Below are 143505 nucleotides of genomic sequence, written 5' to 3' on the forward strand. Positions count from 1 at the left end.
AGCCAGGCAGATCTCTGAGTTCGAGGTCAGCCTGGGCTACGGAGCAAGATCCAGGACAGGCACCAAAGCTACACAGAGAAACCTGTCTCAAAAAACCAAAAATAAATAAATTTAAATAAAATAAGTATCTTAACAAAAGAAAAAGCAAAGAAGAAAGTAAAAAGAAACATAGGCCTTCTGCTCAGGGCCAGGAGATCGATGAGGTCAGCTCCCCACCCCTTGCTCCACTGTGCTCAGATTGTAGCTTTTGTTTTCATGGTCACAAGACAATTGTTGAACTACTTAGGGGTTACATGCATATTCTAGTCAAGAAGAAAAAGAAATGGCCAAGAGGCCAAACTGACTCATCCGTGTTGGAAAACTTTCTCCAGGACCCTAAGCAGGTGCTTCCAGGCACGCCTTTTAAGCCAAACTGGCACACGTGGTCTTTTGCCTGCAGAAGGGTCGGCAGTAGATGAACGCAAAAAGACATGGCCGTAAGCAGCTCATGGGTACCTAACAACCAGTCTTCCACAGCTGCATTAACACCAAAGCATCTTTAGTTGATATTTCAAAAAAGTACCTTCTAAAGGGGCTGGAGAGATGGCTCCGCAGTTAGGAGCCCTGGCTGCTCTTGCAGAGGACCTGAGTTCAGTTCCCAGCACTTACCGTATTAGGCAGCTCACTGACTAACTCTAGTTCAAAGGGACCCAATGCCCTCTTCTGGCCTCCATGAGCATCTGCATGAATTGGTACACATAAATACACTCAAGGCACATACACATACATACATACATACATACATACACACACACACACATACATACATACATAATAAGTGACTAAAAAAATCTTTTTTAAAAGGGAAAGAGAAAATTATAGCAACAGGTTTAATTTTTGTTTTTGTTTGTTTGTTTTTTGAGACAAGGTTTCTCTGTGTAGCTTTGCGCCTTTCCTGGAACTCACTCTGTAGCCCAAGCTGGCCTCGAACTCACAGAGATCTGCCTGTCTCTGCCTCCTGAGTGCTGGGATTAAAGGCATGAGCCACCACTGCCCGGCTTAATTTTTTTTAAATGAAATTAAAAGTAAGAAAACAAAATGCTACTTTATTTTACTCTCTTTAGATCATATTTTTGAAGGGTTCTGATTAGCAAGTCCAGGGGGATCCTAGGACAAACAGGTGTACTCAGGTCAGGTTGCCTCTCAGTAGCAGGGTTTTTTTGGGTGGGGTGGGGAGGGGGAGGTTGTTGTTGTGTTTTGTTTTGTTTTGTTTTTGAGACAGGGTTTCTCTGTGTAGCTTTGGAGCTTTTCCTGGAACTCACTTTGTAGGCCAGGCTGGCCTGGAACTCACAGAGATCTGCCTGGCTCTGCCTCCCAAGTGCTGGGATTAAAGGCGTGCACCACCACTGCCCGACTTCAGTGGTAGTTTTTAATCCCATCAAAACAGAGAGGGGGTTACTCCTTCCTTGGTAAACTTCCTACCCACCATAGTTCTTCCTCACTTTCCCTTAATAAACCTTAACAAATCTATATTTGTTTTTGCTTAAAAAAGAAAGAGTTGAATCACTCCTTTAAAATAATTCAATCTTTGTTTAAAAAAAAAGGCAACATTCTCTGGAACTAGTTCCCTATGTGAAAACTATCTGAAATCAAATTCATATTCAGATCCAGACAGCCTGGACAAACTACCCTGGGTGGCTAGATCAGACGAGCGCCACCTCCGGTGATTTGAATGATTCCGTCAGCGGTCTATAAATTATTGAACTAGATGATGGCAGCTAACAAGAAGGTTATGGTACCCAGGGTGGGGTGCAGTGCAGGCTATTAGTCTCACACTCAGGAGGCAAGGGCAGATTCTCTGAGTTTGAGTCTATCTTGGGTTGCATAATGAGCACAGGCCAGCCAGGGCTACATAGTGACTCCCCATCTCAGGGGGTAAGGAGGAGAGTTATACTGTTACATTGAGTATCCTACTTATAAACATAACTTTAAAATCACGGGAGGATGCCATCTTAAATTCTTGTCATGATAGGCAAAATGCGATGTGTAAGTTTCCTTAAAGAAAACAGTTGTGGAGTGTCAAGGTGGCTCACTGGTCATGGGCCCTTGTAACCAAGCCTGGCATCACGAATTCAATCCCCAGGACCCTCATGGGTGAAGGAGAAAACCAACTCTGAGCTGGTGGTGTTGGTGGCTCATGCCTTTAATCCCAACACTCAGGAGAGAGAGGCAGGTAGATCTCTGCGTTTGTGGCCAGCCTGGTCTACAGAGTGAGTTATAGGATAGCCAGGGCTACACAGAGAGACCCTGTCTCAGAAAAAAAAAGAAGGAAAGAAAGAAAGAAAGAGAGAGAGAGAGAGAGAGAGAGAGAGAGAGAGAGAGAGAGAGAGAGAAAGAAAGAAAGAAAGAAAGAAAGAAAGAAAGAAAGAAAGAAAGAAAGAAAGAAAGAAAATAGCTGCATTAGGCTGCAAGCTCCTTAAATCTTGTCGGTCAGGATTTGGCTCTGACCCAGACGCCAAATTTGGATTGTTGCCTGCTGATAAAAGGGTTTTATAGGGGCCCAGCCATGCCCGTTGGCTCGTGTGGAGCCTAAAGCTGCCTTGGAACTACATGGCTGACCTGAGTAGCTGTGATGGAATCTGTGTGGCCCTAAACGTCTCAGACAGAACCTGGGCCCCCAGAAAAGGATGGACATGTCTTTACTTAGCATAGAGTTGGTACTCAATAACTGTTTCTTTTTTTTTTTTCATTACTAGGGATTGTACCTGAGGCCTTATGTATTCTAGGCATGTGTTCTAACACTGACTTATATCCCAGACTTCTTTTTACTTTTTATTTTGAGACAAGGTGTCAGTCATGATGCTAATCAGGCAGGCCTCAAACTTGACATCCTCCTGCCTCAGCCTTCTGAAGAGCTGGGATTACGGGCTTCTCTCGCTGGGTTTAGCCAATAACTGCTTCTGAAGTCCATGAACGGATACAAGCAATGCTTCCTAGTAGTATGTGAAATATTAACAAACTAGCTCTCTGTAAACTTCTAGGTATGACTGGCAGCGCTAATAAGTCTGAGCCAAAGCGCTTCACACATTCGCTCCGCCCATCCCCCCCTTTATCTGGCATTTGCTTGATGGAGACCACATGCCTTGAAAGGGTCCTGTTAGTGTGTCACGATTCCAGAACACAAATAGCCCTTGATCCAAGTTTTCGGAGTCAGCCTCAGAGCTAAATATGCCTCACTGACATGTTTTATTTGGCCCACAGAATGCTGCTGCTTTTTTTTTTTTTTTAAAGCAACATTGGCTGCCAACACTTCAAAAGAAAGACTTCACAGAAGAATCCAGGCTCCCAGCTTTTTTGAATCTGAAAGGTCTGGCAATGCAGGTGCACCATCTTACTAAACTCATAACCGCCGGTGGTTCATCAGCTGCTGCGTCCTCAGCTGAGGCATGGGTTCTCCTTTACCACAGTCTCCACCACTCCCTATAGCCTTATCCTTTCTGTTTCCAAGGCAGGTATCCTACACCTGGCCTTCCTGTAGCCATGTGTACTTAGGATCCTATACAGTCAGGGAGTGCCATTCGCTACCAAGGTCCCCAACCTTCAGCCCTAGCTGGTAACCCTCTGTTTCCCTCATTTCCCTGCTTGAACACAGCTGTGAACTTAGGTATGGTGGCACATTCCTGAAAACTCAGCAGCTAGGAGGTGAGACAGGAGGATCTCTCTGAGTTCCAGGCCCAGCCTGATCTACATAGTAGAGAGACCTGTCTCAAAAAAAAAAAAAAGAGTTCAAGATACAGAGGCTTGATTGGGCTGCGTGAGACCCTGTCTCAAATAAACAAATCCTACTTTAAAAAGATAAAACTGGGAAGGCTGGCAGGGCCATCTGACTGGCATCTTCACTCCAAGCAGATGGCACCTGCTCTTTTTTCTTTAACGAGCTTGAGGACTCGACCTCCCTTCCGGTCAGCTCCCTCCACCCACCTCATCACCAGGCTGATCCTTCAACCTAGGGATCCCTTGTCCCCGGCTCCCCGCTCCCTCCCTGGTCCTCTCTGCTTTCAGCGTTAACCACGGAGGGGAAACAGGAAATAACAAGGACACTGTGGCGTTTGAAAGGACTTGCCAGGCTTAGTCGGGGCCTGGGCTCCGGATGCAGGTACCTGGAGGAGAGCCCCCCACCCCCACCCCCCACCCCCCACCCCCGGGCTCCGGATGAAGGTACCTGGAGGAGCTCTCTTCTCTTCCCCCGGGAGCGGAGGTGGGTGGAGAGGGCTGAAGGGAGAAAGGGACCCGGGGAGCTTGGCCTTGATAGACAACGGCCATTAGGTGGCAGCACAGGGCACATCTTTCCAGGCCTTTCCATAACAGATGGGCCAAGGAGAGGCACCGAATTTTCTAGGAAGGGATAACCTAGCACCATATCAGGACAGGCAGTTGGGCTGAGACCAGACACAGTGAGTCAGCCGCCAAGACTTCCCGTGACACCGTGCGGTCCAGCAGCCAAGTCTGCACTCGTGGGGCTGCTTTCTTGGTAGAAGATTCCGCTGCAGAGTATTTCCACCTAGATCTTATTTTAACCTTTCTCCTAGTTTTTTTTGTTTCTTTGAGATAGCATCTCATGTAGCCCAGGCTGGCCTCAGATTCCCTGAGTGACCAGGAATGACCTCGAATTCCTGATCCTTGCTTCTACCTCCAAGGGCTGAAATTACAGGTGAGTGCCACCGGGCTCAGCCCAACACCTTGATCTTATAGACTCGTCTTCCAAAGCCCTGACACTGGCCCAACCTCAAGTTGGTTCTGTGCTAGGAATCCATTCCAGTGTGGGTGTTTCTGTCTGCTTGTCCTCTGGTCTCAAATTGTTTATGGAAGTCTACTTAGCATGAGTGAATTACTACCAACTTGAGCCAGGCATGGTGGCACAGGTCTGGAATCTCAGCATGGGGGAGGTTCAGAAGTTCAAGGCCAGCATCATCTACATAGCAAATATAAGTCCATCCTTGGTTATATGGCAAGTTCAAGGGCAGCCTGGGCTACCTGATACCCTAAGTCTGGGGTAGGAGGTTAGGGAATTAATTTGTGTGAAACTAGGGGTAGAATCCTTTGTTCATGGTGGAGTGGAAGTGTATGGGACACAGGTAAAGAAAATCAAGCTTCCTTTCTGCCTCCAGCTACCTAATCCACTTGAGAGAAAAGCGAGAGCCTATCGTCAGATAGTGGAGTCCGCAATCTCAACACTCCGTGCCGGATAGAATGCATGCCTTTTTAGGGAGCTAGCTGGTACAATTGTGGCTCTTATCGAGAGTGGCCTAGCATTACAGGGCTGGGCCATGCACACCCAAAATAACTCACCAATCCTCTCAAGTTTCACTAGTAAAACCAAATGTATTCCTAGAATTTAAACACAGACTCAAACAACTGGCCCGTAACAAAACCGTGTTCTCAGGCTTCAACTAATTTAGGGGACAGGCCAGTGATCAAAGCCACGAACGACCTTATTATAAGGCAGCAGGGGAAATTTTCCTAGAAACAGCTACCCATTCAAAGTTTACTGATTTAAAAAAAAAAAAAAAAAAAAAAAAAAGCCTGGGAGCTCCCAGCAGACAGAGTTTGACTCTACCACGTCCCAAGAGCAGAGGCAGCTGACCTCATCCACCACTTGAAACAACAAGGTGTAGGCATACCCCCAGCCTTGAAGCAAGGGGGCCTTAGTGCAGAGTGGACCTAGCTAGAACCTCAGCATGGTGGTAAACACTTGTAATCCCAGTACTTGGGAGGCCGAGGCAGGAGGGTAATGAGTTTGAGGACCAGCCTAGCCTACATAGAGACTTTCAAGCAAGCTAGGTTATATAGCAACAGTCTATCTCAAAGAATGAAGTAAAGTCTTTAACGGGTTTATACTGAAGCATGACACTGTGGATCACAAGGCCTTGTGGGGTGCAGGCAGGGGGATCGGGAGTTCAAGGCTACCTTGGCGATATATCTAGTTTCAGGCCAATCTGGGCTACATGTGACCCTTTCTAGAAAACAAAAAGCACACTGCTTTAGGCTATCCAAGAGAAAAGACCACCAATAACAGACACCATACTTCCTTTGCTAAAATAGTCCTTACCTCATGGAATATAGATTCTGGAACACAAACCAAACATGAAAATGGCATTAAGAAATACCACATTGATGCCGGGAGGTGGTGGCACACGCCTTTAATCCCAGCACTCGGGAGGCAGAGCCAGGCGGATCTCTATGAGTTCGAGGCCAACCTGGGCTACCAAGTGAGTTCCAGGAAAGGCACAAAGCTACACAGAGAAACCCTGTCTCGAAAAACCAAAAGAAAAAAAAAAAAGAAAGAAATACCACATTGGGTTGGGCGGTGGTGGCACACGCCTTTAATCCCAGCACTCAGGAGGCAGAGGCAGGTGGATCTCTGTGAGTTCCAGGCCAGCCTAGTCTCAAAGTGAGGTCCAGGAAAGGCACAAAGTTACACATAGAAACCCTGTCTCAAAAAACAAAAAACAAAAAAAGAAAGAAAGAAAGAAAGAAAGAAAGAAAGAAAGAAAGAAAGAAAGAAAGAAAGAAAGAAAGAAAGAAAAAGAAAAGAAATACCACATTGGGAAAAGAAATAAAAACACAAAAAGAAATATCACATCAGGGCTGGTGAGCCAGCCCAGCTGTTAAGGGCACTGGCTGCCAAGCCTGATGACTGAGATCAGTACCTGGGACCCACACGATAGAAGAAGAACTGCCACCCACAAGTTGTCCTCAGGTCTCCACAGGCACATACCCCAACACACACACACACACACACACACACACACACACACACAATTAAAAATACAAAAGTGGCTTGTTTTTGTTTTTGTTTCGAGACAGGGTCTCACTATGTAACTCTAGCTGTCCTGGAACTTACTATGTAGACCAGGCTGGCCTCAAACTCAAAGAGATCCGCCTGCCTCTGCCCCTGGAGTGCTGGGACTAAAGGAAGGCATGCACCATCATGACCTGAAGTGTAATTTTTTAAATTAAAAAAAAAGGGGGGGTGCTGTGGGACAGTCTGTATGTCAAATTGCTCTCATTGGTCAATAAATAAAACACTGGTTGGCCAGTGGCCAGGCAGGAAGTAGGTGGGACAAGGAGAGAGGAGAATTCTGGGAAGTGGAAGGCTGACGGAGAGAGACACTGCAGCCGCCGCTGCCATGACCAGCAACATGTGAAGACGCCGGTAAGCCACCAGCCACGTGGCAAGGTATAGATTTATGGAAATGGATTAATTTAAGATAAAAGAACAGTTAGCAAGAAGCCTGCCACGGCCATACAGTTTGTAAGCAATATAAGTCTCTGTGTTCACTTGGTTGGGCCTGAGCGGCTGTGGGACTGGCGGGTGACAAAGATTTGTCCTGACTGTGGGCCAGGCAGGAAAACTAAAGCTACAGGGGGGATACATCACTGGAGCCAGATGTGGTGGCTCCTACACTCCAGAGGCTGAGGCAGGAGGATTGCTACAACTTTGAGGTCAGCATGGGCTGCATAGTGAGACTTAAAAAATAAAACACACACACACACACACACACACAGAGAGAGAGAGAGAGAGAGAGAGAGAGAGAGAGAGAGAGAGATCAAGGTCACCAATGCCAGATGGTTGCCCTGTTGGATATATACAAAAGGATGATGAAGCCAGACCTGTGTCTTTGAGCCTATAATCCCAGCTGCCCAAGAGGATCTCAAGTTCAAGAGCTGCCTGGGCTGCATAGCAAGCTCAAGCACAGCCTGGGCAACTTAGCCAGACCCTGTTTCAAAACAGAATGTTCAGAAAAAGGAAACAGTGCTAGGTGGTCGGGCTGGGGACTTGTTCCCAAATCAGCCTCCCATCTTTGGTGCGGTACTGTAGCTATTCACAACGTTAGCCCTGCAGAGCGCAGGGTGAAGAGGATACGAGCCTTCCCTGACCATTGCTTTTCTTCTTATGTATTCAGTGTACAGCTTCCCTAGCATTCATTCATGTGGCCTCAGGTCCAATATCGAGGATTTAATTAAAAAAAAAAAAAAAGCAAAGAAGAAAAAAGAATGATCACCCAGGGAGGTCAGTCTGGGCAATCTTCTGCAGGCAGCATAGTATTCCTGGGCTCTAGAATAAAACCAGAACAGCACAGGGGAGGAAGGCATTGCCAGTGGACAGGGTGGGTGATGGTTATGATAAATGGCACCTGTGGAAAAGTCACGGGCCACGGCCACAGCCACGACTACCAGAGTTATAAAGAGCTTTATTAGGAAGAAAGAGGGGATCGGAGGGAGGAGAGCCAGGCCTGGACAGAAAGGAAGGTGGTGGGAGAGTGTGGGGGTCTGCATCCTGCTTTTTAAGGCAGGGATTGCATGACCACGCGGTGGGTACATAGTCCCCAGTGCCCGCTGATGACGTAAGACCCAGGACCCTGAGCTGCACATGTACAGAATCCTAACAGTGGGATCAGCCTGAGAGCTGGCAAGTTATAAATGCCAGGCGGTTGCCTCCCCGTGTGCTAGTATCTCACACATGCTCCCAGGCCTTCATGAATCCTCACTGTCTCACACATATGTCACCTGCTGCCCACCTGTATAACCTCCCCAAGGAATCATAGCTTCTGGCTCGTCACTGGCTCTCCTGGGGATTCAGCAAGTGTGTGATGAATATGCAAACTGTTGCTTCTTTAGTTTGGTACAGACGGGCCCAGCCCCTTCCCTCAGTGCAGCTGGCTGTCCTGTCGCTGTTTTGTGATTTCTTTTGGAACGTGGTAAATGGAAACTCGTTCTGTGTGCATTCTTCCAAATCGATAGAGTCTCTCTCAGAGAAGGTGCCCATCCTGTCTGCCAAAGCCCTTAATCAGAGCCCATAAATGATTAGACCAAAAGCGATCATCCTTGAGCACCGGGACTTAAGGTGAGAACGGGGGAGTTGGCTTGTTTCCCCGTCTTTAGGGCTAGATTTACTTTGCAGAGTGAAAGGTGAAATCCGGAATTTGAATGTCTGCCTTCCAAATGAGCGGGTGTGATTGGCACCTGCCCTTCCCAGGGGATCTGACAACCCTAAATTCTCCTAGAACTGGAATAACAGGGATGGACTAGAGAGTGCCAGAGCGCCCCCACTGGATGCCTGAGGGAAAGCATGCAAGACCAGAGGCAGAGCCAGGCGGATCTCTGTGAGTTTGAGGCCAGCCTGGGCTACAGAGCGAGTTCCAGGAAAGGCGCAAAGCTACACAGAGAAACCCTGTCTCGAAAAACCAAAAAAAGAAAAAAGAAAAGAAAAGAAAAAACGAAAGAGGATATGCCAGAAGCCAGGGTTCAGAGAGAGCTATCAACATTTGGGGAAGATAATACCCTTACATAATTCATAATTCTCTGTCTCTCCCTGTCTCTCTCTCTCTCTCTCTCTCTCTCTCTCTCTCTCTCCTCTCTCTCTCTCTCTCTCTCTCTCTCTCTCTCTCTCTCTCTCTCTCTCTCTCTCTCTCTCTCTCTCTCTCTCTCTCTCACACACACACACACACACACACACACGTAGTGCAGTCCATGTGTGCATACATGCATGTGATGGCCATGTATTGATGTTAGTTGGATAGATGTCTTCCTCTCTATCTTATTTTCTGAGTCAAGGTCTCTCGAGGAACCAAGTGCTCGCTGATTCAGTTAGACTGGCCAGCAAGCCTCAGCAAGACGCAGGGACTCACCTCTCCGGCCTCCACCCTGCAGCACTGTGGTTACAGGCACCCCACTGCACCTGGGTCTTACGTGGGTCCTGGAGGAGCCTAATTCAGGGGCTCAGACCTGCACAGGAAGTGCTTTACTGCTGGAGCTCCCTCTAGTCCCCCTGATTCTTTAGGTCACACATAAGCTCAGCTGCTGCTCCCTTTGGACGAGCCCTGCTGGGAGATGGATGAAATCAGGATGGAGCATGGAGATTGCCTGGGCCATGTCTGCCCTGGGCTTTGGGGTTACAGATGTCTCTGCCCAGCAACAGTGACAGGGAGATAAGCCTCCATGGCCCAGGGCAGCCAACTGTGCATCTCTGTCAGAGCGTATCAGCAAAGCTGCTTGTCACCGGCTGCCTGACACACTGGGGAAGAAAAAAAAAAAAAGTTCCTATATGCACACAGAGAATTTGGGTGCCCAGGAATGGCGTCGGGGGAAGAAAGCGGTATCACCGGATCAACTCCTAAACTTCACAAATGAATGTTTTGGCTCTAGCTCTGTTTTCAGGACAGAGACACTAAATGAAATAGACAGTTTGCTCCCAACAACAGAAAATTCATTTTTCTTAATGAGAGTCATCTAGAGACTTGATAGATTAAAAAAAAAAAAAAATCCATGGTGATGTCCCCTAGCTGGGGATTTTGCATTTGTTTAGCATTCTAGACAATAATGTGCTTAGCTGGGAGGCCTGTGTGGCTCTCAATAATACTGGTGGGAGAGGATCTTCCTTTCTCTCTCCTGAGACAAGGTCTTAGTATGTAGGCCAGGCTGGCCTAGAACTCTCAGTCTCCCACCCTTCATCTCCTGAGTTTCATGTGTAGACCACCATGCTCAGCAAATAGTCATTCTTAAAAAACTCAGAGTGGTGACTGACAACGTGTCAATATCCCCAGCCCTCAAGAGGCTGTGAGTTCAAAGCCATCCTGGGCTGTAGATGTCGAGGGTCTCCCTCCCCACCCCCACTGATCCCTCAGCGGGTACGGTGGTGTTCACTTACAGTAGTCCCAGCTACTCAGGAGATCCAGGTGGGAAGGTTACTTTGTGTGTCTTTGGGACTAGGCTGGAGAACGCATTAGGACCTGTCTCAGGAAAGGAAGGTAAGGGGGAATCTTTTCACACCCACACAGTGGCAGCATTTTCCACAATAGCAAGCCAAATGTCTGCCCTGGATGAATGCTAAAGTACTCTGGATGCACAATGGAGAGGATCATTCAGCCTTAGAAAGGAGAGAAATTCTGCTTCAACGCAAGTGAGAAGAAATGAATGTAGGGAAAGGGGAAGATGCTACAACAGGGATGAATCGTAATGACGTAGCAGTGAGTAAAATAAGCCAGCTATAGGAAGACAAATGTCACAGAGGTCACGGTACCTGGAGCAGTCCAGTTCATAGGAACTGAAAGGATGGTGGTGGTCAGGGACGGGCTGACGGGCAGCCAGAGTGTCACTGTATTCCAGTTTAGGAAGACGAAACACCCTGGAGTTGGGCATGGTGCTGCACGCCTCTCAGGAGGTAGCGACAAGCCTATCAGGAATTCAAGGCCAGCTTTGACTGCATAGTGAGCTTGAGGTAGCCTCAGTTGTAGAAGATCCTGCCAAAAACAAATAAAGGCAGCAAAAGGGTGGTGGTGGTGGTGGTGGTGGTGTGTGTGTGTGTGTGTGTGTGTGTGTGTGTGTGTGTGTGTGTGTGTGTGTGTGTGTGTGTGTGTGTGTAGAAATGGCTGAATGGTTAAGAGCATGTACTGCCCTTGCAGGGGACCTGAATTTGGATCCCAGCACCCACATCAGGTTGGTCACAAACACTTGTAACTCAAACTTCGGGGATTTAAACCCTCTTCTGGACTCCTCTGCACCCACAAAAGCAAGCACATAGCCCACACCTCCCTGACACACACACATAGATACAATTACAAAAGAAATAAATCTCGCCGGGCAGTGGTGGCGCACACCTTTAAATCCCAGCACTCGGGAGGCAGAGGCAGGCAGATCTCTGTGAGTTTGAGGCCAGCCTGGGCTACAGAGTGAGTTCCAGGAAAGGCACAAAGCTACACAGAGAAACCCTGTCTTGAAAAAGCAAATAAATAAATAAATCTCAAAAACAAACAAACACCAAAGTGTAGCAGGCTTTCTTTTGGGCCACCAACCAGCTCCCAAATCACGATAAGGGATTTCTTATTAGTTATAAAAGCTCGGCCTTATCTTATGCATGGCCCACTAACTCTTATAACTTCACCTGTTTCTCTTCATCTCCATCTTATCTTGGGAGCAGGGTCTCTGGATGTTATACATTTTTCCTGGGACCCTCTCACTTTGCTTCTGACTTTAACCAAAAGTCAGGTTGCAAGCTGACATGGTGTGCACCCCTGTGTTCCCAGTATTTGGGAATACTGTTTCAGGCCAGCCTGAGCTACATAATGAGATCCTGTCTTAAAAACCTAAGGCCAGAGATGTGAGTGAGTGGTAGAGCACTTGCCTAGCATGCCCGGGGTCCTCTGTCTGATCCCCCAGCATGGGTGGGAATTGGGTGTCAGGGGAGAGATCTGTAGCTCTTAACTTTTCTCCACACAGAAGCATGGACAAACCATAAATGACCACGCCCCTGCCTTCGTCCTCCCTAGGGACAGGCCAGACCAGCTAGGATTTGAAAGGACAAACAGAAAGGAACAAAGACCAGAACGAAGTAAGCGAAAGCGACAAGGTAGAAAGACGTCTCTGGCCGGGCGGTGGTGGCGCACGCCTTTAATCCCAGCACTCGGGAGGCAGAGCCAGGCGGATCTCTGTGAGTTCGAGGCCAGCCTGGGCTACCAAGTGAGCTCCAGGAAAGGCGCAAAGCTACACAGAGAAATCCTGTCTTGAAAAAAACCAAAAAAAAAAAAAAAAAAAAAGAAAAAAGAAAAGAAAGAAAGACGTCTCTGACCATGCTTGCAGCCATGTTTTCTGCCTCTGCACTGGTGTGTCCTCCGTCTTCAGCTGCAGACTGGGCTGCCTCAGTGACAGTCCCACGTTTAGATTTGCTGGACAGTGAGCTCCTTGGGAGATGAGAAAGCGCCGTTTGTCCCCAGCACTCTCTAGGCTCTCTCGGACACTCAAACAAGGCTGGAAGACTAGCAAATGCAAAGGACCAAAATGCCGCGTGACATTTGAAGACACCACTTCGTTCCTAGAACGCTATGAAGGTGGCCTCCGAACGACTGTTCTAAATGTCAAACAAATTACATCAATTCCTGTGTTCCAGCAACTTCTACTGAGCTCTCCAATTTCAGCAAATGACATTTCCACAGTATCCACACTAGATGGTATTTAACATGTATGTCCTCCCAAAGACCACGTGCAAAGAAATACACAGGGTGGTGCACCCGGTTTTTAGTAGAATTTGAAGAAGATTAAAATCTATGCACACACCATCCCCTTCTCTCTCTCTCTCTGTCTCTCTGTCTGTCTGTCTCTCTATCTGTCTGTCTGTGTCTCTCTCTCTCTGACTCTCTCTGTGTCTCTCTGTCTCTCTGTTTCTGTCTCTGTCTGGCTGTCTGTCTCTCTCTCTCTCTCTCTCTGTCCCTCTCTCTCTCTGAGACTGGGTTTCATTTAACTCAAGCTAGCCTAGAACCCTCTAGGCAGAAGTGAATGTCTCACTCCCCCAGCTCCACCTTCTGAATACTGGGATCACAGGTTTAGGCTCCCATGCCTGGTTTATATAGCACAGGGCCTGGAACCCAGGACTTCCCGCCCATCAGATGCATGAAGTTAGCATCTGCTAACTGTATTCTCTCTTTAATGGGGACACCGTCACGAATGCTATTCAGGGACTCGTTCTCAGCAGCTCACCTGATGGCTGCCTCTTCTGGTCTGCTGTGGTTTTCTGCAGCCTCCTGACTCTCCCAGCTCTTCTCTGGAGCCCTCTCTTTTACCCGCACCCCCCGGCCCTCCAGCCACCTTCCTTGACCAGGCCGATGTGCTGAGTCCACTCAGATCTGCCCTAGAACCTCAACTCTACAGTTCTTCAACTCTGCCTGGTCTGTGCCGTGAGTCCATAGACATGGCACCCACCCATGCCAAAGCCAACCTCTAGCTTCCATCTTTCTCAGCTCTAAAGCCAGTATTTTTAAAATATTGTGGCCCAGTGTGGTGGCACATACCTGTAATCCCAGCACTTGGGAGGCTGAGGCCAACAGATCTCTGTGAGTTCCAGGCCAGCCTGGTCTACTGTAACATATCCAGGCCAGCTACCACATGGCCCTGTCTCAACCAAAAATAAAATAACTTTTAAAATTTATTTATTTTTATTTTTTATTTTATTTTATTTTCCGGAGCTGAGGACCAAACCCAGGGCCTTACGCTTGCTAGGCAAGAGCTCTACCACTGAGCTAAATCCCCAACCCCTTAATTTTACTTTTAAATTTTATTTTATGTGCATTGGTACGAAGGTGTCAGATCCTGAGGAACTGAACTTACAGACAGTTGTGAGCTGCCATGTGGGTGCTGGGAACTGAACCCAGGTCCTCTGAAAGAGCAGCCAGTGCTCTTAACCATTGAGGCATCTCTCCAGTCCCCAATATTTCATTTTTATTTTAAAATTAATTAGATGTATATGGGAGTGGGGGTGGGGGTGGGGGGTCATGTGCTTTCATGCAGTACCTGCAGAGTCCTGAAGAGGGCATCAGATTCCCCTGGAGCTGGGGTTACAAACAGTTGTGAAGTGCCTGATGTAGGTGCTGGGAACGGAATTCTGATCCTCTGCAAGAGCGGTGTGCACTTTTAGCCTCTCCAGTCTCAAAAGCAGGAATTTATTAACTACAAATGAGGCATGTCCACTGGATGTTATGTGGACATCTTCAACATAGCATGTTACCATCTGTCTATTACCTGTTGTGGAGATGGGAACCCCCCACTTCCTCAGCTGCACAGGTATTTCCCAAATCTTTTTTTCTTTTTTCTTTCTTTTTTTTTTTTTTTTTTTTTTGGTTTTTCGAGACAGGGTTTCTCTGTGTAGCTTTGCGCCTTTCCTGGAACTCACTTTGGAGACCAGGCTGGCCTCAAACTCACAGAGATCCGCCTGGCTCTGCCTCCCGAGTGCTGGGATTAAAGACGTGCGCCACCACCGCCCGGCTTCTTTTTTCTTTTTTAAAGTAGAATTTTTTTAAGATTTATTTATTTATATTATGCATACAATGTTCTGTATACAATGTTCTGCCTGCATGTGTCCCTGCAGGCCAGAAGAGGGCACCAGATCTCATTACAGATGGTTGTGAGCCACCATGTGGTTGCTGGGGATTGAACTCAGGACCTCTGGAAGAACAGTCAGTGCTCTTAACCTCTGAGCCCCTTTTTTTCTTTTTTAATGCAGTTCAGACTGGCCTTGAACTTGCATAATTCCCCTGCCTCAGCCTCTATAGTGCTGGGACTAGAGGCAGGGGCCATCACGTCTAGTTTTTGCATTATTAACTCTTTTCTCACATCGTTACCTCCCAGGGGACCAAGTCTTGCTGACTGGATCCCTGTAGTCTTCCTTGAACTCACCAAGTTCACTCTTTTTTCATTTTCAATTCTGAAGACATTATCATCTCTCATCTTGGTTACTGAAATAGCATTCCACATGACTTAAAACCCACTCACCTTTACAGGTCCCTTTTCCTGTACACCTGGGATCTTTGCATACCAAACTACTTACAACAACCTTAGCTCCTCTTTCAGGGGCTTTCCAGGTCCCCCTGGGAATTCAGTTCAAGAAAATTCTTTCAGGTCACTTCCTTTATGAAGACTTCACCTCCACGCACTCGGGTGTGCTTCTGTTAGAGCGCTTGTCGTGTGTGTGTGTGTGTGTGTGTGTGTGTGTGTGTGTGTGTGTGTCCGTGTCCGTGTCCTGCTTGGTCTGAGCTCCTAGCATATGAAACCTCATTCACCCTGCCTCACACCTTTGGCGTGACTCCAGGTCAAGTGAGACTTCTAACATGCTTCAGTGAGTGAATGACCAAATAAGTAAATGACTAAATCACCGACCGTGTCACAAGTCAGCCGAAGAGCGGTAGACAAAAAGCACAGATAGGCTACTGCTGCCGCGTCCAGAGGGCTGAGTCACACTTATGCAAAAGACTGGCGATGACGGACTGGATTCTCTTGAGCTAACCGACTTGCTTACGGCTTAGTTCAAGGTCAGTTCTCAGGCACAGCTCACCCTTTCTCCAACTTCCTCTCTAGAAATGAAACCAGTTTTACCTTCTCTGTCCCTGGAGTCCAGGCTCGCCTGACTGTACTATGTATCCCAGGTGGGCCTCAGACTCCAGGTGCACCCCCTTAGCCCCCAAATACTGGCATGACACTCTTGTGTCACTCCAGACAGCTTGCTTGTGGTTTCTGATAACAGTTTATCCATTGGTAAATATTTGTTTATTTAAAATTTTTAATTCTGTGTATGTGTCTGTTGAGGGGGTACCCTTGGAGGCCAGAGGAGTCAGATCTCTTGGAGCTAGAGTTAAAGGCAGCTGACAGCCACTTGGTGTGTGTGCTGAGAACTGAACTCAGGTCTTCTGGAAGAACAGTAATTGCCCTTAGGTTGGGAGGCATCTCTCTGGTTCAGTGTACCTGTTTTTTGTTTTGTTTTGTTTTTTAGGGTTTTTTATTTTGTTTTGTTTTTTAGTGTTTTTTTGTTTTGTTTTTGAGAGAGGGACTCTGCATAGCCCTGCTGGCCTGGAATTCACTATGTATACCAGTCTGGCCTCCAATTCACAGAGATCTGCCTGCTTCTGCCTCCCAAGTGCTGGGGTTAAAGGAGTGACCATTTTTAAAAGGAGGGTTGGGGCATGTGGACTTAGTAACAGTCTGCCTGGCAACTCTCAAGACCTGGGTTCCATGCCCAAAACTGCACTCATCAGGCATGGCAGCACGTATCTGTAATCCAGGCACTCAGGACATGGAGTCAGAAGAATCCCAAATTCAAGGTCATCCTCTGAGACATAGCAAGCTTGAGGTTAGCCTGTGCTACATGAGCTCTCTCCCCCCCCCCCAAGATAGGGTTTCTTTGTGTTATAGCTCTGGCTGTCCTAAAACTCACTTTGTAGACCAGGCTGGCCTTGAACTCATAGAGATCCACCTGCCTCTGCCTCCCAAGTGTTGGGATTAAAGGCGTGCTCCACCACCACCTGACTTCTTAAAAAGGATTCAAGAGCTTGCTGGATAGCCAGACTGTGTGTCCCTGCTGTAGCTGGTTTTTTGTGGGGGGTGGAGGGAGGGTGGGATGGTGTGTACTAAACTAACTCTTTCATCTATTGAGAAAAGACTATCACTGAGCTATATACCCTCAGTTCCCTGCTGTAGCTTCTTACATAAAAGGTCCCTAAAAATGCTTATTGACCCAGCACTGGGGAGGGCAGAGGCAAAGGAGCAGCAGGTGGACCCCTGGGAAGATAGGGATAGCACCGGCACCACAGACAGTTTGAGTTGCTTGGTGGGTTCTCACAGCTCCTGGGAACCAGCAGTGATCAGCAAGCTCCGTGGGTTTTCGGTTCGCTCGGTTATATCTTGTTCAGAGATCTTGTGAACTTAGAACACGGAGGGCCAGTGGATCTTCATGGCTCATAGCTCACACAGTGCTGATCTGCCTTGGTGTGGTTAATGGTTAGCCCTTACCTCTGATTAAAAAAATAACAACCCACATTAATAAATGGCTTGCGTGAAGTGACTTGCATATTTTTCTTTATGGATATCACCTCACTTAGCCTACAAGCCTCCCGCAGACACGGGCTATCGTCCTTTTCAACCAGAAGGGTGTGCTGGCCGTGGTGGCAACACCTGTGATCTCTACTCTCGGGAGGTGGAGGCAGGAGGGTTTCTAGGTTAGGATGATTCCTGATTACAGAACAAGTTTGAGGCTAGCCTGGGCTACATGAGAACCTGTTTCAAAATCCCGAGGGGCTGAGGAGGTAGTTCAGTTGGTAGACTGTTTGCCTAGCCTGCACAAGGCCCTGGATTCCCTGGATAAACCTGTAATGGTGGTGTACTCAGGTGGAGCAGGACAGAGGGACAGAAGTTCAAGGCCATCTTCAACTTCATAGTACATTTGAGGCTGGCCTGTTCTACATGAGACTTGGTACAAAAAGTTTTTTTTGTTTGTTTGGTTTTTTTTTATTTTTTAAAACCAGCTCTCTCTACATATCTTTTTTTTTTTTTTTTTTTTTTTTTTTGGTTTTTCGAGACAGGGTTTCTCTGTGTAGCTTTGCGACTTTCCTGGAACTCACTTGGTAGCCCAGGCTGGCCTCCAACTCACAGAGATCTGCCTGGCTCTGCCTCCCGAGTGCTGGGATTAAAGGCGTGCGCCACCACCGCCCGGCTCTCTACATATCTTTATGTTGGCCTAGAACTCTCTATGTAGACCAGACTGGCTTCAAACTGGAAGATGCTGGAATTAAAGGCGTGTGTCACCACAGCCAGTGTGTATAATATTAATACATTATATTAATTTATTAACAGATAACAAATTAATATAATAATTATATAATGTTGATATTATATATCATATATAAATATATTTTCTTAATCAAAAAGGGAAGGGAGGGGAGGGGAGGATCACAGAAGAGGAAAATCTAACCCAAGGACAACTCCCAAGGGGACCAGATCAAGAAGCAATGTCTAGGGATGGAGACAGCCCTTTACTCAGTCAGTAAGAACATGCCTTGCAAGCACCAGGACCCGAGTTCACTCCCCAGAATCCACATAAAAATGTTGAGTGTGGTGCTACACACTTGGAAGCCCAGTGCTGGGGAGGTGGACACAAGAGGAGCCTTGGGGCTTGCTGACCAGACAGAGTAGCCTAAAAAGTGAGATCCAGGTCAGTGAGAGGCCCAGTCTCAAAGGAGGTAGGACAGAGTTTCTGAGGATGACATGCGAGGTTTTTCTGTGATCTGTGCATGCATGTGCAAACACACATATACATATGCCCATGCATGAAAAACAAAACAAAACAAAGCAGAGTCTATTCACCCCAGCAGGGTCTGCTTTGAATAACACCTGCATAGAATTTGCAATGTAAATGTCTGGCTTCCCCCGGCCTGCCCTGACTCACCAGTGAGTAGCATGATGCCTCTGTTTTATTTTCTGAGTTTTGACCAGGGCCCCCCCATTCTAAACAAATGTTCTGCTGCCCAGTTGTGCCCCAGCCCTCTCTTTTTATTTCTAATTTTGAGTCAGGGTCTCACTGTTACCTGGGTTGGCCTTAAACCCACTCTTTAACCCAGGTAGGCTTGGAAGCGATCAGCTGCCTGTCTCAGCCTCCCGAGTAGCTAGAACTACAGCCTGCATGACCAGGCCCAAACCCAGGGTCGGGGGAGTGTACTTGCTAATCAACAAGTCTCTGAAACATTCCTTCAGAGGATTCTCATTGGAGTTTTTGACTTCATCTTCTGCCATAGGCTGCTATTGTATGATGTATTAGTTCCTCTTCTACTCTATGATAAAACACCACAACCAAAAGCAGCTTAGAGGGGAAAGGGTTTATCTCACCCACCCAGATCACACTCCATCACTGAGAGAATTCTGTCAGAGCAAGAACTCAGTACAGGAACCTGCAGACAGGAAAAGTAGAGGTCTTGGCGAAATGCTGCTTATTGGTTTGCTCATGGCTTGCTCAGCCTGCTTTCTTATAGACCCAGGACTACCAGGCCAGGGATAGATCACCCACAGTGACCTGGGCCCTCCCCCATCAAGCAAAAATCAAGACAGTACCCAGGTACTTGCTTACAGGCCAATCTGATGGGGGCATTTTCTCAATTGAGAGCCCCTCTTCCCAAATATGTCTAGGTTTGTGTCAGGTTGACAAAAAACAAACAAAAAAACCACCACCAACAAAACAAACCCACCAGTTGAGTTATGGTCCCTTCTCGATTCCAAAGAGATGTCCAAATTGCTGAGCCTTGTGGAAGGCCCCATGTTACAGTTAGAGTTCATTGTCAATTTGATAGACTCTAGAGTCACCTGAGAGATGGTCCTCTGAATACGGAGGGGGCCGTATCTTATAGCAATAAGGCCTGCATTAATTGTGGGTGGGGCCATTCCCTGGTCAGGGGTCCCTGAATTGTACAGAATGGAGAGTGTGAGCTGAGCACAGTCATGCATTCACCCTGATCACTGGTTTCTGATTGTGGATGTCATGTGACTAGCTGCTTCAGGCTCCTGCTGCCTTGACGAATGGATGGACTATACCTCTGAACTGTGAGCCAAAATAAAACCTTTCTCCTTAAGCTGCTTTTTTCAGAATATATATATAAATGAAAAACTTTATGTATATGGGAGTTTTGCCACCTGTGTGCCTCGAGCCTCCAGAGGCCAGAGAGGGTGCTGGATTCCTTGGAACTGGAGCTCTGGGTGGTTGTGAGCCACCATATGGGTATTCAACTATAACTGAACCCAGGCCCTCTGGAAGGACAGCCACACCAGCGCTAACCACTGAGCAACCTCTCCAGAGCACATTCTCACAGCAACAGAGAAAGAAACAAAGACAGAGTACTAGTAAGAGGACTCAGCCCAGTAAAGGTTACCAAGATCCAAAACCTGAATTTGATTCCTGGAACCACATAAAGGGAGAGAATGGATTTCACAAAATTGCCCTCTGGTCTCCGTTTGCATTCTGTGACACGTGCATTTCCACCCACATACAAGATAATAAAATAAAAAAATCAGTCCCATTTAAAGAGGGAGAGGGAAAGGCAGAGGGAGACTACAGCAGGGTGGGACCCTCTGGGTGTGAGCCGGTCAGTGTGGACTGTCCTCTGAGTGGGTGGCCCAAGATATCCTAAGCTGGTCCAGTCACAGCAGCTGTCAGGGGTCTGAAGGGACGGCTAGGACTCAGGGCCTGCACTGCCTGGGAAATGGTACATCTACAATCTGCTGCAGCCAGAGGAGTTACGTCATGGGTGGCTAAAGAATGAATTCAACCCAGGGAGAGCAGAGCCAAGGAAGGATGTGTGTTGTCTGAGTTCTGGATCCAATTGTTCCCAGATCTCCAATGAGCCAATAAATGTTTGAAATCACTTTATTTCATTTGCAACATTAAACATCGTAATTGATACGCCCGAGTTAGGCTATAAAGCCTGATGGCACGGAGTGTCTCTCTCCATCATCCATGCATTCCCGGGCATTCGTTATGTCACCGTTGATGCATTTCAGATGGGAAAACACCTTCCCACTCCATCTGCTCATTTGACAGCTAAGGAACCTGGCATTCTATAGACAAGTAATGCGGCACGAGAAGGCGTCTTGTCTGACTTAGCAGGGAGTTTCCCAGTAAATCTGTCGGGGTCTCTGTGGAGGACTAAAAATAGCAGCCCCCTTCCCTTCCCTGCAAGTTGCAAATGGAATCAGAAGGCAGAAGTAAGTTCAATGAGATCCCAAAATAATCTTCAGTTCATAAACTGATAGAGAATGTGGCTCATGCTGTCAAAAGACTGTGCTTCCCAGGACTCAATCTTAGGATCAGACCATCTTGGCCACTTAGGGAGAGGACGCTGGGCCACAATGGGCTCCTGTTTCTCACCCTGCCGGAGAAAAGCTTGCACCCAGAAAGACAGGAAAAGGGGATGCTGTGAGGCCCGCTTCCTCCTTCCTACCCATCAGTCATGCTAAACTCCTCCCCCTTCTCAGGGAGGAGTGAGGAGGTGAAGCCTCTCTGCTCACTGAGTTTCTTTCAGAAGAAAGAAATCAGCCGCAAGGGCTCTGGGCCACACACCTGTAATCCAAGCTACTTGGGAAGCTGAGTCAAGAGGACCAGGAGTTTAAAACTGCCTTTGGCTACAAAGTGAGTTTAAGGCCAGCCTGGGCTACAAGAGACCTTGTCTTAAAGAAAAACAAAGAAAACAAAATAGGAAAAAAAGTGTTAGCTGGGCAGGGCCTGATGGTACAAAGACACAGTCCCAACTACCCCAGAGCCTGAGGCAGGAGGATTACAAGTTTAAGGCCATCTGGGCTACAGAGTGAGTTCAGCCTAGGCAAAATTAATGAGACCCTGTTTGGAAAGAAAGGAGGAGAGGAGAGGAGAGTCAGGAGGGCAAGGGAGGAGCCGGGAGGAAGTAAAAAGTGGGAAGACTGTATTGTCCTGTTACATATTAGGTGAGATTGAGTCGATAATTCTACTTTGCTTTCAGTCAAAATGGATTCTTCTTCAAAGCTGTGGAGTTTGAATCTAAATTATCTATCTCCAGAAATAGCTCATACACATGGCAATACCCACCTTCCACAGGAATTAGAGCTCTTAGCCTAGAAATCATATATTTAAAAAAAAATATATTCAGTTGGGGAGATAGCTGAGGTAGAGTACTGGGACTAAACCTGAGGACCTGAATTCATTCCCTGAGATCTCATGGTAGAAGCTGTGTACATGCCTTGGCATGGATGAAGACATGAGCACATACGTGCAAGCACGCAGACAGACAGACAGACAGACACACACACACACACACACACACACACACTAAAAAAATGGGGGGGGGGCAGGCACGGTGGTGGTGCACGCCTTTAATCCCAGCTCAAAGGAGGCAGAGGCAGGTGGATCTCTGTAAGTTCCAGGCCAGCCAGGGCTACAGAGTCAGATTCTGTTTGGGAGAAAAAAAAATTAAAGCAAAATTCAGAAGAAGGAACTAGAATTCATGGGGGAAAAAAAGAAGACATTACATAACCAGGGGCACTAGGTGGTGACAGTCCTTTGTGCCCACTCTCCATGCCCATCAAAGGCATCCCAAGAGCACGGAAGCCTCATACGCTTCCCACGCCAACTGTCACTGTCTCTCTGGATGATCTCAGAGCAGCCCAAGTGAAGGTGAGTCACCCCGAGAGCAGACCAAATCGTAACTCCTGCTGGTAGGAGAGGGTGCGACGGGGTGGATTCTGGGAAATGCAGGCACAGCAGTCAGCTGCAGGTTCCCACTTTCCACGCTGCCAACACTGGGCATGGGCATCGCGCAGAGCAATGCCTGCCTGCCACGTGCTTTTGGTGTCTCTCGTGGGCACTTTCCTCTGCTCCTGTCTTCTAGGGGTTTATGTGTTGGTTTGATTTGGTTTGGTTTTGAAACAGGGATTTATGGAGTTCAGGCTAGTCTCAGACTCACAATGCAGCTGAGGATGACTTCGAATTCCTGATCCTCCTGCCTCCATCTCCTGAGTCTGGGACAGCAGGCATGTGCTATTGCACCTGGTTTATGCCATACTGGGATCAAACGTAGCACCTGAGCATGTACCCAAGTATGCACCTGAGCATGTACCCTAGCATGCACCTGAGCATGTACCCTAGCATGCACCTGACTGAGCATGCACCTGAACGTGTACCCAATCATACACCTGAGTATGCACCTAAGCATGTACCCAAGCATGCACCTGAGCATGCACCTGAGCATGCTGGGCAGGCAGACTAGTACCACCAAGCTACATCCTCAGCTAACACTCATCACCGCTCCCTTTTTTCTTCAAAGTTTTTTTTTTTTTTTTTTTTTTTTTTCCTTTTTTTCTTTTCCCAAGACAAGGCTTCTCTGTGTAAACCTGGCTGGCTGTCCTGGAACTTGTTCTTTAGACCATACTGGCCTTGAACTCAGAGATCGGCCTACCTCTGTCTCCTGAGTGCTGGGTTTAAAGGCATGCGACACCACCACCTCCTGCCCTAGCTCAGGGACTGAACGCAGGCCAGTTGCTCTCCTGCTGAGTTACATCCCCATATGTCTACCTTTTGTTTAGCTGTTGCTGTTTTCCCTTTGGTTTGGTTTGGAGATACTGTGTAGCCCTGGCTGGCCTGGAACTTGCTACTTAGACCAGGCTGGCTTTTTTTTTTTTTTTTTTTTTTTTTTTGGTTTTTCGAGACAGGGTTTCTCCGCGTAGCTTTGCGCCTTTCCTGGAGCTCACTTGGTAGCCCAGGCTGGCCTCGAACTCACAGAGATCCGCCTGCCTCTGCCTCCCAAGTGCTGGGATTAAAGGCGTGCGCCACCACCGCCCGGCTAGAATAAGTTTTTTTTTTTTTTTTTTTTTTTGGTTTTTCGAGACAGGGTTTCCTGGAACTCACTTGGTAGCCCAGGCTGGCCTCGAACTCACAGAGATCCGCCGGGCTCTGCCTCCCGAGTGCTGGGATTAAAGGCGTGCGCCACCACCGCCCGGCCAGGCTGGCTTTGAACTCACAGAGCTCCACCTGTCTCTGCCTCCTGAGTGCTGGAAATAAAGGTGTATGCCACCATGCCTGACCTGGTTTTTAAATCTTTATTTACATGCATGTATGTGTGTCTGTGTATGTCTATGCCACACATATGTATGGGGATGCCTGTGGAGGCCAGAAGTGGGAGTCAGATCCTCTGGAACTGGAGTTTCAGGCTGTCGGGAGCTGCCTAACATGGGTGCTGAGAACCAAACTTGGGTCCTCTTGAAGAGCAGCAAAGGCTTTTAACTACAGAGACATTTCTCCAGCCCCTGGCTTTGGCTTTTGAGACAGTCTCACTCTAGTCCAGGCTGGAGGTCTCTGTTCGGATTCTGCGCCCAGTGCTGGGAAAAGCCCAGGCTAACAGTGGAAATCTAGGCCACAGCAGTTTGAGACAATCTGTTCCCACCCTCGCTTCTCAAATGGGAAGCCATCTTCTCTTGTGTCCCCTGCCCCACGGGCACCACCCGAGAAGGTCTCCGGTGCCGCTTTAGCCATCAATAGCTGGCACTGGGGTTGGCAGTCAACAGCTGCCCAGAATCAATCGAAACCATTTCCTCCAGAAGAGCTGACTGAGGGATTACTCCGCCTCCGACCTGTCCTCAAATTCTTTCTCTTGCCTCCTGCAAAAGCACCTCCCCGAAGGATGGGAAACGGGAACCGTTTTACCGAGATGCGCGGTTCTGAGTGTGCGTTGGATTTTTGAGAAATGCTTGGGTTGATGGTAAAAGAGCCCCGGCAGCTCCCAGAAGGTGCTGGAAGCCAAGGGTGGTGGTGCAAACCAGCAATCTCAGCATGTGGGAGGTGGAGGCAGGAGGATCTGGAGGTTGAGGACAGCTTCCAGAGTTTCAGTGCGAGCTGAGGTATATGGTGTAATGATAAATAATAATAATAAACACAGAACTATTTTTTTAAATGAAGAAGTTGTGTTATTCATAATGAACAAGAGCAGGCTTTCCTGCTGACTCATAACTGCCCCTATTTAGAGGGAAAGCATGGGGTTACAAACATGGCTGCAGGGAAAAGCAACCGAGACCCAGTCGTGCCTCTGTGGAGAATTGCCACTGTGGTCGGCCTGTCCTCATCTCTGCTGGGTTCTTTCTTTCATGAACAAGATGCCCCCCAGGAAGCCGAACTTGCCTCTCCCCCACTCCCATGACAGACATAAGACAAGGATTTTTGCTTAGCTCCACGTGGTCTCTGTCAACCGGGGACATGGAGGGAGCTGGTCCTGTCTCCATGGTCTCAAAGTAACTCAAGAGCAGAAGGCTGTGGAGCTCTAGTCTCTGGAGAAGTGAGTGGTTTTAGAGACGTTCTACATTCGGAGTAAGTGCTTGCTTTCCTCAGCTCCGGTCCTGTGGCTGTGAGGCAAGAGGGAGTGAGGGCCATGGCCTGGGCTTTGGGGGACCTTGGGGTGCACAGAGCGACTGGGGGGGGCTGCCTTTTCTTCCATGATTCTGCTTCCGCATCTTTAATTCGGCCTCTACACAGTGGCTGTCATGTGTCCTGGTGTTTACAGCGGAGATAACGGAGCCATGGTGATGTCTCTGTGTTTATATACTGACCCCACGGCCCAGGACTCATCACCTGTACCTAGGGTAAACTCTGTCCAGTTTTTATCTGCGCAAAATACCAGGACGCCTCCGCTTCAAAGCGCCTGACCCTGTTGTCGGCTGCAGGGAGAAAACACAGCCAGAGTTGCTATTTACACCCCCGAACTGTGAGCCGGGTAAAAATAGTGCTAGCAGCCGGGTCCGGCTTCAGACCCACTACAGAAAGAGGTTATTTTGGGAAGATTTTCCCTTCCACCCACAGATCCGAAAATGGTCGCTTCTCCGGAAGAAGAAAGACAATCCCACACAAAGGTGAAACGTACCCCTTTGTAGGCCTCCCTAGGAGGTCACCCCAAGAACCAGTCTGGCAATGTCCTCCTCTCATAGCCAGGTCCACCCCCAGCACAGACCTGCAGGTGACCTAGTTCAAGGTACAGTGGGAATGAATTCACTTGGACCACGGTGAGAGAAGCCAGCCGTGGGGGCCTGGATGTCTCTGCTCTGTTGACTGGCACTGTTCTGAGGCCATTTGCCTTTCAAAACAGCGAGGGGAATCTGCTTTCCATTTCTCTCAGGCTCTTTGCAAGCATGATATGACTATAAAGAGATGAACATGTTCCCATAAGCCGGGGCTGGTATCATGTGAGAGCTGTGGGCTGAAAACCCTTGGGTATTGCTAGGGCCCAAGGCCTGTGCCCAAGGTCATGGGATCTCTTTTAGGCTCAGGAATTGACCTATATGACAGTCAATGGAAGGAAAAGCCACACCTTAAGATGTCTTTCTTCCCCCTTTACTGGGATTTTTTAAAATAATTTTATGGGGTTGGGGATTTAGCTCAGTGGTAGAGCCCTAGGCCCTGGGTTTGATTCTCAGCTGGGGGGGGGGGAAGATAAAATAATTTTATTATTTTATGTGTATGAGTGCTTACCTGCATGCTTATCTGTGTACCATGGGCATGCTTGGTATCCACTGAGGCCGGAAGAGGGCATCAGATTCCCCAGGAACTGCATTTACCAATGACTGCGAGCAACCATATGGGTGCTGGGAATTGAACCCTGGCCCTCTGGAAAAGCAGCCAGCGTTCTTAACCACTGAGCCATTCCTCCAGGCCCCTGTGCTGGGAATTTAACTCAGGTTTTAAAGGAAACAAGTTATTCTCCAGGAACATCTAAGCACACAGTAAGGACACCCTGGCAACTCTAAAGAGGCAGGTCCACATGGATATCTGTTTGCTTAAGATAATCTCATGTATTTCAACTCACTATGTACCTGAAGATGACCTTGAACTTCTAACCTTCCTGCTTCAAGCACAGTGCTCATAGGCTGGTGCTACCATGCCCGGTAATCTGTGGATCATTCTTTATTTATTTATTTATTTATTTATTTATTTATTATGTATACAGCATATGTGACTGCAGGCCAGAAGAGGGCACCAGATCTCATTACAGATGGTTGTGAGCCACCATGTGGTTGCTGGGAATTGAACTCAGGACCTCTGGAAGAGCAGTCAGTGCTCTTAACCTCTGAGCCATCTCTCCAGCCCAAGAGTTTTTTTTTTTTTAGTTTTTTTTTTTGTTTTGTTTTTTTGTTTTTTGTTTTTTTGAGACAGGGTTTCTCTGTGTAGCTTTGAGCCTTTCCTGGAACTCGCTTTGGAGACCAGGCTGGCCTCGAACTCACAGAGATCCACCTGGCTCTGCCTCCCAAGTGCTGGGATTAAAGGCGTGCGCCACCACTGCCCGGCGATCATTCTTATCATAGGAAATCATGCTAACATGTGTTAGAAAGCTGAAAAAACAAAAAACAAAAACAAAAAAACAACAAAAAACCCACTCGGACTCAGATGAACCTGGGCTATAGGTGCAGGCCTACACTGAGCACGCACACAGATACTGCAAACAAGCAACCCCAAAGAGACCAAAGGTGTCCTCATTAAGGTGTTCCATAATCTGCAAGTCCCCAGGTTACCCAGAGGGGGAGTCCAGTGACTATTTAATCAGTAGTTTAGGGAGCAGGCAAAGACATCTTCCATGTGCCATCTCCATTCTCCTTCAGTGACCCAGGAACCAAAATGGGTCTTCCAGTTTGGGGAAACACACCTAACCAATGAAAAGAATTTCTTCTAGACATCTTTAGAAGCTCTCCTAACACACACACACACACACACACACACACACACACACACACACACACACACACGCATGCTCGCACCTGCATCCGTGGCCTCAGGGTGAGTATACAATAGCAGCAAATAACCGGCTGGGTGGAGATTTCCACAGGGCAGGGGTGTGCCTCAACTGCAGATGCTGCTCACTCTAGCCTGGCTTCTCCCCCTCCTTGTCACACAGGCTCAAGTTCTCATTTTTAACTCGGCACCAAGTCACTCCACGATTTACCACTCTTGGGTGGGCAGGGTTTATACCACCTATTGTGTCTGGTAGAAACGTTCACCGAGAGACAGTACTCAGACAGCAAGTTATGGTCGACGGAGACTAGAAAGCTGGAGTTCAGCTCTAGGGGCCATTTCAAGTCTCCCATGACATCCTCTGGGCATGATTTTGGGGATCTGTCCTGTTTCCAGGTGCCAGATGATGCCGACATGACCAAGACCCACGGAAGTCCAATACATTACACAAGGTACAGGGGCTATCTTGTCACCACATGTTAAGGTCCCCTGTGGCCCCTGACCTTTCCACTTTCACCTGTCTCTAACGGCCACATCCCCAAGCCTTGCCACCAAGCCAAAAATGGAATCACCCTGCTCAGATGTCTCAGCCTCTGGGGAGCTCTAACCAGCTAAGGGGCTGGGTCAGCACTGGCTGCCCGGCCAAAAGAGGCCACAGAAATGGAGTCCGAGTGGCCCTTTCCAAGTGCCATCGACCCATGGCAAGGAGAGGAGAGTGGCTGCCGAGTCACAGCTACTCCAGCTATTTGTGTATGGGGCTCTGCAACTCCCCAAGGACCAGGAGAGACAACGAGACGGCCCTTTGCTCAGGACTGCCTCAGGTTTTCTGTTTCCCAAATTGAGAAATCCGGATAATGCTGCTGACGGCCCAGGAGGGAAATGAGCTCAGGTCTGTCCCATCCACTGACCTCTTGCACAGGATTGTAGGCCAAGGTGGCCCAGCGCTGCTCGCCAGCCTAAGTCAGCTTCCTTCTGAGTCAGCTTTCTTCACCTCCCTATTAATAGCCACTGCTTTGGCTGACTCCACTCACAGTATGATTACAGTTTAATAATACATCTCAAGCAAGGAAGCAGCGCCCTTCCTGAGCTGGGTTGCCAGGGCCCTGCGGAGAGCACATGCCCTAGCTGGGACTGCAGAGGGAGGCTGCCGCTGCCTTTTCTCAGCTCAGGCTGGTGCAGAGGTTGGGAGACTAAAGAGATAAGCCAGCTGCTGTGGGGTTTCCATCCTGTGACTCTGACCCTGATTTGGAGCAGGAGCTAGGGACGCAGCCTGACTGTCTGTCATCTTACCCCCAGGTATTCCTGGGCACCACGGAAATAGTGTGGCTGCTGGCATCTCTACCATGCAGATCCCTCAGCTACCTTGGATGTCCAGTTTTGTGCCAAACTGGAGTTAGTCTCTACCAAGGTCATTCCTTTCTCAGCCTCTGCCGTAACGCGGCGACCTACTTACGGGAGCTCTGATTAGCTGGGTGGGATGGGGTACTTTGAGCACACTGAACTCTACCCCCTCAAAAAAATTTTTTAATGCCTAACCCCCATCCAGTTTCTTCCTAGTAAAACCAGACATGCTGAGAGGTAGAGATAAGACCCAGTGTTTAAGATTGCTTGTTGCCTTTGTAAAGGATCTGAGTTTACACACACACACACACACACACACACACACACACACACACACACACACGGTAAGCAAAGGGCTTCCACTGATTCCACCATGGAGTGCTCCCCTGTTTTCAAAGTTTTTCATTAGAAGGAACAGGTCAACCAGGCCTCGGGGAAACACTCCTATGAGGAAGGCCGAAGGAGAAACAAAAAATCACAATGATAGTTTCAACCAGCAGAGAAGAGATGATTAGAAACCTGATTATTAGACGGTAAATAATGGTCCTTGCATCCAGTGCCAGGTGGCTCTTCCCGTCAAACTCCTTCACCTGCCGGGGAGGGGCGGGGAGACCGAGCTTGCTCCGCCTCAGCTCACTTCCTTCTTGCTCGCCAAAAGCCGGCTTATGCTAGAGGGCCAGAGGTCTTGGCAGCGCAAAGTGGGGCAAGCCCCAGCATGACCTGTCCCTCACCCCTGTGTGCGGCCTCCAGTCTGGCACGGACTGGGCCAAGGGAGGGAGAGGAGAGGACTGGTTTTAACTCGACTCAGGCTCCTCTCCCTAACAGCAGCCCAGGCTGGGTATGGTGGGCCACACCTTCAAACCAAGGACTCACAAGGCAGAGGCAGGCAGAGCTCTATGAGTGGGAGGCCAGCCTGGAGTGCAGAGCGAGTTCCAGGCCAGCCAAGGATACACAGCAAGGTTCTCTAAAAGAGCAGCTCGGAATTCCCCTCTGTCATAGGCACACTCCACACCTCTGAGAGAATGGCCCGCCTCTCCTTCCAAGGCCTGTCCTTGGTGCCATCCCTAGCCTGGATCCACCTACAAGCACTTGCTGACGGGGAGCACACATTGGAATTCACTGCCCTGTGGAAGGACCGGCCACTCAAACACTTGTCCAGTCACTCTAACAAATCATATTTTTGTTTGGTTTTGAGGCAGGATCTCCTGATGTAGCCCTGGCTGGCCTGGAATGCTCCTCTCTATGTAGATTAGGCTTGGCTTCAAACTCAAAGAGATTCACCTGCCTCTGTCTCCACAGTGCTGGGATTAAAGGCATGAGTCACTATGACCAACACCTGTTCCAGGTTCTTTTTTTTTTTTTTTTTTTTTTTTTTTTTGGCTTTGGTTTTTGTTGTTGTTGATTTTTGAGACAGGTTTCTCTGTGTAACAGCCTTGGCTGCCCTGGAACTAGTGCTGTAGACCAGGCTGGCCTCGAACTCATAGAAATCCACTTGCTTCTGCCCCTGGAGTGCTAGGATTAAAGGTGACCTCCTGGCTCTGTTTCAGGTTCTTAACACAAGATAATAAACTAAAAAAAAAAAAAAAAAAAAAAAAAAAAAGTCTGTGGCCCAGACCCCGAGCATGAGGATTATCAGGTGTATATAATGAAATCCATGAGAAATGCGAGTGAGAGAATTACGGCAACAGGAAGTGATGGCGGTGACTCCGTGTCTGATTTAGAAGAGAAGCAAAGGGAAGGCCCGAAGTGTGGCGCTTAAGAACTAAGGGACTTGCTGGACAGTGGTGGCGCACGCCTTTAATCCCAGCACTCCAGAGGCAGAGGCAGGTGGATCTCTATGAGTTCCATGCCAGCCTCTATGAGATTTGAGATCCAGGGCAGGCACCAAAACTACACAAAGAAACCCTGTCTCAAAACAAACAAACAAACAAACAAACAAACAAACAAACAAAAAAAAAAAAACTAAGGGACTTCAGTAGCAATTGCACACGAAAGTCTTTTTTTTTTTTTCTATTCAGTTGAAAGTCTTCAAGCCCGGTATTGATGGTGGTGGCTTCTCAAAACAAAAGCCCAAGAAGAACATAAGGGTACCTCAGTCAGGGGTGCTTAGAAATGCATTCTGGGAGAAGAAAGGGGCCTGAAAAACCTTTCCTCCTTATCTCGGCTGGGAAGCCTTTCCCTTTCTCTCCCTATTCTGCGGCCCCCAGCATCTGTGTCCTCAGTGCTAGGGCTTCTCTTGTCCTACGCTTGTGTCCTTCACCGACTTCCTTGGTTCTGACCCCCACTATTTTCTTTCCTCTGTAAGGACGCTGCCTTCCCTGGCATACCCCAGAGAGCTCTTCATGGTCTCACCATCTTTCAACACTCTTTCCCTCAGGGACCCCACAGTCCTGCCCTGGAATCTCTAGAAGCCGAATAGCTCTGCACTTCAGTAGATAAAACTCCCCATTCCTGCTGGGCCAGCTAATTAGAGTCACTTTTCTCTAACTCCTTATCTCGGGGTTGTTTTCCTAAATTAGCATTAGCTAGCTGATGGATAGCAGGCTATCTACCCCCTGAGTTAAGGATTTGGATATTCAGTCTGCCATAAAACCAGCTCAGAACATCAGGGCCAAACAGACCTAAGTCTGAACTTCATCTCCTCTCCATCAGTTTTTCGCATCATGCATCTTCTTTGGGCTTCAGTTTTCTTTACATGCAAGATGAGGACGGTTTTACCTGCTCTGCAGAATCTTGTAGGAAATGGCCGAGAGGTTTGGAAGGTGGCTGGGATGGAAAAGGTAGACTAGTAGTGGGAGTCTTGGTCATTCTATCACTGTAAAAATAATCTGTGCTAAAGCCAGGCACAGCACCTCGTGTTTATAATCGCAGCACTTGGGAAACCAGAGCAGGAGGATGTAGCAGGCTTTTTCTTTTGGGCCACCAACCAGCTCCCAAATCATGACCTGGAGACTTAATATTAGTTATGAATGCTGGACCTTCGCTTATGTTTGTCCCACTAGCTTTTTTTTTTTTTTTAACTTAATTTAACCTGTTTCTCTTCATCTATGTTTTACTTCAAGGCTTTTTACCTTTCTTTCATTCTGTCCGTCCTACTCTGTGTCTGGCCTCAGGCGTCTCCCTCTCTTCCCTCTTGTTCTCTCCTTTCCTTCTCTCTCGAGTCTAGAGTCCTTCTACTTATTCTCTCTGCCAGCCAGCCCTGCCTGTCCCTCTACTGTCTGGCTATTGTCCCATAAGCCTTTTTTTTTTTTTTGAGACAGGGTCTCTTTGTGTAGCTCTGGCTGTCCTGGAACTCACTCTGTAGACCAGGCTGGCCTTGAACTCACGGAGATCTGCCTGCCTCTGCCTCCCAAGTGCTGGATTAAAGGCATACACCACCACTGCTCCATTCAGCTTTTTATTAGACCAATCAGGTGCCTTAGGCAGGCAAGATAAAACAGCAACACATCTTTACATATTAAACAAACGCAGCACAAACAAATGCAGCACATTTTTCCATTATTAGACAAATGCAGCATGAACAAATGCAGCACACCTTTACATCTGTAGGTAAATTGGTTGCAAAAGGTGAGTTTTACAACTCTGTGGGTTTGGTGTCCTGACTACCTGGGGAGTCAGGCAACACCTTGAGCTGCTTAGGACAGCTCTGATGGCTGAACTGCAAGAAGACAGTTCAACCCTGGAGGTCGAGATATCCTGGACACCTGGAGCTGCTCAGAACAACAGCTCTGCCCTAAAGGTGTCCCAGACACCTAGAGCTGTTTAACACAGCTCTGACAGCTAGAACTTCAAGGAGACAGTTCAGTCCTGGAGGGTGAGGTATCCCAGACACCTCGAGCTGCTCAGAACGACAGCTCTGCCCTGAAGGCGTCCCAGACACCTGGAGCTGCTTAGCACAGCTCTGACGGCTGGAATTGCAAAGAAGCAGCCCAACCCTGAAAGGGAAAATTTTCTGACTTCTCCGGAGAATCAGGCTTGGAACTGCTTCAGTATCCTGACTGTTCAGGAAACTCAGGCTATCCCTGCTGTGAGAGGGGATGGTCTCCCTGCAGGATATAGCAATCCTGCTCCTCTCCTGGAGAGCCACTGCAGCTGAGCTTCAGTCAGTCCCCACTTAAGAGGGCTTCCCAGTAGAGCTCTGCTTCTCTGGCCTAAGAATTTGCAAAAATGTAGCAATCTCCTCCGGCTTAGTGTTACCAGCTCTCTCTTGCTCTGTTCACTGAGGGACATCTCAGCAAGGATCTTCTGCTCACTCCTCCTTGCTCAATCCACTATGTGATGTCTTAGCAAGGATCTTCTGTTCAGCTCCCCTTGCTCAGTCCACTATGGGACGTCCCAGCAAGGTTCTTCTGTGCACCAGTGAATGAAGGTCTCCACACCCAAAACTCTTTTGAGAAAATGATTTATTTGGGAAGGAGGAGTCCAGGAGAGTAGCTGCCTCTACCAGGGTGGAGAGAATAGCTCTCAACTGACCGGGCAGGGTGGTTTATATAGGATGTCCTGGGGGTGGAGTCAACCGTGATCGGTTAGTTTTTTTTTTTGTTTTTTGTTTTTTTTGTTTTTTCTGCCCAGGGATTGGCCAGTTTTGTGGGCAAGGGGCAGAGATAGCCCTGATTTCAGGGCCAAACTGTGTTTCTTTCACTGGTCTTTCTTGGCTTTTTGACACTACCTCTAAGGCCAGGGCACATTTCTTTCACTGACTCTGATTCTAGGGACCAAGAGTGTTATTTTGATACTAGTTTCAGAGTCAGGGCATATTTCCTTGGTTCTGGGTTTGGGGATAAAGTGTTCATTTTTCTGGCTCAAGTCCCAAACACAGGCTGTATTTCTTTCCCTAGTCCTGGACCCTAGGGCCAGGATTCTACTGTCCTGCTCTGTGATTGGTTGGTTTCACAAGTCAGTTGGACAGGGGCAGAGATGGCTCTGATCTGAACCAAACTGTGTTTCTTTCATTGGCCTTATCTGGGCCATCTTTCCCTGATTCTAGGCTCCAGGGTCAGGGTGGGTTTCTTTAGCCAGCCGGTTTTCCCTACAACATTGTTAAAGTAATATTCTATAACAGGATTGTGAGTTTGAGGACAGCCTGGCTACATAGATGTTCCAGATCAGCCTTGGCTGCACAGTGAGACCCGGTCTCAATAACAGAACTGTAGCTTTTTACTGTAGCCAGACAGCCATCATGGGTTACACACCCCCAAGGGAAAAGCCTGTCCATATGGCTGAAACATCCCCCATGAGGTTGAACTTGACCTCTGACAATGCAGAGTAAAGCCAGACTCCCTCAGAGCCTAGTAAGGCCCAGAGGAGTTCACACGGTGTTGTGCAAGTACATTTGTGACTAGCAATAAAATCTTGAGAGTTTCAAAGTCCTTGGGACTTGCTCCTGAACCTCCTGGAACGCTTTGGCCCTTAAGGGCCTTCTACAAACATCTTGAGAGGAACAGAAAGGGGAACCAATGATGCTAATTCCATTTGATTCAGACAGAAACCTGAACTCAGATTGGCTCCTTCACTGTAAGACTCTCCCCCAAGCCCGGAGGTGGTGGTGCATGCCTTTAATCCCAGCACTTGGGAGGCAGAGGCAGGCGGATCTCTATGAGTTCAAAGGCAGCCTAGTCCACAGGGCGAGTTCCAGGACAGCCATGGCTACACAGAGAAACCCTGTCTGGAAAACAAAACAAAACAAAACAAAACAGTAGGCCAGGTGGTGGTGGTGGTGGCGGTGGCGGTGGCGGTGGCGGTGGCGGCGCACGCCTTTAATCCCAGCACTAGGGAGGCAGAGGCAGGTGGATCTCTGTGAGTTCGAGGCCAGCCTTGTCTCCAAAGTGAGTTCCAGGAAAGGAGCAAAGAAACCGTGTCTGGGGGCGGGGGGGGGGGGGGGACGGGGGGACGGGGACGACACGACAGTAACAACAAAAGACTCTCCCTCTCTGTGTCTTGTATTTCCCCGCCAACCCCTCCCCTGAACCCCAGTTAGGAGTCACTTGGCCTCTGCCTTGGGGGTATAAATTTATCTCCTGTACTCCAGTAATAAAATCACTTTAAATAATAGTAATAAAAAATAAAAACAGTAACAAAAGGATACTTGCCAAGCATCAATTTCTAGAGCCATTAGGCCGCAATAGCTTTTTAAATCTGTATATTGTTAAAAACTAAGGCCTGCCATGGTGACACATACCTTTAGTCCCAGCACTCACGAGGTAGAGGTAGGCAGATCTCTGTGAATTCGAGTTCTGCCTGATTTGCAGAGAGTTCTGGGCCAGGCTACACACTCTGTCTCAAAAACAAACAAATAAAAAAAGATGAAAGGCAAATACTTCAGGACCCAAGACATGATAAGGTTCCACAATTCCAGCTGTGAGGCTCCATGTTCTTGCTATTGGTCAGACTGAATTTGGATGCTGGATGACGGGGTCCTTTCCATGGAAGAAGGCAGGCAGCCATGGGCAACACTGTCCTAGTGGAGCCATGCTCATTGAAAGAGTTGCACTGAGTCAGTCAATCCAATTATGACCACCTACTATGTGCAAGGCTTGAGGGGCGTAGAGGCGGCAAAGCGCGGTGGTGTCATCCTGTAAGCCATCTAGAGAGAGAAGAGACGAGGGAGTGAAAAGGGAGATGAGAGAGAAGGGGGGAGGAGGGGAGAGAAAGGGGAACTAGAGACAGGTGATAGGAGGAACATAAAACCAGGTGACTGGGACGAATGAGTGACCGGAAGACAAAGGGGTGAGATGGAGAGCCACACAATGTCTCTGGAAGTACCTGACTTCCGAGTGCAGTTGCGAAGGGCCATCCTCTGTGTTAAAGACCTCTGTGCCAAGTCCCCAGGCAGCCGGGTGTGTTGAAGGCACAGCCTCCAAAGCGGCCCGATGTTGCCAGGCTTTGATTCAGAATAGTAGGCCCTCCAAGAGTTTGGTTTGGATGCAGTCATAGGGAGTGACAAGCTCTTGTTTATACTCTGAAAAGATCACTTCAGGACTGCCGGGAATGTACCAGAAGGAGCAGGACAGGAAGTGGGGAAACAGGCTGGTTAAGGAGACGCCTGCGGTTCAGGGTACAGAAGGTACCTACCTAGCATGCGCAGGACCTTGAGTTCTGTCCCCCTGCAGCACTGCAAAGAAATGAAAACACCAATATCCTAAACAGGAGGACCAGGGGTGAAGGTCCGTTGATTGGAGATGGTGAGAACTGCCACGCTGTACAAACTGGGGGTCTTGCAAATGAGTCAGATGTGAGGGTTGAAAGACAGAAATCAAAGATGCTAAACCAAACTAGGCGTGAAACCTAGTAAAACTGAGGAGGGGAGAGCTGGGGGGGAAGCTGGGGGGTGCTGGGGGTGCTGGGAGGAGCTGGGGGGTGCTGGGAGGAGCTGGGGGGAGGAGGTGAGGGGAACTGTGGGGGAGGAGCTAGGGTGTACCTTTAATGAGATGGAGATGTTGGGAGACATCGTCTGTTCACATCTGTCTCCTCCCTGGATAACCTGGAGCATTCAGACATATCAATTTTTTTTTTCCCTTTGTTTTTTGAGACAGAGTTTCTCTGTGTAGCCCTGGCGGTCCTGGAACTTACTGCAGACCAGGCTGGCCTCGAACTCAGAGATCTGCCTGCACTGCCTGCCGAGCGCTGGGATTAAAGGCGTGCACCACCACCACCACCACCACCACCACCACCACCACCACCACCACCACCACCGGTTGTGTGGCTCCAACAAAATATCACAGAGGCAGTTGTCTTTGGGCCTGGGGTAAGACATTGCATCATGGTGAGGAGGGTGTGATGGACCAGAGAGACTCACCTCATGGTGCCTGGGAAGCAAAGACAGACTGGCCTCGACAGGGCAATGAAGTTCAGGCATTTGAATTTTTGATTTTTGGCCTACACACACACACACACACACACACACACACACACACACACACACACAGAGTTAAGACCAGCCATGGTGGCGCTCGTCCATAATCTCAGCCTCAGCTACATGATGGCTTTCTGATACATGATAGCTTTCAGCTACATGATAGGCAAACCTGGGCTATGTGAGACTCTGTCTGAAAATAAAATCAAAGGGACAGAGAAAGGAAGGAGGGAAGGAAACCGAGTTAGCCATGGGCCTACCTTAAGGCTAATGTGAAGATTAATAAGACAGGTTCTTCTGGTGTGTGGTGATGGGCACAGAGCTGTGCCCATACCTACGAACCATTGCTACTGGCTATTTTCCTTCATTTGACCCCATTGTGTCTCCATTATTTTTGGAACCAAATGTTTGGAGTCTAGCACTCACATGTGGGTGCTTTATCTCATCAGCTTTACATTCGCCTTCATGCTGTGCCACCCTGGGGCTCTGGGGAAAATGGACCCAAACAGAATCTAAAACCAGGAGACTCTCGCTCCTATGTTTTGATTTATTGCCCAGAAACCAAATGTAAGCCCCGCTAACAGACCACCTGGATTCTCCAACGTTTCCACCCTCAGGGCCCTGCTGTCCCCTGCCATCCATTTTGCTTGGTTTGAAGGAGATAACTGGGTAGTCAGTTCAGAAAGCAACAAGTACTTTCGGCTTGAAGGAAGAAAATGTGACAGACACTTATCTCAGAGTGGGCTGTGGGGTGTTTCGTTCCTGTGTGTGAGAGGGCAGGTGGGGGGGTGTGGGTGCTGGGTGCTGAATGCAGGGTCTTGAGTGTGCTAGGCAAGTGCTCTACCAATGCACTATCCCCCGCCCTGTTTTGTTATATATGTTCGCTGCATCATCTAAGTCTTCAGCTCCCTCTCTCTCTCTTCTTCTTTTATCAGTTCTCCCTGCCCTCTCTCTTCCCTTCCTCTCTCTCTTTTGTTTTTGAGACAGTCTCTATTATGTAGCTCTCTGGCTGTCCTGGAACTATGGAGACCAGTTGGCCTCCAACTCCCAGAGATCTGCTGGGATTAAAGGCATCTGCCATCTCCCCCCCACCTCCGGCTTCTCTTCTCTCTCTCTGCAGCCCATCCAGATATCGTTTTGGGAGTCAGTACTGTGAATTCTGGGGTTGAATTCAGGTCATCAGGTTTCTACAGCAAGGGCTTCTAATGCTCTGAACCATCTCACTGGCCCTATTTTTTTTTTTTTTTTTTTTGGCAGAAGGTGTGTTTTTGAGAAAGGATTTCTCTGTGTAGCAATCCTGGATGTCCTAGAACTTGATTTGTAGATGAGGCTGGCCTTGAACTCACAGAGATCTACCTGCTTCTGCCTCCCAGTTGCTGAGATTAAAGGCATGCACCATTACCGCCCAGCTGAGCTCCCTATTTTTAATGAATATGGAAACTCACCCTTGAATTTCCTCTTGGATTTTTACTTCATTTTGTCAAATAAGATTTTCTATACATTTATCCCAAGGAAGAAAAGTGTCGGTAAAAACCAGAGGTGGGGAGCATGCACATCTGTCACAATGACTACCCTGACAAATGAGTGAACGGGTGTCCTGATGCTGACAACCAAGAACTCTAATATGCTGCTGAGTGCAAAATGACACACTGTTAGAAAAAAAAAGCTTGCTAGTTCCTTATAAATGTAAATTTCCCTTACCACAAGATCCTGCAATCTCATTCCCAGGAATTCACCAAAGAGAACACAACACACATATACACATACGCACATTTACACAAAACCAATCCACAAATGTTTATACAGCTTTTTCCTACAGTTGAAAACTGGAAACCACACAAATGACCCCTGACATTGGGTACACGGTGGTATATCCATACGATGGAATGCTATTCAGCAATAAAAGGGAACAACTTACTGGTCCATGAAGCTATCAAGCATTATGCTAGGTGAAGGAAAGCCAACTGAAGTCTACATGTGGAACCAGGCATAGTGGCTCATGCCTGTAGTCTCAATGCTCTGGGGGCTGAAACAGATAAAGATGACTCCATTTGTGGTGTAAGCGTGGCCCAGTGGGAGAGCTCTGGTCTAGTATGCTCAAAGCCCTGGGTTCACACTCCAGCATTAGGGGTGGGGTGGTACAGAGAGTATGGAATTCCCGAAAAAGCAAACAGTAATAACAAAACATGGTGTTGTCAGGGGCTGGGCATGTGAGCGGAGTGGACCGCAGCAGGTCATTCCACACAAGTTGCTATGTTTGTGGGCGACATTGTTTTTGCTGTTTTTTTAAAATTATTTTTGAGGCAAGTTCTCTCAGTGGTCTGGTGCTCCATGATTCAGCTGAACTGATTGATCAGAAAGACCCAGGAATCCACCTAACTCTACTCTACCTCTCCCCCACACTAGGGTTATATGTGTGTGCCCCAGCCCCCATTTTTTTAATGTGGGGTGCCAGGAATCAAACTCAGGTTTACATTGCAAGCCACTGAGCCTCACCCTAGCCTCAAGGGAACTTTTTTTGTAGTTTGTGTGAAAGAGGATCTCATGTAGCCCAGGCTGGCCTCAAATTCTAAGTAGCTAAGGATGACAATGAACTTCTGACGATTCTGCTGTGGAGGATCGTGGATTTCCCTAATGCTGGAATTATTAAGTATGCAAAAGCATGTCCAACTTAGGCAGTTCTGGGGACTAAACCCCTGGGGGAGGGAAAAGTCTCTGCCCCTGACCCCTTAGGAATTCTAGAAGGGGACAGGCGAATACCACTTACTTCATAAGTGCCATACCAGAGACCCCAGCTAAGAGTTTCAGGGACCCAGTGGAGGGGCCTGCAGAGCAAGGACCCCAGGAAGCTATTCCACAACTATTCTCACTTTGCAGGGAGTGGTTGAGGGCAGGTGGAAGCCAAGGCCTGCACTCAGGCAAATACTCTCGCACTGAGTTATAGCCTCAGCTTACGACAGATGCTTTCTAGTCCAAACATTAGCTGCTGTGGCAACTCTGACCTTTTCCTCACTGGGCAAGTGAAGGCGGCACTCCCCTTGTTAAAGAAACATTTCCACAGGGAACTGAGGACATCTCCGGAGTGCAGGGGCTTTGACCCTTGATGCTTGGTTTCTGGTGGCGACAAACTGGCAATCCCAGCCTTGACAACACATGGACTACATTGACAGTGACTCAAAACAAAAGACAGGTTAGAACAGGGATGTGTCTCTGTGATAGGAGCACCTGCCTAGTATGTATGTACAAGGCCTGAGTTCTACACCCGATGTTATTGGGGAAACTGAGGTTCTCCGTCTCTTCTAAGGAAATGGAACACACTATTTTGATAGAATAATTTATTTGTGTGTATGTGTATTTGCCTGCATGGGTTTTGCGGTTGTGAGCTGCCATGCCGATTTGACGCTTGGAAGGGAACCTGGGTCCTCTAGCAGAGTAGAAAGTGTTCTTCATCTCAGAGCCATCTCTCTGGCCCCGGGAGGAAGCTCAAGGACAATTTTAATGGAGTTTAAGAGAAACATCTAGAATGGGTTATATGAAAACTCCCAGTAACTACCATGAAGAGAGGTGGAGAAAAGTGATGCCTCTTAAGTTACACATGGAATAGAAAAAGATATTTATTAAGAAAGGGTAAAACCCTCCAGCAGCTCAGGGTGGAGCCCAAAGCATCCAGCCAGGGTTTTAGTCTTTTGTAGTCGCCAACCTCTCGGGTGGGACTGTGTCACTGTTTCCCACCACCTTCTCTTCCTTAGATGAGGCCAGGAAAGGATGGGCTTCTCGTCCTCAGAAGACTGGCTTCTGTCACATGTTCATCCCAACACGATTTTTCTCAGTTCCCACTCTTGACCCACCGGCACCACCAAAACAGGAAAAGATATTAAATCATCAAGCTTGTTTAGGAAGTGATACCAAAAAGGAAAAAAAAAAAAAAAAAGAGTTAGCCTCCATTATATTACTAATGCTTTCCTTTGGGCAGCTGCATGGTTGTTTTTCCATTTTAATGAACACACATCCAGCTTTGCCCTCACCACTGCCTAAGCAGTGAGACTTTAGGTTTGGGGTCCCAGATCTGCCTGGGCACCCGTCTGCCTCCCTTGTCGTGTCTTCACAACTCTTAAAGATGTCAATTGAGCCTCAGGGGGTAACGGACCCTTCCATGCTCAGAACCTGGAGCCCTAACTCCTGGCATTAGCCCCAAGGTCTCCACCCCACGGGCAGGAGGGAGATTCAACAAAGCATAGGTTCGTCAGTCTTGATGTACTCCTTTTAAGGCAAGCCTCCCTCAAAAGCTGAACATGGATTTCACCAATGCAAGAGGAAGTTTTCGATGCTCAGGACACAACTGGCCTATGCCAGTCATCTGGGAGGCAGCTCTTTCCGGGATGACTGCCCAACCCCTTTGTTAAACAGGAACTCCCTCAGGTTCTTCCTGTGAAGAAGTCTCCAGAAGGTCAGTGGCTCCTCCTCCCCTGAAGTCTTCGCTCTCAGATGGCTGGCATTCTCCTTGGTAAACAATTTCTTTTATAATATCATTGACATCTAAAACGAAATGAAATGGGAACATTGGCGATGTCTTGTCGCCATGGAAACGACGTCAAGCCTGAGAGCCTCCAGGAGATGTGGGTGCTGGGAGCCTTCTTCCCAAGCGCTGGGGCAGTAAAGGATTGGGCACTGGACAAAGGCTAAACAGGTTTCCTATTAGATTGGCAGCAGATTGGGTCATACACACATCATGTTCAACACAGAGCTGTGCCACCAGCAGAAGCATAAGCCAGACTACAGTTTCAGTGTCTGTAGAGGGCTGGGTTGGTACAGAACATACCAGCCAAGCATTCCACGTCTGCAAATGTATGCTTTAAACTCTATTAAGGATCAAAAAAAGTAAAGAGGGGCGGGGGATGAGAGGAAGACACTTCAAAAACTTTCTGTAGAAGCATCTTTGCTTCTGCGAATGAGAAACCAAAATTTGGGCTGGAGGGATAGCTCAGTCGTTAAAGGCTAGGCTCACAACCAAAAATATAAGAGAAACCAAAATTTCCTCAAGAAACGCCTTTATTAAGGCCATAAACAAAGCATCTCTGATTCCTCAGCATGGCTGCTTTGTTTGCATGGCTGCAGGCCAGAGAAGGGGCCCGGCGGGGCGTCAGGGGAGGCTGGGAGAGTATGACGGTGTCCTGTCTTTTCTCGTGTGGTGCACTTGGTTTACTGAAGACCACGAAAGGTAGCACCCATCAAAATCAAGGATGGACTTTCTGGCCTCTCCTCCATCTTCTTTAAAGTCATTTGTTCTGTTTTGATGGCGATCGGGATTGAACCCAGGGCCTTAGCCATACCCCCAGCTTCCTTTCTTCTGTATACACCCTCTTCTAAAATTAAAAGCCTAATTGTGTCAGGCAGTGGTGGCACATGCCTTTAATCCCAGCACTCAGGAGCTACTACTCCAGCAGACCCAGAACCCTGGATTATGTAACCTGTGGGTGTTATCTCCTTGAAGAATTTAGGTTAGATGAATGAATGCTGTACCTACCTGCTAGCAGTATGTATCAGTGAGCTGTAATCACACCACACAAAGGATTCAAGCACCAAAGTCTATTTGTGCTGGATTCTACATGATGCTACTGTATATGACTTCTTGATAACTTGGGTTGCTGCTGGCATCTCTGAGTCCCAGATAGAAATCAGTTCCCATACGCGGTACCTTCTTGAGATGAATGTCTATGCATGAAGTCATGTGATGTCGGGCTGTACCTGACATGGCCTGCACATGCTCCCTGGAACTCAAGAGCCCGTGTTCTTAATTGACTCTGATGATGTATGTGTGTATGCTTTGTTTTGTGTTGTGTTGTTTTTGCTTTTAATGCAGTCTAGGTTGGCCACAAAGTTGTCATGTCACCCGGAGTGGCCTTTACTCTGACCCTGCCTCCACTTTCCAGGGGCTGGGATTACAGGCAGCCACCATCAACTCAGTTTGCCTCTGAGTTCATGAACTTGACATAAATCATTAACACTATTTTAATCACCCCCCACCCCTGCCAAACACTTAATTGCTCTGTCATGGATTTCAAATAATTTGCTAAGTGCCCTCAGAATGTTCTGGCTGTTCTATTAAAATGATTCTCATATCACTTGGAAATTAGAAATCTCTTCATATGACATATGACATTTAATTAAAAAGATAAGGAAATCTCAGTATATAGCCCATACTGCTCGTGAATGTTTGGTCCTCTAGCCTCTGGGATTACAGGGGTACACCGGGGTACACCACCAAGTCTGCTGTTCAGCCAACTTTTCCTAGGCAGACACAAACATTGACCTCCTCCCCCCATACAGTTCCAGAGATAGACCAAAGTAGACCATTCTGCCAAGATTCAGCTTTGGGAACCAATGACTTTGCAGGGACTTTCTAACAGAAGCCTGGGTGAGGGGGTAGTTCCAGCCCTGTGCGTGACCCCCAAATAGCCACATCATTGAAAAGTCTCCCCCCCCAAATGCCGCATAGATGACATCCTTTATCTATTTAACCTTGTACACATCTCACGGTCCTGGCTGTGACCACGTGTAGGGTGGATGGAATTACAGACTGCAGGAAGCGAAGTGTAGGAAGGCATGGCTGGGATCTCAGGTGTGGGTCTAATGAGCTTCCTCACTGCCTTCTGGGAGGGCGTCCAATGGGCCCAGTTACAAGGGCACCAGTCACAGCTGCTTTGATGGACACGCTGTTATGTTCAAATCTGGTCCCTTGGCTTGTTCTCAACAGTTCACTGGCACTCGCAGGTGTCAGCATTGAAATAATATCTTGCTCACATTCATATGGGCAAGTGTTGGGTTATTTTTTTTTCTTTTAATCATTCTTAATGGAAAGCAACAGTTTTTCTCCCTCCAAAACAAAACAATCAACAGTCCTAAAAAAAAAAATGCTAGACTTCCTCAGTTCTTAGTTCTAAGCTCTGTGCTTCCAATGGTCAAAATGCTGGGATTTCTCTCAGGTCCTCAGGATCAGCGGCAAATGCTGTCTTGCTGGCTCCTTTCCACCATATTTTTTTTATAACAGGACTCATCACTGAACCTGGTCCTGGCCAACCTAGATAGACTGACTGGCCAAAAGCTGGCCCTTTTTGTTGACAGAATCATATGCATCTCAGGCAGGCCTCAAACTCAACTTGTCTCTGAGAATGACCTGGACATGTCATTGTCCAGTGTGGTATGTGGTGTTGGGGATCAGACCCTGGGCTGTATGTAGTCACTAGTTGTACATCTTTGCTGAGTTGCATTCCTAGCCCCTAGACTTAGAAATTTTAAATAATGTTAAATATCTTTTTTTTTTAATGATAAACTCTTTTGCATTTGTCAGAGATTAAGGGGGAGGAGAAAGGGAGAGAGAAGAAAACCATGACATTTTGGTGTGTGTTTAAACATGTCAAAAAGGGTCCTATACAGAAATGTCAGGGTAGGCTGGTGCTACAAATGGGTTCTTTTCAGAAGGCAATCTGTAATTTTTGTTTTGTTTAACACAAGGTCTCTCTCCATATAGCCCTGGCTGTCCTGGAACTCCCTCTGTAGCCCAGGCTGGCCTGAAACTCAGAGGTCCACCTGCATCTGCCTACCATATGCTGGGATTAAAGGCATGCACCACCACCACTGCCTGGTTGTAAGCTTTTTGTATTTTCAGTGTCTTACACAGTTATCCAGACAGGTCTTAGTGAAATCCTCCCATCCTAGTCTCCCCAGTGTGAAGGTTTCGGCATCAGCCACCAGGCCCACAAAATCCCAGCTTTGCCTTGGGGGTTCATTTTATGCTCTCAGAGCCTTGGTTCCCTTTAAATGGAAGAATTACTGTGAAAACAAAATGGTGCGGACAGCAAAGACAGCCAAGGTAGACAGACTGGATTGTGCCATGGAGAAGCCACAGCCATGGAGAGTAAGAGGCTACAGTTTGAACCTGAGCTGGACTTTTGGTCCCGGTACCTGAGTTCTAGGCCATCCAAGCTTACATAATGTGAGACCCTGCCTAAAAATAAATAAAACAGGGGCTAGACAGATGGCTCAGTGGTTCAGAGCACTTGTTCTTGTTGAGGACCCGGGCTCAATCCCCAGGATCCACATGGTGGCTCACAACTGTCCTTAACCCGGGTTCCAAGGGTCCCAAAGGCATAAATAGATGCATGCCAGCCAAACACTTATTCACAGAAAGTAAAATAAATCTGAAAATAAAACCCAGCTCGAAACAGTCTAGGGCAGAACCCAAGAGTCATGAAGTCAGATGTGCTGCCTCCTGATGGTGACCTGTGATGAAATGAGGATGGTGAGATCCCCTGGGGTGATGTGAGGAAGTGCCTTCGCTTAAGAACCCCGCTCCAGGTTCTGCAAGCAAAGCACCAGGAGTCACAGGTCAGGCAGAGGCCTAGGCGCTCAGTGCTCTCCCCTCCCTGGCCACTGTGGGCAGTGAGATTAGAATAAAGGCAAACAGGAGTGAGATGATGATAACGAGGTCTACTGAAGCAAAACAGGTCACAGGAAGGAGATAATGTGCTCAATGACAAAAAGGGACAGCTGCAGCCGGGCCCAGAAAAGATAGCTGAAAATCTGTGGGAAGTAAGCTCGGGTGGGGGGTGGGGGTGGGTTTCTATACACACTTACACATGCTTTCCAGACAGGGTTTCTGTCTTGGAACTCACTGTGTAGACCAGGCTAGCTCAACTCTGCCTCCTGAGTGCTGGGATTAAAGGACTGCACCACCAGGCCCATCCCTCTGAAGAAGTCAGCCTTGCCTAGCATATGCACTAAGCCTCGGATTCAAATATAGAGTCAAATGATTTTTAAAAAGGAAGGCACCAGTACATATAAGTACATGTAACTGGACTTACAAGTGACTGGTTATTCAAGATTGTGTGCTTGTTAAAACATAACCAGCTGACTTATCATAGTGACAGAATGGTCAGGCTTGTAATCTCAATTTAATACTTGGACAAGATTTGATTTTTTTTTTCACATGGATATTTATCTCCCATTGTCAGCTTATCCCCTTAATGCAATCTTATGTCTGAAGACAATGTTGTCAGTGGGAAAGCTTTCAGAAGGTGGGCCACGGCATAGATAACTGGATGAAGGTCGTTCTGCATTTCTGATAGCTAAAGCCAGAAGAAAAGAGATGAACAGGAGACCTGAGATTAGCTCATTAACTGGCTTGCTGTCCTTAAGAGAAATGCCCTATATGGACTCAGCTAACAGGCCTATGGCCAGGGTTATACAGATGACCCTGCGCAGGCCTCCCTGCAGTATAAATGTCAAGGTAATTAATTCACATTGCGTCGATGAAAACAGATGCGTTCTCCCGAGAGGTAATATTTGAAAACTTTATTTTCTCAAATGAGCACCAACACAGATCGGAAACAAACGATGCTTCTCACTAACACTGAATCATTATGTACAGTCACCGGACAGAGGTGAAGACCATTTACACAGAAACAATCACCTCTGTTGTCGAAGCAAAGTGACCTGGGGGGAAATGCCACTGAAGAAAACCAAACACGCAAAAACAATTCCAAACCCAATGATACAGTTTGTAAACACAGACAGACAGACAGACGGACAAACCTGTGGTACACAAGTCTGCAGGCTGGGGGAAGGGAACGGACTCCACCTTCACCAGCACACTGTAAAACCCTGGGCAGGCAGATCTACCCCTGCAGAGACAGTCTCTTTCTTGGCTTTATCTTTTATTCTGGTACATTTCATGACTGTATGATAATTTTAAAAAAAATCAATCACCATTTTAAAAGCATTCTTTTCCACACACAGAACTAGAATGTTCCATTGAGGCAGGTTTTTTTTTGAAATACAAGTTGTGTTCAAAATTTGATTTGCCAGCCTCTGCCTGAGCCCAAAGCAATCTGACCTTAAAAAAATAAAAAGCTATTGTTTTATTAACGTCCTTTTAACCTGAACCAGTTAACATTTAATAAGACACAGCTTCTAGAACAACCAGAGCCCGGATGTGTGACTGATCTGCTCACATCTCAGAAGCACAGACTTGACTCGGGCTTCCTCTTCACAGGTTCGCTTCGCCAGTTCTAGAAGCAGCGCACAGAGGAAGAGGAACTGGCCACACAGCTCCTCCTCAGGGAAGGAAAATCCTGCTTCGGGCTGTTGGTCCACTCAGACATGGAAACCAGAGAGGGAAAACGCTATGTGCCCAAGGTGTAAACTGTAGTTCATAGAGTGTCCTCAGTAGAAAAGGAAACAGAAAATTCCAGACTACACACACACACACACTCACTCACTCATGCACACATGATTCCAACTTCTTAGAAGTTCTCCCAGCTACGGCAATTACTCCGAAGTTGTTACTACTAAAACTTGTTGTTTCTTTTCTAGCCAAGACTGGGCCAGAAAGTATCAGTTCATAACCTGGTAATTTACTACAGTCTGTTCTACTGGGGAAAAATGCAAACAGAAAAAAATGAAAAAAAAAATGTTTTAAAGCCTCAATCCATTTTAAAGTGACAGATCTAAAAAAAAAAAAAATCTTGTTGATTACTTTTCCCTTAAAATGTACTTCAAGAAACACAGAGGAAGCCATAGAATTGAAAAGTGCTCTCAGGGATCTGAGAATACAGCACCAAATATATTATTTAAAAAATTAAATATTATTTACAAGAGTATACTTCACAAGAGACTGTATACGTACTTGGAAATCTTATTATAAAGGGACACTGCCTTTGTACACACTGATCTACCAGCAAAGATTTACTTTATCTACATGATCTGACTGTCGTCACAGGCGCTGGGGTGGTACTCAGCCAGGCCCAGCTGTGAGCTGGAGGGCATCAAGCTTGGCTATACGTGACTCATGCGGATTCACCCATCAGCAGCCTAGGGAAATCCAGGGGCGGGGGATGTGGATGTACTGGGGGGGGGGCACAGCTCTATCACCTACAGCGGCACAGGAGAGATGGCATGAGGTGGTCAGCTAGTCTTCAGTTCAGAACGAAGGCGGCTGGTGGCTGAGGTACAGAGCTTCAGGCCCCTCCCTACTCACCCACACCCCTGCCCAAGCTCACCCCATCACCTCCAATTCCCTGAACCCATGTGGGGTGAATGGATGAGGTCTTTGGTTATGCTGAGTCAATCATTTGGTGAGGAAAAGAAAGAACAGACCGACCGAGGCCTTGAGTGCCCGTCTCCACTGCTCAGCTGTGGACTCTCGAATACTGCGAAGTGATAGGCAGACAAGCCACCGATGGAGTTAAGGTCGTAAGAAGCACTTCTGGTGTCGCTGTCACGGAGGGAAGCCTAATGAGTTTTGGTCCCGCCCCCAAACGAGTTATGGGAAAACTGGCATGTTGCTACTCATCTTCTGCACCAAGCATGGTGTGGTGCCCGACACCCACTGGGTGCTCAGCAGACAGCAGTTCAAGAACAACCCAGAGCCAGGGTCCTACTGCAGCTCTGCTGATCCACGATGGTCAAGGACCCCACCCCAAGGAAAAACAGTGGCACACTGTCTCCTTCTCTGACCCTTGAGAATGGCAGGGCTAATCCAGGGTCTATGTGTCACTAATTTTAGTTTTTCCAGAAAAAACATCTACCAAGGTTTAACCCCCACCCTCTATTTAAAAAAAAAAAAAGAAAGAAATGGGTTTGTAGATTAGCTGGGATATTCCCTGAGCAAAGGGTGTATATAATCAAATCCTTAAATGAAGGCTACTTCCCTGGGGCAGGATTGGGGTGGGGGGTGGGGGCAGCATGACTTCAGAGCCTACAAGCCAGTTTAGGAATGTCAAAGTGGAAAAATGTGTGTCACTGGGAACTTGAGCCTGGGAGCCACGGGGTGGTTTTTCAGGAAGCAAAACTCAGTCCTTCTGAGGCTCAGTCGGTCCTGCAGTCCAGAGGGGTGGGGCAGGAGCCTGAGCTAGTGTTCCCAGGCTCTGGACAAGGAGACCTGAGAACAAAATCTCGTTTTTTAGACATTTCTGTGTCCCGGAAGAGGAGCGCTCTGCTGTTAAACAGAGCTGGCCTGCTTCCTGCCACCCTGCCATGGCCACTAGCAAGACAGGGTAAAGAAGCCTCGGTTCTTCCATTCCCAGATCAGGACACGGGGGGACAAAGCCACGTCCACCAGAGCTCTCTCCTGCTGGGAATTGGATTCTGCTGAAGATGAGATTTGGAAAACGTCCTGTGCCAGCTGCTGTAATCTGGGTTAATCAATTTTACAGATTCTTATCCCCATGAACTCTCTTTTATTTGGCTCTTTTTAAAAGAGGTGAATTTTCCTGTAGGAGCAGCCTAGTTAAGAATGATGTTGAGGATTACCTCATACGCGTGCATTTTAACATCATTTTCTGCCTCAGAAATGAAATTAATGCAAACGAGGTTCGGCCGTGAGCCACATAATAGCTGAACTGCTGTAAAACATTCAGTGCTGATTCAAAGCATTGAGTTCCTTTTCATCTCAGGAGACTTACAGGGATTTTCCTCCCCATCCTTAAAGCAAGGAGGCTGAGGTGGGTGGGGTGAGGGGTAAGGGGTGGGGGGCATTACTGAATCTATAATTCCTCCCCACTGCTGGACCACACTGTCAAAGTTATCCTCCTACGACATGCAGATCTAACAAGAGAGGCATGAGGGATGGAATCTTGGATCTTTGTTTCCCAGGTCATGATGGAACTGGAAGGGGGAAAAAAACAAGACCCAAACCGGAAACACTAGGCACAGAGAACGGCTAAACCCATGCCCAGCGGTGAGAGCAGATGTGCTGAGCCAGAGCTGGCTCAATCGCAGCGGTTCCTCCCAGAACACCCCCTGCTGCTTCACTCCCGCAGAACTGCTGACTAGTTCCCAGTTTTTACTTTTCCTGCTCCCTATCAGGAGCTCCCAGGCGGCAACCCATGCTCCCTGGCTCCCCTCTGTCACCGATTTCAGTGTGGTGCTGGTTAAATGGGACGTCTGCATATCTCCCTTCACCTACAACAGCGGAGACCAGGAGGTGATTGCCCAGAGGTGGGGTGGGGGTGGAGGGGCACCGGAGTCACTAAAACCCATTGGGGCTTTACCTATGCCCCCCCCTCACCCTAGCAGGACGTTCTCCAACTCAGGCCCAGCATGCCTGCTGGGGTCTTGCCCTGTCAGCTAGAATCAGGACCATTTCGTGTGCTCATCTGCTATCCTGGCACATTTGATGTTAGGACAGAAGTTTGTTGTCAGAGAGAATACAGTCATGAGGTATTTTTTTTCTCTTTGTCTTTTTGAAAAAGTCAATTATTTCAAGCCAGGTCCCCAAGAGTAGGACAGTCTTGGTCTACCCCTACCCTCCTGCCCCTTCCACAACCCCAGGGCTCTCAGGTTGGTCTTTGCTCTTCCTCATGCCCATGTACCACTGCTCTGACAAGGCAGCTCTCCTATGGGCTGGGGGCCCCTTTCCAAGGTGGACTGCCGCCACGCAGCCAAGGATCTGTTCTGTTCTGTTCGGTATTTTTGTTTTCAGCCAACACTAGAACAGAGAAGCCAAGATCAACTCACAAACAGATACAAAGCAAAGAGACAGAGAGACAGCAATTTAGAGGCCAGTCACCCAAAAAGATGGCGTCAGGGTGGGAGGATGCCCCCTGATGGCAAGGCCCCTAAATGGATGGAACCAATTGTTCAGTCACTCTCTCACGCTTGGGTAGAATGTTCAGTTGGATGGCATTCATGTGGATGCTGGACCGGATGGATGTTGTCAGGTCAGTCCCAGCCATTGTCCTTGATCATGTGCGCTAGTTCAATGATGTATTTGCCCTCTTTATATTTCTGACTGCTTTCAAAAGCGTGTTCCTGTGAAACAGAGGAAGAGAAAGGACACTGAGTGACCGAGGGCAAACAGGTGGCTATTAAGGAGAAGAAAAGCAAAGCAATCCCACCTGCCCACAGGCATCTGTGGTGGTGGCACTGGACTCCAGCAGAAGAGCCAGTGATCTGGGTCAGTCTAGAACTGCCCTCTAACCAACTGACTTGCCACTCAATCACAAACTGTCCAGAGCAACAGTTCTCAACTTGTGAGCCGTGACCCCTTGAGCAAACCTCTATCTCCAAAAGTATTTATATTATGATTCATAACACTTATTCCAGTTATAAAGTTAGTAACACAAATAATTTTAAGGTCAGGCGGGGTCACCACAGCATGAGGAACTGTATTAAAGGGTCGCTGCATTAGGATGGTTGGGAACCACTGGTCTATTATAGGAGTGTTCTGAAAGTCCACAGAAACACTGCATAGGGTGATCACTATGAGTCAGCAGATGGTTCCCCACTGTCCTATCCTTCCCATCATCATGACAGGGACTGGGCCAGTCTCTTCTCCTTCCCCTGATTCTGGGGACCACACTCAGGGCTGCTAGAAAAGTACTCTACAGCTCTCATTAGCCTTCAGTTTCTAGTCATCAGCTTTTTGTAAAATTCTGTCAGAGCACTGAACCTGAACCTCAAGCAACAAATGAAATCAGCCAACTCGGAGTTTATCTCTCGCCTCGAATACTCTATCAACGAATAAAGCAGCCAAACAGTCACAAAACAGGAGGAGCAGAACAGTAACACCCCTAGGTGATCAGCATCAGAACTGGGACCACACAGTGGTCTGCACTTGTAATTCCAACTCATGGCAGGCCAGGCTGGTCCTTAGCAAGACCTAATCCTACCACCCACAGTCCCCTTGCTCGTAATTCATGTCCCAAAAATAAATTTTTCAGAGCTTTTATTGGTTCCACAGCAAGGTTGGGTGGCCAAGACCCTTCTGCCACCACCTCCCAAATACAACAATTCCAGGGTGCCCTACCATGCCCAGGGGCTACTGTATTCATTAGCACTCAAAAAGCTGAGCATGAAGACATACAGCCAGCTAAGAGACAGAGCCCAGTCTGAACCTCATTCCAATGTCCCGATTGTATTTAAACACTAGCTGGGGGCTGTGGAAGCCTGTGCCTTTGTAGAGACCCAAACAAGGGGGAAGGCCAGCCACCGGTGTCTTTTGTTTGGTGGTGACTGGCTCTTTCCTTTTTGTTTGCTGAGACAGGGTCTCGTGTGGTCCATCTGGGTCTCTAACACAACAATCTATTTGCTTCTTCTTCCCTTAAGTGCAGGGATTACAAGTGCAGTACCTGGTTTAGACAGCCAGTGTTTTTATTATTTTTGTGTATATGTGCATCTGTTTGTGCGTACATGTATTTGGTGGGGGGGGGAGTGGGAGGGAGGCAGGATGTGTGTTAGCCACAGGTTAACGTCAGGTGTCTTTCTCAGTTGTTTTTTGAGACGGTCTCCCATTGACCCCAGAGCTCACCGATCCCAAGCATTCTCTTGGTTTATACATCGTTACCGAGCTGTGGGATTACAAATGGGTCACCGCACCCAGCTTTTTCCATGGGTGCCGGGGATCAGAACTCAGGTCCTGGTGCTTGTGGGCAAGCCCTCTGCTGACTGAGCCCTCTCCCCGGTGTTCTTACACAACAGGCCCCTACCACACAGTAAGCTGTCAGAAGATGTTACAAAGTCCTGTTTTGATAAAAGTATACGTGTGGGTTGGGGATTTAGCTCAGTGGTAGAGTGCTTGCCTAGCAAACGCAAGGCCCTGGGTTCGGTCCTCAGCTCCGAAGGGGTGAGCACGGAGGAGTCAGTCACTTGGTGGTCAAAGGTAAGAAGTGCCCAGGGCTGAGGGAAGCGGTTTGGAAGAGCAAGCATCCCTCAGACAGGAGGCCCTTCCTTTGCAATGGCTCCCAGCCCCCGCCCACCCAGGCTCTTTTGTACTTACATATTTCCAGCCCAAAGTGGTTTTGCAGTTTTCACAGTAAATGTCTGCAACTGCATGGAGTCCTGTTAGCAACACCCGCTCTTCTGCAGGCCCACAGCCCACGTTAACGCTACGCCAAAGACAGAAAGAGAGCGGATAGTTAGTCATAAACAACCGTTAGTCACTCAAGTTGGCAAAAACTGACTGGACAAGGCTGCTCCCAGGGAAGCCAGCATTTGGAAGAAACTGGTCTAAAACGGAAAAAACATCCCCTCAAAGGTAGCCACATGGAAATATCTCAGTGGGAATAAATTCTGGATCTGCAAGATTAAATTCTGTAGGTTTACCAAAATAGCCCTGGATGACAGTTTGCTAAGGATTTAAATTTTCTGGCACAAGTTTTTAATCTTGTAACTAAAAAAACAAAAAAAAAATGGTATTGCATTTACTTGTTGGGTGTACACACGTATGCTATGGGGCATGCGTGCAGGCAAGGGCAGCTTTGCGAGTGGGTTTTCTCCTACAATGACTTCAGGGATCCAACAGCCGTCAGCTGCTCACTCATCTCTCCTGCACTAATCTGCTAACCACACAGTCAAGTTCACAGCCTTGAGACATCCTTAAAGGTCACAGAGCACTGGATGGTGCCTAAGATGTCCAACAAGACCATGTGTTTTAAGTCCTTATCGTAAGGGTGAGTGAGCCTTGAGTCTCAAACATGCTCTTCTCCTTCACAGAACACCTGTTTCGAGCTGTGCTCGATTTCCTTATGTTCACCAAGTGTCTGTGAGCTTTGCCTCCCTATTCCAGGCAGGGGCTATGAATGTGTCCCGGGTTGACAATGGGCTGTGTAGACATCCTCTGGAGGAGGGGTGAGGCTCTCTTCCTAAGCCTTCCCCTCACCATGGGTTCTTTTCACTCCTGCTTTCTCCCCCAATCTCAGGTCTGGCTGATTTCTATGCTGAAGGTCTGGCAGAAGCCCCTCCATGTCTGTCTGTCTGTCTGTCTGTCTGTCTGTCTGTCTGTCTGTCTGTCTTCCTTGTGGGACGAGCCAGTGCTGGAGCACAGTACTGGGTACATATTTTTGGTTGGAGGGGCTGCCAACAACATTTCCCCTAAGCTAACTGACACTGACTGCTAGGGAATGTCCCTCAGTATTACTAAGGCAGAGAAGGCAGAATCACTGCCGAATCCCTGAGGAGTCCGTTCCCTGCCCCTCAAGAATTTCCCCCAACAGACAGATGCTCCATTCGGAGACACTCACACTGAGTTAAAGAGGTACGCTCGTCCTTGGCTTCCCTGGAACGACTGAAAGACAAGAAAACAAACCAATAGTTAGACATTCGGGTCCCCTATGGCCATTTGGGAGACAGACCCCAAATCCCAACAAGCCCGACCTTCCATGCAGAAGGGAGTATGCAGACGATGACAGGCGAGGAGTCTAGCCGGAAGGAGGCACGTGGCGGGAGGGGAGGTCAGAACAAACAGTCAACAGAGACCAAGCCAGCCCACAAGTGGGCTATTTCTACCAGCTCAGGTGAGATGAGGGACGGGGTACAGGTTCCAAGAAAGCAGCCAGGCTGGTGTGCTGGTGCAGCCTGGAGTACCAGCACTAGCATGGGGTACACCGAGAAACACGATCTCTATTTAACAACAACACAACTCCAGGTAACTAGACACCCCTCCGTTCTTGACGTTGCCTGACAGTGAATTCACTGAGAGGATTGATCCACACCAGGTTTCCTGGTTCAACCTGATGTCAGCCACCTGTGCTAGGCAGGCTTCACACCGTGGCTAGGCACGGGAGGCCAGTGGGAACACATCTGTCTTCTTACTGCTCAGTTCCCAGCACCAGAACTTGCACTCATCTCTCACCTGGCTCTGGTCAATTCTACCTGCCACAGCAGCTCGGGTCCTGAGGCTCGGGTCTAGGGCTCCATTTCTGGTGTGTAAGTGGCTTGGTCTCTAGGTCTCAAGAGACGCTTACCCAGCAGTCCAGCAGAAGTCTCGTTTCTGATGAGTGGCAGAGTGACCGGGGATGGGGCAGAAAGGAGCCAGAGCTTGCCATGCACTCTGGCATCTACTTCCACCAGCACAGGCCTTGCCCGTGGTTCCCCTCTCCAGTTTCACGGAGCTGTCTGGCTGACATGAGCCCGTCATGTTTTGTATTGCTGCTTACATTTTTAATGTGGTGTGACAACTGTATCCGAATTTAACTTCCTAGTCAGCTCTGGGGGGAGGGGGGAGTATAAAAACAGACAAGGAAACAAGGAACTCTGAAGAAATCTGGGGCATCTCCTTGACAGATGACTAGAAGAGGACCCAACGGCTCGGATCACTGTGCCGAAGACGGCCATTTCGTCAGAAGTCCAGGTCTTTGGAAGTTGGTGCCGCTCTCTGCCACAGAGAAAGGCAGAGTTCCTGTGGAGAAGCTGCCACTGGAACAGCTGGATAGTTGGATGCCTTCCTGCCCAGGTGCAGCTCAAGGAGCAAGCAGATGTTCCCCAGCTGCTGCCCATCCCAGGGAGGATAAGACCTCCCAGGCACAAGGAAGCTGCTCTGGGTATCATGGCCTCAACACTGAACACGGAGGTCACAGTGACAGCCTAGACTTCCCACAAAGTGCCCAGGGAACAAAAGCTGCCTACTCAGTCAGTGGCCTCTTCTCTTGCTACTTCGCCACTGTGCCCTGGACTCTAGCCCACGCCTAACCACACTCAATAGTTAATGTCCCCAGCTTTGGCCACCCCCCACCCCTGTTCTCTGACCTTCCGTGGAAGACTTAACCACCAACACCTGTGATCTGGAATCTTAGCCCCTGCTTGGCATCTGGATTTCATTTTTTTTAAAAAAATCAAACTCCTTCAACTATGCTCTGAGTCTTAGAAGACATGACTCACATCTTCACGCCTCTCTGAACCCCCAGAACACAGCACGTGAATCTGGCAGGTAATGATTGCTCACTATGTAGGCCAGACTGGCCTTGAACTCCCAATAACCTTACTTCAGCCGCCAGAGCCGATAGGATCATGGGTATGAGCCATTACATCCAGTGCATCAGCATATATTAAATACTACTCCAGTGAACTGCCTCTGTGTTTCTTTTCTTTAAATATTATTGGGGTGCATTAATTCATGAATTCTGATATATGTATGCCCATGAAGCCATCACCACAATCAAGATTAAGGATAATCACCAGGCCTGGTGGCACTAATTTATATACAGCATTTCAGAACACCAGTTTTGGTTTTTTGTATGTTTGTTTGTTTTGAGGCAGGATCTCACTATATTTATCCCTGGCTGGCCTAGAACTCACTATGTATACCGGACTGGCCCACCTCTGCCTGGGACTAAAGTCATGCATCACCACAGACTATAATAAATTTTTAAATGAAACGAATTGTTGTTACTCCATTGTATCACGTGCTTTTCTTCACATACTCTAGAAATACAAAGTACGTTATACCCCCTTACCGAATAGCCAGTTATCAAATGCAGATTTACTCTATGATCTCAGAACACCATTCAGCGTCTATGTGTAAAATAGTCTGATTATGGGCAGGTGTGCATTTTCTTTAGGGAAAGTAGAATGCTAGGATTAAAGACACCTGCCACTACACCTCACTCACATCTCTGTTAGTTGAGGCTAACCTGGTCTACCTAAGAATGAGACAAAAACAAAGGACAGAGATCGCTGACTATCCATCATCCCTCAGGATTTCCTTGGGTCTCTGACTCTCCCTTCCCTCTCCTCTGTACCCCTTCTCACTAATGGTTCCACGGGTAATCAGTGCCGTCACTCATATACTATGCAGTAGGTTTTGTTTGGCTTCTTTCATTCAGAATTATTTTAAAAATCTTAAGATGCATTTCATTGATGAGTATGTATCTAAGTTGATGCCCGGAGGTCAGGAGAGGGTGCTGACCTCCAGGGGCTAGAGTTATAGATGGTTGTGAGCCATCTGATATGGGCGCTGGGAACTGAAGCCAGATCCTCGGTCAGAGCAGCACATGCTCTCTCTCAGTCACGGAGCCTCTCTCCAGCCTCCTGCACGGTTCACTTCAGGAAGTGCCCAGGTTGTTTTACAACCAGCTGATTCCTTTTCTTTTGTGCTCGAGTTCCATATACAAAACCCCGGCTTGCCACTAACTCACTACACAGCAGCTGTCTGTCCATCCTCCTGCCTCCAGCTCTCAGGGGCTGAGACTGCAGCAGGCCCCACTCTTCCGATGCTTTTGTGTTTTGAGCATGCTCAGAGAAGCCAGGCATGGTGGTACATGCTTTAACCTGGCAGGTGGGTGTCTGGGGGGAGGCGGTCTGAGGCCAGCCAGAGCTACAAAGCAAGACCCTGCCTCAAGCAACCAGACAAAAAGATCAGAGGGGGTAATAGGGCAAAACAACTAGTAGACATCATGTAAACGTCTGAAACGGTCAAACAATAAAATAACATTATAAGCAAGAGATTCCTTTTGTTTTGTTTTGTTTTTTGAGTCAGGGTTTCTCGGTGTAGCTTTGCACCTTTCCTGGAACTCACTCTGTAGCCCAGGCTGGCCTTGAACTCACAGAGATCTGCCTGTCTCTGCCTCCCAAGTGCTGGGATTAAAGGCGTGCGCCACCACTGCCCAGCCCATATAAATTTTTTTAAAAACTACTGAGCCATCTCTCCAGGCCGCACATGAAGTTCTTAAAGTTCACAACATTTACACTTTATAGCAGTACATTCATGCAAACCATGAATATGTATAGTAAACTTATGCTCGAGCATTTCTAAAAGGGCACTGCACTAGGAATGCCCATCTGCTTCAGGGCACTGCCTGGGAGTAACTACTGTGACCTGACACAGATTAAAATTCCTCGAGAGCAGGGGCTGCGGGGTAGGATGCATGGCAAAGAAAATAATCTCCTTAGGCTCAAAGGTGGCTCACAGGTATGCCCGGACAGAGCCTCCAGACATGTGTGGTGAGAGTATGCTGGCGGAAACCCAGGCCCTACCAAGGGTGCTGGACCCAAGCAGGGCTGTCCTGGTGGGAATACGGCTTCAGGTACGCCCGTCTGTTCCCTCGGCCTGGCACTCACAGCCAGCTGAATTTCTGAGGCAGAAGTCTGGATGCTCTTCTACCGTGGCTTCCACCACCCCGGGGACCCTGCCAACTCAACATTTATGATGAGGAAAACAGACAGTGAGAACAACAGGCTTCTTGCAAATAGACACAGACAAGAATAGCCCGGCTGGGTCACTGTACTCTGTGGGGCCCAGCCCCGCCCCGCCCCGCCCAGCCCAGCACAACCTGGCACAGCCTGGTGTTCCCTTGGGTGAGGGTGGTACTGAAGGTGGGGAAACTGAAGGGAGCTAAGGAAGCAATTAAAATGAGGCCGAGAGAACGGAGAGCAGGGGATGCCAGACTGTCAAACACATTTGTTTGCTATCATTACTGCCAGGCAACAAGGCGGTTCTTTTCGGTGTTGTGTGTCAACCAAGGCTGGTGTGCAGGCCTCCACCAAAGGCTTTGTTTGGTTTCATTCTGTCTTCGAGCCATACAAAACTTTCCTTCTGTCCTATAAAGTACAGTACCAGTTGCGGGCCCAGCCCTTCCAGCCGGCTCAAAGAAACAGAAAGGGCTTTGAGTTTCCTGTTTAGTAGCCAAAACCACTCACTTCTGGCCCTGCTGGAAGTCTGGAAGGCAGGCGACTCCTTTGTAAAGCAGGAGAACCGCTGCGGCTGGGTGTGGCGGTGCATGCCTGCAACCCAAACACGTGGGAGGCAGAGGGAGGAGGGATGCAAGTTCGAGGCCAGCCTGGGTCACACAGCGAGACCCTGTCTCGAGGAGAGTAAACTGGGGCATTAGGAGGTGTGGGGAGCAGGTGTCACCTCTGGGAACAGACGAAGCGCGTGCTTATCTGTGTAAGGGGTGAGGAGCTAGTCACCCCAGAAGACTCGGGTTCCAGTTCTGACTGTGAAACCCCCACTTCCTAGGGGCTTGATTTGAGCCTTTCCCGGCTCTCCTTCCTTTTTCAACTGTAAATGGAAATCAAAGGGGAGTTAAGAACAGTAAGGAGCCGGGCGGTGGCGTGCGCCTTTAATCCCAGCACTCAGGAGGCAGAGGCAGGTGGATCTCTGTGAGTTCGAGGCCAGCCTGGGCTACAGAGAGTTCCAGGGCAACCAGAGCTGTTACAGAGAAACCCTGTTTCTAAAACCAAATCAAACAAAATAAAAAACCCAGTAAGCCTCACAAGGTGAATGAAGTCCAGAGTAGACAAATTCTATTTCCACTCAAGGCTTTCTTTTCAGGAGCCCAGGGAAGAGATGGAAAAGCTGGCCTTTAACTCTTCAAGGCTCTTTTCTTTCGTGACTTTCATCTTTCTGTCTTAAAAATAAAACAGTCTATGTGTCTGGGTGTTTTGTGTGTGTGTGAACATAGGAATCACATGTGTGCCTGGTGCCCAGAGAGGTCAGAAGAGGGCATCAGATGCCCTGGGACTGGAGTTATGGATGGCTGTAGGTCACCATGTGGATGCGGGGGAACCAAATCCAGCCGCCCCACACATACACCACGTGCTTTTAGCACCTGATCTAGATCTTCGGCCTCTCTCTTACCGCGAAGATTCTACACTTTGCAATTCAAGAGTCATCACAAAAAGGAGACTGATGAGGCTAGTGAGTTCCAGACCAGCCTGGGCTAGACTATAAGATTCTGACTCAAAAATACTTTTGAGACATAACAAGGAAGATGGAAATGTGTCCCTAAATATAAAATCAAGTGGATTTTGGTAGAGTTGCAAGGTTGTACAATGGTTATTAATTATGAATATCATTAATTCCAGAACATTCTCACACTCCAGAAAGAATCTCCCAGCACCCTTCTCTTGCCTCAGCCCCTGGCAGCAGGTCCCCTCCCTCTCCACCCTACAGAGCTGCAGGAGGCACTATACTTAAGAGGTGGTTAAAACTGACCTTTGGAATGCTTTTCGAAGCTTCATCGGGATGGTAGCCAAGTAGTTTAGGTATAGGTACAAAGGAGGATCAGCAAGACCTTTTCCCTTGGAATTTTGGCTGGCGCCACCTCTTAACCAGCAGGAAACAGATGTGGCATGTTATGAGAAAGGGTCAGGTCAGCCATTTTCCTATTATTCATTCTTATCCTTTTCTCTGTCTATCGTGAATGTTCATGGGGTTTTCCAGGGTCACAATAAACTGTAGGAGCCATTGCAAAGGGCTGGAACCCGGGCAGAACAGCACTAGATCCTCCTGGACTTCACCCTTGATGAAGCATATGGAAAAGTGAGAAGACTGGTAATAACGGACGATGCTAGAAACTTCCAGAATTAGAACACACACGTGCAGTTTATGGTAACTGAATTTTAGTTAAGAGGAAAAGACTACTAGAGGGAATTCCCTCCATCTTCTCTACAATAAGAACTGAAGGAAATGAACTCACATGGACATGGGGGGGGGGGACGGGTAATTATGAAGGTATTTCCTGGCTGTGATTTCCACACTGGGACATAGGTCACCAGGAAGACTGGGATAAAACAAAGCCATTTGTGTATCTTCATGGTTTACCAAAAAACTTCACACAGGGATCTAGCAATCTCCGTTGTGACATAAAGCCTGTTGTGGCGTACTGTAATCCCAGCACCCGGAAGAACTTCCCACAGCTCTATGTGGTGAGTACCATGTGACCCACAGTTACACAGGAAGACCTCATGTCAAATAAACTCCAGGAAAGGGACTTCTACAGGATGGCTTCCTTGAGGTCTCACCTTCCATGCCTGTGGTCTCTGAGTCTCCTCTACCTCCGCATTCTTGAAGCACACACAGAGAGGGGTAGAAGGGATTTGTTCTAAAGGGAGAAATATCTGCAGTGCATGGGAGAATTCATGATCACTGTATTTGCAAAAAGACCCTGGGTGTCTTGATCCACTGCTGAAAGGCAGTCTGGGATCTACACCTCCCAATGAGACCCTTCACACTCCTGTCACTGATGACCCAGTTGCCCTGCAATTTCAAGGTTGGGCCTTAGGACGGGTAGTACCCCCCGCTCACCCACTCATGTCTGCTGGATGCTGGTAAAGAGGATGCAGACGACTTTGGTGCTAGGGAAGCCTTGGACCAGCTCTCCCTAGCTGCATGTCCCTGGGCAAGTCATTTGGAGCCCCTGGCATCCATATGCAGAAGGATCTCACAAACAGTACCTACTCCACAATATACTAGGCAAGAGGGATGTTGTGATATTAAGTGCATGTGTGCATACAGGCATGCAGCCTGCCTCATAAAAAGGCCTTAGTAAGTCTGTTCCCTCCACACAGAGATCACAACTGGTCCAGAGTGTTTGTGCCAACAGGCCTCCCAGACTTCCTTCCAAATCACCCTTGAGTTACAGACCCCACAGGTTCATCCCTCAGCTGTCCCAGGGCCTCAGATGGCGACTGTGGTTGGTCTCTGCTCAACTAAAGCACGGTAAGCTTCCCGGTGTCGTGGCAGTGGGATGAGTGGCAGATGCCAACGTAAACCGCCAGGCAGTGAGAAAGGTGTTGCCAGCTTGCACGATCCTCCCTCCCTTCCTTCGCCCTTGGAGAAGTAAGGCCTGGCAAATGCCCATTCTTCAGAGGACAGAGGAAGCTAAGCTCACACACCCTGTCTCCCAGGACAAAGGCTAGCCGGTCACCCTCACAAGGCCGCTTAGGAAGACGGTGTTTTCTGAACTGGTCACTGGGGCTGGCCGGCCGGCGGAATAGGTAATAGCAGGCAGCCACTGGCATCAAATTCCAATCAAATTTGAATTCAGTGCAATTCAAAACGAAAAACTTCATTGGAGCCTCAATTCCTCTCAAATCCATCCGGCCTTTCAAAACAATTCAGAGTTGCTACCATTTAAGAAAAGATAATGCTATTATGATGATCAAAGTATAAATAATCAATATATTCTAAATATACTAATCAAAATGCAAAAATAAAAGTATCTGCTGACTTACATTTCAATCAGCACTTCTACTCCCCAAAGTCAATGAGACATTTGCAAATGAAATGCCCTTATAATACTAAGGATGACAGTGAGTCAGTGGTTAAACCCACAGACAGTAAGCTCACAGCGTCTTCCGAGGCTAAATCAAGCCCCATGCTATACAGAAGGAACTGCTTTCTACATAGTTCTAACAATCAAGTCAATAATACATGATATTGAAGTGGTTCCTGACAAGGACTGCAGGAGCAACGAGATGGCTCACCGGGTTAAGGGACTTGCTAGGTCTGATGACATTGAGTTCATTCCCTAGGACCAACACGTGGTGGAGAGAGAACCACACACAGGAAGTTAAAATGTAGTAAAATCCTGAAGAAAAAAAAAAAGTTAGAAATAACAGTCATGGATCACACTGACATGGTACTTACCATGTGCCAGGCATGATTCAAACTGTGATCCAAACCCAGTCCTCTAAGCAATACAATAAGGAAAGGTTAAATCACCCCCACTTTACAGATGTAGAAAACACAGAGTGCTTAAGAAATATGTCTAGGGTCAAACACCACCACCAGAGACTCAGGCAATGGGCTCTAAAAATCTGGGGGAGCACAAAGAGGGGGTGACAAGAGTATGGTACACACGGCCTCCTACCAAGAAGGGAATTAGTCTCAAATGTATATCGGGCACCGGGGTGGTCGGTGCACATTATGAATTTCACATCCAAAGAAGAACAAAGCCCAAAGCCACTTCAGGAACCTTCCAGCCTCACTCAACTCCTTAAGTCAAGGTCATTATGGAAGGCTTCTGAGTTTGCGTCCCAAGATCTCCCTAGCAGGTGTTCACTGGGGAAAGCTGTCTCTTCTTTAATGAGAGAAGGATGGGTCAATCTGTCAGAACCGATGAAATCTCATAGGCTATTCAAATGCCTCTGCTCTGATGCCATATTTACTTAGTGGTCTAAATTTAATTCTCTCGCTCAAGTGGGTTTACCTTCCAGGAAGATAACACAACAGTTCAAGCTTTCAGGATTGAGCACTGAAAATTAATGAATCCGAATTCTGGATTACCAGTCAGCGCCCTGTGAGTTGCTTACGGCAAACCGCTTCAGAGTTTGTTCACTCTCGAGTAAATGAAAAAAGGAGGAAAAACTTGATTTATGGACCTACCATGTGTAAGGCTGACTGAGGACCACCCAGGCAATGTTCTCCGCCCTAGACTAAAAACAGCTTTTCCAGCTCACTACTGAAAGATTATTTCACAACACTTGAAATAAATAATTCAAAGCTAAGAAGTTAGTTTTTAGCTTCTTAGCTCCGTAAAAATCCTTTCGCTGGCAAAGAAGGATCAGAAGGCTGCTGGGGACTTTGCACAGCAAAGGCTCCAGTAACCCCAGTCCCTGGGAAGCCCCCGAAGCGGGCTGTGCTCCGAGGGTACTGGAAGTCCTCCAAACACACACAACTCCTTCGTGTTTGTTTCACAGACCCACATGGCTCTTGCCCTCACTGCAACCAAATCTCCAAACAATACGGTTTAGAGCAGACTCTCTACCTTCTGAGTAAGCCCCCCCTTCTACAGCCAACTGGCCCGACACCACCAAATTCCTTCAAAGAGCTAAAGGAGCCCTTTCGCCTCGGAGCCGCCTAGATTTTCTGGCCTTACAGCCTTTGGGTTGTCTATCTGAAGTTCTTCGTGCATACCTCCAGCATCTATGGACTAAACATTCGGCAGTTTGGGGTAATAAAAGAAGTATAGCTAGGCCGGCTGGCACACACCTTTAATCCCTGCACCTGGAAGGCAGACGCAGCTAGATCTGAGTTCTAGGCTACTGTGGTCTACACATGGTTACTTCCAGGCCATGCATGGCTCTAGAGTGTGTGTGTGTGTGTGTGTGTGTGTGTGTGTGTGTGTGTGTGTGTGTGTGTGTGTGTGTGTGTGAATAGCAGTCCCCTAAGAGTGGAATGCCTGGTGAGCTAACAACCATCTAGGTTTGTGTAAGTGCCAACCATCTAGGTTTGTGTAAGTGCCCTGTGATGTCTGAACAAGGCTGAAATCTAGGGACAAGTTTCTCAGAACTACTCTGCTGACACATGACCGTGCTTGGGTAAGCGAGACTTAATTCCTGGTTCGAGCACTTTGCCCTGGCTTCACGTCTCTGGTCCCAAGTTCCTCCTCTGTGCAATGGAATGACAGCAGACTTTCCTTCAGCTACCCTTTCCATTTTCTCTGCCCAACTTGGCTTTACGTCTCCCTGCCTGTGCTCTATGCTTCTGTACCTCATTTTCAGCCCTAAATGCTAAATGCCTCCTCCTCCCGGAAATGCTAATCCACGTACAAGGATTTACAACAATTAACTGTGCTTCAGGTTGGTTGTATGAACTAAAGGAGGCTAATGAATGTGTTCTTTCCTGCCGTGGCAGCCGTCCAGCTTCTCATTAGCATATTCCCATCTCCAGCCTCTCCATTCACATGCCTTCCAGGACTAGGGTTAGCAGAGTTGTATGATGCACTTATGAAGTCAGATACATTATTTAAAAAGTCATGGTCAGCATTTGAGAGGGGAAGCAGAAGCAGAAGAAATACCACAAATTGAGACTAGCTTGGCAATGCAGTGAACTCCAGACCAGCATGAACTCCAGGAAAAAAAAAAAAAAAAGCCTGAGCCCTAAAAGGAGCCAGGTGGGCCCGGCAGTGGTGGCGCACGCCTTTAATCCCAGCACTCGGGAGGCAGAGGCAGGCAGATCTCTGTGAGTTCGAGGACAGCCTGGGCTACCAAGTGAGTTCCAGGAAAGGTGCAAAGCTACACAGAGAAACCCTGTCTCGAAAAACCAAAAAAAAGAGCCAGGTATATCGGGGCACTGAGGGAGCAGAGACAGGCAGATCTCTGTGAGCTCAGATGTTGTCTACACAGTGAGCAAGGGCAGTGAGAGCTACATAGAGAGACCTTGTTTCAGAAGGGGAGGGGTAAGGACATGGGGTGTGTGTGTGTGTGTGTGTGTGTGTGTGTGTGTGTGTGTGTGTGTGTAAAAGTCCCAGTGTGGACCACAGAAATCTGGTAGAACGTAGAAGGCGCTGCTGAAAGGCCAAAGCTACACACAATGACGACTCCTGGTATTTCTGGCCTCCCAGAAATAGAACATAACCGGATTGAAATAACCAGCCTGTTGGCTCCTACAGCCAGGAAAAACTCCACAGCCTGCCTCTCCCGAGGATGGTGTGCCTAATGCTCATCTATGAACTGAGGGAGCAGAGCAAGGTCTCTTACAGAGCAATCCCCCTGAGTCCATATTCTCCAAAGAACAGCCACCTGACACACTGAACACTTCTGACTCAGAGTTAGACCTCTTCGCTCATGTTGATAAACCTCCTCTTTATGTGTCTTTGCCATTCACTGGCTGGCCTCTCTGATGATCCCCTGGCTTAGGGCTCAGATTCAGGTGAAGAAATTGAAATTCCTGCCATATAATCTGGTGTTCCTCTTTCTCCTTGGGCCAACATGAAAGTATTGGGCTCACCAGGTGGTGGTAGTGCATGCTTTTAATCCCAGTACTAGGGAGGCAGAGGCAGGCGGATCTCTGTGAGTTCAAGGCCAGCCTGGTCAACAGAGTGAGTTCCAGGACAGGCTCCAAAGTTACACAGAAAAGATCTGTCTCAGAAAAAAAAAAAGAAGAAAAGGAAAAAAGAGGAAGGAAGGAGAGAAAGAGAGAAAGAGAGAGAGAGAGAAAGAAAGAAAGGAAGGAAGGAAGGAAGGAAGGAAGGAAGGAAGGAAGGAAGGAAGGAAGGAAGGAAGGAAGAAAGAAAGAAAGAAAGAAAGAAAGAAAGAAAGAAAGAAAGAAAGAAAGAAAGAAAGAAAGAAAGAAAGAAAGAAAGAAAGAAAGAAAGAAAGAAAGGAGAGAGAGAGAGAAAGTAAATAAGTATAGGACTCACTGTGAACCATCAGGCATTGAAAAATCATTTCCTAATCAAAAGAAAAGGTGCCAGTCTAAAGTAGTCTATGAAAGTAAAGAACTAAAGATGTCTAAATGGCCAGAGATACAACCCAGAGACCACTTAGGTCGGATTATCTGCATGTCACGGGTGAGGAAAGGCAGTAGTGGATGGGGTCCGGGCCACTCTTAGACTCCAAAGAGAGGCGCTGACCCCTTTCAGCCATGCACATTTTGTCTGTGAGTTCTGTCTACTGTGCATACTTCCAAACACTGGGCATTCTTATGGCTCCCTTACCCCTCAACATCACGGACAGGGGGTGGAGATGTGCCATCGCTAACAGAAGGGCGGTACCCCTGAAAGCAGAACTTGTTAGTTGGAGAAGGAGTGGGCGTTTCATACACTCCAGCCCTTGCTTTCTCAATGCTCCCTGAGTGGGGCCGGGACAGCAAGCCCTGGTGCTCTGTAGTCAGTCAGTCGCTGATGAGGTCTAGCAAGGGACTCAATTAGCATCATGGAAACAGAGCAGATTTCAGAAGAAAGGTCAGCCACAAGGCCTAGCATTTGCTGTCAGCATCTGCCAGGCAGGAAGTACTTACTACTCAGATCTATTTTTAATCATCTTCCCTGGGCTAGGGCTCCTGGGAGAATGCAGAGGCTGGGGTTATTCTGAGACAAACATCTAATTGCCACCTTTCTATACACATCTGAAAACACTGGATACTCAAGACCAGTGTAGACATAGAGGCCCGGCTCTTGGCTTCTGTCCTTCTGGACCGGACCGACAAGTCATCTTTGATAGCCATGGGAAAGGAGCTTGAGACTGACTAGGTCATCAGCTCTATTAGGTAACTTGGTGATCTCTACAGCCAGGTTCCAGGTACTGGGTAGCGGGAGGAAATCTTGGCCTGGGAGAATGTGGGTGCTCTCCAGAGCAGGCCGGGAGGGGGTGTGGACTTCCTCCCTGATGCCACCTTTCTTTACCCCCATTCATCTCGTGAGGTAAAATGAAACAGGGCAGCTAGGTAGAAACCTCATTCCTCACTCAGTCTATGGAAAGGGGAGATGCCTCATCTCAGTCCCCAAGGACCCAGGCCTCCCAAAGCAGGAACATTCTGTCCACTGGCTTCTCCCCCGTTTCAGCCACACTCGGGTCTCAGTTCAGCCCAGTCCAGGGGGCAGGACAGGGGCTCTGGCATACCCAGGGTACATTATGCAGAAAGAGCCTGGTTCAGAGAGCCCTTGTGTTCGAGGCTCACACCTCAAACAGAGTTCCCTTGTCTCTTGACTTCAACTTCAGCCTCCCGTTTCCACCCGAAGGTAAAGCCTCAGCATGTGCACAACTGGGTGCCAGCCTAGCCGGACTCCATCTGCCAGCAAAGGCCTGGAGCTAGGCAGCGAGTACCGCCACCCTACCCAACACAGCGCTGGGGAGCTTCGGGGCACTGTGCCCACTGACAAAGGGGTCTATGGGGGCGGGGGGGGGAGGGGTAGCTACCTCTCCACTCTTCACCCCCGACCCCAAGGAGCTTATCTACCAGTGAGAGGCAAGCAGAAAGGGAAGCTGGAAGAGCACTCGGCTGCAGGATCTCAGCCTAAGGATGTGAAATAGGAGACTGGGTATCCGGGCAACTCAACACCAGGTCCAGCAGGGCCAGAGTGCCAGGGAGGACGGGAACGAACAGGCAGGGCCGTGCTTCACAGAAGCACAGATGCCCTTGCCTGGGTGCTGGAATCCCAACCCCCCGGTGGTGGGGGAACTCTGCTCCAGTGAGCTGGGGCATACATGTCTGGGGGGTGGGGGGAGCACTCCAAAGGTCACACTCCTCTGACCTAGTTGGACCACAGTTAATTAAGGCTCCCAAGCCCTGCTGACTCCCGGTTTCCTCTTCTCATCTAGTTTCAGGAAAGAAGGGAGTTAATCAGCAAACAATTTAAGAAAGGTTACTCTCTACCCCTGCTGAGGATCATGTGTTCCCTCTCCATCCTCTCCTGTGCCATGGAAATGAGCCAGAAAACGCTATTTGAAAAAAAAAAAAAAAAAAAGAGGGGGGGGGCCTAGTGAGAACGCCGCTCACCATGAAGTCTGATATCCTGACTTTGAAAACCCACATGGTAGGAGAGAATCGACACCTTCCAGCTGTCCTCTGACCTCCACACATGAGATGCAGGAGGTACACTCAAATATATACTTCAGCCCTCACACACAGAAAAATAAAGGTCATAAGAGAAATAGACAGAACCAGGCCTGCTGGTCCACACCTGGAGGTAGAGACAGGATGATCTTGAGTTCAAGGCCTGTCTAGGCTATATGGTAAGTCCTCGTCTTTAAAAAGCCAAATATGGGCTAAGGAGCTGGTTCTGTGGTAAAGTGATTGGTGCAGCAAGGGGCAGCATCCACCGAACAGCCGGGTATGGCGGCACGCGCCTCTACCCCAGCGGTGATGAGCAGAATGAGGGGGGTAGGGGAGGACATGGCTGGGAGACAGGCAGATTCAGGGGACTCCCAGCTGGCCAGCCTAGCCAAATTACCAAGCTCCAGGCCTCTGGCCTTTCTACAAATTCTCGCACAGGCAAATTCACTGCATGCACACACACAAATAAAACGTGATATATTTAAGTAATAGAAAAAGCTTCCAGCTGGGGGTGGGGTGGGTGGCGCACGCCTTTAATCCTAGCACTTAGGAGGCAGAGGCAGGTTGACCTCTGTGAGTTTGAGGCCAGCCTGGACTACAGAGAGAGATCCAGGACAGGCACCAAAACTACACAGAGAAACCCTGTCTTGAAAAACTTTATGTTTAAAAAAAAAAAAAAAAAAAAGCTTCCAAGTTTGGGGCTACAGTTGCCAGCTTTTCATCACTCAGGCACCCTCACTCAAGAAGTCAGGGACATCATGGTAGACAACAGTGCCCAGGCCTGTGAGCCTCTGGGTCACTACAGGTCTGCCACTCCAAGTCCTTGGCTTCTTGCAGTTTGCAAAGGATTTCCCTGACTGCTGTTTAGCTGGAGGCAGCAGAGAGAGGGGTGGAGCCTGATTATTATTAATTATACACAGCCACGGCAGAACATTATCGATGCTTTACCAACTGCTGTACACTATCAACAACGCTAGTCCCTCACAGCTCTAGGCCACAAGTTTACAGAAGCTGGAGGGAAGCTGATGTTCAGACCATGCTGTAATATTCTCCTCCAGTTCTCATCAAATCCTACTGTTCCCTCCCATCAAGCCGTTTAGTGGTTCCCTACAGCACACAGAGTTGAGTCTAAACTCCACAGCACGGCCGTGTGCACCCTGAGACTGACACCTGTTGACCTCTTGCTCCCCTGAAACACGCTCTGCCCTTCTGGCTTCCCTGTGGTCCTCCAGGCTTGATTTCCTCTAAGACGCTATCTCAGCTCAGAACGGCATCTCGTCTTATGCGTGCAGCTATAGTGTACGTAGAACCGTATACAGAACAATCGGGTACTCAAAAAAGCCTGTCTTTCAACCCCCTCTATAACAGCTTAGCTGCTTGTCTTTTGCACTAGAACGTAAGCTGTCTCCAGGCATGAATTATATCCTGGCCGCCTCTATAGCCCAGAGCTTCACACAGCAGTGTTCACTGTGCGCTCAACCATCAGGGAGGTTAAGACATTTGTCCGATACAACACTGAAAATTTAGTCTCGGCCTGAAGCAGAAGTGACTTGACCCTTCCATTCAGGAGTTTAAAAATGGTGCCACTGACTCTTGACCCAATAGGACTACATGATGTTTTCCAGTTAGAGTGAGGAGACAAGGTACACTGTCCGGCTTAGTCACCAACTTAACCTATGGCGGGAACCTGTGGGTGCTGAATGGCTGAAAATGAAGTCGGGCCAGTGGAATGGGATTTTCCACGGTTGCCTCAATTCCTGCACAAGCCACGCAGCGTCAACCGGAGATGCAAGTCCCGTGGGGCCACTTGCCGCAGCATTCACTTGGCCATAGTCATTTCAAACATCTCTCCCAGGCATCAGCAAGGCCTGGAAGCCCAGGGCCACCCCTGCTTTTTGTAAAGGAAGTTCCAATGGACCTCTGCCTCTTTGTTGATATTTTCTCCAGTACCACCGAGGTTGGCCATTAAGACCAGGGGCTCAGCAAAGCCTAATGTTTACTATCTGGTCTCTCTATAAACTCTTGCAGACCCTTGGCTTTAACCCAAAGAAGAAAGGATCAAGACTCCAGAGAGGACCCCCCCCCCCCCCCCCCGCTCCTGGGGACAGGCTCCTCACTCTCACTCCCACCCCCATCCCCCTTCACAGGCTGTGTTTTTTTTTTTTTTTTTTTTTTTTTGAATGAAGTCATTTCTTTTTTTAGCACTGGTTGCAAGTCTGGGATCCACACTAGCCTGTTAGAGACACACAGGAGCCTGAAATGCTTAGCACATGACCTGGCACCTAATGGCGCTCAATAAATGTTTACTGAAAAAACCGAGGCATGGGAAGTCAGCCAGTCTAGGCCTGAACCAAAGTCCACCCCCTGTCAGTTTCAAGGTGACCAATCACACAGGTGGCTGGCAGCAGCCTGGTGACCTAGATGTGCCAGGGCTTATCTTATCGGCTTTCCTTCTTCCTCGTGTACTTACCCAGCACCCCCACCTCTCGGTGCCCAGGGCGGAACGGCCTGTTGTTTGCACAGAGAAGCAGACAGGCAGGGAGGAGCTTTCCTCCCCCACAGATAGAGTCTGAGGTGCTTCTTTCTCCTGCTAAGGGGAAGATGGAGAAACAGGATTTCATTTGCTTCCTCCCCTTAGGCGTCCTGGGTGAATCTGTCTGGAATAAATAAACCTCCTCAGTGCCCTACCTGTCCTTTGGAGCTTTCAGTATGGAGAGTGAAGGGGCGACCATGAGGAGTAAACGTGGGCAAGTTTGAGAAGGTCCAGAGTTATGCACAAAGCAGCCCCTGGCCAACAGGGAGAGGCCTGGCCCTGGGCACGGACAGTCTCCCCAAACACAAGCACCAGCAGGCAGGCAGGTTCGCGAGCCGGAGCTAGCAGATTGCGGCAGGCGGTACAGGATAGTCAGGAGGGAGCTGACCGCGCTGGGACATCTCTGTGTAAAGACAATCCGAACTGAAAACAGTATGGACACATTGGCTTCTCGGTACCCCAAAGTCTGGGAGCAGGCCCAGGGTGAGGACTCCCATTCTGGCTGCCAAAGGCTCCTGTGGACCACTCAGTGAGGCTAAGGCTTTTCTCTCTGTCTGCTACCCATGCCCAGAGTCTAACAGCTAAGGGATAGAGCTCACAGCAGGCAGCAGGTCTCCTGCTGCTCCTGTCTCACATACATCTCTCTCCATCCATCTGTTGAGAAACTGATGCTAAAAAAAAAAGAGAGAAAATGAAAAATGCTCTTAATGGGGCCAACTCTAAAAGGAAGGAAAAGGGGCCCCTAACTTCTCAAAGTTGGGCAATTTTCCTTCTGATGGTTATAGGTTGTGCCCCCGCCCCCCAAAAAAAAAGATCCAAAGGGAGGGGAGCCTTAGGGAAAGGCGGAGCAGCACCAGCTGCTATATGGTCCCTGACACTCCTGTGGTCTAGAGAGGGTGTTTGTGGACAAGTGGATGCTGCTGTTTTTAGCAGCAGCTGGTGGAGCTATCTCCACCACCCCCTCCCCCTCCTCCTCTGACTCAGTGCCCAGACACCAGCCATAGGCCAGGGAGGGGAGAGAACAGGGTTTGGCAGCCCTGACCTCAAAGATAATACTTAGGATCACCAGGTCGGACCCTTCCCTCCGGAGTTTTGCTGAACTTTGAGAACAAAGATATCAGTTTTTGTTTTCCTTTGTTTGTTTTTTAAGATAAAGAAAGCGCCTCTTTTCCAAAGAACCCCCACCCTGCAGTCTCAGAGAATGAGGCAAACTGACAAGCGATTCATAGCTCGGGAGCAACACCAGCCTGGAAACCCTCTTCCAGATGCTGGAGCAGAGGTGGTCACAGCGGACTGGAGTCTCTGCGACTGGTTGAAAAGTGGGTCAAAACAAAAACAAAGACCCAAACTCACTTGACAGATGGATTAGCAGGGCAGGTGGGAGCCTCTCTGCTGCCTAGAGGCAAGGCCTCACTCAGGAGCCCGGATGCTAGGGGCTGCTAGCATCTAATTACCTTAGAGCTGTGAAAAAGAGAGACCCCTTGAAAGCAAAGGCTTCGGCAGACCGTGCAGTGGCTCAGCCTCCCGGAAGAAAAGAAAGAAAATACCGAGTACCAGCCCCTGGTTATATCCGAATGTCACATTCCATCTGATTTTACTCAGCAAATCCTGATGGGACAGCAGAAGCTGCCTGCTACTAAGCACGGACTTTATCTCACACATTGTAAATAAACACTCCTTTCCACCAGGTACCCCATTTAATTTCCCTAAAACTTCCTGCAACCACACATCTCCCGTCATATATTCCTCTTCTTCCGTCGCTTACACCCAAGTCACTTAATGTGCACAACTACCACGTGAAGAGCCGCGATCTGAACGCTGGTGGACTGGTTCACACCCCACTGCAGCAGCCTTGGTGGGGGAGGGCGGAGGAAACTTCACTGCACTTGTTTAGACACATGGAGAAAAAGGAGGGCAGGAGCAGAGCAGTCTTGGAAGATCACAGGCTGACACCTTCATTTCCCCGGCTGCAGGGGTTACACCCAGCACTTATAAGCACTTGTTATGGGCAGTAAGTGGTGGGCAGGGAATAAAAAATCCAAAGGTCCTCCATTTCTCTCTGGGCCTTGGCTTCCCAATCCATAAAATGAGAAGGCTCAGGTTCAAAGGCACTTGGTTCTAAAATTCCGAGGGCGTTTAGAACCTCCTTAGGAAACAAGGTAATTCTATATAAAAAGCGTACCAGCTGGGTGTGGTGGTGAGGACCCTTTATCCCAGCAACTGAGGCTGAGAAGGGAAGATCCAGCCTGCCGGGGCCATAGTGAGCATCTGAGGTTGGGGTGTGATGTAAAACCCAGGCAGGTCTAAAACAATTCAAAGCAGGGACAAAGTAGGGACAGAATCTTACAGGCAGGGCTGTAAGGGCTCCTGGGAAAGCTCCTTAGGTGCTCTTCGAGAATGGGTAGAGTCCCAGAGATTCCAAGTAGTAGCAAGATGCCTGCCTCGCATGGGTGAGGCCCTCAGTTCCATTCCAGGGTCCACCCCCACCACTCCAATGTGTGGAAATTAAGTGGAGAAACAAGAGAGACTCCCCAGACACGGGCTATGTCAGCAACAGAGGAAGTATCTACCACCGATACTTCCACACAATCATAGGTCAGCCAATGCCACACAGACAGGGTGTGGTGAAAAGAGCTGGGCAGATCCAGATTGGCCTATCTATCTGACTTCTCTGTAACCTTGGCCTTGGACAAGCCACTGATGCCTACCTGGGAGGGGTACCTACCTAGAAGAGGTGTCGTAAATTAAGGGAGGGACGACGGATCTGGAGAGTCTGACACACACAACAGAGTAAGCGGCGGCGATGGCGATGGGGATTTTCAGTCCTTTTTTTAGAAAGGTGCCCAGACCAGTCTCCTCTGCAACATTCTTCTGCCCTCTGCAGAGAGCCTTACATTCCACATCTCACCTACTAAGATCTCTGGCTCTCACTACAGGAATCATGCTGGTTTCTCCTCCTCATCCCTAGCACCTCGATGAGTGTTTAAAGAAGTATTACTTACTCAGGCTGGGTCTAGGATTCCACCCCTCCGATCCTAGCACCAGGCAGGCTAAGGCAACACTGAGGAACTAGCAAGACTGTCTGTAAGTAGGGAGGGGTCCAGTAAAGGAAATGGAATATCACTGAACAAACTGTACAAGAAACAGTGGACAGCAGCCACACCAGCAGTGGCCACAGGGAGAGCCTGGGCTAAAACAAAATTACAAGAGAAGAGTGGTCCTACAGCTAAGTCTTGTTCCCCAACATCAATACTCCTGATAAAGTTTCTTACCAGGAGTGTTAGTTTACACCTACCTGCATGCACTTGAGGCTGAAGCAGGAGAGTAACTGCAAGGGATTTCTAGGCTAGCCTGGGCTACAGAGCAAGACCCTGTCTCCAAAATATACATATATATACGTGTGTGTGTGTGTGTGTGTGTGTGTGTGTATCCCAGTTTATTTTGGGTGGAAACACTAGTTTATAAGTACCTGCGACCTCACTAAGTGTCCAAATGTCTTCAGGTAAAATCTGGCAGGCATTTATTTGTAATCCACAGAGCAGGCTTGTAGGACATGCTTCATTTGGTCAAGTCAACATCTCTTTTTGGTGTTTATTTAAAATACCCACACAGAAAATCTCCCATTTGAGCAGATTTGTGTTCCAGCTCCCTGTAGTCCACACACAAAGATGATTATCAGTCCTGGTCCCCCAAAACCTCCTGGATAACAGACCAGTGAGCAGCAGGACATGTGCCAGACCATTCACTTTCCCAGGGCGCAACCATGACGCTCCGCTGAAGACTTAAGAACTGGAACTGATTCCCCTGTTCAGGCCAAAAAGTGCAGGGGTTCATTGTTTCAACCACGGACGGTACATTTTCTGCCAAGCAGCAGTCCACAGTGGGTCCTCAATTACCATGCAGTTTCCAGAACATTCAGACCACAGCAGTGCAGCAGAGGACATACTCAAGTGGCCACTTCAGGCCACCCCCCCCCCCAGCAGCTCATCTTCCACACGATAGCAACACGCATCACCAAAGCTGGCCACAGCACGACATAGCTAGTCTTCAGGAACATCAAACTGCCAACAGCATGAAGCCTGAACTTCCAACAACCTGGCTCCAACCTACTCCTTCAATCTGTTCCCACACACTTACTAACCCAGAAGAAGGGCTTCTCCTGCATGCTTGCTCCACGGCCCCTGTTCACACTGCCCCTCCCGCCCATTTCTACATGCGTCTGAGCACAGTGGGTGGCATTCTCCTTTCTTAAGTGCTGGGATTGCCAGGCAAGTGCCACCACACCTGGTTCGTGGGCACGTCTTTCAAGTATGCACAGAACCTCACTCTCTATGCAGGTAGGGATTTAGCTGGTTTCTTGTTCAATCAACAACTTCAAATACCTGATGGACAGTTATCTTCCTCAGAAATACACACCTGTATATAATTACACACACAATTTCAGGGATTCTTTTAGTCAGTCCACAGACCCTAGATTGGGACTCCCTAGTGAAAGCCTGCCTTGTGCTAATATTTTACTAATAGGAAATCTGTCATCTTGAAGAACTATGTAGAGATAGCATGACATCATAATCATCTCAAGTAACACACAGGCTAATGGGACACAGGTGTCCCCACACTGGTGATAACTGTCTCAGTCCCCACTGTCATGACAGGATCAGCCTCTTCCGTGGGCTCATCTCACCCTGAGCTCACCATAAGGTACAATGTTTACGGTTCCAAACAGCTTTTACCAAGTGCTGAAATCCAACCAAGTCACTTGGTTCTGAGATTTTCCTACTCAGCTCACTTTTACCCCCCCCCATCTCTCTCTCTCTCTCTCTCTCTCTCTCTCTCTCTCTCTCTCTCTCTCTCTCTCTCTCTCTCACACACACACACACACACACACACACACACACACACACACACACACACACCCCTTCTTAGGTGGTCAGCAGACAGCTATGGAGAAGTATGAATGAGCTAATACTCATTTGGAGGAGACAGGGCTTTTGCAGAGCAAAACTTGAAATGAAGGAAATAATTTCTGGTTGGAAGTGTAATTCCCTTTACAAAGCCTAACTGGTTAAAACTACTTTGGAATAAGCTTTGGGTATAGCTCACAAATGTTGCTGCTAAGGAGATATGGACCTAGATATCCTAAGCATGGGGACCCGAGTCTGAATCTCACAATACATGTAAAAAGCTGGGTGTGAGAAGAAAAGCTAGGTGTACGCACTTGTAATTCCAGCACTGGGAGACAACAGACAGGGAGATTCCTGGGGTTCCCGGGTCAGCTGGTCAGGCAGCCAGCCAGCCAAGCCTAATTATTGAGGTCAAGGCCAGTAAGAGACAAAGTGGGCAACAGCTGAGGGGCAACAATGAGGACTGACTGCTGGCCCCACACAAAATCACAGGCTTAGATGCACAGAGATATACATATAGACAGACAGACAGACAGACACACACACACACACACAGAGGGAAAGGGGGGAGGGAAAGAGAGGGAGGGAGAGCGAACTTAAAAGAAAAAGAAAAAGACTCAAAGGCACAAGACTCCCAACTAGGCTACACAGTGATGGTTCAACCTCCTAAATCTAAGAGCCCTCTATTTACCGGGTAGAACCAGAGCCCCAGTATGCTAAAAACTTCTCTGATAGATATTTATAGATTAAGCTTCAATCTTGTTTTCTCCCCATTGTCAAAATAGAAATACTAATTTTATTTCAATTAAAAAAAAAACAATAGCGCATACATCCATTGGATTAAAAAAAAAATTTGCAAGAGGCTAGAGTGAAGGCTTAGCCGTTAAGAGCATTGGTTAGCCTTGCAAAGGACCAGAGCCCAATGCCAGCACCTTCCTCAGACATGGAACACACATGTGATACACATACATTCAGGTAAACACACACCCTCAAATTGGGAGTTCAACACAGTTTGCAAGCCAGAAGCTCACGGGCTAGTTAATGAGAGCCCTGATAAATGGACCTGTTCCTTAGGAGTTCCTGCGCTTCTCGGGGAAGCATGGGCGCCGCTCTCACGCCCCAGTGTCCACTTTGCTTCGGGTTTACCTAAGGAAAAGGATGTGCAGGCATTTTGTCTACTCCTACATTCTTCGTGTAATTTTTCTTCCCTTTTGAGACAGGGTTTCATGTAGTTCAGGCTGGCTTCAACCTATGTAGCCAAAGGTGACTTCTGACGTCCTGGTCCTTCTGTCTCCAACCCCTAGTGCTGGACTTACATGCACAGACCGCCGTATTTCTGTGGTTCTGGGGATCCCGCTTCGGGCTTCCTGTGTGCTAGGCAAGCGCTCTACCAACTGAGCTGCATCCTCAGCCCAGGACCTTCCTTAATACTTTACAAAAGCAATTCTCAACCTGTGGGATGTGACCCCCTGGGGGGGGGTCAAACAACCCTTTCATGGGGGTCAGATATCAGATATCCTGCATATCAGATATTTATGATTCATAACATTGGCAAAATCAGTTATGAAGTAGCAATGAAATAATTTTATGGTTGGGAGCCACCACAGCATGAGGAACTGTATTATAAAGGGTCACAGCATTAGGAAGTTTGAGAAACACTGCTTCAGAGTATTTGCTGTTTTTGTTTCGAGACAGTGTTTCTCTGGGTAGCCCTGGCTGTCCTGGAACTCACTCCATACACCAGGCTGGCCTTGGACTCAGAGATCCGCCTGCCTCTACTTTCCAAGTGCTGGGATTAAAGCTGTGCACCCTCGCTACAAACCACAAGGACAAGATGGTGGGCAGCAGAAACTAGGAGAAACAAAGTTCTGCCTGACAGGACTGTCAGCAGGACGAGAGAGATCTTTGTACCACCACCTTAGCACCCCACCATGTCCGCAACCTTTAAGCCACTGCGCTGGAGTGAGAGGTCAAAGAGTCTTGCTGGGAACCCCAGGTGTAGAACCCTAGGGCTCAAAGGCACAGGTAGGACACGAAGGCCAGCTTAGCCCTTAGCAGCCACCAGATCAATACAGCTTCTGCACATACGGCCCCCCTGCTCCTCTGCTCAAAGCAGTGCTACCTCTAATCTCCTAGCAGGAACAGAGTGCCCAAATGCCACCAGAGCCAGCCCAAGGAACCCGACAAGGAACAAAACCTGCCTCCTGAGTTCCCAGCCTCAGGATTGTCGGGAGCCAGAAGGCCAGTCAGCTCAGGGCTCCTTGCACAGAACATGGCCCAGGCTGAGAAAGAGATCGCTGGTTCAGAGCGCTGTGACCTAAGGCTGGTCCCTGCCACACCCTGAGGTGTTTCCTCACCAAGACTAGCCAGTCTGCAGTCCTGGAGCACCTGTCTCCAGAAAATAACCAGACCCACAGATCTGACCAAATAGTAACAAGCAGGTTGGGTGGTGAGCAAAATACTTCTTCCTTCCACCTGCCTGGGACACCCACCCAACAGCCTCCCCCAACGCCCTTCCGATAAGGATCAAGTCTTGGAATGAAGTCCCAAGTTCTCAAACGCCCTGCTGTTCTTTGAGGGTTGGCAGGAAGAGAGCAAGCGAGGGCCTCTGGACAAAAGCTCTGTGAAGCTGGACTTGGTGGCAGGGCCCTGTAGATCTCGACTGCTTGGGAGGTTAAGGCAGACGGACTCACTGATCTGGTGGAAACCATTGTTATTTGAGAACTGAAGTATTTTTATGCTAGAGCTGACAACATTAAGAAGTAACAGTGCGGGCAATTCCTCATGCCAACTCAAAATACCTCTGCAGACAAACACCCCAGCATGCAGACCACAACACCCTCTAAGGGGGAGACTGCAGGACGCCTCAGCACATTCCCTAGATAGCTCTATTATCAATTCAAAGTTCTCCCCTCCCACAGACCAAGGGCTGTGTGACTTCCTATAGACACATTAGGCTATCCACTGTCCCTTCTATCCATCCAAGGCCTATGCACCAGGTCTTAATGGAAAACTCATGGCTATGAGGCAGAATACCCCTCCAACCTACTCTCTGCTTTACATTTTGGATGTAAAGAGACTTTATACTTTATACTGCAAAGATCTTTGCTGTTTACAATCCACCCATGCATCCCTGATCTCATCTGAGCTGTGTGGCAACCCAGTGAGGTAGGCACACACTAAGTGCTGGTTACCTGCCCCTTGTTATGGTCTGAATGTCCACTCCCCACCCCATTGGACTGAAATAGATGGGATATATGGCTATTAGGAAATCACTAGGCCACAAGGGCGGAGCCCTGATTATTGTCAGTATAAAGGGGCCAGAACAAGCCAAGCATGGTGGCTCGTGCCCTGTACACCCGGGAGGACAAAGCAAGACTTCTTCAGCCCAGCAGTGAAAAGACAATGCCAGGCAACAGCTTAGTAAGACTTCCTCCAAACACATACACAAAATACCAGAATGAAGAAAGAAACAGGCCGGAGAAAGATCCTTTGCCCCTCCCACTATGGAAGGCCACACAGCAACAAGAAGCCATCTGTGAACTGAAAAGTAAACCTTGTGACACTTGAGTTTGCCAGATTTCCAAATCTGGGGTTTTCCGGCCTCCAGAAGTGTGAGAAGTGAGTTTGTTTGTTCAGGAGCCACTTCTGTGGACGGTCCATTGTTACACCAGCCTTCACACTTCAGACTCCACTCACACGGCCAATACACCTTTGCCCATTTCATGAGTAAGAAAGGAGACTCAGAGGTTGGGCAGCTGGTTGCCGGCGACTTCCCTCCTGGGTATGGCAAGGGGGCGGGGAAGGACAGAGCTTTCCACCACCAGAATCAACGCACTCTAACTTTACAATGCTGCATGTCCCTGACGGCTTAGCCACGCGGCCAGCAGGAAGGGCGCCTGAAGTCTCCTTCTTCCTAGGCACACACTCCATTCTCTAGACCTTTGCATCTCTTGAGCCACAATAAAGGCAGACTCACTTTTATTTTGCAAACCCCCACCACCACCACCAAAGGTCCAGCTCTCCGACTAAAGACCCCATTTCAAGCACAAAGCCTCATTTTAATTGCTCTGCTGCACCCCCACCCCACCCCCCACGCCTGCTGTCTGCTGCCCGGCTCTCAACTCCTACTGGGCAGACTCTGAAACCATACAGGAGATTAAGTCAAGAGGGAGAACAGGAGCCACATTATCTCCTTGAACTTTCTTAAACGGAGGAGGGGGGGACATGAAAAGAAAAGGCTCATTTTTCCAAGGAGGGGGACGAGGCAATGATCTTTCCATTAGGCAGACGTGCATAAGAATGTATAGATTATTTAATGCTGGGGGCGGCTGCAGAGGGGAATAAAGGAGTCTTTTGTACAGTCCCAGTACAGTTTCCTCACTCTTTCCCCAGCCAGGCATTTCACCCAACTCTTGGAATCATCCAGCCCTAATGCACCCCATCTGTGCACTGGCTGGAGCCAATGAAATCAAAGCCTGTGCTGACTTTGGCCTGGACTTGTGAGCCTTCCTGCCCCAGAAGGGGTGGGTAGGAAGGAGGACATGAAGCCAACGAAGCTTTTCCCCACCCCCACCCCCCAGCCTCATCTTCTCCCAGGGCCCCATCTGTCCATTTATTTGATCATTCACTGAGTTTTTGCCATGGGTCGAATTCTGATCTAGGGACACAACAGAAGGACGCGGAAGGGTGCATGAGAGGGGATAAAAGGGGGGGGGGGTTGTCAGCAGAGGCTTGAGAGACCCCACCTTCATATCCATGGATGGCTGCTTGTGTCCTGCAGGTAACTAAAAAAAAAAAACCAAGGATGTGGCAGGCCACTGAAGGCCCTGAACACTTGACTCAATACAGCAGAGGTAACCTCGAAAACCATTACCATCTCTGCATGTCCAACTTCCATCCATCTTTTCAGGCCCAGCTCCAATCAAGACCTCCTCGTGAAGAAATGCTACTGAGTACCCGCAGACAGAAATAGCTTCCCCGCTGGTACAACATGACCATCCACCCACCATAAAGAGTCCCAGGGCTGGTGGAATAGCATTTTTAGTGTCAGGTTGCAGTACACAGAGGACACTCAAGTGCATGGGAGCCCTGGCTTCTTACACCACAAAACACTTCTTCCTTGTGTTAAAAGGATGCCATAGATGCTTCTCTAGATAGAAACACTTATTTTGGAAATGACTACAGAAAAAGGTTGTGGAAAGGAGACAGCGCCAACTCAAATACAAGGTTTTTGGCTCACATTCCATGCCAGGAGACTGGCTAGTTCTCCCATGGACATGGCCTCCCACATCCAAATTTCCAGTCAAGGGTTTACCCTAAAACTCAAGAAATCTGCAACAAGAGGATAGAGCAGATAGCTAAAGGCTGGCTTAAGTGTAAATAACACAGTTCAGGAATGCAGAAGAGTGTGGAATGGGAGACCGTTCAGCCAGGGCCCTGGGGGCTGGAGGTATGGAGCTTGTAGGTTACTAAGCAGCCAGGAAGAGACCCACAACAGATTCTGTTCTGGGGCCTCATTTTAGAATCTATGACCACAGACTTGGATGTTTGGGCAGCCTTCATGTGCCAGCCAGGCCAGCCAGCTGAAGAGGAATGTTCTTGTAGCTGCTGGCTGGAGCTATCACCCATCTTGGGCTGAGACTACCAAACCCAGGGAGAAGCAAGCAAGCAAGAGTGCCTTCGCCAGTTCTTATAAACAGTTCGGGATCGCTAATGTTTCTTAGTCTGGGTCTGCGAAAGTTTGTCCCTTAGTTGTGTGGAGGCTAGCTTCTCAGGAAAGATACTATTAAGGGGGAAATTCTCCCACGATTTTTCTTTGTCATCTAGCCTAGTAAAACCTGTTTCTCCTCCCCTGGGAATCCAGGACTGGGAGGGAGACAGCTCCCCTGAGAATGCGGCCTGAAGTATTCAGTTCCTGTATTACACAATCGAGAACCTGGGTTTATTCATTAGTAACCCCCAGCCCCAACTTCAGAAGCAGCTGTCAAGGCACCTCTGGGAAAACAGGGACTTGTTCTTCAGCTACGATCAAATGTCACCATGTCACCCTGTATGACTTTGTGTATAAAGGTCCCTACAGGCCAGTGGCTCAGCTTTTCCACAGGCCACTTTCGTTCCTCTCCAAAGGACAAGTTTTCATAAAGCCTGGCACCTTCCCTCGGGGCTTGCTAGGGGCTCTCCCATCTCAGCCAGTGAAGCTGCTACCGCGGAGACGGAGGGTGGCTCCGTGGCAGAGTTCTTGCCTAACGTGCAGAGGCCTGATGGACTCCAAAACTGTGTGAGCTGCCAGGCCCGCAAGCCGCCAACAGGGCTGACATCTAACTTCTAAAATAAACTGATCCACTACTCTGTCCCTGCGATTCAGAGTTAATTCTCCATTGAAAGGACAGCCTGTGGGTCAGCCCTCCCCTTATAAAAGACAGCATGCAAATATTCCAGACTGTATGAAAGAGAGAGCTTAGAAGTCTGTGACCCCAGGAACAGGAAATGCCCCCTGACTGGGAGGCAAGAAAGGCCTTCTGGGAAACCAGTACCTTGGAAATGAGTTCATCGTGATTGGCCAAGTGAGCTCTGCAGTGAATGCAGCTGTAGGTCCGGTGGCATGAGGGCAGGTATGCCTGAAAAGTCTTGGATCTTGTCATCTTCACCATTGGTGCAGCTGAGCGTGGGGCGAACTCTGGGGCAGCCCACGAGGCACTCCCACAGGACGGGTCGCACGGGAAACACCGAAAGACACAGGTAAAGGCCGTGGTTTGGCAGGGGGTGGGTGTGCGGCAGGCTCCACACACTGGTGACGTCTTCAGAGGAAGGACTCTCTGGCAGAGGTCTACAGCTGTTTCTCAGAGCCTGCGGCAGCAAAGGGAAACACCATCAGCAGCTGCAGCAAAGCTTCCTACAAGATGAGCCCAAGTGCTGCCCTGAGAGGGAGCAGCAGACCCTGGCCACATAAAAGATGCTCTTCTCTGTACCCTCACACTGCACCCACTCCAGGAGATTATTCAGTACTAACACAGTATTGACAAGAGTTACAACAAACTGGCATCATCACCATCCCTGGACATAGACCAGGACTGAAGATGGGCTATTCGCAGCCCCCAGGGCGGACCTCCTAGAAATCCTCACCCCCGGACTCGGTAGCTCTTCAGCTATTCACAACATCCAATAGTGCTGTTTGTATTGCATCCATTTTCAGACATTTCCAGGAGCATGCCAACCCTGGAAGCCACCACCTACAGGGGAGCAAACCACACAACAGCTTCTGCTGGAATAAGTGTGGGACTCCAAAGACCAAGCTCCCATTTAGTAATGCTCCTGAAGAATGTCAGCTAGCTTGTCTGCGAGAAGTGATTCCCTTTGCAGCACCTTGCTCTGACAAGACGCCCAGTGTATGCATTTATACGTGTATTTTAAAAGGCAAGTCAATGAATTAAATCAAAGGCATAACATTTGAAATATCGTAGTGACCGTGAATTGCACAATGCTCCGCAGTTCTCCCATTGCTTCCTGTAGAAGACTCCACTACCTGGCCTCAGCTTTCTCTCTGTACTGGGAACATAGGACAGTAAGAAAAGGGGAGAGGAATGGCGCTCCCAATGGATCAACATGAAGGAAGGCCTCTAAACCTTTGCTTACCTCAGGCTCTGCACCTGTCTATTCCCTGGACTTCACTAATGGGGGAGGCGTTCCCCCTTGCCTACCTTCCCAGGAGAGCCATGAGTGTTAATTAACACCTGCAACATGCTTTGAAGATTAAATTATTTAGAGAAATGGGGGAGGGAGGCAAATAAAATAAGCTCTTCCTCTCAGGACTGTCTGGGATCCATCTGGACTTAGGAGGAAACCTGCAAATCATAGTGTTCTTTTTCCTCTAAATCCACTAACTAGCAGAACCAAGTCTCTCATTAGGAGGGAGGCTGCTCCCATCCACCCCACCTGCCTTTCATTCTCCCCACCACAGCTGTCACATCTGGGCTACACCTCTCTCGGTGGACAATACCACTGCCTAGCACTACAATGAAGACAGTGTGAACAATTCTCTTCACAGCGTCCTTGAGCCACGTGGGCTCCATGCCCAATACACACCTCTTGTGTGACCTGTCTGATTCAGAACCAGACCCACAGGGGCCAGGGCATGTCTTCCCTGCTCAGTCTCCCACAGGTTCCAGATGAAGACCTGGGTGACTGGACAGAGGTGTAAATGATACCCTAGACCGTGCCTCAGGCATAGCCACAACAGATACACAGATGCCTGGGATCCCAAGCCAGCCGGTGGGGACTAGGGGCTGACAGGCCTAGGTTACTATTTCCCACCCCTTCCACTGGGTTTCCTGACCTATCCTCAATACTTGCAATACTCCTGTTCTGCTCTTATGTTAGTTAGCAAGGATAAAAATTCCAGAAGAGGCAGAGGAAAACGGAGGCTGTACCCAGTCCCAGTCCATGCCAAGTGTCTCTGTTATACTAGCAGAGTGGGAGCATAGGGATTCTTTTTGTTTGGTCTGGGTTATGTTTTTGTTTTTCTCACAGCCCAGGAAGGCCTGGAACCTCTTGCCTCAGTTCCCTAGAACTGTCGGCAGAAATGGGCATCACCATGCCCAGCTGTCTAAGCTGGATGTTTCAAGTCCACAGCCGGGGCTGCCCAGGGGCCAGCGTGAGCAGCATCAACCCCAGGTCTTCCACAAACACCAAGGAAAGAAAGGAAAACAATGGCCCTGTCGGGCGGAGAGCTTTACAGAGGCCACTGAGTACTTCCTTATGCACGCAGACACCTTCTCAATTATGCATTTCCCTGGAGTAGAATTATTTCTTTTCCCACCTCTCCTCTGTAGGAAGCCTAAAAAAAGTACACAGGCAGAGGTTCCTTGTTATGCCCTGAATCCAAAAACACATTCACAGCTCTTTCTACAGAATAAGCATTTGCAGCATGTATTAAATGTTGAGTAGGTCACAAACATGGACCCATGCAATATACCTCACCATGACTCAGAGAAAATGCTACCATGCATTGGCCCAGGCTGCATGGTGCTGGAAAACCCTGGAAAGATGGGGCCATGGACATTTGCCTTGTCTATGGCGGACTCATTGTCCTCTGGGTGGGGTTATTTTGAGACAGGGTCTCACTATGTAAACTTGGCTGTCCTGGGACTTGCCATGTAAATCAGGCTGGCCTTGAACTCGGAGATCTAAAAGCCTCTGCCTCCAGAGCACTGGAATTAAAGATGTGCACCACCATATCCTGCATTATTGCTCTTTAGTAATTTCAAAAGTATCCTAAAGAAGGGACTTTTTCCGGGGTGGAGGGTGGGGGGTGCAGGTGGGACAAGGCAGACAGACAAAGTATTAGAAATGTTACCATGTTAGGGCCGGGCAGTGGTGGCGCATGCCTTTAATCCCAGCACTTGGGAGGCAGAGCCAGGCGGATCTCTGTGAGTTCGAGGCCAGCCTGGGCTACCAAGTGAGTTCCAGGAAAGGCGCAAAGCTACGCAGAGAAACCCTGTCTCGAAAAACCAAAAAATAAAAAATAAAAAAAAAAAAATAGAAATGTTACCATGTTCAATTGGTCTAGGACAAGCTAGAAAGACAACCTAGAAGGAAGAAGGGGGAGAGAATGGCAGAGAAGCAAGTGGGCTGGAGAGATGATGGCTGGGAGGTAAAGAGCACGCCCGCACTGCTCTGGTAGAGTCGGTCTCCAGCGTCCACATCAGAGAGCTCACAGCAGCCTGCAATCCAGCCTGGGAGGAGCCAATGCCCCGACCCCAGTGCCGCACCTGCACTCACGGGCACCAGCACCCACACTCTCTCTCTTTGAAATACAAAATCCTGGAATAAAGAATGGTGAAGCAGTGGCAGGAGGCACTCTGTATCTAGTAAGAAAGGACACAGACAGGCCAAGTAGGAGAACAAAGATGAACACCAGGCCCTAAAAACAACAATGAAAAAAACCAACCAACCAAAAAACCCACCTAATCACCTAGTGTTCTTCCCACTTGTAGTCAGGGTTCTAAAGGAACAGAACACACACTCTGTCTCTGACTGACTGACACACACACACACACACACACACACACACACACACACACACACACACACACACACACACGGAACTTATTACATTGGTCCAGGTAGTGGTACAGGCTGTGGTCCAGCTAGTCTAATTAATGGCTGTCTACCAACAGAAAGACAAGAACCCAGTAGTTGTTCACTGGCCAATGTCTCTGCTGGTCTCCTTGCATGCCTGAATCTTAGAGTCTCTAGCAACGGTGTATTTGCCAGTGAGAACAAACAGGCAAAGAGTAAAAGCTTCCTTTTTCCATGTCCTCACATAGGCTTCCAGCAGAAGGTGTGGCCCAGATTAAAGGTGACTCCCTACTCAAAGATCCTGATTAAAGTGGGTCTTCTTATTTCACATGAATTAAGAAAAAAATCTCTGGTTGGTGGTGGTGCACACCTTTGATCCCAGCATGTGTATGATGGGGGAAACCTGTGGGTGGGTGGGTGTGCGTGCATGCGTGCATGTATGTATGTGGGTGTGGATATAGAACTGTGAGTACAAGGCCAGCCTGGTCTACAGAGGAGAGGGAGTTCCAGAATACCCAAGGTTACAGAGAAAGTCTGGAAAAACCATAAAGTAAAAGAAAAGAAAAAAAAGGAAAGAAAAATCCCTCACAGGTGTACCTAGGCACTTAGGTTTTCAGTTAATTCCGAATGCAGTCAAGTTGACAACCAAGAATAGCCATCATACTATTTACAGGAGATTTTTAAAAATTTGCTTGATTTAATTCTCAATAAAGAAGTACACTGATTTTCCTGGAGAGAAATGAATTACCCATATAGGGCCACAGGACTTCGCACATTTTAATTTCTGAACTTTGGTCCCTGTTAATGGTGCCACAGTGTGCATGGATACAAAAGTCCAACTTGTTGAGCATTTTCGCAAAGTCCAATTGATTTCCAACATAATCAAAAGCCTCAGGGCTTGTGTACAATTTAAACAGCACTTAAAGTGAACTAATAATCCACAGTGGAAATTAAAGAAAGACTGTCTACCACCAGCAGCTGGCTCACGATGATCCCCACGGAAAGAAAAATGTGAAATATTATGATTGAAAACAAAGATCTCAGATATACCATCTCCAGAGCCAGAGGCATAGGGAACACACGCTGAGCCCGTCAGGGGCCCTTGTGACTGACAGGCCGTTCCCACGGGGAGTCCCAGTAGCCACTGAGATTCAGGACTGTACCTCCCAGGTGTCCCTGGGAGGAAAGAGTGGCATGTGCTTTCTTTAGTTATGCCGTGAGGAACCTGAGGTGAGCAGGAAGTCAGGCAGCAGCATCCCACAACAGCCTCGGAAGCTGGCCTGTAGCAGAACTGCCACAGGGAAGACAGGGCTGTCCCTAACGCGTGCCTGTGCCGCTTCAGTAGGGCAGAAGGTTACCAGAAGTGGACTCTAGAGTCTCACAAATGAGTTCTGTTCCCCCCTAGCCGGGTGACAGCTGCTGGCAAGTTCCTCAACTTGCAGACCCTGGTGTCCCCTCTCCAACTAAGCACTAAATGAGATGACCCAACGCTCCCTCATTCTTGGTGGTCAGTGAAAGTAAAATGACGCCGCGTTGGATGGGACAACGTGAACCCTTCTGTGGCTCCAACACACCACAATCACACTCACGCTTCACTACTGTTGCTACAGTCTGGTCCAACTTCGTGCTGTCCCTTCAAGCCCTCACCTGTCCATTCATATTTCAGCCAACTCTGGTATGTGCGGCAGTACTGTAAAGCTGCCATTACTGGGAAACTGAGGCAGGGAGATAGATGCCATGAGTTTGAGGAAAGCCTGGGCTACCTAGCAAAAAAACATAGGCCCTGGAGGCCAGATAAACTTGGATTCGGTCTGGCTTCTTCTCACCAGTTGCATTAACACTGGGCAGAATGCCTGAAGACAGATAACAGTGCCCTCATCCCAGGGGAGATGAATCAAATGATAAAGGGTGAAATATTCTAACAGCACCTGGCACAGGGTTCTCTACTGACCTGATTAGCTGCAATCATTCTTACCAACAAGGGGGAAAGGGCACAGGAGTTATTGTTCCCACTCCCAGGACCAAAGGTACCAGTGTTCTTGTGCCCCTGGCTGATTGATGGTGGTTAGGAGGTTGCATACAGAGTTCCAGGCCAGCCAGGGCTACAGAGTGAGACCCTGTCTCAAAAACAACAACAAAAGAAGTCATGAGTTGAGTGTGATGGCGCAGGCCTACAATTCCAGCACTCCAGGAAGATTGCTCCAAGTTTGAGTCAGGTTGGTCTATACTGCAAGTTCAGGCCAGCCAGAGCTACATAATGAGTCCTTGCCTCAAATCTCAAAACCCAAAACCAAACAAACAAATGAAAAAACCAAACAAACAAAAATTTCTCAACAGGAAAAAAATCTGTTATCATTTTACAGATACCTCTTAATAGCCCTGGACCACAGGTAACAAAACCCATCTTAGACAGCAAGGAGTCATGTTCCTTCAGAAACAAAGCCAACACTAATCCCCACCTTGAATATAGGGTCTAGTCTTGACTTGAGCAAGTATCTGTCTCATGACAATCTTGTATGATCTCTGGGACTCCTTATCTCTCTGAGACAGGGTTTCTCTGTCTAGACTTGGTAGTCCTGAAACTACTGCCGACCAGGCTGGCCTTGAACTCAGAGATCCACCTGCTTCTGCCTCTGGGATTAAAGGCATGTGCCACCCTGGCTCCTTTTCTCCTTAAAATCCTGACTCAATACTTGTTATATTTGAGTGCTGGGATTAAAGGCTTGCATGGCCATTCCCAACCTGATTTTGATTTTAAAAAAATATGGGGGGAAGGGGGAACGAAATATTTTTTTTTCAGGTAGTGGTAGTATACACCTGGGAGGCAGAGGCAGGCAGATCTCTGTGAGTTTGAGGCCAATCTGGTCTACAGTTAGTTCCATCATGACAGCCAGGGCTACACAAAGAAACCCTGTCTCAAAAAAAAATTTTTAATGCATGAGTGTTTTGTCTGCATGTGTCTTTATGGTACTTGTGTGTGCAGTGCCCTCAGAGGCCAGAATAGGGTATGAGAGCCCTTGGGCAGGAGTTACAGCTGGCTGTGAGTCACCATGTGGGTGCTGGGAATCAAATCTGGGTCTTCTGAAGAGACCAAGTGTCCTTAACCACTGAGCCATCTCTCCCTCCCTCTAATTCCATGTTTTAATGTTTCAGTAGATAGAACCTTGTCCTACAGTGAAGCATCTTCTATCCACCAACCTTCATTTCCTTAAGTCCTTCAATTCAGCAAGGTCACACACCATGCCGGTCTTGGAAAGCCCATTCAGAAGCGGCTGCGGAATGGTGCCCCTGCCACATCTGTTAGCAGAACAATGTTCGGCATGGCTCTTAGCGCAGTACTTTACCTGCGGACGCTCACATCTGCTAGCACATCTGTGTGGAAAAGGAAACAGTTCCCTTGAACACCCTCCAACTCACACGGCACACTAAGTGTTGGGCAGAAGGAGCCGCAGCTGGTTATCAAGAAGATCAAAATTTTACAAGTTGCATCTACAACTGCAAAATAGAAAATAATGCAAAGATCTCCGAAGTTTCTGAAGACACTTAGGGCCACTTGGCTGAAATTTGATGGCTTCCTTTCAAATCCCAGCTCCACAATGGATTTAAGGTAACTTACATAATGTGTATACAGGGCCAATGATGGTGGTGCATGCCTGTAATCCCTGCACTCAGGCAGGAGCGGGCAGTTCCAGGACAGCCTTGTCTACATAATAAGAGATCATGTCTCAAAAAACAGAAACAAAAACACAACAAACAGAAAACAAAAATATATTTATTATGCATTAAGATTTAGAATCCATTACAAAATTAGGAGCAGGTAGTAAAATTATGAAAAAAACAAACAAGTTACTTCTCTCATATGTGGAGTCTAGAATTAAATTTGAAAATATATACAGACCATGAAAGTAGAAGAGGAACTGAGAAGGGAGGAAGAGTTCTTTCTTTTGTTTTGTTTTTCTGAGACAGGGTTTCTCTGTCTAGCTCTGGCTGTCAACCAGGCTGGCCTGCCTCTGCCTCCCAAGTGCTGGGATTAAAGGCTTGCACCTGCCTAGGGGAGAATTCTAAAGGAAAGGGAGAGGAGGAAGAAGGGTGATGGGAAGAGGAAATCCGTGTTCCTTCAAATGCAGAATGTAGCTCTTAAATATATTAAAAACAACAACAAGAACTGCACTAGAGAGATGAAGAATTCTTGGTGCCCTTACAGAGGACCTGGGTTCAATTCCCAGCAACCACATGGTGACTCACACCATCTCTAACTCCTGGTCCAGAGGATTTGATGCCTTGTAACCTCTGGCACACACCAGGCATACATATGGTGCACAGACATACACACTAGCAAAGCATTCATACACATAAAATAAATCTATTTTTTTCCAAAATAGCAAAATTGGGGCTTTGTGGTAGTTTGAAAATGAATGGCTCCCATGGGCTTATATTTGAATGCTTAAGACACCAAGGAGTGGCATTATTTGAGAAGGATTAGGAGGTGTGGCCTTGTTGGAGGAAGTGTGTCACTGGACGTAGGCTTGCTTGAGGTCCCAAAAGCTCAGGACATGCCCAGGGTGCAACTCTCTGCTTGTAGATCAGGATGTAGAACTCTCAGCTTCTTCTCCATCACCATGCCTGCATGCCACCATGCTGCCCATCATGATAATGGACTAACCTCTGAAACTGTAAGCAAGCCCCTAATTAAAGGCTTCCTTTTAAAAGAGTTGCCTTGGTCAAGGTGTCTCTTCCCAGCAATAGAACAGTGACTGAGTCAGGCCAGAGAAATGGCTCAGTAAGAGCCCTGTTGCTCTTCCAGAGGAGCTGTGTTTCCAGAACCCATAGAAGAAGGATCTCAACTGCCTCTAACTCCAGCTCCAGGGATTTCAAAAACCTCTTCTGGTGTTCAAGGGCACCCACATAACTTGGTGTGTTCACGTGCACACTTACACACATACAATCTTAAAATATGTATGAGTGCATATGCACCACATGTGTACATGTATTTTAAGGAGGTCAAGCCCAGCTTGAAATGAATGCTTTTAAAACTGCTAAAATACTACTGGAGTTCAAATGCAAATTTGGCTTTGAACTCAATCAGGGGAAGCAGAGTTTCCCCTGCGAAGTTTCCGACCTGCGAGGTTTATAAGAGCATCCTGGAACTGAGTATACAGATTTTTGGAATTTTCCTGTTGAGGGAAGACAATGGGAAATCTAATATACAAAACCCCAGAAAAAAAAAAAACCAAAAACAGGCATGGTGGCTCATACCTGTAGTGCCAACACTCAGACTGAGGCAAGAAGACTGACTGCCATAGTTCAGGGCTAGCCTAACCTACACAATGAGTTCTAGGCCACCCTGGGCTACAGTGAGACCCTGTCTCAGAAACAAGACTATCACAAGAGTTTATATCATGTGACCACCTTGCATTTTGCTTGGCGCATCCCTCCAACAAACCTGAACTACAGTTCAAGGGGGTGGGGGATCAAGGCAGAGCAGGCCAAGAATATGGACTGCCGATGGTCTTGCAGGATCATATGCTTAATGCTGACTCAAGAAGAATGAAGAGCTACAGAAGTTCCTGGCAAGGCTTCACCATTATCAATCACAATCAAGACCGAGTAGCAAAAATATGGACCTCGGTGAAAGAAGCGAGGTGCAAGCACTAATACGTCATTGATTATTTACTGCTCACACTGTAAAGGCATTCAGCTCCTCTCCCTAAGCTGTATGGACCGAGTTGGGCAAGGTGGTGCCTGCCTGTAACTGTAGCACCCAGGAGGACTGCTAGTGTAAGAACATCAGCCTGAGCTATGTAGCAAGACCCCTGTATCTTGAAAACAAAGAGTCCTAGGCTTCACTTCCTCCATGATGTCCTCCTGGCCTTCTCCCTCGAATGCCTGCTCCTCTGCACACACTCAGTTTGTGCATGCTGCTTCTGCACCTTTGGCCCCTTCCTAAAGGGCACTTCTAGTAAACTCCTAAGAAGACAGGTCAAACTAAGCTGACCAAAGTGGACATCATGGGCGACATCAGTGGTAGAGCACTCTAATTAGGTCTCTATTGCTGTGAAGAGCCACCATGACCAGGGCAACTCTTATAAAGGAAAATATTTTATCGGGGCGACTCGCTTATAGTTTCAGAGGTTTGGTCCATTATTATCATCATGATGGGGAGCATGGCGGTGTACAGGCAGACGTGGTGCTGGAGCTGAGAGTGCTACATCTTGCAGGCAACAGGAAGTCGACTGAAAGTCACACTGAGGGAAGCTTGAGCAAGAGACCTCAAAATCGGCCCCCACAGTGACTCACTTCCTCCAACAAGGCCACATGTTCTAATAGTGCTGCTCTCTCTGGGCGCCATTTTCTTTCAAACTACCACAAGCACTTACCTACCCATGAGGCCCTGCGTTCAACTCCCTGCAGGTACTGCATCTTTAAAGTATAACTTTCGTATGGTGTGAATATGTATGTGTATACATGGATGTGTGTATGTATGCTTGCACATGCTTACTACGGCACCTGGGTGGGCATCAGGACAACTTTCAGAGGGGACTCGAACCCAGTTCTCCAGGCTTACACCCACAGAGTCATCTCACCAGTCCTTGTACGTCGTTTGTTTAGATTTGTTTATATGTATTGAGTGTTTGTAAGTGCAGAGACTGCCTGGTGCCTGCAGAGCTCAGAGGACACTGGACCCCCTAGAACTGGAGTTTCAGCTGATCGTGAACCACCGGGTAGGTGCTGAGGATTGAGTCCAGAGCCTTAGCCATCAGGCAGGTGCTCGGCCACTAGGGCCTCAGTCCCACTCCATCTCCTTAAAGACCCCACTGACCAAGCAGGCAACTCCTTTCCTTTTTATAGTTCAGGTCCCCTAATCAGTTGACTCTAGGTTTTGTTTTTTTTTTGTTTAATGTTTTTTGTTTTTGTATGGTTTGGCTAATTGACTAGTTTTTTTTTTTTTTTTTTTTTTTTGGTTTTTCGAGACAGGGTTTCTCTGTGTAGCTTTGCGCCTTTCCTGGAGCTCACTTGGTAGCCCAGGCTGGCCTCGAACTCACAGAGATCCGCCTGGCTCTGCCTCCCGAGTGCTGGGATTTTTAGGCGTGCGCCACCACCGCCCGGCCAGACTAGTTTTTTATATATAAAGCTGGGATCAAACCCAGGGCCACAGACATGCCTGGCAAGCACTCTACCACCGAGCTGCACCCCAGGCCCAGTGGTGCCTAACTCTATCGTCCACAGCTGTCCTCAGCAGCGGCCCCTCACAAGCCCCGCCCTTTCTTTCACCATGGGCCACTGCCCCTGCTTCCTGACTCGCTGACTCAGCACTTCTTTCTCCAGCTCATTCTAGAACTCTTTTTCTAAAACACAATTTGAGCACATCTCTCTTGTGTTCCAAAACCTGTACCAGTTCCCTACCAGACTACAGGGCACAGTCCAAACCCCTCTGGGGGGTTCCAAGAGCCTGAGCCAAGCCTCCACACTCCACTCCCAACCTGTCTAACAGACCAAGTTAGTTACTATGCTCTTTCAAATTATCCCAGTGACCTGCCATACTTTAATCTACCTCCTGTGCCCGTAAATGGCTGCTCATCCCTTACTACCTAGCACAAACCAACCCCTGAGCAGAGCTGGTGGCCCTCATCCCAGCACACAATGACTACCTTTCTCGGAGATAGAATTTATCCCCCAAGACAAGGAAGTGCCTGAAAAGGTCCAGTTTTCTGACCCATCCTTCACAGTGGCTTCACAGGACTCCACACTCAGCACACCAGGGAGCCCTGAAAACTGGTTAACCGGGGATGATGAGCGATGAGTGGGACCACACTGGTGGTTTCAACCTTATTCTGCTTACCCGCCCTCGTGTACTCTCACACACCCGCTCAAGTCTCATACCTGATTCTGGGCATTCCTCCATTAATGGCACTCACCATTAACACCCCACAAAGGCAATTAACTCTTGAGGGGCCGAGTCACCAGGGCTGGTAGATGGTATCTGAGACTCAGCACTGTGAGGTCATAGCCCGGATGAGCCACGCTGCATGAACCTGTTTTTTGACCTGGCTGCTGTGATATTCTGTTCCGCCTTCCTGAGCCTTCATATCCCACTATATCCCTTGAGAGCTGCCCACGTGACCCTACCCAGGCTGTATGTGCCTTCTGGACCCTAGAGAAGCTCTCAGACTCCCAACCTCGGCATCCTCTCCCAGGATGCCCTACAAAACCCACAGTCTAAACTCTAGATCTTGGACTGGGGTCAGGCCAAGCATAGGACCTCTCAACTTTGCCTCTGCTGAATGCAGGAGAGGGCCCAATGCACCCTTTTTTTTTCCTCCAGGCCAATTCTGCCACCCTTTAGTGCCAGCCTTTTGTATTTGATCATGCTCACAGATGACAATCCTGGCTAAAACAAAACAAATAACATTCAGTCTATGGTCTGTGACCCAGAGAGCTATTCCATTCTTCTGTCCCCTAGACAGGGCTATACTTGAACTATATAATGAAAAACAGCCACTTAGAAGCTCTATTGAGAACACAGCTTTAGAAAATAAGAGACTTGAGCTAGGAGTGGTCTTGTCTGGAATCCCAGAACTTGGGAGGTGGAGGCAAGAATTCTGCTGTATGGACACTTGAGGCTAGCCAAGGCAAGTTGAGTTCCAGGCCAGCCTTAGCTAAAGAGGGAGACCCAGTGTGACCCCCCACTTACCCACTCCCCAAAGGAAATAATACGGCTTCTCCAAGCCCACATCACCCAGAAATCCCCCCTTGCCTTCAAACTCCAGTCTGGTCCCCTCCCCTCAAAACTCATCCGCTCCGTCTATCCGGCTCCACCTCTGCCGTTCCAGAAGTGATTAGTTGATGGGTCTGTACTCCCAAACTCAACTTTCTGCTGAATTAATGAATGTCTTTTGGACTTTGGGCGCCGCCACGACCTTGATTTCTCTCACTGATGGGTCTCCAGGGCACAGCCGGGGCTCCAATTAACTACCAGCTATCCATCCCAGACCTGCCAATACACTTCTGCCGCTCAGCCGTCAGAGCGCCTTTGGCTTTCTCGCTTTTATCCCCGGTTCACATAAATCCCACGTTCTAGATACAGACTGTCTGTGCCTGAGCTCCCTGGCTTTCAACAACTGAAATCTGGAAATTGAAATTTTTTAAATGGAGAGTGAGAAAGGGGAGAGAGAGACAGCATTGAAAGGATGCATAAAAGACGACGACGCGCTCGCCTGCTAGGGAAGACTCATGGTGACTTTCTGGGCTTCTCTACCTGGGAGCAGCCCATAGACCTTATTCACAAATAAAGCCTTGTTCCTTTTAGGCCTAGCGCATGGAGGATAGATTTACACGCACTTTGCCAAGTCAGCCTTTCCATTTAAGAAGCCTCGGCAGAGCTAGTTTATGGGGCGTCCCAAAAGCTAGACCTGAAGTCCAGCCCTGGCAAGTTCAGCTGGGCTGGGGGTGGGGGTGCTCGTCTGAAACCCTAGTGTTTGGGAGGCTGAGAGGTCAAGGCCAGCCTGAGCAGAGGGCTTAAACTGGTGACGTCACTAAAGCTGACCTTGACTTCATGCACCTTCTGCTCCTGCTTCCCTAGTACTGGGATGAATCCTTTCTACCCAGACAAACAGGAAGAGGTCTGGGAAAATGTATTCTTGGTCCCTGTGTCCTCCAGAGTTTACGCTAAGTGGAAGAATCTGTATGTTATGCAGTAGGGCAGCGTGGTCAAGGACAGTCTGAGAGGCCTGCTAAGACGCTGTCTCAAAATACAAAAACAAAATATAGGGCCAGCGATGTACGGATAGAGAATCATATAGACACAGGGGTGGTGGAGTGCTCCAAATGCAAAGGAAAGCTTTCGGAGTCTATTTCCTGGACTGAGGAGCACAGCTCAGCGGCAGAATGCTTGCCTGCCAGGCACAAGGCCTTGGGTTCAATTCCCAGCACCACAAAAACAAACTTTATACATACACACACACACACACACACACACACACACACACACACACACACACACACAAATTACTGGTTTTGTTGGGGTGGAGTGTGTACATGTGACCAAGACAATCAATCACATAGCTGAGGCTGGCCTGTTCAGAATCAAAACGATCTTCTGACCTCCAAATGCTTGGATTATAGGTATGTACCACACTATCCATAATATATATAATATAATGTGTATCTGAGATGTCACTGGAATACTATCAGATTCAGTTCTTCAACAATAAATAGCAGGAATGGAGAGATGGCTCAGCAGTTAAGAGCACTGGCTGCTCTTCCAAAGACCAGGGTTCAATTCCCAGCACCCACCCACATAGTAGCTTCACAACCATCTCTAACTTCAGTCTCAGGGGATCCAACATCCTCTTCCGGCCTCTTCAGGCACCAGGTGCACACATAGAGCATGGACACACACACACACAGGCAAAACATCCACATACATAAAATAAGAATTGCAAAACTGAGGAAAAACAGGAGGGAAGGGACTGGGGGGGGGGGGGGCGCGCGGCGAGGAGACAGTCTGAACCAGAAGAGAAGATGAGAGATTCGGCACTAGCTTAATCTAGCTTCCGTTCTTATTGATGGAGTCTTCAGTCTGAGGCTTCAGTTAGCGTGGGGATAACCTTTTCCTCAAATCCTGAAGAAAGCAAAAACCTTCAAATCCCAGCCTTTGGAGGTGAAGGCAGGAGATTCGGGAGTTCACACGAGGTGGGGGTGGGGATGAGAAAATGAGAGAGTATCTCTAGAAGTTTTCCACTGAGGACAGTGAAATGGGGCCAGAGAGCCACTGCTCCAAGCTCTTCCACTGCATTCATTTCTACGGAGAGTGGAAGTCACAGCTCACTCCCACCAAAGCTGGCCCTTGCTCCAGCACTGGCACCCAAGCAGCGGGCCCCCCCCCCCCATCCTCTCCACACTGCCCCCAACTTAGACCCTCTTTATTCCGGCCCACCTCCAAAGCCTCACCCTGCTTTCCCTGTCTCCACAACGACTGAGCTCCTTCTGGTTTGCACCCTGGTTACTTACACGTGTGCCTTCATCACTGGTTGGAGAGCGTGCTTGTAGGGGGCAGATCTGTGTCTTAACTCATCTCTATTCCCCAAAGGTCTTATTATCTGAGGGACGGTTATTACCCATGAAAAACGAAACAAAAAAAAAAATGACATTTTAGCCCCAAGTTAGAAGTTCTTCTGCTGGTCCCAATTATTCGCCACTGGCAGTTGTGGCCAATCTTAAGCTCCCAAACCCCAGCTATTATATTCCCAAAAGGAACTGGAAAAACAAAACACTGCAAATGATTGGGAAGGTCAGTGTCTCCCAGGACTAAATTTCCATCAACCAAAACAAAATAAAGCCAACTTGACAGAACAAAGTTCAGCTACCATTCACCCAGAGACCCTGTCTGAGCCCATTACCCATTTCCCATTTCATATCAACCTTTTTTTCCCCCAGTGAGAAACATGCAAGAGAACTCTAGGCCTGCTTCTTTCTGAGCTGGCAATCTTGTCTGGACATGCCCCATTCTCAAGACCACAAGGAAGGGCTGGCCTATGTAGCTGGGGAGACAGAGCAGCCATGCAGCAGAAATGCAGGTAGCAAGCTGGGCAGTGGTGGTGCATGCCTTTAATACCGGCACTCGGGAGGCAGAGGCAGGCGGATCTCTGTGAGTTCGAGACCAGCCTGGTCTACAGAGTGAGTTCCTGGACAGGCTCCAAAGCTACACAGAGAAACCCTGTCTTGAAAAAAACAAAATGCAAACAGCAACATTGCACCACACTGGAGAGATGCACCAGCATGGAAAAGGCTCCTTTACCCATCTTGGAGGAAGCATGTTTTGCTTAGGATTGAAAATGATTGGCAATTTAGGGTCAGGTGAAAAGTGGGTACTCCTCTAACATATGCAGGAATAGAAAGAACCTCAGACCTGAGACAGAATGTATGATCTGTACTTGGAGCTTTTGTTTTTCTCACATCCTAGGCTGACCCTGAACTTGCTGATCTACCTGCTTCCACTTCCCAGGCACTGGAATTACAGATGGGCACCACCTTGTCTAGTTTATACACAATGCTAACAGTCGAAGCCTGTTTCATGTAGTTCCAGCTATTCCAAGTTTCCGGGGCTTCTGCCTCCACCTCCCTGGCACCCATGAGCTGTGCTTTACCTAGTTAGAGCTGTGTCTTAAGCAAGTCCTTTTTGTCTATGTAAGCCTCAGTGTTTAGGTTTCTAAAACGAAATCATCTAACTATATTCAATTCCCAATCCAGTATATATCTAGTTTGTATCTAAAGCTACAAGTCATTCATGTGAAATCAGAAAAAAATTATAAGGTTAACACTGAAAAAATTAGGGTGCAGGCCTCTATGGAGTTAGTTAAATCAAGCCCAGTTTTGGCTCTGTACTTCCTGACAGCCAAAGCAAAAAGAGAAATGAGCAGTTGTAGATTTCCAATTCTCAAAAAACAAAAACAAAAACAAACAAACAAAACCCATCATACCAGTTCCTTAGAGGGCCAAACCTTTTCCTGGCACTATGTTCTAAAAGAATTTCTTCCTCGAACTCCTTAAAGGAGACATAGGAGGCTGTAGTTGTCTTCAATCTAAATCCTGAGAACTGCAGAATCGAGTTATATAAAGCTCCTTCTCCGGGGTTTCCAGTTAAAGCAGGGACACTCGGTGAAAGCATTCTGGAGAAGGTGAGAAAAGAGGGCCTCAGAAGGCAGCTTCAGTCAGTCCAGCTTGGTTAATCAAGGCTAAAACAAGAGTGGGCACAGGTAGACAGCATGTTTGTTTGTTTGTTTGTTTGAAGACAGGGTTTCTCTGTGTAGCCCTGGCTGTCCTGGAACTCACTCTGTAGACCAGGCTGTCCTGGAACTCAGGGATCCACTTACTCCCGCCCCCCCCCCCCAACCTAGTTAACAGCATGCCTTTTCTAAAACTTCCACAAATATTACTTCTTCCAAAGACACTAAGTCTTAAATAGGAAACTAATGTAAGAGCAGCCAGCTGGAGCTAGTGAGCTCTGGAACAGCCTGAGCTGCAGGGAGACCCATCTTAAGATTCAAAAGAAAAAAAGAGTTGGACAACAGTCTGCATTAAATTCGATGATCTCTAAATTCCATTCCAGCCAGGCTGGTGGCGCACACCTTTCATCTCAGCACTCAGGAGGCAGAGGCAGGTGGATATCTGTGAGCTTGAGGCCAGTGCTACACAGTGAGACCTTATCTCTAAAACAATTTCTGGGCAGTAGTGGTGCACGCCTTTAATCCCAGCACTTGGGAGGCAGAGCCAGGTGGATCTCTGTGAGTTCGAGACCAGCCTGGTCTACAGAGTGAGTTCCAGGAAAGGCGCAAAGCTACACAAAGAAACCCTGTCTCGAAATACCAAAAAAAAAAAAAAAAAAAAGAAAGAAAGAAAGAAAGAAAGAAAGCACTAAAATAATTTCCATTCCAGTTCTGTCAGATATGAATGTGTTTCTGATCTTTGTTTACTTAATATAAATTAAGACTTGGTAGTTGCCCACCACTCACTGCCAAATCAATTGATTGGGAATGGACTCCTGCCAGCTAGGAATGAGAATCCACCTCATACCATTAATGCTGTTATTAACAGCAGGCACTGAGTGCTTCCTAGGTGCCAAGCTCTAGGCCTGGTTTCCCCTGCATTCTCTCACTTAATCCTCTCATAAATCCTGAGTGATAGCAACTATTATTAGTCCCATTTTACAAATAAGGACCAAAGATTTAAAGAATTGTAGATTGCCCAAGGTCACAGAGCTAATTATCGGTTCTTTCTGATTCCAAAGCCAGGCCCTCAGCTCCACTGTAAGGCCTGCTGGTATTAATAAAATGTGTGATTACTGATAGAAATGCTAATGCATGTCAAGGGAAAAAAACCAACAGTGAGACCCAGAGTGAGGTCAGTGGAAGGCCAAGAGATGTTTATTAACAATAAGCGACCATGGAGCTTTCAGAGACTGGCAACCTATAAATGGACTAAAGGAATAAGAAAAAAAAAAAGCCGGGCGTTGGTGGCGCACGCCTTTAATCCCAGCACTCGGGAGGCAGAGCCAGGCGGATCTCTGTGAGTTCGAGGCCAGCCTGGGCTACCAAGTGAGCTCCAGGAAAGGCGCAAAGCTACACAGAGAAACCCTGTCTCGAAAAACAAAAAAAAAAAAAAAAAAGAAAAAAAAAATACTGTGAAAAATGCAAGCTGCAGAAGAAATTGTGAAAATACTATCTTCATTCCAAGAAAGACAAAAATTTTCTTATTCTCATATCCTCTTAAGAATATTGATTCATGCCGGGCGGTGGTGGCGCACGCCTTTAATCCCAGCACTCGGGAGGCAGAGCCAGGCGGATCTCTGTGAGTTCGAGGCCAGCCTGGGCTACCAAGTTAGTTCCAGGAAAGGCGCAAAGCTACACAAGAGAAACCCTGTCTCGAAAAACCAAAAAAAAAAAAAAAAAAAAAAAAAAAAAGAATATTGATTCATAGCCGGGAGTGCTGGCGCACGCCTTTAATCCCACTGCTGGGGAGGCAGAGGCAGGATGTTCTCCGTGAGTTTGAGGCCAGCCTGGTCTACAAAATGAGTTCCAGGACAGCCAGGGCTATTACACAGAGAAACTCTCAGAGAGAGGAAAAAAAAAATTGTTTCATACCTTTAATCCCAGCACTCGGGAAGCAAAGGCTGGTGGATCTCTGTAAATTGGAGGCCAAGCAAGTCAACAAAGAAAAAAACCTGCCTCAAAAAAGCCAAAGGCGGAAGAAAAAAAACAAAAGGCTTCCCACTCTAGAGACCAAAGCTTGGCTCCTTTGGTCATTTACGCTTTTAGCCAACAGGTATTTATCTAGCACCTGCTAAATGCCAAGTATTGTCAGCAGTGAGGAAGGCAGAATGGAATGGATGCTCTCAATACTCCATTCCAATAAACAAGTAGACAATATATTTCCAGATGACAGTAAACAGAGTTTACAAAATAATAATAAAGTTGGGGGCTGGGGATGTAGCTGTTGATAGATTGCTTGCTTAGCATGCATGACGTTGAAAGACCAGCAAGACACAGAACTCAGCCTGTAATTAAATCCACCATTAGGGAGATAGAGGCCGGACATAATAAATCTCAAGACCAGCCTCAGATACCAGAGAGACTGTCAAAACAAAGTTAAGGGGTTAAAAAAGCCTGTGGGCAAAGAGGTGAGGAGCTGCTGATAGCTAGTCTGGGAGGGGCTGGGCTTTCATCCGAAAAGGGAAAGTAACAGTAGCAAACAAACCAACAAAACCAAGCAGGATTAGAGATTATGTCTCTTGCTGCTCCTGTCAAAGACTCCCGTCTGGTTCCCAGCACCCACATGGTGGTTCAAAACCATCAAAACTCCAGTTCTAGGGGGCCCTGATACTCTCTTCTAATCTGGCACCATAAATACATGCAGACAAAATGCTCATACATGTAAAATAAATCTTTAAAAAGATAAAGCTGTGACCCAGAAGGGGGGAGAGGGCTTAAATTGGGTGTGGTGACGTACACCTGTAATCCCAGCAGCCATGCGGCAGAGGCAAGAGGACCAGAAGATCAACGCTAGCCTGGGCACACAGCGAGCCTGAAGACAGCCTGTGAGCACCATTAAGAGACTCTCAAAAACAGCGTGTCGTGTTTCAGAAACTGAACAAAGGCCCACGTAGTTGCAGCAGAAACGACAGCAGAAAGGCAGGTGATAAGGTGTGTGTGTGGGGGGGGGGAGACGATGACGACGACAGAGATTGAAGTTGCACCATACTGAAGTAAGTGCACCAGGAAGAGCCCGCCACAGCTCACGGGGGAAATCAGGCAGATGCAATCAATCTTTTACAGACCCAAGCAGACAGCACCTTTTGTTTTGGATAACATCACCCCAAACTTGTCAGCCCTAACAAAATACCTTTAGCAGGCAAGCAGGCAGGCAGGCAGGAGGGTGCAGGCTAGCTCTCTGTCACTGTGGGCTAGAATTCAAAATGATGCTTTGTGCCTGTCAACAGTACCCAGCGGTTTGGTTGATAGACCCAGAGAAACGCTGAGATCGTTTACAAAGGGAACAGTGCCTGATCTCCTTTCCAACCCCTTCTCCTCTTTTCCTAAGACTAAGTCCCTTGCCACTCTGGTTGCTTCCATTTTTCTTTTCATTCTGTGTGCTCAAAACTGGATACACTGAATGTGAGCAGCTAGGTCAAATGGAGCGTTATTAAAGTTAATTTAAACAATCTCACAGTGAATGCTCTCCTACAAGGCACTTCTTTGCCAAGAAGGACCATAGTAGAATCTGAATTTGGATAATTAAGTATCCTTTGTAAGGCTCAACTGCAGCTTTAATTCAAAGAAATCTCTTCCACCAACCTGTTTGGACAAAATAAGAGAGGGGAAATTGAATGTGCAGCCCCACCGGTGTGTTTATGTATATATATCTGTGCTTGAAGGCAGAGGTAGAAGCGTCAGGAACTGGATGACTAAGAAGACCCACCTGCACACTCTGTGCCCGTGCAGTGGAAAGAACCAGCTGACTAGGCAAGAGATGTGGGAACTTGAGTCTCTTATTAACATCAGATGATAGACAAGCCCCTTGATTCCCGCCCCCAACCCCCAAATCAAAATAAAGTCACAGCCTGCCTTTCCCTCAGGCTACACAGTCTGGAATACCAGCCAGACATTAAACAAAATCAATCCTTTCTTCTGCTGGCCAATTGTTAATCCCCTAGGCACAGTGACTGCCTCAGAACCATTAACATCATTATGACAATGAAAACGCACATAATCTGTGAACAGCACAGCAGCCCGTCAGCACGGCTCACATCTCCAACCCCCCACGCACTCAGAAGCATCCAGGGCTACAGCACAGTGAGCAGCAGCAGCAGCCTCACATGAGCTCGAGTGAAGCCGGGTGCAAGGGCTTTGCCTTGCTTCTGAGATAGGCTCCCACTCTGTCGCCCCACCTGTTATAAGGCACGATGAGATCTGACTGCCTCTGCCTCCTGAGGGGTGGGACCAAAGGTGTCCACCACCACGCCAGGCCCCCAAAGGGTGACCGGCTAGCAGCTGAGGGATCTGCAAGTGTGGGACAGCTACCTACCTTGACACTTCACATCCGTTCTCCGTGTTCATTGCCACCAACTCCCAGTAGACCCGTGTTTCTAACCAGCTACCTGTACCGTCATCTACGGGTGTCACCGTGACTACAAAAGCTGCAGCCCCAACTAGCAGCTCTAAACAGGTGTGTGGTGCCTAAGGCCTGCAATCTCGACACTATGGAGGCTGAGGCTGGAGTATTGTAGAAAAGTTCAAAGCCAGCCTGGAGCTACACAGTGTGTTCCAGGCCAGCCTGGGCTGGAGTATGAGACCCTGTCTCAAAATGAGACAGAGTGAAAGTAATTATCTCTGGAGTAATTAACACACTGTACAGATGCACATATATGTTTAATGTATATGTAAAACACATATATATTTCTTTTAACCACTTTATTTCTGAACACGGCTCTGGCTATCATGCAGTCAGGCTTGAGGACCTCCGCCCTAAACCAATGTTTCTCAAACTGAAGGTCATGACCCATTTGGTTAGGAAATCAAATTAATGAGTCATGACCACCAGCTGATTTTTTTTTTTCTAATGAAGGAGGAAAAACAGAACACTGCAGGTATTGCGGGTAATAGTTATTGCTTCCCAGAACTTCTTTCAGTGGCAGGCAGGCCAGTGCACACTGTTATATTCCTTACTGGGGATCCCACAAAAGCTTGAAAATCATAGTTCTAAAGAACTGAAAGGTTTTTGTTTATTTTCTTAGACAAGAGTGTCTCACATTCTCTGTGAGTTCAAGGCCAGCATGGCCTACAGAGCGAGTTCCAGGACAGCTAGGGCTACCCACAGAGAAACCCTGTTTCAAAAAACAACAACAACAAAAATGTCTCCCTACATAGCCCTGTCTGTCTAGTCCATTTTTTTTCTTTATTGGCACCCAACGTGGGGCTCAAACCCATGACCCTGGGATTAAGAGTCCCATGTTCTACCGATTAAGTCCACACAAGTATCTTGTGTGTGTGTGTGTGTGTGTGTGTGTGTGTGTGTGTGTGTGTGGTTTATTTATTTTAATTTTTATGTGCATTGGTGTTTTGCCTTCATGTACATCTGTGTGAGGATGTTGGATCCCCTGGAACTAGAGTTATATACAGTTGTGAGCTGCCATGTGGGTGCTGGGAGAATTGATCCCAGGTCCTCTGGAAGAGCAGCCCGTGCTCTTAACCATTGAGCTCTCTCCAACCTCCACCTGGAATCTCTTTACACAGACCAGGCTGGCCTCAAACTTGCAGTGATCCCCCTGCCTCTACCTTCAAGAGTTCTGGGGTTGGTCATATACCACTACTCCTAGCTAGGAAAACTGTATTCTTATGTATGTTATTTCTCATTTTGCACCCCTACCTCAATTCAAGGAGAGAGATCCAAGAAAAAGTGTTACTGAATTCTAAACTGCTAAGGCAGAGTCCAACTGAGGCAGGGCATGAGCCCAGGCTCCCCACTCCACCCCATTAGACCCTGTCATGAAATAGGGAGCAAATCATAGTGCCAAAGGGAAGTTTACCCAGCTCTCCGCAGGCTGGCCTTGTTATCAGTGTAAAGAGCTCACAGCCACTCATATCACAGCTCAGGACAAAAATGGGGCGGACAGTCATAGTCGAGTACGAACAGGGCACAATGATACATGTGCATGAAAAAGTCATAATAAAGCCATTATTTTGTAAACGACAGGATTTTAAAAAATGTATAAACTTCCTCGAAAGTAAGACTGCATCTGCACTAAATGCTAAGAAAGCGGAAGACTGGAAGGCTGAATTCAGATAAAGCCTATGGCAGTGTGCGGCAAAAGGGAGTTGGGGAAGGGTGAGCCCCATCTTACTGATCAGATTCTGTGAACCCCCAAACCAGACTATCGCAAAGCTACACGTATGAGATTTGCTGTAATTCCCTTGTGCCTCTAATGTTTCTGTAAATGAGGTACAGAAAAGAAATCATCCCTAGTCTTGCCCAGTGCTCTGGACACAGCCCACCCAGCGATAACGAAGAGGACAAAAGACTGGTAGCGAGGGCCCTTGTTAGCCCTAGACTCTCCAAGTCAGTAGTAGCTCAAAGACACTCCAACGTGGCAACAACAAACCAACCAGGAGGCCAAAAAACAAAAGCCCCGGCAGAGCTCCTGGGCAGACCCATTTGCCACTTCCAGAGGTCGGGCTGCGGAAGGCTGGGTAAACCGGAGGATGTCCACTCAGCTTTTTAAAAAGCCGTGGGTAAAAGTGAAGTCAGAGGTGGCAGGCAGTTCTTTGCACAAGGGGTCCAAAGGAACAGGCGTGCTCCTAAGTGCCAGCCGCGAGACGCGAGTAATGCCCCCACTGTTTCAGGAAAATCACCCGAAGGGAGTCAGTAACCAGGTAGGTGAAACTTGAAGCAAGGAGAGACGGGAGCCAGCTCCGGGGAGGGACCCTCCGCAGAGGCCCCCGCAGCGGGTCTGGCAGCAGAGTTCGCGCCCACCCCTTGGCAAGGCCGCTGGGGAGGCGCCGGGAAGCGTCCAGGCAGGAACTCGCTGCGGTTCCCTCGGCCTGGGGCTGGCGGAGCACTCTGGGGACTTTGGAGGGCGGTGTGCCCCAGACCCAAGTGTCTCGGTGGAGACACAGACCACTCGGCCCGGTGTCACCGTGTGCCACCCGCGGGGGCACCACGCCACACAAGGGAAGCGGCAGCGCCCACATCTGCGGGTCCCCACCAGCGCCCATCAGCTCGCCGTAGTCCCCGAGCCCCGAACTCGGAGCGCGCGCCAGTGTTTGTAAACAAACCGGTCACGTGCCCGCGGCAGCCTGCTCCCCGCCCCTGGAGCCCCGGGAACCCTCGAGGAGCCCCCGCGGGACCTCGCCAGCATCGCCCCAGCCGAGCTGGACTGCGGGCTGTACGGGAGCCCGACCGCCTGCAGGGCACGCAGCCCGAACCCGCGCGGACAGCGCCCCACGCCCACGCGCGACCGGCCAGCGATCCCTTTACCTGGCGGCAGGCTGCCCGGTCCCGCCAGCGCCAGGCTCGGCCGCTCCGGAGTGCTTGGCGACGAAGGACTGCACGGCTGACTCTAGCGCTCCCTGCGCGCTCTTAAAGCCACAGTCTCCGCTACCGCCGCCGCCACTGCCGCTCCGCATCCCTCCGGAGTCCGGGCCGGGGGCTTGCCGGGTGACAGACGCGCCCCCGCGCCTATCCCATCGGCTCAGCACATAGCAACACGCCACTGGTTGGTCCGGCACGGCCGCAGCCCATCAGCGAGGAGCCAATCAACGGAGGACGGAACTCCGCCCCTGCTTCCCCTGCCTCCCGCCCCCCACCCCCACCCGCCCCTCCGCCCTGGCGGGGCGCGCGTGCGAGGAGTGTGGCGAGGTCCGGGTCCCGCCAGTCCGGGCAGCTAGCGGGCGGGGCTGGGAGGAGGTATGATTGGGATGGGTGAGCGTGCCGAGATAGGAGGCTGTTTGTTTGGGTTTACTGGGATTCCCAGGACCCGGGGCTATGTTGGGAAGTGGGATTTATAGTGCTTCTGCTCGGAGAATCTAGAGTAATTCCTTCCTTGGTTTGTAACTCCTGACCCAGAGCCTAAGTTACCAGAAGTGGCCCTCAGACTTCAAGGCAGGTGGATTTAATAAGAAAGTACCAGTCTCACCAGGCCCACCCATGCCCTGCTCAGAAGCAGGGACAATTCTCTCTTCTCTCTCCCCTGATAGTAATTTCAACCAGTTAAAACTAGAAAAGGGTTGCCTGGTGGGTGAGAGGCCCTGGGTTCAATCCCCAGTGGTGGTGGTGGTGGGGAGCATGCATGAAGGACTTTAAGAGGAATTAGGGTGCCCTGTTGATGGTTTTCCAGGGTCTTCAGAAGTTAATGAGGTCGCTTAACCCCAGCAAGTAGACAAGGAATGGTCAACATGACCGAAGAGGAGGAGCCGGCATTCTGGGTCAGTGGGGTGGTGCTTTTCAAGGAAGAGAAGGTTAAAAAATAAACTCATGACAGTCGGGAAATCCAGGGAGGTACCAGGTGGGTGGAGTGGAGCAGAGTCTTCCAGCAGGAAAGCAGGTCAATTTGATAAAGAATTCCTGCCAGAGGACAGAGCAAGTCCAGCCTTTCACTGAACCACTGGGGTTCTGCATGGGGGGGGGGGGGGCAAAAACATGTTTTCATGGACAGTTTAGAAAGGAGAAAATAAAAAGAAAACTGCATGGTAGTTGGGCAGGGTGGTTCATGCCTTATAACCCAAGGGCTTGGGAAGTGGAGCCAGAAGAAGGATCAGAAGTTCAAGGTCATCCTCAACTGCATAGCCAATTCCAAGCCAGCCTAGGTTATCTAGGTTATGTAAAGAAAAGAAAAGAAGCTGGGCGGTGGTGGCGCACGCCTTTAATCCCAGCAATTAGGAGACAGAGGCAGGTGGATCTCTGTGAGTTCCAGGCCAGCCTGGGCTACCAAGTGAGTTCCAGGAAAGGCTCAAAGCTACACAGAGAAACCCTGTCTCGAAAAACCAAAAAGAAAAAAAAATAGTTTCTGGATGTGAGGTGCTGCCGGAGGTCCAGGTAACTTCTGTCTCCTACTCAGTAATTTACACATAAACCCAGTGTGGTGTTTGGGTAGATCCCCAGGTGACTCAAAATGTCACCTATAACTCCACCCAGCTGTTTTTAATGTACATGCAATCAACCAAGTTGTCTTCAGTTAATGTACATCACATGGTTAGGTATGGATTCAATTAGTAAAAACCGCCTCATATTCTATAGTAGATATCAGTTTCAGTGGAAGGGCGATGTCATGGTTTACAATCGACAACTTTGAGAGTCTAAATCCTGAGGGCAAAAAGCCTTCAGCTAATTAATCACAAACTTGAAAGGTTTAAGGTTTAATCTTTAAGAATATACATTGGCCAGGCAGTCATGGGCACGCCTTTAATCCCAGCACTCGTGAGGCAGAGTTCTCTTTGAGTTCAAGGCCAGCCTGGTCTACAGAGCGAGTTCCAGCACAGGCTCCAAAGCTATACAGAAACCCTGCCTCAAAAACAAAAGCAAAACAAAACAAGAGAATATATATAAAATTCTTTAGATTCGATTACCAGCCCAGGGCTGCCTCCTGGGTAAGTTCCTTTGTGGCCTTAGGCCTTAGTTCCCACAGCCTAAAATAAGGAAGGGCTGGGGGCTGGAGATGAGCTCACAGTAGAGACCTTGCCTAGTGTGCTTGGGGCTCTGGATTCAATTCCTATTACTGCAAGCATAAAGAAGGAGGGCTGAACTAAGATGGTTCCTGAATGAAGTCCCTTCCATCTCTAAAGTTTCAAATAAGAAGCCAGAAAAATCAAACTTGTTACATTTCTGCAATATTGTGTTAGTGAGTATGTTTGTATCTACAGGTCCCCTACTCCCTAACAGTAGATTCTGTGCACCCTAGGATACTGGTATGTTATGTAACAAGATTGGAGGCTACTGTTTTCTGTTTGAATAAAAGATAACATTAGCTAAAGAAGCCTGCCTGGTGTGGGGTGCTCTGAGGACCCCTGCAGGCCTGCTGTGTGATTGCAGGTGATTTGGAAGAGGCAACAGAACCACGGGCCTCGAAAACAATAGGATCAGCCCTCCAGCAAAAAAAAAAAAAAAAAAATGATTAAGCCAGATCATGCATCCTCCCAAGCAAAGGAGCCAAGCTCTGTGAGTTGACAGGAAAGAAAGGAGAACTGAGACAAAGAAGTGTGTGTCTGTGTGTGTTTGTGTGTCTGTGTGTGTGTGTGTCTGTGTGTGTTTGTGTGTGTGTCTGTGTGTGTGTGTGTCTGTGTGTCTGTGTGTGTGTGTGTGTCTGTGTGTGTGTGTGTGTGTGTGTGTGTGTGTGGAGGGGGACGGGGGACAGGGGACGGGGGACTTAAGTGCTAGAACCTGCTCTCTTTCTCTCTAAGCCCAACCACCTTCACTGGCCCTCAGCACACATTTAGTCAGTGCCCATCTTGAGCGCCATTTCCTGCTTGACCGGGTCTTATTCTGAGAGCCTATTGAGAGGAAATAAGCGCCGGCCAATGGGCAGTTGAGAATAGACAGATGTTTATCCCGAGGACAACAACAGAGATGAAGTAGTGTTTAGAAAGACAGCGACAGATGTACTCAGAGGCAAAAGACCCAGTTTAAAAAAAAAAAAGAGGGTTGGGGATTTAGTTCAGTGGTAGAGCGCTTGCCTAGCAAGCACAAGGCCCTGGGTTCGGTCCTCAGCTCCAGGGGAAGGGGGGGAAAAGAACAGTGACAATAAAAGTTCCTGGTCTCACAGGCACATTATCAGCCTGGCTGTCTCAGGAAGTTTTACTCCTCTGTGATGCCAAGCCGAGTCTATTCATTCCCAAAGCCGTCACAATCATTCTTTTCCATTAGCTTAGATTATCAATCCCGTGTTCCCAACTTTGGCCACGTAAGTGCTACTATTGCTGTGAACAAAGTTACTTTTTTGGCTTTTTGGTTTTGTTTTCTCTTTTTATATTTATTAATATTAGTTGGTTTATTTTGTTTTTGGAGATAGAGTCTCTATTATGTAGCCCGGCTGTCCCAGAACTCAGTATGTAGATCAGACTGGCCTCGAACTCACAGAGATCCACCTGGCTCTGCCTCCAGAGTGCTGGGATTAAAGGAATGCACCACCATCGCCAGCCTCAAGGTCGATTTTTAAAGTATATTTATTTTGCTGTGCGTGTGTCTTTGTGTACATGTGGAAGTCAGGAAAGGACAACTTGTGGGGGTCAGTTCTCTACTTCCCCTTTGTTTTTGTTGTTTGTTTTACAAAGGTAGAAAGAGAAATGAGGAGGGGTTGGAGAACTAACTTTACTTGGTTTTCTTTCTTCCTTATTTTTGTTGTTTTGTTTGTTAATCCAGTACACTTAATCTGCAGAGATACTGAACAAAATAATAAGGAAAACGATATAACAGTTAGAGTGGCAATTCAAAAAGTTGCATGGGAGGGGACTGATGGGTCTTAGCCAGCTGTCCAAGTCAGACAGAGACCTCCATGACTGTGTAGAATCGATGCCTTCTGCAGACAAATCATTTGTCCACAAGGCTGACGCTGAAGCGTCCCATAAACTATTTTGTTAATGTGTGTATCTGTGTGCATATGTACCACGTGCGTGTGGTACTTACGGAGGTCAAAAGATTGTGTTCCATTCCCTGTAGTTGGAGCTACAGGCAGTTGTGAGCCACCTGATGTGGACGCAGGAAGTGGAACCCTATCCTCAGGAAGAACAGCAAGTACTCTTAGCCATTCAGCAACCTTTCAGCCCTTCAAGATAACTTCATTTAGAGCAAAGGGAGATTACAGGTTAGAGAGATGCACTATAAACTGGACCGCTAAAGGAGAATCCTCGAGGACCAACTGCCACCTTGTTGAGTAGGGTCACTCTTGTTATTTCTTTTCACTGCATATTTCAGGTCACCTGTCCTGAGAACTTCTGGCTAAGTTGCCCCTAAACTCCAGGGGCCAAACTCAGGTCCTTAGTCTTCAGTTGGAACCTCCAGCTCACCCCTACATGATCAGGGAAGCCCCAGTCCTCTCTACTTTCTCCTCCCCCTGCTTCTCTCTCTCTCTCTCTCTCTCTCTCTCTCTCCAAACCCAACCCCCTCAGAGTCTCCAAACAAAGGGAAGGCACCAAAAAGCCTAGTTCCACACTCTCAGTGGCTACTACAGACTCTCCTGCACTTACTAACCTCCAAAGTCCCCGCCTAAAGCATTCAACTTTTGACCATATTTGGGCACAAACCCAGCTTGTGGCAGACACATCATCACCCCTCATCAACAACCTATATAGTCTCTCTGCTTTAGCTCGGGCTTGTGGCTTCTCTGGCCTCCATCTCTGAGACTGGAGAACCCACCGGGGAGTTGCTTTGCTCACATAAACTTGTTGTTTATACTTTTTCAATTCAGCTTTTCTGGCTTACTGCCTTGGTGGAGAAACTTATTATGGGGGCAGAAAACCTAATACTTAGGTTTGCACAAGCCCCTTTACCTTCGGAGCAATAGTTCTAGCCTCAAGACTACTTTTATCTGCCCTCATTTTGTTTTATTGTCTAAGACAAAGGCAAAATCTATAGCCCAGGCTGGCCTCACCGCCACAGCAATCCTCCTGCCTTAGCCTCCTAAAGGCTAGGATTATGGCTGTGTACTGCCAAGTTCTCTGTGTGTGTGTGTCTGTCTGTGTATGTTTGTGTGTGTGTGTGTGTGTGTGTGTGTGTGTGTGTGTGTGTGTGCTCTCAACACACCTGTGTTGAGACCATCTGTAACTCAGACTGGCTTTGAACTCCCTATGTAGCCAAAGATTGCCCCTACTTTGAAGTGCTGGGATTCTAAGCATTTACCCACCATACCTTGTTTTATGTACTGCTGGGCATCAAATCCAGGATTTGGTGCACACTAGGCAAGAATTCTACAAAGTAAGTTACATCCCAACCCCTCTTTTTTATTTTTAGTAACTCAAAATTAGCATATAAAACAATGGGTTACATTGTGGGGGGTTTTTTGTTTGTTTGGTTGGTTTTTGTTTTTGTTTTTGGAGACAGGGTTTCTTTGTATAACAGCTCTGGCTGTCCTGGAACTCACTCTGTAGACTAGGCTGGCCTGGAACTCACAGAGATCTTTATGCTTCTGCCTCCTGAGTGCTGGGATGACAGGCCATGAGCACCACAGCTGGCCCCTTTTGACCTTGCCTAGCATTTGAAATAATCCCAGGGCTACACTAGCCCCCCCCCCCAAAAAAAAAAAAACCAAACAACAACAAAAAATACATTTGTTCTCAGCATGTCTGTCTTTACTGAGGCCACCATGATCTGAGCCTCTTGCTTTGAGGAAGTTACAGCCCCCCAGTACCTCTCTCTGCTTCTGATTCATTCTCTATTTAGCCAGATGGTACTTCTTCAAAACAAAGTCCTTCTGGTAGTCTAGGGCCCACTCACCAGGCTTGCCAAACCCTCTGGCCCTCCAGGATCTGTCCTCTCCTCACACTGATCAAGTCAGGCTGGCTGCCTTCCCATTCTCCAGTACCCCAGGCCTGGTCTTGTTGTACGACATTTAGGAGGTCATTCCTTGAAACCCATTGGAGATTGGCTCCAGCGCCCCTCCATGTTGATTCCAAGCCCTGTAGATGCAGATGCTCACATCCCTGGGCACATCCTCTCACGTACTTTAAATATATCTAGTTCACATCCAACGATATGTAAACGATTGCCGGACTATTGTTTAGAGAATGAGTGAAAAGAAAAAGTCTTTAACTGTTCGCTAGAGGTCACGATTCTTTTTTCTTTTTTTTTTTTTTTTTTTGGTTTTTCGAGACAGGGTTTCTCCGTGTAGCTTTGGAGCCTTTCCTGGAACTCACTTTGTAAACCAGGCTGGCCTTGAACTCACAGAGATCTGCCTGCCTCTGCCTCCCCAGCGCTGGGATTAAAGGCGTGAGCCACCACCGCCCTCGAGGTCACAATTCTTTTTCTGAGATATATTCAAACTGTAGTCTGTTAAATCAGTATATTTGTTCCTCTACCCAGAACACTTTGCCTCCTTAACATTTGGATCTCAGGTCAAATGCTTCCTCAAGAGGGCTCTTCATGACCACTCAGTCTTTCTCGTCTCCTGACCCTCAAGCACTCCCATAACCCAACTTATTTGCTTTATACCAAGAGATTCCCTGAAGTCATCTCGTTCTCTTATTTGCTTTGTTTTCTGTCCCATCTAGCTCTAAAGTATAAATTCCATGACAGTGTTGTCCTCTTCCCACCGCCCCTCCCTCACTCCCTCCTTCCCTGGACAGGACCTCATGTAGCCCAGGCTGTCCTTGAACTCCTGATCCTCCTGCCTCTACCTCCCAATTTCAACAGATAATGTCATCATGCCCAGGTTTATATGGCACTGGGGAACCTAGGGCTTAGTGTATGCTGGACAAACACTCTGCTAATGGAGTCATAACCCCAACCACTTACTGTCTTCTTTTTGTTTTGTTTTGATTTTTCCAGACATGGTTCTCTCTCTCTCTCTCTCTCTCTCTCTCTCTTTTTTTTTTTTTTGGTGTGTGTGTGTGTGTGTGTGTGTGTGTGTGGTTTTTTGAGACAGGGTTTCTCTGTGTAGCTTTGCACCTTTCCTGGATCTCGCTCTGTAGACCAGGCTGGCCTCGAACTCACAGAGATCCGCCTGCCTCTGCCTCCAGAGTGCTGGGATTAAAGGTGTGAGCCACCACTGCCCAGCAGAGACATGATTCTCTATGTAGCCCAGACTGTCCTAGAACTCTGTAAATCAGGCTGGCCTTGAATTTAGATATCCGCCTGCCTCTGCCTCCAGCGTGCTGGATTAAAGGTGTGAGCCACCACACCCAGCTTCCCTTACTCATTCTTTAATGTCAAGAATCTGGGACATGACACCCACCTTCTATCCTAGCAACCTAGAAGGCTGGGGGTGGCCAGTGTTTTTAAAGGACCCAATCGGGGTTGGGGATTTAGCTCAGTCGCAAGGTCCTGGGTTCAATCCTCAGCTCCAAAAAAAAAAAAGGACCCAATCACCTGAAATCTGTCTCAGCACATCTATCCACGAAACCTGGAAAGAATCTTGAATATTTAAAACAAATCAAGAATATTGATACTACCAGTAAATAAGTAGGAACAGCTCTGTGGTACAGTGCTCACCTAGAATGTTCAAGGCTCTGGGTTTGATCTCCAGTACTGGAAAAGAAAAGTAAAGCGATTTGCCTGGTGACTCAGTCCAAAGAGCAGATCAAATGTCTCTTTAAAGGACCTTCCCTTACTCTCCCTAACGAAATTAATGTTTCTCTCCCCAGTGCCCTGAATAGCACTTTATTCATAGCTCCATTACATCACCCAGCCCTCCACACTCCCTAGGAAGAATTATCAGCTATCTGTCTCCTCTGCCAGGCCCCGCTGGCGCTGGCGAGAACTTATCAGATCAACAGTGCATTTTCAGCACCTGGCACCTGGTCGCTCCTCCTGACAGGTTCCGGCTGAGTTGCACCCAGTGGGAACCAGGCAGGAATGGCTGGGGTCTGTTCTCCGTGTGCTGATGTGAGGATAACAGTCCTGCTTTCAAGTGTGAACACGTTGAACCTGAAACTTCAGGATGTTCTATAATGAAAGGGGCAGGCTGCATTAGAAAAAAAAAAAAAATTCACAGCACAATGGAAACTTCCTGGAGGGTGAAGGCTGCACACTCTCACACCGCCATCCCACATGGGAAAACTTCCAGCCCTGCCCCTGTCGGGAGGGGGAAGGGCCCTTCACAGGCTGACCGCATGCTCTCCCCCACACACACACCCATCAGTAAAGTCCCGTGGCATTACATCACAGTGGAGGGCCTGGTGCCATCTTCCTGTGTGGACAGACACTGTAACTGTGCTTTGTTTCTTTATGTACAATAAGTGCTTTCAGCTCTGGCCAAGTCACTGTTTTCAGGCATGAATGTAGCTGAAGATGTGCCTTGCAGACTGTTGCTAAGTACCTTGGACCTTTCTGGGCATGAACTTGTTTTAATAAAATAGCTGCTTCCATTCATCCAGAGCACCTCACATACAGAGTGGTGTCTGATTCATTCTTTTGTTTGTTTGTTTATGGTTTTTCAAGACAGAGTTTCTTGGAGTAGCCCTGGCTGTCCTAGAACTTACTTTGTAGACCAGGCTGGCCTCGAACTCAGAGATTCGCCTGCCTCTGCCTCCCGAGTGCTGGGATTAAAAGCAGGCACCACCACCGATAGGCATCTGATCCATTCTTTTTTTTTTTTTTTTTAAGATTTATTTATTATGTATACAGTATTCTGTCTGCATGTACCCCTGCACACCAGGTGAGGGTACCAGATCTCATTACAGGAGGTTGGGAGCCACCATGTGGTTCATGGGAATTGAACTCAGGACCTCTAGAAGAACAGCCAGTGCCCTTAACTGCTGAGCCATCTCTCCAGCCCCTGATCCATTCTTTTTTGTTTTTTGTTTTTTGTTTTTTTTTTTTTTTGAGACAAGACAGGGTTTCTCTGTGTAGCTTTGCGCCTTTCCTAGAACTCACTTGGTAGCCCAGGCTGGCCTCAAACTCACAGATATCCGCTTGCCTCTGCCTTCCGAGTGCTGGGATTAAAGGTATGCACCACCACCGCCTGGCTAGTTAGTGAGTTTTTAAATGTCTTAAACGGCACTTTGTAATTTTTTATTTACTTAATTTATTTATTAATGCTGGGAATCAAACCTGGGGCCTCTAACATGTAAGACAAATGCTCTACCACAGAGTCCTGCCCCCAGTTCAATACAGTTCCAACTCCCTGAAAGTTTCCCCGGTCCTGGGTAGCCCACAGGGGAAGCCGCACAGGGCAGGGTAACTTAACTTGTCCTGACCACTTCAACCAGAACGGCTGTTTCAGCACGGTTGCCTTATTCGGTTGTTTGCTCGTTGTCTTTCTTGTTTTCGTGAGTCAGGACCTCATGTAGCCCAGGCTGGACTATGTAGCTGAGAATAACTTTGAATGCCTGGTCCTCTTTCCTCAGGTTCCCAAGCCCTGGGACTGCCTGGCTCTAAGATGTTTCTTGTAATAATAGAAGCCGGTGCTGACTCTAGCTCCCTTGGACGTCACTCTGGTCCTGTGCAGACAGTGTCATCGTTAGGTGCTCTCCAAACTTCAGGTAAAGATCCCTTCAGTCATAATAAATAGAACCAAAATGGGATGGAAGACAGCTAGACATCTGCAAAACTCTCAGCCCATCAGCAAATGGCAGCTGGAAACTCGAGACCACACGCAACCAATTAGTGCTTGGGGCTCCGTTTTCAGAAAAGAACAATTGCATAATCCTATTGTATCCAAAGCTGTCAAGTGTGATATTTTCTGAGTGAATCCATCGTGTTGATCGATTTATGATGTATAGCCCCATTTTCACTGAGGCGTGTCAGGGGAAAATGCAAATTCCACCCTGGAGAGGTTGATACAAACACCTCATGTTTCCTTTTCAGTATATGGTACTTCACATTTTACTTTGTCCTGTAATAACGTTTTAAAAATTACTCCCTACCATACATGTATTTATTTTAGCGGGGCACCCATGTGGAGGTCAGAGGACAACTTTAGGGAGTTAGTTCTCCTCTTCCACCACGTGGGTCCCGGGGATGGAACTCAGGACATCAGGTTTTGCGGCAAGGGTCTACACTCACTAAGCCGAATCGACAGTTCTGGGAACTAATCTCCTCTGGTCCTCTACAAGAGCAATACACAATTTTAACTACGGGGCCATCTTTCTAGTACTGGTTTTTAATTTTTGTTTTTGTTTGTTTGTTTTTGAGACAGGGTTTCTCTGTGTAGCCCTGGCTGTCCTGGAACTCACTCTGTAAACCAGGCTGGCCTCGAACTCACAGAGATCTGCCTGCCTCTGCCTCCTGAGTGCTGGAATTAAAGGCTAAAAAGGTGTGCACCACCACCTCCACCACCATCACTAAGCTTCTAGTCTTGTTTTGTTTGAGACAGAGTCTTAAAAGTAGCCCTGGCTGGCCTGGAACTCCCTAAGTAGACACCAAGCTGGCCTGGAACTCAGGGATCTACCTGCCTCTCCCTCCCAATTGGGATTAAAGGCTTGTGACCTCACCTGGTCTGCTGAGTTTGTCTTTTTTTTCCCCTTTGGTTTTTTGAGACAGAGTTTCTCTGTGTAGCTTTGGAGCCTGTCCTGGAACTCACTCTGTAGCCCAGGCTGGCCTTGAACTCACAGAGATCCACCTGCCTCTGCCTCCCGAGTGCTGGGTGGGATTAAAGGTGTGCGCCACCACCACCCGGCTTGGGTTTGTCTTTTAAGATAAGGTTTCTTGTAAATCAGGGTGGACTCAAACTCACTATGTATGTGAGTATGGCCTTGCACTTTGTTCTTGTCCTGGGTGTGTGTGAATGTGTTAGTGTGTGTGTGTGTGTGTGTGTGTGTGTGTGTGTGTGTGTGTGTGTGTGTACATGCCTGTGGAGGCCAGAGTTAGACACTGGATGTCTTCTAACTCTCTCTGCCTTATATGTTTAGACAGGATCTTTCGCTTGACCCCAGAGCTCACTGATTTGGATTGTCTAGCTATCCAGCTTGCTCTGGGGATCCCCTGTTTCTGCTTCCCAAGCACTGGGAATATAGACAGGCAGTCATGCCTACCTGTCACATGGGTGCTGGGGATCTGGACTTCAGTCTTCTCTCTTGTGTGGAAAATACTAAGCCATCTCCCCAGTTCCAACCTTAAAGTTTTTGTTGGTTGGTTATGTTGTTATTTTTGTTGTTGTTGTAATTGTTTTTGAGACAAAGTCTCTTTGTGTAGCCTGGCTGTCGTGGAACTCATTATGTACGCTAGGCTGGTCTCGAACTCACAGAGTTACAGGATTAAAGGTGTGCACCACCATGGCTGGCTAACTTTAAATTCTGATCCTCCTGCCTCCACCTCCCAACTGCTGGAACTGCAGAGGTGTGCTACCACTGTAAGCGATGGCATTTTTTAACAGTGTTAATTCATTAACATATATGTTAATTGATGATTAAAAAAAGCTCACTAAAGAATATGACAGCCGAGGTGAACATCATGATACACTGAGCTGAGTTTACAAAGGCCAGAGGAGCTTCCAAGATGCTGGAACACTACCAGGGCATAGAGTGGTAAATAATTCTGTAGCCAACTACCCATCCTTTATGGGTAGTTCTTCAAATAACACTGAAATGGATCCGCTTCCATTCGTCAAAAGACAATATCATCTGGTGCCTAGCAACTTGACTAGCCAGACTTCTATTTTAGTCTCAGCTGATGGCAGTATTCCAATTCCAGCAATTTCTTGGGGTTAAAGGACAACCTACATTGGCCAGGGATGGGAACACATGCCTTTAATCGCAACACTCTGAAGGCACATGCAGGTGAATCCCTGTGAGTTCAAGGTCAGCCTTCCTACATGAAATTGGGCTGACTTTTTAATTTAATATTTATTGAGATAGGGTCTCACTATGTAGTTCTGGATAGCTAGAATGTATCATGTAGTCCAGGCTGGTCTCGAACTCACAGAGTTCTGTCTGCCTCTGCCTCCAGATTAAAGGTGTGTGCCAGCAGACCTGGAATATTGTTTGTTCTTTGAAACAGAGACTATATGTGCCTCACTGACCCGAAACTCATAGAGTGCTGGAGTTCCGGGCATTTATCACCAAGCCTGGCCCAGCTGACTTAAGATAAATTAGGACCAGAGTTCAGACTCGCTTATAGAGTAGAATCACCTGGAGATGTTTTGAAATATACTAAAACAATTCTGATTTAATTGGTTTGAGATGGAACCAAGGCGTAGATGCCTTTAAAAGCGCCCCAAGCGATGGGGGCATCAAGATGGATCAGTGGGGCAGGGTGCTTGCTGTCAAGCCTAATAACCCGAGTTCGATCCCCATGACCCACAAGGTAGAAGGCAAGCACCCACTCCCACAAGTTGTCCTCTGACCTCCACATGTAGGCCATGGTCCTTGCATGCACCCATCTATACACACTAAATTAATTAGATAGATAGATAGATAGATAGATAGATAGATAGATAGATAGATAGACACTGTTAGCATGTAGGCATCTGTCCTGGCCCGCCCTTAGAGTCCTGACAGGATACATCCTCAACTGCAGCCCCTTTGTCCACATCCCATCTTTTTACTTCTCTTCCTTCACTCTAGTCCCCAGGGACCGGTGTCTGCCCACTTCTCTGCCCCCCCTTTCTCCCCTTCCCCTCAATAAACCTCCCACATGGGCCCTGTTGTATGGTGTGACTCCTGCCTGCCATTCTTAAAATACAACATAAAAATGTTTTAAACAATAACAAAGAAAGCTCCATAGGTGACAGGTGCAGCCATGCTGAGGCTATGGACTTGGGATCCTCTCTGCATTTAACTCCTTTACAAGACCCTCGTATCGAGAACTGGACCTAGGGTCTCCAATGTGCTAGGGTGCTCCCCTGCTCCTCTCTCTCTCTCTCTCTCTCTCTCTCTCTCTCTCTCTCACTCTCTCCCTCCCCTCAGTCCTGGCCAGTGCTGGAGATTAAACCGAGGGCCTTGTGTACACTCACACTGTCCCTAAGCTATCTATACTCCAGCCTGAAGATCTCGACTTGCTGTTGTGTGTGTGTTTAGGTACAGGTGCATGGATGTGTGCATGCACGTAGAGGCCAGAGGTCAATGTTTGATGTCTTCCTCTCCGTTTTATTTTTTCACACAGGGTCTCTCACTAACCCAGAGCTCACTGATTCAGTTGGAGTGGCTGGCTAATGAGCTCCAGCAATCGCCCTTCCCCTCTCCGCATCCCCTCCCCCGTGCTGAAGCTTGACACTGTGTTAGGGATTCCAGCTTGGACCCTCGGGCCTGTGCCATAAGCACTTTAGGGACTGAGTGGTCCCCAGTTTGGAGGTTGTTTTGATATAGGGTCTCACACTATATCCCAGTGTACTGGCCGGTTGTGTGTGTCAACTTGACACAAGCTAGAGTCGTCAGAGGAAGGAGCCTCAGCTGAGGAAACGCCTCAAGGAGATCCAGCTGTAAGGCATTTTCTCATTTAGTGATCAATGGGGGAGGGCCCAGCCCATGGTGGTTGGTGCCATCCCTAGGAGGCTGGTCCTGGGTTTTATAAGAAGGTGGGCTAAGCAAGCCAGTAAGCAGCACTCCTCCATGACCTGTGCATCAGCTCCTGCTTCCGGGATTCTGCCTTGTTTTGAATCACCATGATGATGATGATGGACTGAACCTCTGAACTGTAAGCCAGCCCCAATTAAATCCTTTATAAGAGTTGTTTTGTGGCCATGATGTCTCTCCACATAGAAACACTAAGACACTGGGATTACAGATATGAGGCACTATACCCAGCTTAACCTGTTGTTTGTCCTTTTGGGGGTCCTGTCACCCAGCTCCCAAGTAAATCACACACGGAGGCTTAGTCTTAATTATAAATGCCCAGGCTTGGCTTGTTTCTTGCTAGCTTTCCTTAACTTAAATTAACCTACTTTTGCCTCTGGGCTTTTCCCATTCTCTTACTCCGTGGCTTGCTGTGTAGCTGGGTGTCTGGCCCCTGGAGTCTCCTCCTTCTCTGGCTACTTCTTTTCTCCTCCCAGTTTTCTCCTTTCTGCCTGCCAGCCCCACCTATCCTTTCTCCTGCCTTGCTATTGGCCGTTCAGCTCTTTATTAGACCATCACATGTTTTAGACAGGCACAGTAACACAGCTTCACGAGTTAAAAACAAACGGAACATAAACAAAACTAACACAGCTTAAAATAATATTCTACAACATTAACCCAAGACCTTCTGTTCAGAAGAGGAATTGGGAGCCAGCAAGACTCTCTTTTCGGATCTCCGGTCTGACCCTTCCCCATCTGTCTCCATACACACTCCATGTAACAATTCACAGGAAGATTGGCAAGGAGCTGCAAAACAAACTGCATTCCCCAAGCAATGGTGCCCTTTGTGGGTTGCAGGGCATCTCATGCACTTTCATCTGACCCCCAGAATAACCCAGTAAGATTAGTGTGACATGGACTATTATCCACAGTAAGGAAATCTCTAGTGAGGAAATTAATGTCTTGAGCCCAGTGAGAATCTGTTTCCAGCTTTGGTTTTTGTTTTTTGTTTTGTTTTGTTTTTGATTTGGAAACTAGGTCTTACTATGTAGCCCTGGCTAGCCTGGAACTCAGTATGTAGACCAAGCTGACCTCCAATTCCCAGAAATGTTGTGGGATAAACTTTTTGTACCCTGTGAAGATGTGTCTTTGCCAAGGTGTCTTCTGATTGTTTTAATAAAGAGCTGAATAGTCAATAGCTAGTCAGGAAGAGGTGAGGCAGGACTTCCAGGCAGAGAGGAAAGAGATCAACTTAGAAGGGGGAGAGACACCAGAGGACACAGAGAGGAAACAGGAGGTGCAAGATGGAAGAGAGGTAAAAGGCCATGAGACAAAACATGGATTCATAGAAATGGATTAATTTAAGCTATAAAGCTAGCTAGAAATAAGCCAAAGATAAGTCCAAGCTTTCATAATAAGAAGTCTCCATGTCGTTATTTGGAAGCTGGCGGGACAGAGAAAGACTCGATACACAGAAACCTACCCACCTCTGCTGGGATTAAAGGCAGGTGCCACCCTCCTGCTCCCCAATTTCCCAGTTTTATTAACATTTGTTATAGTGAGGGCACCAGTAAGTACATTTTAAATCCTATTCTTCCTATTTCCTGAGATTTTTACGTTTTTTTTCTCTGTTCTTAACTGGCATCCTGCCCAAGAGATCAGGCTATAGTTTGTGTCAGTCAGCTTTCTCCACAGTTTACAGCACACACACACACACACACACACACACACACACACACACACACACACACGTAACTTTTAGAAAGAAAAAAGTAGTGCCGTACGTCTTTAGAATATGTGCATCAATTTGGAATTTGTTTGAACCAGCATTAATCAGATGCTTTAAACCTTTTGTCACTTGCCACCAAATGATAAAGTGTTCGGTGGTTCCCACAGCTCAATGTAGGACTAGTTCAAATCATTATGAGGTCTAGGGAGACCTCTGGTGGTGGAATTTGGGTATCGCCAGCCAGCGCCCCCCTCCCGAAGCCAGGTCATTCTTAATGAGTTCTCTCTCACCCAGAGGTCCTCAGGAAACTTGTCAAAATCTAAAGACCTTCTGGGACCACCACTACTGTCACCTAGGAAATAGAGGGCAGAGACACTGCAGAGCTTCCTGCCATGTTTAGAACAACGAGAGATCCCCTGACTATCAATATCGCTGAGGTTTAAAAATCTGAGGCCAAGAACTGTGAAGAGATTATAGCTAAACAAAGAAAACGGCTACAATGGGAGGACAAAGAAATGCTGGTTTGGGGAGCTGGGGATACATTGTTTTCTTTATTTAGATTTTTTTTAAAGATTTATTTATTAATGTATTTTACATATACACCAGAAGAAGGAATCAGATCCCACCCATTGCAGATGGCTGTGAGCCACCATGTGGTGGCTGGGAATTGAACTCAGGTCCTTTGGAAGAGCAGTCAAGTTCTCTTAACCACTGAGCCATCTCTCCAGCCCCATTTTTTTGTTGTTGTTGTTGGTTTTTTTGTTTTGTTTTGTTTGAGACAGGGTTTCTCTGTGTAGTTTTGGTGCTTCTCCTGGATCTCGCTCTATAGACCAGGTTGGCCTCGAACTCACAGAGATCCACCCAGCTTTATTTAGGATTTTAAAAACAGGTTTTGCTTCTTTTGTCTTGTTTGTGAGACAGGGTCTCACTATGTAGCTCTGGTTGGATTGAGACTTACTGTGTACCAGACTGGTCTCAAACTCACAGGGAGGGGTCTGCCTCCTGAGTGCTGGAATTATAGGCGGGCTCCCCCACAGCCGCCGCCACTGCCGCCGCCGCCGCCGCCGCCGCCACCACCACCACCCTACACATTTTTTTTTTTTCATGCAATACATTTTCATTATGGTTACCTCTTCCCAAATGACCCTAGTTTGTGTCAAGCTGACACAACTAACCAACACACTGAGTTGTCTTTTGTGTGTGTGTGTGTGTGTGTGTGTGTGTGTGTGTGTGTGTGTGTTGCATTTCTGAGTGTCAAACCCAGGGATTCCTCCAAGCTGAGTAAGTACTGAACCATGGACCACATCCTCAGCTTTTATTTTTCTTGTTTTATTTAATGTGTGTGTGTACCCAGAATCTTGTACATGTGAGGAGAGCACCCCACAGACCAAGCTACACCTTCAGTCCTTCTTTATCTTATTATTTTCCTCAAGAGTCCAGACATCGCTCTTCTGAAAGATTACACCCACATTCAATGCCACAGGCTACGCAAAGCCTGGCCGCTTTTTACTGCAAGCTCATAAAATGTTTTAACGTTCATCTAATTATTAGGGTTAGGTTTTTATTAGCTTATGCTGCTTTCACAGATGAAAGATACTCCTAAAAATGCAAAGCTGTAGGCAAAACATTACCTTGAGAATGCTTTCTCTGTAAGATACGGAGAGAAAACTGAGAACATAGTTCTGAGACCATTGTGAGAGGCCAGCTGGGAGACCCACTCCCAAGTTTTACCCCAGGGTACTCCTGAGGAGTGAGGGATAAGAGATTTAGATAGAAGGATAGAGGGAAGAGAAACAGAAACACAGGATAGCCTCGGGAGGGCCTAGATCCTTATCCACCATCCCTTTCTGTCTCTTCTAAAGGGCTATTTATAGGAATGCCAAGGGGTGGAGCAAAAGATCTCTCCCTAACTCAGCCATATGTAGACTCTTCAATTACCTAGAAACCACGCACATGGTCAAACAATTCTCTAATGCAGCTCTGCTGGGTAAAGAAAGCTCAGATCTCACTAGGAAACCTTTGTGGGCCACCACAGACCTCGGCTGCAGCTGCCCAACATATATGAGGCCCTAGGCAATAGTCTGTATTAGGCCTCTGGGGCCTCCATGAAAAACACCTGGAACGGGAATGTTTGTTTAATAACCTGTTGCTTGTGGGAGCAGCATTATCTACTCCTGAAGCTTTTTTTTTTTAATGTGGGTTCTGGGGACCATTCCTAAGGCCTTCTAATTAATTTGGGTGCTGGAGTTTAGACCCATTTCTCATACTTGCCTCCCAAGCACCGTATCAACTGAGCCATCTCTCCAGCCCCACAAGATAACTTTCAAGCAGGGGACTGATGATCGTGTTCTTTCCAGGACATTTTACCCATGGAAGAGATGTCCAAAGTGTGGACAGAATGTGTGGAGAAGGATGGAGGAGCCGGTGTGGTGAGAACTCACTGAGTAAGAGATGGGGCAGAGCAGTGGAGGCCGGGGGGGTGGGGGGTGGGGGTGGGGTGGGGGTGGAGGAGACGCCACCCCACAAGACCCTTGGCTTTCTGTTGAAAAAAGAGGAAATCAAAGGAGGGATTATTTTATTTAAAAATTTTATTTATGCCAGATGGTGGTGGCGTGCGCCTTTAGTTCCAGCACCCAGGAGGAGAGGCAGGTGGATCTCTATGAGTTTGAGGCTAGCCTGGTCTACAAAGTGAGTTCCAGGACAGCCAGGGCTACATGGACAGATCCTGTCTCAAAAAGCTAAAAAATAAATATGTATTGAGGGACCCAGATTGGCCAGAAGAAGGCCCTGGATCCCCTGCAGCTGGAGATAAAGGTTGTCATCAGCAGCCTCTTGGAGGGTTTTGGTTAGAGAAGACACAGGTATGACTTTGTTGATATTGTTTGGTTTTGATTTCTTTTCTTTTTCTTTCTTTCTTTCTTTCTTTCTTTCTTTCTTTCTTTCTTTCTTTCTTTCTTTCTCTCTCTCTCTCTCTCTCTCTCTCTCTCTCTCTCTCTCTCTCTCTCTCTCCTTCCTTCCTTCCTTCCTTCCTTCCTTCCTTCCTTCCTTCCTTCTTTCTTTCTTTCTTTCTTTCTTTCTTTCTTTCTTTCTTTCTTTCTTTCTTTTTTGTGGCTCTCTCCATTTTGTTTTTGTGAGACGGGTCTCATTATATAGCCCTGACTGGTCTGGAACTCACAATCCTCCTGCCTTAGTCTCCCAGTGCTGGGATTATGGGCACATCCAGATGACTCCCTTTTTCTTCCTTTGTTTCCTTTCTCTGAGGGTCTCTACAAAGACCAGGCTGGCCGGGGTGGTGGCACAGGATTTTAATCCCAGCACTGGGGAGGCAGAGGCAGGCAGATCTCTGTGAGTTCGAGGTCAGCCTGGGCTACAAAGTGAGTTCCAGGAAAGGCGCAAAGCTACACAGAGAAACTCTGTCCCGAAAAAGAGAAAAAGAAAAAAAAAAAAAAAGACTAGGCTGGCCTTGAACTCACAGAGAACCACTAGCCACTCCATCTAAAGTGCTGAGGTGCTGAGGTTGTGTACTGCCACACACCTAGCTCTTTCTTGTGGATTTAAGATTTATTCTTGTGTGTTTGAGAGTTTGCCTCCGTGTGCATCAAGTGCATGCAATATCTACAGCGGCCAGAAGAGGGCACTGGATGCCGCGGCACTGGAGTTACAGATGCTTATGAGCCTCCATGTAGGTGCTCAGAACTAAGCCTGGTCCTCTAGAGGAGCAGCCAGTGTTCTTAGCTGCTGAGCCCTCTCTCCAGCCCCTTGGCCATTCTTTTTTGTTTTACTTTAACTGTTTGTTTGTTTGTAGGAGTATTTGCAGGTGTGTGAGGTAGCACTCATGTGGAGGTAAGAGCATTATCCCAAGTGGTCACTTCCGCCAGGTGGATTCTGGGGATTAAACTCTGGTATGGTTCTAGTGCCTTACCCACTGAGCCATCTCACCAATCCCGACTTATACTTTTGGATATTATTATTATTATTATTATTATTATTATTGAGACAGGGTTTCTCTGTGTAGCCCTGGCTGTCCTGGAACTCTGTAGACCAGGCTTGCCTTTAACTCAGAAATCTGCCTGCCTCTACCTCCAAATGCTGGGATTAAAGTTTAGGCCACCACTGCTCAGATTTGTTTCTGGAATTTTTTTTTTTTTTTTTTTTGAGACAGGGTTTCTCTGTGTAGCTTTGTGCCTTTCCTGGAACTCACTTTGGAGACCAGGCTGGCCTCGAACTCACAGAGATCCGCCTGGCTCTGCCTCCCAAGTGCTGGGATTAAAGGCGTGCGCCACCACCGCCCAGCTTGTTTCTGGATTTTTTAAAATACTGGGTTTTTTTTAGATTTGTTTATTTTTGTGTGTGTGGGTGTTTTGCCCGCATGTATGTCTGTGTGCACATGAGTGGCTGATGCCTTCACTCACTCAGTGGTGATTGTGAGCTGCCGTGCTGGGAAATGGACCCAGGTCCTCGGCCAGAGGAGACAAGAGCTCCTAACCACCAAGCAGACTGGACTGCTTTGGCGGCTGCCTTAACAACAGACCGAAGAGGGGAGAAGCTGGGGTGATTCTGCAGCAATGCAGGAAGGAAATGGTTTGGGGTGACGGCAAGGCTGTGACATTGAAGGAAATGAATGATCTGATTTGCTGGGCCTCGCGGTGAAGGCCTGTAATCCCAGCCACTTGGATGTCTGAGGCCAAAGGTTCATAAATTCAAGGCCAACCTGCAAAATTTAGCAAAGCCCTGACTGGGTAAGAAGTTGGTTTTGTTTGTTTAATTTTTTTTTTTTAAGATTTATTTATTTTATTTTGTATAGATGAGTATTTGGCTAGCTGGAGTTGCCGATGGTTGTGAGCCATCATGTGGGTGCTGGGAACGGAACCTGGGTCCTCCACCAGAGCAACAAGTGCTCTCAACAGCTGAGACATCCCTCCAGCTGGGTTTTGCTTTTTAAAAAAAGAATAACCGGCATTCTGGGTCGGTGGTGGAGTCCCTGCCTAGCACGTGATAGGCTGTAGATTTAATCCTCACTGCTGCCCCCCAAAAAAGTCATTTAAGCCATATAGGCTGGGATGTCTGTAATCCAGGCATTGACAAGGCGGGGCCAGGATGGCCGGCCAATTCAAGGGCGGCTGATCAGGAAGTGCCAGGCCAGTGAGCACAACTCAGTGAGACCCAGTTTCCAAAGAAATGGAGTTGGGTGGGGCTGGGGAAACAGTTCAGTGGGTAAAGCGTTTGTTGTACGAGTGTGAACACTTGTGTTTGTGAAGTCAGGGTAGTAGCCCACAGTGGTGACCCCAGTGCTCCGAGAGTCAGACAAGACACCGCGTCTGGAGAATCGCCCAAGATCGCCAGCCAGCGAGTCTGCGGTATGTAGTGGTGAACAACGAAAGCCAGATGGAAGGCATGTGAGGTCATCTTCTGACCTCTCTACACACACACACACACACACACACACACACACACACACACACACACACACACACAGTCATTTAAACTGGACGAATGCCATTTTACAATAATCGCTTCTTTACCAATCTTACCCAGTGGTTCTGCACAAGTCACAAACACCGCCCCCGCCCCCGCCCCCCGCCCCCGAGAATTGCGTCATCCCTGTAACAAAGCCGTTTCAGAAGCAGAGAATGCAGAAGTGTGAAAGAGGTCAAGAATCTGGGTCAGGAAAGCTAAAGCCTTCCTTCCATACAGAAAGAGCTCAAAGCCACCTGCAATGCTTAGCAATGCTCAGTGAGGCCGAGTGCTCTGCCTGCCCAGAAATGGCTCCAACAGGAAACATTGTGTCGTAGTCCTCGAATTCCTCCCTCCCGCTCCCCAGCCTCCCACGCAAGGCAGACCATCTGGAATTGCTTAGGGCATTCACAAAATGAAATGCCCAGGTCAACAAAGAGTTCAAGATTAAAACCAAGTATGTACGACACAGATGTGTTACTTAGAGAATTCTCTGCCATGCCCAAGTCAGCTTCCTAGATCACAGCTGTCATAACTCATGCTTTTCAGACAGGTGTGATGGTGCATCCCTTTTGTCCCAGGGCTCTGGAGACAGAGGCAGGTGGATCTTTGTGAGTTCAAAGTCAAGCTGGTCTGCATAGCCAGTTCTAGTGAGAGTTTTTTGTTTGTTGTTTGTTTTTTTTGAGACAGGGTTTCTCTGTGAAACAGAACTGGTTAGTGCTGGGCACAGGCAGCGTACCTGAAGCAGTTGGCACTCGTCTCCAGGGGCAAGAGAGGAAAGGCCCGCTTTCCCCAAAGGACCAGTCAGGCAGGGTCGGCACTTGGGACGTCTGCTTGCAGACTGTCCTTGTCATGGGGACTCAGCTAAGGAGAAGGAGGCACTTACAGCCAGGTCCAACAGCACAGTCTTAGTTCAGCCAAACCGCCTGGGGTTGACTGAAAACCTTCATCCTGGACATTGGCAAGAGGGTCCTGGCCTGCATTTTTCACCACTGTGTCCCTAGAACAGGATACATTGTACACGGGAAACTATTCAGGGAACAGATTAAATGATAACAGGCTCTCTGCAAGCACTTTTGAAGAGAATTGGCTGGGTTCTCATTTCTTCTTAAAACGATCATTTGTGTGTATGTCTGGTGAGCGTGTGTGTGTGTGTGTGTGTGTGTGTGTGTGTGTGTGTGTGTGTGTGTGTGTATTAGAAAACAATTTTATGAAGTTACTTCTCTCCTTCGTGTGAGTTTCAGGGATGAAGCAGGGGTTGCCAAATTTGTTCAGTGAGTATCTTTTCCCACTGAGCCATCTCAACGATCCTCACATTTTTTTCAATGTGTGGTGACACAGGACCGTTTTGTTTTTGGTCTCTAGGAAGGCTGAAGTAGCCATATTTGATGTCTCTGTTTCGTCTAAGGATGAGAACCCAGTGACTGCCTGGCATGGTAGCACATTCTAATAATCCCAGCACCAGGCACATGATTTTTCTCTGTGTAACAGTCCTGGCTGTCCTGGAACTCACTCTGTGGCCCAGGCTGGCCTCGAACTCACAGAGATCTGCCTGCCTCTGCCTCCTGAGTGCTGGGATCAAAGGCATGCGCCACCACTGCTTGACCCTCCTCCCATTGAAACTTTAAGGAGCATCTATCACATATTTGATATGCATTTAGTTGAGGGAAAAGGAAATGTAGACGTGGTAAGATCAACTTCCTCAAAAGAGCAGTGTAATAAAAGTGTGTGTGTATGTGTATGTATGTGAGTGTGAGTGAAATTTTGTCTTACCACCAGACTAATGGGTCCCTAAAAGAAGTTTCTACTGAAGGAAACTTTATAAAAATTAAGTTATTTATAGTTTATAACAATTTTTTTTGTTTGTTTTTTGAGACAGGGTTTCTCTGTGTAGCTTTGCGCCTCTCCTGGGACTCACTTGGTAGTCCAGGCTGGCCTCAAACTCACAGAGATCCACCTGGCTCTGCCTCCTGAGTGCTGGGATTAAAGGCGTGTGCCACCACCGCCCGGCTTAGTTTATAACAATTTTTTTAAATGTTTTTAAACAAAGCTGAAAGCGTCTGAGAGCTTTCAAATGACTGAGCCGGTGCAGGCTCCAGGGCATCCTCTGGAAGAAGGGAGCAAGTTCCTCCTTCTTTCCTTCCATGGGCTTCCCTCCACCTGTCTCCAGATCCGTGTCCTTTGCACTGCTCCACCCACAAACCACAGATGCCAGAACTTCAGATCCTCCGGTTATGAGTGGACTGTGCTCTCCGCCTCAGACAGAGTACCTTTGTAGCCTTCCACTCGTGGGGCGTTGGCTCTGACATGGCTGAACAGCCCCTCTCTGGTCTATCTAGTTTCTCGGCACAGAAGAAACAACTAGAAAGGAGAGAGAATCCCATGAGCAGTCCCTCTCAAAACTCCTGCTCCAAAGGTACCCAGATCATGTCTGTCTGAATTTCTCTAGAAGGAGACCTCTGCCAGCCACGTCAAAGGTCAAGACAATACAGACTTCCTCCTGCAGATACAGGAAAGCCCACAATCTGGGAACCTTGGGGTGGCAAGGTGGCTCAGCAGATAAAGGTGCTTGATGCCAAGCCAGATAACTGAGGTGACCCCTGAACCACAGTGCAAGAAGGGAATCGGATCCTGAAAGCTGCTGCTTTGGCTGGTGTGAGGGGTAAAGCTGGTGTCTTGACAGGATCCGTGAGAGATTAGCTGCCAGGCATGCGTGGGGGTTACCTAGATTTCGATTACTGGGGTGGGGAAATTCACCTTAAACGTGGCGGTCCAGTCTGTGAGCTGGTGTCCTGGACTGAATGAAACGCAGAAAGTGAGTCAGACACAAGAATTCCCCAGACTGTTTCCTGACTGTGATGTAGTGTGACCTCCACTCCGGCTGCCATGACACCCGAACCAATGTTCCCTCAAACTGAGAGCCCACATAAGCCCTTCTTTCCTGTTACCTTTACCAGATACTTTTAAGAACATTTTATTACATTTATTAGTTTTGTCTGTGCGTGGAGGTCAGAGGACAACCCGGGGGATTTGGTTTCTTCTCCCACCATGTAGGTCTCCATGACTGAACTCATATCGTCAGCTTGGCGACAGACAGGTGCCTTTAAATGCTGAGCCACCAGGTAGGCCCCTATCAGTTTTTTTTTTTTTTTTTTTTTTTTTTTTTTTTTTTTTTTGCTACAGAAGGTAACCAGCACAGTTATTTCTAAATTTTAAAAAAAAAGTGTGTGTGTGAAATTTCTCTATAGAGCTCATGCTGGCCTTGAACTTGCAAACTTCCTGCACCTGCCTCCTAAACACTGGAACTACAAGCATGTGCTCAATGCTGATGCACTTAAAATTGTTAAAAGCAGTACAATATGTGACTACACCACACATGTCAGGGAGGATGGCCAAGGTTCAGCGACGAACTCAGAATCGTAGCGGCACCTCCTTAACTCTGGGTTCCAATCAGTTAACCACACTCACAAGACCACAAAACGGCAAAGATATCAGGCAACTAGAACACTAACGGGCTAATGTTTCAGGTTGGGTTAGAGGCCCTGGAGAAGAAAAGAAGAAAGCAGACATTCAGAGCAGTGGGCACGGTGGCCCACTCCTGTTGTCCGGTCACTTTACAGGGTGGTCCCAGCAGGAGGGTCAGGAGTTTGTAGATGAAATTCTAAACAGTCTTATTAAATAAGAAACACAGAGCCAACTGCAGAGTTAAAAGCCCAGAGGTCAGAGGGCAGTAGCTAAAAGCTGAGACCACCTTCTGACCCCTCATTGCCACTGCCATCCTTCCCCTGAGAAAGAGACCTTCTCCTGTGTGACCCGCCTTTTTATTGCCTTTCTGTTCTGCCTTCTCATTGGTTCTAAACCCAACCACATGACTTCCTCGTCACTGCCTGTCTATACAGACCTCCAGGTCTCTGTGGTTGGTTCTGGGATTAAAGGCGTGCGTGGGTCTCCATGCTGGCTGTGTCCTTGAACACACAGAGACTTTGCCTACCATGTGATTGGATTATGGGCATGTGCTACCACTGCCAGACTTCTGCTAAATGACTTGATATTTAGCTCTGACCCCCAGGCAACTTTTTTTTATTAACATACAAATAAAATCACATTTCAGCACAAATAAAATATCACCAGGGGTTGGGGATTTAGCTCAGTGGTAGAGCGCTTGCCTAGCAAGCACAAGGCCCTGGGTTCGGTCCTCAGCTGGGGGGGGCCGGGGAGGAATCACCATAGGAGTTCAGAGACCAGCATGGGGTATATGAGACCCTGAAAGATTCAAAGGTTTTCTAGTCTTGGAAGCTATATTTGGTCACACACAAACACACACACACAGATGAACGGATAAATAACTGTTGAGCTTTCTCCCCAGCCCACCTTGTTTTTTGAGACAATCTCTCATTGGCCTGGAGCTCACCAATTAGGCTAGACTGACTGGCCAGCTAGTAACAGGATCCTCCGGTCTCAACCTCCCAGATGCTAGGGTTACATGGGTGAACCAACATTCCTGACTTTTTCACATGGGTTCTGGGGTTTGAACTCAGATCCTCATGATTGTCAAATACACTACTGATTGAACTGTCTCTCAAGCCCCCGTTTTGGCCTTTTGGGGAGCAGGGTCTCAAATAGCCCAGTGTGACTTTGAATTAGCTGTACTACTAAAGCTGGCTTTGAATTCCTCATTATCCTGCCTCATTTCCCCAAGTACTGGCATTACAAGGGTGTACCACCCTTGTAAAATGTTTTTTTTAAATAAACATTAATTAATTAATTAATGTTTAAATGTTTATTTCAGAACCACGAGGCCTAAAAAAAATGATAACCGCCGGGCGGTGGTGGCGCACGCCTTTAATCCCAGCACTCGGGAGGCAGAGGCAGGCGGATCTCTGTGAGTTCGAGGCCAGCCTGGGCTACCAAGTGAGTTCCAGGAAAGGCGCAAAGCTATACAGAGAAACCCTGTCTCGAAAAAACCAAAAAAAAAAAAAAAAATGATAACCATCATGCACCCAACTAAAAGGGAAGTGGATCCATTAGGGAGGAGGAGGGCTGGGAAGAACATTTGCAGTGCACCTGAGAACGTCATGTGTTAGCACTAAGGATTATAGCTCCATCACTGGTAAACTTTATTTATTATTATTATTATTATTATTATTATTATTATGGTTTTTCAAGACAGGGTTTCTCTGTGTAGCTTTGCGCCTTTCCTGGAACTCGCTTTGGAGACCAGGCTGGCTTCGAACTCACAGAGATCTGCCTGCCTCTGCCTCCTGAGTGCTGGGATTAAAGGCATGAGCCACCACCTCCTGGCTATTTTATTATTTTTAATTTAAATTTTTATTTAAAATATACTTACACCCATCTTATTTTACTTGTTTTTGTTTGTTCAAGAAAGAATCTCACTGTGTATCTCAGATTGACCTGGAACTTGCTATGATGACCATGCTGGCCTCAAACTCATAGCAATCCTCCTGCTTCAGACTTCCGGAATGCCAGGGTTACGTGTATGAACCACACTCTCAGTTTCTGCCCCTCTTTTTTTTTTTTTTTTTTTTTTTTTTGCTTTTGTTTTGTTTCGTTTTTTGTTTTTTGAGACAAGGTTTCTCCCTGTAGCCTTAGCTGCCCTATAACTCACTTTGTAGACCAGGCTGGACTTGAACTCAGACATCTGCCTGCCTCTGCCTCCTCCGGAATCCTGGGACTAAAGGCATGCGCCACCCCACCTGGCAACTTCTACCCTCCTTTAGTAAAGCATTAATAAGAGATGCCTGTGTTTGCAAATCGAAAACGGGTGAGGTCACTTGTGAGGCCTGAAGACTGACTGGTTTTTCCTGCTCGGTTCCTGCTCAAGCCTGGTACCCATCTTGTTTGCCTTTTGGTCCAGATTGTTCTGCAGTGCTGGGGATTGACTTCCGGCCGCCCACATGCTGGACTGGCATTCTACCTCTGAACCACACCGTGCCCTGTGTTGGATTCCCAGCTCCTTATAAACATCAGGCATGGCAGAGCACGCCTGTAATCCTGTTTCTTGGGAAACAGAAGCAAAGGATCTGGAGTTGAAGGCCAGGCTTGGGGACATGAGATGTGTTCAAGAAAGAAAGAGAAGAAAGAGAGGGGGAGGGAGGATGGGAGGGGAGGAGGGGAGGGGAGTGAAAGAGGAGGGGAGGGGAGTGGGGAGGGAGGGAAAGAGGAAGAAACTGTCCAGGGAAATTTCTTGTGGCTAACTTCCCAGATGACTTGGCCAGAGGACAAGCAGGAAATAAAGGCCCAGGCAAATGGAAGAAACTGCTGTTGTTTAACAGGTCGATTACTTGGGTGTGGAGGAAGGAACCTCCCGGAGAGTAGGGCAGGAAGGGCAGCTCTCACACAGAGCGCAGACTGGGGAAAGGTTGCTTGTCACTAATACCCAGGGGAAAGCTTCCCAGGGATGAAGCCACCTCCCAATAGGCTTGTCCTCCCGCCAGGGGACTTAAGCCCAAGGTGATCCAAGAGAGAGACCTGAGAGAATAAACATTAACCTCCCTCTCTCTGGTCTCATTGTAGGGTTCCAAATGGGGTAGGACTCAAAGCGCCCTTTGTCTCTATCTATAAAGGCATTTCAATAGAAAAACACTAGCATGGGGCTGGAGGGGTGGTTCAGTGGTTAGAGCGCTGTCTGCTCTTGCAGAGGACCCAGTTTCAGTTCCCAGCACCCATGGTGGCTCACAACTGTCTGTGACACTAGTTCCAGAGGATCTGGTGCTCTCTGCTGACTCCAAGGGCACCAGGCGCATGCAGGCAAAACACTCATACACATAGGTGTTAGGTGCACAGATGTTTAATGTTTTAGGTTTCACACATACGCACACAGAGGATCTTATTGTGTAGCCATGGCTAGTCTGATACTCACTGTGTAGCCCAGGCTGCCTTTAAACCCCTGGTAATTCTTCTGCCCCAGTGTCCCAGTATTGGGATTATGGGTGTGATCCACTACTGGCTTTGTTTTTGATCTTTGTTTTTTGTTTGTTTGTTTGTTTTTGTTGTTGTTCATTTGTTTTGTTTTTTGAGACAGGGTTTCTCTGTGTAGCTTTGGAGCCTTTCCTGGAACTCACTCTGTAGCCCAGGCTGGCCTCGAACTCACAGAGATCTGTCTGCCCCTGTTTTTTGATCTTAAAATTGCTCTTTCTAAGCCGGGCGGTGGTGGCGCACGCCTTTAATCCCAGCACTCGGGAGGCAGAGCCAGGCGGATCTCTGTGAGTTCGAGGCCAGCCTGGGCTACCAAGTGAGTCCCAGGAAAGGTGCAAAGCTACATAGAGAAAACCTGTCTCGAAAAACCAAAAAAAAAAAAAAAAAAAAAAAAAGATTGCTCTTTCTAGGGTGGGGGATGAAGGACAAGGTCTCACTTTGTAGCCTAGGCTAGCCTAGAACTCACTAGATAGCTCAGGTTAGCCTTGATCTCATGGCAGTCCTCCTGCTTCAGCTTTTAGAGTGCTGGGATTGCAGACCGGACAAGCTTGATGAAGCACTTGAGCGTGTGTGTGTGTGTGTGTGTGTGTGTGTGTGTGTGTGTGTGAGAGAGAGAGAGAGAGAGAGAGAGAGAGAGAGAGAGAGAGAGAATGAATGCCATGTGTGTGGGCGTTCCCTCAGAAGCCAGATGGGGATGTTGGATCTCCCTGAGAGCAGCTACAGGCACTCAGGTCCTCTGGAAGAGCAGAGAATAGTCCTAACCACTGAGCCACCTCTCCAGCCGCTGGTCTATCCTTGGAAGAGATCACTGTGGCTCCTCTTTGAAGAACAAGAGGAATGAGAAAGAAGCCTAGACTAACCCAGGCAGCCAGGTGTGGGCTGTAGTCATGTACCCCCAGCACCAGAAGGGTAGAGACAGAAAGATCTCAAGATGGAGGCCAGCTTGAGCCAGAGAGCAAGGCTCTGTCTCAAAGGACCGGAATAGGGCTGGAGAGATGGCCCAGGGCTTAGGAGCACTTGTTCTTGCAGAGGACCTGGGTTCAGTTCCCACCACCCACAAGATGGCTCGCAATCGTCCACCACTGCAGTGTTTGTGTGTGCAGTGTGGGAATGCCACCATGTGTAAGACCCACCCTGTGGGTCCTAGAGATTGAACTCAGGGCATCGGACTTGGTCGCGGGAGCCTTTACCCACTGAGCGGTCTTACTAGCCCTTCATTTCTTTCCTTTTCAAGATTTATTTTTATTTATGTGTATGTGTGAATATGGACCTGTACATGTGTGCCATGTATATGAGGTTGCCTGCAGAGGCCAGAGAAAGGGGATGGAGTTAGAGGTGGTTGTGAGCCACCTGACGTGGGTTAGCTGGAAGAACAGCAAGTGCTCTTAACCACTGAGCCATCTCTCCAGCCCCACAGACATTCCTTAAGGGTTTCTTTGTGTAGCCCTGGCTGTCCTGGAACTGGCTCTGTAGACCTGGGCGTGTGCTACCACTGCCCAACCCCCAAAAAACCCATGTTGAAACCATGTTCTCTACCTGTCATCTTTGAAGAGTTAACTGAAGATAAATCAGAAAAATCACAGTAGATGAAAAGTTTAAGAAGATCCCAGCAGGAGGCTGGAGAAAAGGCTCAGTCTTTCAGAACACTTGCTGCTCTTACAGAGGACCTGGGTTCCCAACACCCACAATGGCCTGTAACTGCTATTTCAAGAGATCCAATGCCCTCTTCTGGCCTTCTCAAGCACCGGGCATGCATGTGGTGCACATACACACATGCATGCAAACATTTATCCACACAAAAAAGTAAATGAAAATCTAAGAAGAGGAGGAGGAGGAGGAGTCCAACTAAGCCAGCACTTCGAGCAAGGTGACCTTGTAAATCACCTTTGGAAGTTTCATCTAACCTTTAGTTACCACATTAAACAGAAATAAGAATGTGACAAGGTCAACTATTCTGCCAGGTGATTTTACAAAACACATGAGAATACATGTAAAAGTGACTAAAATCTAAATATGATTGCTGTAAAAGAATAACGCTGTTTTGAAAGAAACAACGAACAGTTTATTCTGAGTGGGTGTGACCTGGGGACCTGCTTCATTCCCTCGAGTGGTGTGTTTCCCTGTAGGAAAGGTCACGTTAACTTTATGGTCACAGAACAAAAGGTTAGGCATCAGCACATTTCCTGGTTGTGTAGGTGGGGCGTCAGGTAGGGGAGCTATTGAAGAGAGCAGGCAAAGCACCTTGGCCTGAGTGCTGCCATTTTGACTTCAGACTCCCTTTTACTTGTACGGTAAAATCAAGTTCAGGTTCCCAAGCCCTAGGGGAGAACTTTCCAATGTCTGACCAACCTCCTCCTTAGACAATAGAAATATTCTGCTGTGCCCCTCAGTTCTCTATAACATTATGGCTGTTCCTAACAACAGAAAGAACAAATGAATCTGATTGGTTGGCCCGAAAAGCTCCTGTTTTGTGTCAGTGGACAATGATGGAACGCTGTGGGATGTCTCTCTGCATGCTGTGAATATGTGTGGCTTCCATTGGATAGCAAATAAAGCTGGTTTGGCCTATGGCAAGAAAGCTTACAGCCAGGTGGGAAATCCAAACAGAGACACAGAGAGAAGAAGGGCAGAATTGAGGGAGACACCGGCTGCTGCCCAAGGAGCAACAAGATGCCAGCAGACAGGTAATGCCACAGCCACGTGGTAACATATAGATGAAAAGAAATAGGTTAATTTAAGATGAAAGAGCTAGCTAGCAAGAAGCTGAAGCCATAGGCCATACAGTTTGTAATTAATATAAGTCTCTGAGTAATTATTTTATAAGCGGCTATGAGACCACAGAGAGATTCATCCGGACTGCTGGGCAAGGCAAGACTAGAGAAAATTCTGTCTACAAAGGAACACACAAGGAAAGTCCTTAATCTTTAACTTCTGATTGGTGAAAACTGTAACTATAACTTGGCAAACAGATGTTTGTGGTTTTTGTGCTTATAAACCTGGCTTCTGCCCCTGTCTGGGGCTGTCAGGAAAATCAAGGCTCCCAAGTTCTTGTCCTGCAGGCCTGATCGATCACTGACCAGGCTTATGAGGTGATTTATTAAAGTCTTCAGAATCCATAGTATTATCTCTCTTCTTCCTCTTGGTACACAATGGACTGGGTGTAACATTTGGAGGTTCCCCCGAGGTGCCCCATTGAGGAACCAGACCCAGATACCCAGAGGGGGAATCCATGAGTCCTTTTAGTGCCAAAGGCTTGGACTCAATAAGGAGGCCGGACATGGCAGAACTCCTTGAGTCCGGAAAGGAGGAGAGATGCTCCTCTCTTACACGGGGGTTCCCAGATTGGTGGACCCAAGTGTTTCCGGTTATACGAGATGAGATCAGTGTCCCAAGTGGGGCAGGATCCAGGGACTTCCCGGGCTAGGACCCAGAGTCCCAGGTCATGAGACAGGGGATGGTGTCCTTGTCGGCTGAAGTCTCGTCCATCTTATTTGTTTGTCTTGTCCGCTGTCTTATTTTGTCTGTTTTAGCGTTATCTTGGTTGGTTGTTTGGATATCTGTCTGCTTTGTTGTTTTCCTGACACTACTTCTGGTTTCCCTTTCTCGTTGTTCTTATAACTGTCAGCTTTGTTTTTTGATGTTGCTTTTCTGTGCTGGTCTCTGTCTTGTTTTATACTTTGAGATTGTGGGGCAAACTACCTCAACTTCTCTTACACCCTAGATCTCACCCTACAGGGCTTCAAAGATTTTCAAAGAAATGTTTTATACATTGTGAGATATGGTCTTCCCAGGGATGACGCCTCAGCTGCCTCGTGGGCCAGCTGATAGAGTATCAGGATGTCTGGTTCCCACTGGTGGGATAATCTGGCATGGCCCCCCACCACACCCTTGAAATTTCAACTGGAGGAAGTAATGAAAGTTTTGTCTGTTTTAAATGTGTGAATGTGTTCACTGCATGTGTGTGTCTGACTGGTCCTCAATGTATGCGTGTACTGTGTTCTGCGCGTCTTGGTTACAGCTCCGTTATTACTATTGCAGTCAGAGGGCTCAGAATTTATCTTTGGGCTTTCTGGCCCTTGGATTTGATGTAATGGGGATTCAAATGTCATCTGGGTATAAAGAATATTGAAGTTTTTTATGCTGTTCTGTTTTGTTAAAGAGCTGGCTCTGAGACTGGGTTATAGCCCACCATTTTTCAGACCCAGGCTTGCTTTTAAAGTGTCTATGACCAGGGTCAAAAAACTGGTGGACAGGAAGAACAAGAGCAGAGAGGCTAAGAAATTATTGGCTTATAAATTACTGAGGATGGTTAAAAATCTGTAATATTTGTAACAAAAAGGTTAACTTAAAACTTTAACACAGGGTTAATAATCAGAAGGTTGCATCGGTAATCTTAAAACAAAGACTTAATCCATCAGTGTCTATGGTTCTGGGCAAATGTTCAAATGTGCTAGCCTTGCTTTTAACCCTTTTAATTCTAGTTCTGACTAACTATTTTTTTTTTATCTTTTGTTTGTTTGTTTTTTGAGACAGGGTTTCCCTATGTAGTTTTGCGCCTTTCCTGGAACTCACTTTATAGCCCAGGCTAGCCTCGAACTCACAGAGATCTGCCTGCCTCTGCCTCCCGAGTGTTGGGATTAAAGGCATGCGCCACCACCGCCCAGCTATAAATTTAGCCCAGCAGTGGTGGCTCACACCTTTTTTTTTTTTTTTTTTAATTTCCAGAGATGAGGACCGAACCCAGGGCCTTGTGCTTGCTAGGCAAGCGCTCTACCACTGAGCTAAATCCCCAACCCCCGGACTATTTTTGTTAACTGAAATATGTCAACCCAGAACATGGTTTTTATGCTTAAAGGCTCACCCTGAGAAGACTGTACTAGAATTCCAAACACCCAGAGTAATTACTGGCCAACTAAAGTTGGGGCCACAGCCAAGCAACAGAAACTGGGCTATTTCTGTCTTATGATGGAGTAAGATGGTAACCTTAAAAAGTCTGGCAAAGAACTTGGAGCAGTTGCTAATCTATGGGTCATGACCCTTTGGGGTCAAAGGCCTTTTACAGGAGTAGCCTAGGGTGGCCTGCATGCCAGATGTTTGCATAGCAATATACCACAGAAAGTTAAAAACCATTGGCTTAAAGTATGTCTCTCTCTACTTAAGGATTTTTCAAGTATACAAGAATTTACAAAAACATTAAAGAATGTATATATATATAAAACCTCTGTTTTTGCTAGCATTGTTAAGCTGTAGCTATTCTGATAAACTGAGTCATACAGGAAACTACTGTATTCTATAATGGTATACTATGTAAGGACCAAGAGAGTGCCTTTTATGGACTATGTTTATAAGTTAGAAGCCTTATCTTGATACCGAAAGAGCTTCAATTCAGAACTTTTTTGTTTGTTTGTTTTTCAAGACAGGGTTTCTCAGTGTAACAGTCCTGGCTGTCCTGGAACTCACTTTGTAGACCAGCCTGGCCTCTGACTCACAGAGATCCGCCTGCTTCTGCCTCCCAAGTGCTGGGATTAAAGTCTTGAGCCACCACTGCCTGGCAGAAAAAAATTTTTTTTATTATTATAAACTGTTAAAGTTGATTAAGTCTTCAGATGTTCTGAACTACACTTATAGTCATTCTAAGTACTTATAGTCAAGCACAGGAAAAACTTTAGTTCCTTTTGTATTTTCAAGGTATAGCCTAAAACAAATAACTGAAAACAAACCAGGGTTGTTTGGCTCAGGTCCTCAAACTGTCAAGATCTGATGACCATGGCATTTAAGATATTTAAACTTATATGACAGATGGAGACCCCCAGATCCCAGCAGTGACTCCCAAGGTCTCCAAGAAGACAATGGACACAGTGATGGGCCACTCCACCTGAACTATGATAATGCTAACTACTGGGCAAGACTGCCCCTGTGTCTCATCTGTTTTCTAGTGTTCGGCCTGAACTGTGGACAAGCAGGACACTGGAGATTGCCCCACTTTGCCTAGACAAGGTGAGGTCAGTCCCCCATGTTCCTCCTCCACAGAAAAGCCTCTCATCTTCTGGGCCTGGCAGCCAAGACTGCTGTCCTGTTTCCTCTACGCCCATCACCATGGAGACCACAGGAGCCTGGGCTATCTCTCTGGGTATGGACCATGGACTACCTTCTGCCCTTTTGGTTAATCCTCCTCAAGTCTCTGATCACACTGACTAGGCTAACTCTAGCTTTGTCAGCTGGTAAAGCAGGCAATCAGCTCCTTCCCTCGGGGCTACGGCCACCTCGCTAGTTCACTAGTCAGTTCATTAGTTAGTTAGAGCTACTAGATCTCTTGTTAAGAAAAGGCAAACAGGTTTACCTTGCTCACAAGCCTCATGTCAGAGAATAGACAGGTTTCAGGTATAACTTTTCACTAAGGGAACATAATAACTACTCCTGTCTCTGGTAAATGATTATGGAAAGAAAAAGAGTTCAAAAGCATTCATTCTTTAGCATGGAGCTTTTTTTTTTTTCTCGTAAAGCTCACCTTCTAATGACGTTGGGAGAGAAGATAATAATCAAATGAGTTCATATATAAAATGTCAAATGCTAATAAGTATAATGCAAAGAAAACAGGAAAGAGAAAAGAAAATTGCCGAGGAACCATGGAATTGGCTTGGTCTGGCTACCTTGAGAGGCATGTGTCATAGGCTAGTCAGGTTAGAGTCCATGGCTCCTGGGGCACTATGTGCCTTCTAGTTCCCAAAAGACTGATGCACTCCCTCAGGCAAGGGCATGTTCAGGCTGCCTTGTGTTTCTCTGTATGTTCCCTTAGTAGTCAAAGAAGCTTGATAGGACAATTGTTCTTAGATATTTTTGTTTGTTTTTCGAGACAGGGTTTCTCTGTGTAGCTCTAGCTGTCCTGTAACTTGCTCTGTAGACCAGGCTGGCCTTGAACTCACAGAGATCTGCCTGCCTATGGCTCATAAGTGCTGGGATTAAAGGCGTGCGCCACCACCGCCCGGCTGGTCTTAGATATTTATATAAATGTCACTATATCCTGACAACTATACATAAATACAAGCTGTAATGAAATATTGTTACCCTGAGATTTCAAGGGTTTAAAGTTTTAACATTGATAAATGGAGTTCTGATAAACTGGTAGAACAGTGACTACTTATTCAGTCACAAGTTCAAGATTTTAATTTGCTTTGATTGTCTTCTAAGTATAGACTTAAAGGTGCTTCTCATCAGGGTAACCCAAAGTCATAGCTTTTGCTATGTCTCCAAGGTGTAAATCTGTTCCAGCTGTTTTACAGACACCTGTTAACTTCTTTTTATACAATGTGGATTTCAGTACAATGAAACTGATAATGTATCTAGACCTTTTATCTCCTTTGGTAAGTTAAAACCTCATGTAAGCTTCAGGGAGTCAAAAAAAGCCATAAGGCTTGAATCTACTGGTCACAGGTCAAACGAACTCCAGATAAGTGCAATTTCCAAATATAACATTTTCTTTTAAGCTTCTAATCCCCCCCCCAATGCCTTTTATTGAAGGAGGGAGGAGGTCTTAAATATAGGCTTATAGCACAATGGGAGAACCCTGGAGGGCAGAAGTTCGCTACCGATGTTTTACAATCTTTAAGCTTCTAAATTTTAAGTTCTGTCCTTAGTCTGTATTTGTCTTGGCAGATTTGACAGACACCACCCAGGAAGCACCTATGGACTGCAAACTGCTGAGCTCTGGACTTGCTGAAAGCTGATGTGAACCAGTCCAGCCGATGTGATTGCTCCCTGTCCCTTCACCTAGATCAGCTAATCAGATGTTTCTGATAAACACCCTGTGGCCCAGCCTTTGGCTAGCCTTTCCTGGGCCCTGACAACCAACACCCCAGTTTCAGCTGGAAGTAGTTACAGAAGAGAATACATTGCCCCTGCTTCCTTAACAGGCTGAAAATCCTAAGTCAAAGGCCAATTCCCTTTGGGGGATCTCTGAGAAGAAGGAACCTGTTTTCCATCGCAGGCAACATAACCCTACTCCTTGGTGTATACCTATGTCCTCACAAGTTCAACAAGAGCACCCCACTGGCTGCCCTCACATCAACTTGGTTTGCCTGTACCTTTGACTTAACACCCTGCCTCTCCCTAGGATGTTCCACTGAGAATCAAACCCTATACTATGAAAGGGAGGCAGGGGGAATACATATGGAGATGACGGGCTTTTCTGCTCACCAGGAGGGCATCTCCGGTTCTCATCCCTCTCTTGATAGGAGCAGCCTTAATCACTGGGGACCGTAACTCTCGAACCCTAAACAAACCAACAGAGATATTTCTCACCTCCATTCTTCCACCTCTTTCCTAGAAAATCAAATTGACACACTAGCTGAAATGGTCCTGCAGAACTGCTGCGGGCTGGACCTATTTTCTTTAAGCAAGGAGGGTTATGCATGGCCCTGAGAGAAGCATGTTGCTTTTACACCAATCATTCAGGTGTTATTAGAGAGATCCCAACGAAAGTTAAAGAAAATCTTCTCACTGAGCAGGAGGAAAGAAAACAGAGTTCCAGCTGGTACGAATCACTTCTCAACTGGCTCTCCTGGTTGACAACCCTTGTTACGAGTTTAATAGTTTCCCTAGCCCTCCTGCTCCTTGTTCTCCTGAGGGTCCCCTGTGTTTTCAGCGCCACTGTGTGCTTTGTTCAAGATCACATAGGCGCTTTAAGGACACAGTACAACCCCTTATTTGAGCCCCTAGACAAAGGTGCAGCTCAGTCATGGAGGCATGAGGGGAATAAAGTGAGCAGGCAAAAGCACCTTGGCCTGAGTGCTGCCATTTTGACTTCAGACTCCATTTAACCTATATGGTGAAATAAAATTCAGGTCTCCAAGCCCTAGGGGAGCTGATAACTTTCTGATGTCTGCCCAACCTCCTCCTTAGACAGTAGAAATAGTCTGCTGTGCCCCTTAGTTCTCTATAACATTGTGGCTGTTCCTAACAACAGAAAGAACAAAGGAATCTGCTTGGTTGGCCTGGAAAGCTCTCATTCTGTGTCAGTGGACAAGGATGGAGCACACAAAGAAAGTCCCTAATTTCCAGATTGATGAAAATTGTAACTGTAACTTGGCAACAAATGTCTGAGATTTTGGTGCTTATAAGCCCCGGCTTCTACCTCTGTTCAGGGCTGTCAGGAAAAGCAAGTCTCCCAAGTCCTTGTCCTGAAGCCCTGATTGATTAGTGACCCCATTTCTGTGGGGATTTTTATTTTTTTAATTTTAATTTTTTTTTTTTTTTGGTTTTTTGAGACAGGGTTTCTCTGTGTAGCTTTGTGCCTTTCCTGGAACTCACTCTGTAGACCAGGCTGACCTCGAACTCAGAGATTTGCCTGCCTCTGCCTCGAGAGTGCTGGGATTAAAGGCATGCGCCGCCACCGCCCGGTGGTGTGGTGATTTTTGAAGTCTTTGGAACCCATGGCATAGTCTCTCTCCTTCCTTGTGGTGTGCAATGCACTGGGTGCAACACAATCACAAAGTGGAGCTCTCTCTCCCACAACTGTCACACGCGCCAGTATTCTTAGCCTTAGGCTTGGTGGAGGCTAGAGACGTGCTCTACTTAATAACCCATTCCGAGCAGAGAAGTTTATATCACAGTCAAGAGACCGTGAGATCGGTTACGAAAGTGGCTATTAAAGGTCTTCAGATGACCCAAGATAAGTCAGCGCTTGCCTTGCACCATTCCATCTCGCCACAACCATAGTGTGCAGTCAGCCAAGGTCAGCCATCTACAGAATCTTTGTACAGATGCATCTACCGAGAACATCAGTTCACAGTTCTTCCACAATTCCACACTGCCCCAGGTTCAAACTCACTGGTGTGTGTGTGTGTGTGTGTTTACTTATGTTTAAGTGCATGTGTGTTTTTCCTGCATGTGTGCTTATGCTTGAAAAGGATCTCCGATCTCTGGAACTGGAGTTAAATTATGGATGGTTGTGAGCCACCACGTGGGTGCTGTGGACTGAACCCAGGTCCTCTGGAAGAGCAGCGCTCTCAATAGCTGGACCAGCTCTCCAGCCCCATCCAACTCCGCTCTTCTCTGACGCTTCATTTGAATGCAAACATTTGAGATCTTCCCTTTCCAGGAGTCCAGAGGCTTGTTTGGTCTTAGCACTCTGAAATTCTCTAAGTAGGCGTCATGTGTAAATGTTGCAGCTCTGATAGAAAGATACCCTGGCAGTCAGAAGCCAAGGAATACCTACAGCTCTGAAGGGAAAGGCATCCCAACAGAAGTGTTACAGCTCTGTTCTGGTAAGGGACAGTTTCCCCAGCAAAGTTTCCTAGTCCTTGCTCCAGGGAAGGTTTCATTGCAGCAAGTGTAACAACTCTGCTCCAGCAGGGGGAAGTTCCCCCAGCCAAAGTGTTAACAGTTCTGCTCCGCGCTGGGGAAGGTCTTTAGAGCTCTGCTAAGGGAAAGTTTCCCCGTGGAAGTGTAGCAGCTCTGCTCTGCTCCACTCCAGCAAGAGTTGTTACAGCTCTGCTCCGCTCCAGAGAAAGAAAGAAAGTCCTTACAACAAACCTCACTCAAGAGATTTGTTGTAAGGGAGGATCCAGGAGAGTGGCTGCCTCCTCAGGGTAGAAAAGGGCAGGGGCCAACTGAACAGGTACAGGGCTTATATAGGGTTTCTTAGGGGCAGAGCTTTCCAGGGTGAAGGTTTTTCTGGGTGGGGATTGGTAGGAACTCTAA

At 47.8% G+C, this 143505-nt stretch overlaps 1 protein-coding gene, 1 long non-coding RNA gene and 1 other non-coding gene across 4 annotated transcripts; 1 reads left to right on the forward strand and 2 right to left on the reverse strand.

The window, feature by feature from the left end:
* Positions 1-46106: 46106 nt before the first annotated feature.
* Ypel2 (yippee like 2) lies at positions 46107-105290 on the reverse strand. Of its 2 annotated transcripts, none has more exons than XM_016001753.3 (5): positions 105091-105290; positions 81519-81831; positions 53789-53832; positions 52546-52654; positions 46107-50579 (listed from the first exon to the last, which is right to left on the reverse strand). In XM_016001753.3, the coding sequence occupies exons 2-5, from the start codon at positions 81633-81635 to the stop codon at positions 50490-50492; spliced, it is 360 nt and encodes a 119-aa protein (XP_015857239.1). In that variant the 5' UTR covers positions 81636-81831; positions 105091-105290; the 3' UTR covers positions 46107-50489. The 2 variants fall into 2 exon arrangements, with proteins under 2 accessions (XP_015857239.1, XP_042138474.1); XM_042282540.2 differs by lacking the exon at positions 105091-105290 and adding an exon at positions 88261-88563.
* Positions 105291-109040: 3750 nt separating this feature from the next.
* On the reverse strand, positions 109041-109170 carry LOC121831924 (small Cajal body-specific RNA 3). The gene has a single exon (XR_006075519.1).
* A 28849-nt stretch (positions 109171-138019) lies between these two features.
* On the forward strand, positions 138020-140872 carry LOC143266976 (uncharacterized). The gene is made up of 2 exons (XR_013041827.1): positions 138020-138937; positions 140461-140872. It is a non-coding gene; the product is annotated as an uncharacterized LOC143266976 (long non-coding RNA).
* The last annotated feature ends 2633 nt before the right edge of the window (positions 140873-143505 follow it).

Source organism: Peromyscus maniculatus, chromosome 8, assembly GCF_049852395.1.
Source record: "Peromyscus maniculatus bairdii isolate BWxNUB_F1_BW_parent chromosome 8, HU_Pman_BW_mat_3.1, whole genome shotgun sequence".
NCBI classification, from domain to species: Eukaryota; Metazoa; Chordata; class Mammalia; order Rodentia; family Cricetidae; genus Peromyscus; species Peromyscus maniculatus.

Excerpts from the sequence above, each read along its gene's own strand:
- Ypel2 (XM_016001753.3), bottom strand. The coding sequence starts at position 81,635 with ATGGTGAAGATGACAAGATCCAAGACTTTTCAGGCATACCTGCCCTCA. Across the intron at positions 53,833-81,518 it reads ACGATGAACTCATTTCCAAG|TCGTTCCAGGGAAGCCAAGG; the intron begins GTACTGGTTTCC and ends CTTGTCTTTCAG. Across the intron at positions 50,580-52,545 it reads CCACTTTGGGCTGGAAATAT|GAACACGCTTTTGAAAGCAG; the intron begins GTAAGTACAAAA and ends TCTGTTTCACAG.